At 45.1% G+C, this 138163-nt stretch overlaps 10 protein-coding genes across 19 annotated transcripts; 3 read left to right on the top strand and 7 right to left on the bottom strand.

The window, feature by feature from the left end:
• The first annotated feature begins 2375 nt into the window (after positions 1-2375).
• foxe1 (forkhead box E1) lies at positions 2376-4383 on the top strand. Its single transcript, XM_062530695.1, has one exon. The coding sequence runs from the start codon at positions 2806-2808 to the stop codon at positions 3892-3894; it is 1089 nt and encodes a 362-aa protein (XP_062386679.1). The 5' UTR covers positions 2376-2805; the 3' UTR covers positions 3895-4383.
• A 1666-nt stretch (positions 4384-6049) lies between these two features.
• spag5 (sperm associated antigen 5) lies at positions 6050-24053 on the bottom strand. The gene is made up of 26 exons (XM_062552822.1): positions 23971-24053; positions 23306-23371; positions 22878-22982; positions 20538-22777; positions 19541-19730; positions 19294-19410; positions 18785-18877; positions 17749-17883; positions 17047-17166; positions 16848-16940; positions 16534-16668; positions 16297-16390; positions 14987-15134; positions 14367-14417; positions 13649-13823; positions 13408-13541; positions 12140-12308; positions 11663-11795; positions 10537-10623; positions 10143-10266; positions 9065-9197; positions 7697-7777; positions 7401-7550; positions 6947-7021; positions 6372-6452; positions 6050-6214 (listed from the first exon to the last, which is right to left on the bottom strand). Exons 2-26 carry the CDS (start codon positions 23345-23347, stop codon positions 6143-6145), a joined length of 4977 nt encoding a protein of 1658 aa, XP_062408806.1. The 5' UTR covers positions 23348-23371; positions 23971-24053; the 3' UTR covers positions 6050-6142.
• Positions 24054-26092: 2039 nt separating this feature from the next.
• On the bottom strand, positions 26093-30047 carry trmo (tRNA methyltransferase O). Its single transcript, XM_062530696.1, has 6 exons — positions 29804-30047; positions 29555-29700; positions 29100-29274; positions 28822-28979; positions 26878-27411; positions 26093-26481 (listed from the first exon to the last, which is right to left on the bottom strand). The coding sequence occupies exons 1-6, from the start codon at positions 29893-29895 to the stop codon at positions 26270-26272; spliced, it is 1317 nt and encodes a 438-aa protein (XP_062386680.1). The 5' UTR covers positions 29896-30047; the 3' UTR covers positions 26093-26269.
• Positions 30048-30507: 460 nt separating this feature from the next.
• Positions 30508-32637, bottom strand: hemgn (hemogen). 3 transcript variants are annotated; one of them, XM_062530698.1, is made up of 5 exons: positions 32542-32637; positions 32348-32444; positions 31752-31845; positions 30999-31483; positions 30508-30824 (listed from the first exon to the last, which is right to left on the bottom strand). In XM_062530698.1, exons 2-5 carry the CDS (start codon positions 32406-32408, stop codon positions 30715-30717), a joined length of 750 nt encoding a protein of 249 aa, XP_062386682.1. In that variant the 5' UTR covers positions 32409-32444; positions 32542-32637; the 3' UTR covers positions 30508-30714. The 3 variants fall into 3 exon arrangements, with proteins under 3 accessions (XP_062386682.1, XP_062386683.1, XP_062386681.1); XM_062530699.1 differs by lacking the exon at positions 32542-32637 and having other exon boundaries at positions 31764-31845; positions 32348-32535; XM_062530697.1 differs by lacking the exon at positions 32542-32637 and having other exon boundaries at positions 32348-32535.
• Positions 32638-34749: 2112 nt separating this feature from the next.
• On the top strand, positions 34750-40927 carry anp32b (acidic (leucine-rich) nuclear phosphoprotein 32 family, member B). Its single transcript, XM_062530702.1, has 7 exons — positions 34750-35133; positions 37499-37648; positions 37749-37871; positions 38113-38305; positions 38430-38554; positions 39322-39385; positions 39632-40927. Exons 1-7 carry the CDS (start codon positions 35080-35082, stop codon positions 39721-39723), a joined length of 801 nt encoding a protein of 266 aa, XP_062386686.1. The 5' UTR covers positions 34750-35079; the 3' UTR covers positions 39724-40927.
• A 1964-nt stretch (positions 40928-42891) lies between these two features.
• coro2aa (coronin 2Aa) lies at positions 42892-71066 on the bottom strand. Of its 2 annotated transcripts, XM_062530700.1 has the most exons (13): positions 70593-71065; positions 59098-59259; positions 52972-53172; positions 49690-49806; positions 49182-49331; positions 48731-48910; positions 48258-48374; positions 47448-47552; positions 47183-47279; positions 46218-46330; positions 45702-45792; positions 45077-45357; positions 42892-44835 (listed from the first exon to the last, which is right to left on the bottom strand). In XM_062530700.1, exons 3-13 carry the CDS (start codon positions 53170-53172, stop codon positions 44704-44706), a joined length of 1584 nt encoding a protein of 527 aa, XP_062386684.1. In that variant the 5' UTR covers positions 59098-59259; positions 70593-71065; the 3' UTR covers positions 42892-44703. The 2 variants fall into 2 exon arrangements, with proteins under 2 accessions (XP_062386684.1, XP_062386685.1); XM_062530701.1 differs by lacking the exon at positions 59098-59259 and having other exon boundaries at positions 70593-71066.
• Positions 71067-71814: 748 nt separating this feature from the next.
• On the bottom strand, positions 71815-76617 carry hadh (hydroxyacyl-CoA dehydrogenase). Its single transcript, XM_062530703.1, has 8 exons — positions 76405-76617; positions 75719-75847; positions 74686-74843; positions 74427-74553; positions 74008-74097; positions 73832-73904; positions 72254-72370; positions 71815-72165 (listed from the first exon to the last, which is right to left on the bottom strand). The coding sequence occupies exons 1-8, from the start codon at positions 76519-76521 to the stop codon at positions 72047-72049; spliced, it is 930 nt and encodes a 309-aa protein (XP_062386687.1). The 5' UTR covers positions 76522-76617; the 3' UTR covers positions 71815-72046.
• Positions 76618-76906: 289 nt separating this feature from the next.
• On the bottom strand, positions 76907-80616 carry LOC134075179 (cytochrome P450 2U1). 2 transcript variants are annotated; one of them, XM_062530704.1, is made up of 5 exons: positions 80037-80616; positions 79221-79874; positions 78951-79112; positions 78688-78855; positions 76907-78047 (listed from the first exon to the last, which is right to left on the bottom strand). In XM_062530704.1, the coding sequence occupies exons 1-5, from the start codon at positions 80476-80478 to the stop codon at positions 77869-77871; spliced, it is 1605 nt and encodes a 534-aa protein (XP_062386688.1). In that variant the 5' UTR covers positions 80479-80616; the 3' UTR covers positions 76907-77868. The 2 variants fall into 2 exon arrangements, with proteins under 2 accessions (XP_062386688.1, XP_062386689.1); XM_062530705.1 differs by having other exon boundaries at positions 80023-80149.
• A 671-nt stretch (positions 80617-81287) lies between these two features.
• Positions 81288-93118, top strand: ncapg (non-SMC condensin I complex, subunit G). Of its 2 annotated transcripts, XM_062530706.1 has the most exons (23): positions 81288-81381; positions 82429-82546; positions 82825-83040; positions 83336-83564; positions 83746-83891; positions 84037-84121; positions 84224-84419; positions 84720-84869; positions 85317-85457; positions 85574-85697; positions 86048-86137; positions 86322-86507; positions 87679-87747; positions 88006-88116; positions 88240-88359; positions 88592-88834; positions 89702-89883; positions 90151-90322; positions 91355-91525; positions 91884-92007; positions 92298-92333; positions 92443-92512; positions 92672-93118. In XM_062530706.1, exons 2-23 carry the CDS (start codon positions 82439-82441, stop codon positions 92799-92801), a joined length of 3099 nt encoding a protein of 1032 aa, XP_062386690.1. In that variant the 5' UTR covers positions 81288-81381; positions 82429-82438; the 3' UTR covers positions 92802-93118. The 2 variants fall into 2 exon arrangements, with proteins under 2 accessions (XP_062386690.1, XP_062386691.1); XM_062530707.1 differs by lacking the exons at positions 81288-81381; positions 87679-87747.
• Position 93119: 1 nt separating this feature from the next.
• lcorl (ligand dependent nuclear receptor corepressor-like) lies at positions 93120-109073 on the bottom strand. Of its 5 annotated transcripts, XM_062530710.1 has the most exons (9): positions 108953-109073; positions 107418-107483; positions 107149-107228; positions 106844-106976; positions 106458-106685; positions 105039-105111; positions 95671-100193; positions 95257-95295; positions 93120-94979 (listed from the first exon to the last, which is right to left on the bottom strand). In XM_062530710.1, exons 1-8 carry the CDS (start codon positions 109047-109049, stop codon positions 95291-95293), a joined length of 5205 nt encoding a protein of 1734 aa, XP_062386694.1. In that variant the 5' UTR covers positions 109050-109073; the 3' UTR covers positions 93120-94979; positions 95257-95290. The 5 variants fall into 5 exon arrangements, with proteins under 5 accessions (XP_062386694.1, XP_062386693.1, XP_062386692.1 ...); XM_062530709.1 differs by lacking the exon at positions 95257-95295 and having other exon boundaries at positions 105039-105108; XM_062530708.1 differs by lacking the exon at positions 95257-95295.
• Positions 109074-138163: the final 29090 nt, after the last annotated feature.

Raw genomic sequence — 138163 nt, forward strand, 5'->3', positions numbered from 1 at the left:
GATCACAAGCACCTGGTTTACATACATTGGTGAAGGGCTATTGTACTACTAAACAGCAATGATGATGGCCTTCCAAAGCCACTCACAATAATCGCGTATGACTCAGATCATTTAGTACAGCAGGGGCAAGAGAACGGCCATGGGCTGTGCGTCGCTGCTGCAGGAATGGTGTGTGTGATCTAAATGGAGGTTGCATTGGGGTTCTCAGGAATGGTGTGTGTGATCTAAATGGAGGTTGCATTGGGGTTCTCAGTGCCAGCGGTATGTGTGCTTGGGCACCACCACTCATCACGAAGACTCCACCCGGAAAGCACACAAGGGCGGAGGGCCGTGTTGAGAATGCCCCGAATAGCAGCGCACGCCGGAGCTCTGCAGAGCTGGCAGATGACAGGTGACTGTGTCAGATGGAATCTCACGGGAAACCCATGCAGGGCGGACTCCACCTCCATGGAAACACTCATTGTGTCAGCTCCGCTTCGAAGGCCAGCAAAGCCCAGAACTCAGCCTACAGGTTGAGCCTGTCAACAGGCCCTTGGCAGCCCAAAGCCCTGAGGCGCTCCACTCTCCTCCACCTCCACGGCGCACCACTCTGCCCCCCCCCCCCCCCCCCCCCCCCCGCCCTCTCCGGGCTCCACTCAACCCAAAGCCCTGTGCATTAGCCTCCTCCGCACAGCCAGCCAGGCAGGAGGTCTGGCCCAGTGTTTGCTGAAAGGCTTGCTGTGGCCTCTCCTGAGGTTAACCACAACATGTCGACCTTTCAGCCCGGCTCTGACCACGGCTGAGCCTCGTGTGTTTTCACTTTTAATAACGCTAAGACAGAAAAAGACTGACAGCATTGTACATATACTGTATATGTGTAGCAGCTCTTCCCTCTTAAATAAAAATATCTACGACAGGCAGATACGAGCAAACAAAGTGAGCTGTCAAAAACAGTGACAGTGTTGACAGATAACTCAAAACAAATACTGAAAACTGAAAGAAAGAAAGAAGACAGATAGATAGATAGATAGATAGATAGATAGATAGATAGATAGACCTTGGGGATATTTTTCATAATAGCCAGCCTTAAAGCAGCTGTGGGATGTCCAGAAAAGAAAAATGGTCTGACTTTGCATGCTGTAAAAACACAGGGTCGGTATCATTTGGCCAAAATTTACATCTCTTAACACAGATGGGCCTTTCAAACACGGTGGCAAAACAAACTAGGGCGTGCAAACTAAACAATATGGAGCTTACATTACCACTAAAGAGCTCTATAAGTGTTCAAAGAAAACCTATTTAGACCAAAACAATAAACCTGGTTGTGTTTCTAACATTCTCAAAATAAACTATGGGTTACATGGCACTTGAACAAAGAAAACACCAAAAAGTAAACTTAACAGTCCTTCTAAATAAAGAGGCTGCAGGAGATTGGCAGTTAAGGAAACAATTGTAAACTACTTGTAAGTGTGCTAATTGTTGTTTTGTAAGTAACACTTGTTAATAACGAAATTGTTATTCTAAATTTAGTAATTAATCAAATCCAAATTGGCAAAGAAACTGACTGCCAAAACAAATTAAATACTCATAAACTGAGTGAACATAAATATACATTTAAGTGAACTTTTCAAACTGAACAATAAATTATAAATATACTGTATAATGTGAACATACTGTATTGAAACAGGAATCCTTTATTGATCCCACTTTGTAGAATTGATTCAATAGCTCTGACAATGCTACTCTGTAATACAATGCTTAGATGCGGTCTAACTTGTTTGCCTCAATTTAATTTCACTAAAAAATAGTTTTATGCCAACTTGTGGAATTTAGAAGGAACAATTAAAATAGGTTTAAAATAGTAAGTATCAGCAAGTATTTGTCTACATTGTATGCATGATGTTTTTGTCCAGTTTGTTCATTATCAATCTGTTCACATTTTAAATAAAACAAATAGTGTCTGCTAAAGACATTCCAACCATGGAATAACCAAACAGCCGACGATGGGAAAGAATCATTATGCAATAAGAATGTCTCTTGATCTAGTGGGTTATAGATTCATAAAAATATTTTCAAAATCAAATAAATAAATCGCACATACCAATTTCCAACTCTGATCTGGAAATTAAGTAATGATAAAACTGTAGGTGAGAAAAACACACCTATGATTACAATATGTGTTAGTTACAGAAATGATAATTTGCAATGAATGGTACAATTGCCAAAAATGCAAGCATAAAAAAAAAATCTCCTAAGAGTATTTTGTGTCTCTTTAGCTTTTCAGAGGCATGTCCACCACTACGCAAAGCTGTGACATGACACGACAGGAGGGGTGTGGCTCCCATACAAGTCAGGTAGTCTGCTGCTCAGGTAACACATTCTCCCACTTGTTCTGGCTCATTCTGTCCTAGCACAGGGCTGCTGCTGCTGCTGCTGCTCCGTCTCCAAACACGCTGGCACGAGACCTGCACAGCTCTCCACACTCAAGACCCCACGCTGCCCTGTACGCATGGGACATCTCTGACTTTGCACGGCTGGACCGTCCTCACACTAGTGGTACACCTGGAATACTCTACCTTTGTGAAGGAGCCGGCGCTGAATCAGAAGAATCTACAGTGAGCAGTATGACATTATCAGTAAGTCCTCCCTCTATGCATGTCTTCCCATTCTGAGAGCCTGGACTGTCCTTGGGCTACCAGTGGCCCCTGTTAGGCCCTGTGAGCTGAGTGTGATATTAAATGCCTGCGGCTGGCCTGAGAGTGGTGTAAGAAGGCCCAGCCTGCGTCCAGAGTGCGTCTGGCTGATTGAGCGAGCAGCGTCCACGCCATGCCCGTGGTGAAGGTGGAGAAGGACTCGGCGCCCGAGACCACCATGACCGTGCCCAACCCCCAGACGGCCGAGACGGCCAAGGGCCGGCGGAGGAAGCGGCCCCTGCAGCGGGGGAAGCCCCCGTACAGCTACATCGCCCTCATCTCCATGGCGATCGCCAACTCGGCCGACCGCCGCCTCACGCTGGGCGGCATCTACAAGTTCATCACCGAGCGCTTCCCCTTCTACCGGGACAACTCCAAGAAGTGGCAGAACTCCATCCGCCACAACCTGACGCTCAACGACTGCTTCATCAAGATCCCGCGCGAGCCCGGCCGGCCCGGCAAGGGCAACTACTGGGCCCTGGACCCCAACGCCGAGGACATGTTCGAGAACGGCAGCTTCCTGCGCCGCCGCAAGCGCTTCAAGCGCTGCGACTTCACCACCTACTCGTCCTACGTGCACGAGCCGCCCGTCTTCGCGCCCGTGCAGCTGCGCTCGGCCTACGCCAACAGCGTCTACTCCAACGTGGGCGTGAGCCCGCCCTACGGCCAGCAGCTGCCCCCCACCTACTACCACCGCTCCTCCTCGTCTTCCCCCGGCTACGGCTCGGGCCAGTCCCGCGCTGTCTTCAGCATCAACACCCTCATCGGCCCGCACGGCGGCCTGGCCCAGGGCCCCGACATGGTGCCCCAGCAGCCCTGCCGCAGCTTCAACCCTGAGGGGGCGTCCTGCAGCCTGGCCGGGCCCGGGTACCAGGGTCAGCCCTGCGGCGGCGGCGGCGGCGGCGGCGCCCCTCCTGGCCTGTCCCGCTGCTCCTCGTCCTCGGGCCACATGGCCTTCACATACTCGGGGCCGCCGGGTCACGGGCACGGGCCAGCGCAGGGGCTGTACCCGCAGAGCGGCGGGCAGAGCTACGGGCCGTCGGGCAGGCTGGCGATGGCGGGGTCGTCGCCCATGGCGGCCGACCCGGTCGGGGATCCGTACGGCAGGGCCTCTCCGGGTCAGCTGAGCTCTTTTGCGCAGTACAACAATGGCGGGACGGGAGGCTACTTACGGCCACCCACGTACTCGGGTAACATGGACAGATTTGTGTCTGCTATTTGACAACACACACCGCAACACGCGCATGACCTCTGAGACGGCATTCATTACTGGACATTTGAGGCCAATGTCTTCCTGAACTGTTCATCCAAGACAATGAATATTTAAGGATAAGGTTGTTTGCATTTGTATGTTTTAATTCATTGTTTGTGGTGAAAATGTGACCGTATGCATTCTAAATGTCTTTTTCCCTGAATTTAAGTCACGGTGAGGAGATGAATACAGCAGCACAATAAAGTTCTCTAACCTAGACATAGACATGAGATAATTCTGGAGTGACTGTATAATTTTCACAGAAACAGGGATTTAAATTTAGTGGTGATCTGATTAAATTAGGAATCCTAAGATCAGTAAATAGGTTATTGTACATGTATTTGTGATCAACAGTTTTCATGAAATGTGTGCATTATGTATAGTTTTTGCTGTTGAATTGTTGTAAATTGTTGCTGTTGTAAATTATTTGTCTGCATAAAATATTTTTTGAAGACAAGATTTAATTTGTCCTTTAAATGTAATGGCGGGTACAACAACACTGTAATAAAATAAGTAAATTAAGGTTGAATCTACTGAAGTGGTTATGAAACATGTCGTGCCTTTAAAAGATAATTAGCCCCCTCATTGTTTTGAATAGCCATACAACTGAGAACAGCTATTCAATAAATGCAATTTATGGTGCTCTACAAATTACACACTTAAACTTTACCGCAGCAAATAAAAACTTCTACAGAAAAAAACACAAAACCTCCAGCCGCTACAATGTGTCTCATTCCTCCCACAAAGCCCTTCCTAGACTAGGACAATGGAGTTCTGGTGCGGGCATTGTTTGGTCCACTCAGTCTTTCAGCTCAGTTGAACGTGAAGTGTGTCTGGAGCCTCTCGGCTGGGTGCTGCCCCGAGACTCAAGCAAGCCTCAACAACAGAGCAGCACTCAAGCCTCGGCCTCGGCTAATCTGACTGAAACGTCTCGCAATCAGGCTAATGAACTGACCCTGCGGAACATGACACTGGGCCTCAGTCTCCTGGGCTCAACGGATAAAGGACTTGGATTGACTTGTCAGTCTGTAATCCTAAAGTCATTTTGTATGAGTATAAAAAGATGCCCGTATGAACTTCAAATACATTGCATAGGAGCAGCCTACTGATTGGGTTAGTTCAGCACGGTAGTGGAGAAACACTGGAGTGATTAAAGGTTACCTGTTACACGCCTTTGAAACTAATTTCTTCAGAAAAACAATGCTTTGAAGTACACCGCTGTAATTCCAACAAGTTCAACTTTGTGCATGAGCGAGAATAAAGAAACAATCCGAGCAGTCATTGTGAGTTGTTCCAGCTAATTGAGAACTCATCGCCGGTCAGCCCATAATTTGGAAAACAAAATGAGAGCCGAGGCAAATCACTGCCTATTGAGAGCCAGTGGAGCAGAAAGGAGACGCAGAGCGAAAATGAACAGATACAGATTAAAGCATTTAATCTACATCAGGCTCCTGCAGGCCCTGACAAGACACACATCACTGCCACGTTACCATGATGAATTAGGGGACTTGTTCCACTCGGCTATAAGAATGGACCCTGTGTGTGCTGCAGGCATCCAGAACCCCCTCCACCAGAAGCCCAGCGAGGCTCTCCACTCGGCCCCGACGGCAGGGATTAAGGACACTCTGAATGATGATGCAGGGGTTTGCAAATTGCCACCATGGATGGTGGACTTTCTCTTTAAGTTACTCTACGGCACTTTCCTATCAACTGTTTTGTTGAAATGGCAATAAACTTTAACTTGAACTTGTAGGGAGCATACACAGAAGGAGAATTATGTTCAATCTCTCATTTCAAAATGCTAATCCTATCGTGGTATACCACTAAGTAGTACAATAATGTGTCAAAAATCTGTATAAACACAGACTTCACAGGATGACATTGGCTCTTCTGGAATTACCACTGCCCACTACAACCATCAGTCAGTTCACTCATAAGACATTTTCTGATTTCCTAGTAGTTGTTTATCTGCACCCTCATATGTTTTTCTGTTTTTTTTACAGAAAGTGAATTTTGAATGTTCTTTAACAGACTCTAAATACTTCTGCAGCTACTTACAAATGGCAGAACTCTGAGATCTTAAAAATATACACAAATATGCACAAATCTACATACAACAAACATACAGGAAACTCCATAAAACAACTTTATTTATTATTCTAATATTTATGTAAAAATGAAGTTAACACGATGAAAAATCTCCCTATTATGTACATCTTCATCCAAGAAACTCCAGCAGCTTCTGCAGCTCTGCACAGCTCTTCACCACATGCGGCACAGATAACAGCGTCTGGGAACAGAGACATCACACAGTCAACACACAGTCAACACACAGGCAACACACAGGCAACACACAGGCAACACACAGAGAAACAGTGCAGAAGGAACAACTGCAAGTCCCATAGCGAAGGAGCCGCTCTGAGTGACCGTTGCGTCGAGGGCCTCACCTTCCTGACGGTCTCGATCATGTGGTCCAGGAGATGCAGCTCCCGCTCCAGCTTGTTCTGGTTCGTCACGTGGACCGTTTGCTGCCGAAGAGCAGACGGGTGATGAGACTCTAGACTCTAGTGGATGTCTTTAGGAACCAAGTGACGGAACACACAGGGATGGGGGCTAGGGCTGTTCGATTTTGCCCAAAAATAAAATCTTGATTTTCTTTTCTCAAAATCCGATTTTCGATTACGATTACGATTTGTGAAATGACAAAAGGCAAGAACTTATTTAAAATATGCTGTTTTTTAATGAACATTTTGCAAATATTAATATTGCTAATAATATATTGCTAATATCCCATTGGGATTTAAGTGCAAATCTTGCTCTTATTATAAAATATTAATTAGTAATAATTCATTTTGAATGATTGATATTAAGAAACTTTTTTTGAACTTATTCAACACTTGCAAACATAAGTAACGTAATTACCCTAGTTAAAGTGAAAAATCGATTTTACGATGTCATATTTTCGGAACCTCGATTACGATTAAAAATCAATTAATTGCACAGCCCTAATGGGGGCACTTACATGTCTCTTGGCTCTCTCCATCAGCTTGGACCTGGACTCCTCCACCTCCGCCAGACTCTGCCTCAGTTTCTCCACCTGTGGAAAGAACACGCAGGTGGTGTCAATCTGCGGCAGGCCACTTCCATGGGGAGAGACAAAAGCTCCAAGTGTGAAAAAATCATTTTAAACTGTATTGCTGCATTCACTTCGGAATAGACAGCTGAGCAGAGGAACTAAGGCTTCTTCAGAGGCAGAAAGTGGGATCTTCTGCCCCCTGCTGTTCACACATACGAAATGCATCTTCGTGTCTAGTGTCATACGTCACAAAGAACGTGCACTCATTCTGGCTTCACTAATCATGGGCTGGCAGGGAGTGACTGCATATCTGAGGCTCAGCTAAAACTGAGTGGGGACATTAATGCATGATCACACATAATGAAGCTGGAAATGAGATTGGTATTGCGTCCCAGCAAACCTCTTTAAGAAGGCGGATCCTCTCATCCATGGCCTTGGTGCTTGAAGCCGATTGGCCGACGGCTCGGTTAAGCTCCTCCTTCAGGACGTGAGCCTCCACTTGAGACTGCTGCAGCGCCCGCCGCAACTCCGCCCCTTCCCTCCGCAACTCCTGTCACCCACGACAACACACAATCAACACACAATCAACACCGTCGCCCACACTCAAGAGGAGTGAACACCAGTGCCATGCAGGAGAACAATAGGGCCTATTCCCCCCCCCCCCCCACAGGTCAGTGGAGACTCCGCAGCACTTACGATGTTCTCTGCTCTGTGTTTCTGGGCCTGCTCCAGGTTCTTGTCCATCTCACCGCACAACTTGTTCAGCGTCTTCTCATCCTGACAGAAAAACACCAACGGAACAATCAGAACAGCAGGGCATTAGAACGGGGACGCACCTCAATCATCCTTTACAGAGTATTCTCACAGCCTACTATAAAACTACTGCTGTAATGACCATCCTGGTAGTTAAACATTTACCACTTCTGCTGGCAGTAATGTCAGAGTCAGAGGTGTGGAGTCGTATGAGTGTATACACATTATGTGTGTATGTGTGCAGTGCTGCTGTAATGGTAGCCAGTGGGTATAGTGACGGTGATTAAACAGACATAGATAAGCTAGTGATAGCTGCTAGCGCCAATGGGTTTTAGGCTGGGACCGGACTGGCCAGCACATCACATCACAGGCTCCACTGGTACCTGGGCCTTCTGCTGCAGTAATGTCAGAGTCAGAGGTGTGGAGTCGTATGAGTGTATACACATCGTGTGTGTGTGTGTGTGTGTGTGTGTGTGTGTGTGTGTGTGTGCAGTGCAACTGTAATGTAATGTAGACTGGTAGGGTACCTGGGCCTTCTGCTGCAGTAATGTCAGAGTCAGAGGTGTGGAGTCGTATGAGTGTATACACATCGTGTGTGTGTGTGTGTGTGTGTGTGCAGTGCAACTGTAATGTAATGTAGACTGGTAGGGTACCTGGGCCTTCTGCTGCAGTAATGTCAGAGTCAGAGGTGTGGAGTCATATGAGTGTATACACATCATGTGTGTGTGTGTGTGTGTGTGTGTGCAGTGCAATTGTAATGTAATGTACAGTACACTGGTACCTGGGCCTTCTGCTGCAGTAATGTCAGAGTCAGAGGTGTGGAGTCATATGAGTGTATACACATCGTGTGTGTGTGTGTGTGTGTGTGTGCAGTGCAATTGTAATGTACAGTACACTGGTACCTGGGCCTTCTGCTGCAGTAATGTCAGAGTCAGAGGTGTGGAGTCATATGAGTGTATACACATCATGTGTGTGTGTGTGTGTGTGTGTGTGTGTGTGCAGTGCAACTGTAATGTAATGTAGACTGGTACGGTACCTGGGCCTTCTGCTGCAGTAATGTCAGAGTCAGAGGTGTGGAGTCATATGAGTGCATACACATCATGTGTGTGTGTGTGTGTGTGTGTGTGTGCAGTGCAACTGTAATGTAATGTAGACTGGTACGGTACCTGGGCCTTCTGCTGCAGTAATGTCAGAGTCAGAGGTGTGGAGTCATATGAGTGTATACACATCATGTGTGTGTGTGTGTGTGTGTGTGTGTGTGTGTGTGTGTGTGTGCAGTGCAACTGTAATGTAATGTAGACTGGTAGGTACCTGGGCCTTCTGCTGCAGGGCGGTGGCGTCCTTCTCCAGCTGGGTCTGCAGCCTGTGCAGCTGCTCCCGCAGCTCCTGCTCCTCCTGCTGGTGCCGGTGGGCCTCCTCGCGCAGCTCCTCCTGCAGGCCCTCCCTGGAACAGACCGAGGAGGAGAAATAGGTTAGAGAGGTCAAACACAGCAGTCGGGATCAATTACTACTGAGGCACATGCACTGCAGAATTTATACTGGAAGCATTTTCAGGAGTCCAGTTAGGTTTGCAAAAGTACTCTTTGGGGTCAGGCTGCCTATGCCGCTACGTGTGGGTTGCCTCTCCCCATGTTTCTAACTTTCTACCGTGAAATAGCCAGTTAAATAAAGGCTTTTTAATTTCCCCTTGGGGATCAATAAAGTATCTATCTATCTATCTATCTATCTAATTTCACGATATTCCTTAGCCAACAATGGGTGTACTGAGGGTTAGCCAACACCTCAGTATTCAGAAAACGGTTTTCTATTTCCGGCAAAGCTGCGTTGTATCTTTTTTACCGTGACAGTTGACAGTGCTCGACATATCATAGCGCATATAAAAGTAAACTGCTATATTTTATACATCGGTTATATATTATGTAATATATCCATGCTGAGTGCAGAATTGTCAACATTTCAAGAGCATATTCTAGTTAGCGTACTGAGAATGCACAAAGCTATAATGTTCAGCAATGTTATAATGAGCCCAGTTCAGACTCAGTGAAGAGCTCAGAGGACGCAGAACAAGAGGACGCAGAACAAGAGAACGCAGAACAAGAGGACGCAGAACAAGGGAACGCAGAACAAGAGGACGCAGAACAAGAGGACGCAGAACAAGAGGACGCAGAACAAGAGGACGCAGAACAAGAGGACGCAGAACAAGAGGACGCAGAACAAGAGGACGCAGAACAAGGGAACGCAGAACAAGAGAACGCGGAACAAGAGGACGCAGAACAAGGGAACGCAGAACAAGAGAACGCAGAACAAGAGGACGCAGAACAAGAGAACGCAGAACAAGAGGACGCGGAACAAGAGAACGCAGAACAAGAGGACGCGGAGCAGCCCTTACTTGGCTCTGTGCAGCTGCTCCTGCTCCGTGTCCTGGTGCTGCTGGAACTGCTGGATGGTGCTGGTGAGCTTAGAGAACATCTCAGACAGCTGGGCCACCGCCTGCACAACAGAGCTCTCCCGATCTGTTAACACACACCACCATCACCATCATCATCATCATCATCATCCTCCTCCTCATCAATCATCATCATCATCAATCATATAGTCCTGCGGTAGGCCCTAAGTAGCCTCGCATTCAACCGGAAGGCTGTGTACCTTCAGACAACACCGTATTATGATGAAGAGTGGCAGAGATCATCATGTGCATACGGTGTGCAGACCACCAGGGCTGGCATGTGTTGTGACTTGTAAATAATGCAGCATGCTAATGACAGGGCTAGCAGCAGCAGTACCTTGTTGTTTTTTGGGTGTGGTCGCCGGGACACGGGAGAAGGCGCTGCGTGTGCTGCTCAATCCATCAGCATGGCCGTCCTCCACTTCTAAACGCAAATCAGTTCAGTCACATTTTAAAACAATTAAATGGGTAAACGTTTCAAAAGGGTGAAAAATTAACTACCGTCTATCCATTCAAACCATTTCTAGTTCTGTAAACACTTCCAGAATCAGCCATTCTGGACACACAACAGAGCCCAAGTCTAGAGCATGACTGTACTGAGTCCATGTCTAGAGCAGGACTGTACTGAGCCCAAGTCTGTACTGAGCCCATGTCTAGAGCAGGACTGTACTGAGCCCATGTCTAGAGCATGACTGTACTGAGCCCATGTCTAGAGCAGGACTGTACTGAGCCCATGTTTAGAGCATGAGTGTACTGAGCCCATGTTTAGAGCATGAGTGTACTGAGCCCATGTTTAGAGCATGAGTGTACTGAGCCCATGTCTAGAGCATGACTGTACTGAGCCCAAGTCTAGAGCAGGACTGTACTGAGCCCATGTCTAGAGCATGACTGTACTGAGTCCATGTCTAGAACATGACTGTACTGAGCCTGACTGTACTGAGCCCATGTCTAGAGCATGACTGTACTGAGCCTATGTCTAGAGCATGACTGTACTGAGCCCATGTCTAGAGCATGAGTGTACTGAGCCCATGTTTAGAGCATGAGTGTACTGAGCCCATGTCTAGAGCATGAGTGTACTGAGCCCATGTCTAGAGCATGAGTGTACTGAGCCCATGTTTAGAGCATGAGTGTACTGAGCCCATGTCTAGAGCATGAGTGTACTGAGCCCATGTCTAGAGCATGAGTGTACTGAGCCCATGTCTAGAGCATGAGTGTACTGAGCCCATGTTTAGAGCATGAGTGTACTGAGCCCATGTCTAGAGCATGAGTGTACTGAGCCCATGTCTAGAGCATGAGTGTACTGAGCCCATGTCTAGAGCATGAGTGTACTGAGCCCATGTCTAGAGCATGAGTGTACTGAGCCCATGTCTAGAGCATGAGTGTACTGAGCCCAAGTCTGTACTGAGCCCATGTCTAGAGCATGAGTGTACTGAGCATGTGCGGTAGTGGTGGAGAGTGAGCACCTGTGTCCTCAGACGTGTAGCTGGGCCGCTCCTGCTCCTCGTCCTCCTCCTGGGTCATGGCCCTCATGATGGAGTCCACAAAGGAGGCGGGCTGCTCGGGACACTCCTCCTCCTCCGTACACGGTTCAGATGCCTGTCACACACACACACACACACACATACACACACGCACGCACACACGGAGTGGACAGAGGACTGTTAGCGTCAGACTTTCGCTTTGGACAAAGGCGTCTGCAAAATAGCATAACAACAACCATCAGGCTAGCAGTGACCAACAAGTTGTTACATGTCAGGGCCTTCAGAGAAAGTGCACAGAAGTAAATGTTGACTAAACGCTGAGATGGTGAGAGGGCATCTCTGTGACACCCGTCTGAATGTGTGTGTGTGTAAGTGTGAGGTGCATACCGCGGTGGAGAGGGCTGAATGTGTGTGTGTGTGTGTGTGTGTGTGTGTGTGTGTGTGTGTGATGTTCTGTACCGCGGTGGCGAGGGCTATCTCCAGGGTGCTGTTGAAGCAGAGCACCTGGTGCTGCAGCATGGTGACGTGGCTGGTGGCCTGCCTCAGCTGCTCCCCCTGATCCTGCAGCAGCGCCCGCGCTCGCCTAGTGCTGCTGCACAGCTCCTCCTGCACAGCGTCCCGCTCCTGCCTAAACACACACGGCGCGCACACACACACACACGGCGCGCACACACACACGGCACACACACACACACACACACGGCGCGCACACACACACACACACACACGGCGCGCACACACACACGGCGCACACACACGGCGCGCACACACACACACCACACACACCACACACACACACGGCGCGCACACACACACACACACGGCGCGCACACACACACGGCGCGCACACACACACACCACACACACCACACACACCACACACACCACACACACCACACACACCACACACACACACACACACACACACACACACACACACACACACACACACACACACACACACACACACACACACACACACACACACACACACGACACACACACACACCATTAACCAACAGCCCTTCTACAGACTCGCAGTCTGGACTGCTTTAGATCTGAGTGTCAGCAGCTTTAGGTGCTTTTACTACGAGGTGCTTGTGATTTTACATTTGATATGGCTAAAAACCTGGCTCTAACAAACTTATCTTACACCACAATACTTTAAGCATCTAACTTTCAATAAAACTTCAGGTAACTATTCATCAGTGGCTTCCTTGGTTACAGTGGATTAACTTTAACTATTTAGATGTTAATGGGGATATGACTTATGCTTGTATGGCCTTTGTTGGTTGTTGTGTGCTGATTGTTTCCCTTTGTTTTGTTACAGCACACACACAAACATCCCCACACACACCTCGATACAGCCAAAGAGAAGAGACAACTTGTCCCAGCAACTTTAATAAAATACACCATCCGTGGTGATCTTGGCTGAACCCTGTCTGTGTCCAACCCGACTCTCCAACCATCTGACCGTGGTTTGCCTGTTCCCTGCCTCTCTCCAAAGTGTCCCAGTCCCCTATCCTATTGAGAGTAGCCCAGACTCGTTCATGCTTCCTAGATCCAACAAAGAGCTACTTCACACATGTGAAAATAAGTCATTTCACTGCTAATAAGAGAACGCCTGTCTGAGTGTGTCTGGCGATGGGGACAGCGCCCTCTGGGGGACCGGAGGCACACAGCATGCGGACAGGCCATAGTGTGGTGTAGTGTGGTGCGTAGCTCACCTGAGCTGGGAGAGGGCGAGCTTGAGATCTTCACACTCCAGATTCCTCTCCCTGAGGCCCTGCAGTTGGGAACGCAGCATCCCCTCACTCTCGGACATCTGCTCCCGCGTCAACTCGTTCTCCATCTGCAGAAACTGCTCACACACACACACACACACACAGTCAACACCCACTGCATACTAGGCTTCATCCTACAGGTCCGAAGACCTATACCCCTGTGGAGGTCTGTGGAGGAACTCACCTCGTTCATCTCCTTGGAGCTGGACAGCTCGGCCTCCAGCTTGGGCAGTTGGCGGAGCTGGGCGGTGTGGGTCTCGGCCTGAGCCTGGAGCTCGCTCACCTGGCCGTCCCTCTGGGCCAGAGCCTCACTCAGCTCCAGCACCTGCCGCTGGGAGGCCTCCAGAGCCTGCTCCAGCCTGCACAGAAAACACACACTCATACGGTAAACAAACACTCATACAATAAACAAACACTCATACGGTAAACAAACACTCATACAGTAAACAAACACTCATACATTAAACAAACACTCATACAGTAAACAAATGCTCATACAGTAAACAAACGCTCATACAGTAATCCACTACCAAGCAGAGTATAAAGATGCCTGACCAACTCAAAATAGGACCCTAGGCAGATGGGTTGGGCCCTTGAGTCGTGGATCTGTTTCTTCCTATATGTATCTCCAATTCTAGGGAGTTTTTCCTCGCCCTGTTACTCATGGGCTTTCTCTAAATGTGTATCAATCTGTGAAGCGCCATGAGACACGTGTAATGTTTTGGCGCTCTATAAGTGAAAATAAATTTAATTAAATTAAGTTAAAATTCAATTAAAATACAAGTCAAATGCAGCTGTGGACATACTGCTGAAGAGTTCTGATTGAGTTGAGACGATGAATTGACTCATTGAGTTGAGAACATCGTGTGTGTGTGTGTGTGTGTGTGTGTAGTGTTACTTACCCACTGGCCTTCTCTATGGCTTCCTGGGCTTCATGCTTAGACTGCTGCATTCTGAAAATGGCAGAACATCCAGACAAAATGACTCTCTTCATATTCTCTCAAACCCCACTCATGCCTGGCCAAGTACACACTGTTCGCATAATATCTGTTGAAATTCTTCATCTCAGGCAAGTGTGCACTACTTCAAACACATACGAAATAATAACTTCTGCTATCTGTTAGAAAATAGTAATCAATTACTAATGATTGATAAAGTAAAGTTAATCAATACACTATAATAGTGTAATTGTCCTGTGAGTGTGCTAGTCCTCCAGCAGACACTAGTGACCAACTTGACACACACCTCAGACCACACACTAGACCAACTTGACACACACCTCAGACTGGATCACAGTACCAATCCTCAGTACATTCATGCATACCTTATCTATAGTATTCTACTGCTCCTTTAGTCATGTTGATTGTTGATTTGCTTTTTAATTTTCCTGTTTACATTGTTTACATTGTACTGTATGTTGTGTGTGGTGTCTTAAGCTGCTGGGACCTTGAATTTCCCCTTGGGGATCAATAAAGTATCTATCTATCTATCTATCTAGTGTGTGCGGGTGAGGAGGACCCACTTCCTGGTCTCGCTGCCCAGGGCCTGCTCCAGGAAGGTGTAGGAGGCCAGGGTGGAGGTGACGGTGGCCGAGAGCTCCGTGCTGCGCCGCTGCAGCTGGTCGCGCTCCTCCTCCACCTCCGCCAGCTGCTGCCGCAGAACCCCCATCTCTGCAGGACACACACAGTAGCTGGGGTTCACTCACACTGGTACAGCGTAATGTTGGGGTTCACACTGGGTACAGCGTAATGTTGGGGTTCACTCACACTGGTACAGCGTAATGTTGGGGCTCACACACACTGGATACAGCCTAATGTTGGGGCTCACTCACGCTGGGTACAGCCTAATGTTGGGGCTCACTTGAACACTGGGTACAGCGTAATGTTGGGGCTCACTCACGCTGGGTACAGCCTAATGTTGGGGCTCACACTGGGTACAGCGTAATGTTGGGGTTCACTCACACTGGGTACAGCGTAATGTTGGGGTTCACACTGGGTACAGTGTAATGTTGGGGTTCACTCACACTGGGTACAGCCTAATGTTGGGGCTCACTCACACTGGGTACAGCGTAATGTTGGGGCTCACTCACACTGGGTACAGCCTAATGTTGGGGTTCACTCACACTGGGTACAGCCTAATGTTGGGGCTCACTCACACTGGGTACAGCGTAATGTTGGGGTTCACTCACACTGGCTACAGCCTAATGTTGGGGTTCACTCACACTGGCTACAGCCTAATGTTGGGGCTCACTCACACTGGCTACAGCCTAATGTTGGGGTTCACTCACACTGGGTACAGCCTAATGTTGGGGCTCACTCACACTGGGTACAGCCTAATGTTGGGGTTCACTTGAACACTGGAGTAGCTGGGGTATTACTGTTTGATTTTGTTTATGCAAAGCACATTGAATGAGGTGTATGAAATGCGCTATATAAATAAACTTGACTTGGGGGTTCACTCACACTGGGTACAGACTAAGGTTGGGGCTCACTTGAACAGGTTAGAAGGCTGGGGCTTATTTAGCGTCTTCACACAACACCACTTTTATACAAGGACCATAGTTCAAATTGTCTCAGAGAGCAAACTCATACTTGAATATTGAAAGATGGAGGCAGAATCTGCCCAGGAGTGACACTTAATATCTTATCTTGCAACAACAGCTCATGGACCTCATCATTTTCTATATGGTTTTAACACAAGATGGGATGGGCTTATAAGCAGATGTTCTTACTTTTACAGAGATCTTGACTCTTGCAATCACACTGCTTGTGATAAGCACCACAGCTAACTTTAAAAAAAAAAAAGGAATGTAAAGCATGACAGCGGACTAACCTGCACTCAAGATAGTCAACTGAGTGTTCAAATCTCCAATCTGTTGCTCTGCATCCTGGAGACTTGCTTGCTCTTGCTCCAGTTCTTGTTGGATCTGTGTCATGGGCAAAAAAAATCATAACAAAACTCCAAATCAGGACAACAAAATACCGTAACAGTCCAAGACTCCACTGTTTTGAGACCCAGTCTAGTGGCCAAATGAGAGAGCTCTGGGTGGCTATGGTGATGACCTCTGACCTGGGCTCTGTCCTCCAGGGCCTGCTGCCGCTCGGCCCGGTCCTGCTCGCTCTGCTCCTGGGCCCTGGAGGCCCTCTGGTGCAGCTGCTGCAGCACCGGCCTGCTCCTCCGCAGGAGGGACCGCGCCCTCCCCAGCTGCACACAAACACACACACACGGATCACACACACACACACACACACACACACACACACGGATCACACACACACGGATCACACACACACGATTCACACACACACAGGCAACTGAACCAGGTTCAAACGGCGTCTGTCTGCTTATTCCCAAACGCTTGGCTCTGGCGCACACAGACCTACCTCCTCCAGCAAACTGGCATGGTCCTCCAGCTTGACCTTCAAAAGCTCCTTGGCCTCGCTGAGAGTCTCCACGTAGTCGTTGTTAAATGCAGCCTGTGGTCAAGAATAACAGTGAGAGGATGAGTACCCGCCACAGGCACCGGAGCCCTGTCCAGTGTGTGTCCACCCCAGCAGCAGAGGTGCAGTTCTCCCTACTGACCTGCAGGGGGCAGGAGCGTCTGAGGGCCTCCAGGAGCTGCTGGTGTGAGCCCACACTCTCCTCCAGCTCGGCCAGCTGAGACGCACAGTGAGCCCGCAGCTGCTCCACCACACTGAAGGCCTGGGGGAGCAAACAAGCAGCCGTCAGCACCACCTTACGCCATGACCATCCCTCCACTGAACTAACCACAACTAGTAGGGGGGGATTATCAACAAAATAGGGCCTAATATAATCGTTACGCGGCGGATAAAAGCACCAAAATTGGTACAGACACTCTTTATGATGCATCTCATCATATCAGAAGGGGTGCCGTGCCCCAAATTCCTGGTTCATTAAGGTCATTTTTTAAGGGAAAATCCAAGATGGCTGCCAGAAACAACCCAAAGATAATAAAACATTCCATAGTTTGGGCATCATGATAAATAACAAGGCTATGTATGCATGTATGTATTGCTAGAACTGGTTCATCACAGGGTGTCTTAGTCCAATGTAATGATAACGTTAGTGTACAACGCTGTTGGCTGTTGTTTCATCACTATGAGGGGGAAGGCCTGTGTTAATCACTATGAGGGGGAAGGCTGTTGTGTTAGTCACTATGAGGGGAAGGCCTTTGTTAGTCACTATGAGGGGGGAGGCCTGTGTTAATCACTATGCGGGGGAGGCCTGTGTTAATCACTATGAGGGGGAATAGGAGGCCTTTACCGCCTGTTTGTCCTGCTGGGCCTCCTCCATGCTCTGCCTCATGCCATCTCTCTGCTGCAGGCAGTCTCTGGTCTTCTGCTGCATCTTCCTCAGGGTCTCCCGGCACTTCCCATAGAGGGACCTCATCTGGGACACCTGCAAGACAGACAGCGAGTGGTCAAATCCCACAGAAAAGGCCTTGCACATACTAGGCGTATTCACACCTGCCTTGTTTAGTTCGATTAAAACGAACTCAAGTTCGTTTCTTGCTTGGTTCGGACCTTTTTGACTGGTGTGAATACAATCACTCTGGTGCGGACCAAACAAGCGGACCGAGACCCAGCTGAGGAAGTGGTCTCGGAGCGGTTCCTATCGAACCCTGGTGCGGTTCGTTTATGGTGTGAAAGCAGCCCGACCTCGATCCGACCCAGTTGCAGAAATCTACCTTTTTTGGATTTGACGAGCTCCCGTAGTTTTTGCGCATTATGGGAAATGTAGGATAGCTCCGTGACGCACAACAGCTGTAAGCAGCAGTGAGCTAACGCTTTTTTGGCAACAATAATTTGATTTTGCATCTCCTACCTGTTCCGTCTTCCGTAGGCCTGCTGTTAGCATGTTGGACACACATGAGAGCTCTTCTCAGCTGTTTTGCTGCACGTCTTCGTCGTTTCAAAATTACGTTATTGTTAAACTCATGTTGCATCAAACGGTCTTGACGCTCAAGCACTTATGCAAAGCTGAAACTGTAACTATATTGCTAGGATAATAACGAGTACAGTACGCAAAGTCTCCATAGTATTTACGTGGGCCAACTTTGATTTTGGCTTCCTATTCTTCACCCCACCTACACGTTTACCAGCCAATGGTTGAACGACCTTAGCACATGTGCTTTTGTTTATAAATTCTGGACCGGTTGCAATTAATCACAGTGTGAAAGCGAACCGCACTAAAAATAAAAAAAGGAAAAAAATTGGTCCGGACCAAAGCAAGTGAACTAACGGACCTTCCTGGTGTGAATACACCCTCAGTTATCATCACAGAAAAGGGAGTGGCTGACCTGTCTGGACATCTCCTCCTGATCTGCAGTGACAATGCCACCAATTTCCTTCATGGAGGCCAAAGTGTCCTCAGCATCTGTCTTCACGGCCACCTGTAAAATATGGAACTCAGTGAGCACAACACAAAATAACTTCACACTCACATAAAAACAATTATGGATGCACCGATCCGACTATTTTCAGTATCCTTGTTTTATTACTGTTTAACACTAAGCAGCTTTATATCTTGTTGCAAAGCGTACTCATTGTTTTAATTTAATTGCCCTCTCCATAGAATATTAGCTCTATATTAGGCCTACCAACACACTGCTGATAAATGTCATAGAACACACACAATGTAAAAACAGAAAGAGTTGAGCTGATTGTTCCCATAGTCACCTACACCCAATCGAACTATTTCAGTGTCAGTCAGTGTTGGACTGATCTCTGATATCAGTATCGGAACGGTGCATCTCTAATGTAAATAGATAAATCTAGCATATACAGCTACAATGGAATGTTCTCCCACCATGTTGGAGGACACGGCTTGCATGTTGTGCTGTAGGTTCTGAAGATCCTGTAGATCCTGCTGAAGACTCTTAATCTTGTCCAAGGCGATAACATACAGGTCTTTGTAGGTTTCCATCTGAAATGGTGAATGCAAATTTAAATTAGCCTTCAACATGGTTAAAGGCTATGTGCTCCTAATTTTCACCAAAACAACAGCCATCACAAATCTGCTGAAGGATTATGGGAGATGTAGGCTGCCTGGTCACCTGGCTGAGCTCCGTGTGGTCGGTCTGGATGAGTTGGTTGCGCATGTCCGAGGGTGGTGGGCCGGCGTTGGGGGCCTGGGCCCGGGCAGAGGCCAGCTGCTGCAGCAGAGCCTCCGACATGATGATGTAGGAGGTCAGCCTCTGCTCCAGCTCCGCTCTCGGGAGAGCCTCCAGACAGCCAGGGCTCAGACTGCAGGACAGAGAGGACACAACAAAGGGTTAAAGGAATAGTTCGGAATTTTGGACATAGGACCTAATTTCCAACTTTACCGAGGTGATATAGGTCGGTGGAGACCGTTTTTATCGCGTTTAGCCCCTTCCTTCAGTTGCAGCGTCCCCCTTTGCTAACGCTGGTTTTGAGCTAACACATTTCTAAGGTAACATCAGTCTGACATCAACAACAGTCTTACTCACTCCACCGCACACCCGAGACAAGTCAATTAAATCGTCGGACTATCGATATACATGTCCGTGTTGATAGAATAATTTTAGAAATAAAACTAACCATGCAACTCAATGATTTATTACATTTTGAGGGACTAGTTTCTCAATATCAATCCGCCACTGCCATACAGGGAACAAAGTAGGCTATTGCAATGCGATGCAAGGTTCGTTTTATTTCTAACATGGTTCTATCAACACTAGGCATGTGCATCGATAGTCTGACGTTAAAATGTATTTGTTTCGGGTGTTCTGTGGAGTGTTTTCAGTGGCAGGCTGGAATGTTACCGTTGACTTGCGTTATCTTGGCACCAGATTAGCACGAGATGAACGCTGCAACTCATAGGAAGGGCAGAAATTCACAGAAAATGGTCTTCACCGACCTATATCACCCAGACTGAGTTGGAAATGAGGTCCTATGTCCAAAATTCCGAACTATTGCTTTAAGAGACCGTGAGAGAGGCAGAGAGAAGAAACAAACGTATCAAACATGAAACCAGAGCTCCCAAAAGGCGAGGTGTGGTATTATAAAAGCGCTTTATGTGGACAAACTCACTTCCATAGCAGGGAGTCTGTGGTGGTGCTGGCATCGGACACGGGCACCTCCACCACCGGCTGGACCGACGTGTTCATGCTGCGCTCCACGCACTGCATCGGCGACGTGCACACCGACACGCTGCGCTGCTTGACCGGCGTGGTGGCCGCCTCGGCGTGGTGACGCTCCACCACCGCCGCCGCCGCCGCCGCCGCCGCCGGCCGAGGGGCCATGTTCCCCGACGCCGCCGCGATCAGCAGCTCCGCCATCTGCCTCAGCTGCTCCTGCAGCGGGCCGCACCCCAGCAGCGCGGCCTGGGCGGCCAACGGGTCCAGCGGAGGAGCCGCGCGCACCACCACCGCAGCAGCAGCAGCAGCAGCAGCCACGGGGGCCTCTGGAGCCACAGCCACGGGGGCCTCTGGAGCAGCAGACACGGGGGCCTCTGGAGCAGCAGACACGGGGGCCTCTGGAGCAGCAGACACGGGGGCCTCTGGAGCAGCAGACACGGGGGCCTCTGGAGCAGCAGACACGGGGGCCTCTGGAGCAGCAGACACGGGGGCCTCTGGAGCAGCAGCCACGAGGGCCTCTGGAGCCACAGGCGGGGCCTGGCCGGAGGGGGACGGAGGGACGGACGTGCAGGCGAGGCTGGAGGGCAGGGCGGTGGAGTTGAGCTGCGGCGGCGGCAGGGGGCTGTCCAGAGCGCCGGCCCAGAGCCGGCTGTCCTGCTCGTCGGCCTGAGGGTCCAGCAGGATGCTCCTGCACAGGAAGGAGGCTTTCGGGGTGCAGGGGGCGGAGAGCTGCAGGGGGTGGCCGAACGGAGGCTCCGCGAGCACAGACTGGGGGCTGTCCCGCCGCATCTCCTCCGGCTCGCTCTCAGACGTCTGGAGGGGGTGTCCAGACGAGCCCAGAGCGCTGTCCAGGCCACCGCTGCTCCTCTCTGGTGGTGCATGCTGGGAGCCTGCAGACGATGGCGTCATCTCACTGTCCTCAGGGACAGGCGCAGAGCTCTTTGTGGACACATCATCAGTGCAGCTACTGAGGTCTCGGTCATACGAAAGCACTGCACTGTCCTCTCCGTGCACAGAGGTCATTTTGTCGTCCTCACAAATGACCTGAGCCCCACTGCTCTCTTCATCCCCTCTCCTCTCCGGACCGATGAGGATCTCTGACGATGGGTTAGTGACAGGGACATCACTAGCGAAAGGCCTCTGGATTTCAGAGTAAGGATGATCAACATGGCCTTCTCCAGGTAGCACAGCAGCACTGGTCTCTTCTTCAGGTACAGTGACATTGACCGATATTTGACTGTTTTCCAGTATCTTCTCCTCCATGATGGCAGCAGATTGTTCTGATAGTATGGAGGCATCTTCCAAAATCTCAACCTCCCCTCCCGTGCATGTAAAGGATTTGAACGTAATGTCTTCAATCTGTCCATTATTTGAACCTGCATCGGCATTAGTCTCTTCGACTTGAAGCAAGCTCTCTACATGGCTTTTGGAATGCATCTGAAAAACAAGGTCTTCCTCCAATGCTTGCTCTATGGACAGCTCATGGCTCGAGCACACAGCAGGCTCCCTACTCATGCTCTTTTCCACATCACAATACGGATGATCTGCATGTTGGCTGCTGCTAAGCAACACCTCTTCACCTCCATCAAAACTGACTGTGCTCTGGGACAGAGCTTGGCAGTCCTGCACTGTTAGATTCTTGAAAAAAGCTGAAAGCTCAGAGGTTTTGTCAGGGGTACCCAGCACCTCGATCTGTACTCCAGAACAGTCGTACGACTTGAATGTAACGTCACCAACGTCTGTGGTGCCCTGGTGTGTAACAGCAAGATGGGATGTAGACAGGCTGTCTGGGGAGGCAGACATGTCTGTGGCATTCAGAGTGACGGCAGAGACATCGCTGGATGAAATCATGCCTCTCTCTGCCTGATGGTAGGGATGATCAAAATGGGGTTCGTCATCTTGAAAGCTCTGAAAACTTCCCTCTACAAGTTCACCATCAACACATGTGGAATGACTGTTGCTGTCCAGTGGAATGCCCAGAGTGACATCTGCTGCATCTAAAGTATCAGAGAGCTGGATTTCTCCTCCTAAACACACAAACGACTTGTATGTCATGTCTCCTGGGTCGTCCGGAGAGTCGCTGGAAGAGTCAATTTTTGGGGCTACATTTGGAGACTCACAAGGGGTCTTTTGCATCTCGTCAACATGATCCTCAACATATCGTGGCGCAGTGTGGCAACTTGTGATGTGACCCTGTTTGAAATGCATAAACATTGATGCTTAGGCCCTGTGCTCTGGGTGATGCATAATCCTGCAGAATATCAAACAAAACAGATTTGATGCTTTTTGTTACCTTTTTTCCAGGTGTGGTGCTCTCAGGCATGACTGACTTTAACTTGTGGGTCTGTTGCCTGGGGGCAAGTTCATTCTGTACATCTCGGAGGGGTGTCCTCAAAGGCTGATGGAAGAATGATGGAAGACAAAGTATGTGTTGAATAATTAAGCACATCATGATATTACATGCCCCCATCACTGCAAACACACTTCATTTAGCATGGAAAATACCCACTTCAGAGTAAGAAGGTAAGGTAAGGTAAGGTAAGGTACTTTTATTTATATAGCGCATTTCACGTGCACTGAGTGCAACCCAAAGCGCTTTACACAGAGACAGTGCCGAAATGGAGTGGCGTAGTCGCCAGCGTACCCATGACAACACAAGAAGAAGGGTTGATACGCATCACACAAGAAATAGTTTCTTCAGAATAATGAATACAATCTTACTGCACTGACTCCTTTGACAGGTGATCCTTGTAAGGCGGACATTCTTCGCCGATGCCCAAGCAGAGCCTGAAAACAAGAGCAGGGCTCAGGTGTATGATAACGTTGGCATCACATCCCCACACAAACACAGCCATGACCACCCTTACTGCCCTGTATGCTCTGTTATAAAGCTATCTCTCCCAATCCAAAATGGCAGAAATTAACTAACAGGTTATAGAAAGATATTGCTTGGAGCTTAAGGTACGGTTACTTGGTTAAGTTAACCCAATGACTATACGAGTTAATTCAACAGTTTTGCTAGTCCCGATGACAGTAACAATGCCTTTTGACTGACGCTAACATCATAACGTTAACGTCGCCTACACATGCCTCGATGACTGTTCAAAATATGATTATGAGTTAGCTAAATTAATCCTCTGGCATTAATGTTAGATTTACTTCACCAGTTTATCACTAGGTGGCTGGCTTATTCTACAGTTAGAAAGTTATATTAACGATAGTTAGCGAGAGCTAACGTTAGTTACCCTATGACAGCTCACTGAAGGATTTGGAATATTTAGTCATTCATTATGGTCTTTATGGTGTGTTTCGTATATACCAAACGTTACTAAGTCAGATGCTAGCAGCTACATAGATTGTGCTTTAAATTGTATGAAATTGCTCACCTTTATGATGAAATTGTTGTAAACTACGTTGTTTGTATTCAACCGCTTGTCCTGTCTATTTCAAACATTGGCACGCCGTAACGCTATTGGTCGAAATCTTTGTTCATTGCTAATCATTGTGAAGACGTTTGCTGTATGATGTCCATGTCGCCCCCTCGTGTTTGGGAGTGAAAAAGTGCCAAAGAGTGGATGTAAAATATATATTTAAATATTTATTTCTTAAAAAAAATGTTTTATCACAATCCCTATAACGACAGGAATAGCTACTAAGTAGTAGTATATTGTAAATTGCTGATCTAGAAAAAAATCTTGCACTTTTCCTGTTTTTATTTAAAGTATTTTATTAAGAGTAATGAAAAGAAAGAAAATGATTTATAACCTCACACACTATTATGATTTCATACACGTCAGTTTATCTTAGACCTAACAAGAGCTTATCTTTATGTTTTCTTTTTAGCGTTTTCCTTCTTCCCAGTAAGTTTTGGGGGTGCTTTGACTTCCCGAGCCAATTTGATATTCTCCAGCAGTGGCATGCTGGGTCGTCTGTAAGCGGCCTGCTGTCGACTCATCATGGGTATCACGGCAACACTAGAGCGTCGGCGGAACTCCCCCTTGCGTTGACTCTCCATCTTCAGGGCGTCATCGATAGCCCCCAGGGACATCTTCCGGCCTCTCTGCCGTCGCTGCCTCAGAGAAGGCTCGAGTACTGAACCCCTTCCCACCCTGGACAGTCTGCGGCGAGGCCTGGTGGGTTTGGGCAGGGGCTGGGCACGAGGGCGGTATGAGGAGCTGAGCTGCTCCTGAAGCAGCTCTGTTAGCTTCCTCACAGACAGCCTACAGTCCTTTACAGGTTGAGGGCACACAGAGCCACTCTCCTCCGACACCTTGCCTTCTCCTTTCTGGCTAGGTATGGCAGGGTTAGAACCACGATTTGGACACAATCCCCGAGCTCTGTGGACCATTTGCTTAGTCGTCCAAAGGTTTGCCGGAAGGGTCTTGTATGGAAGCTTGGCTCTGGACTGTGGCTTCATGTGCTCATCCTCTTTCAACTGTTTGTTGTAAACTAGCTTGTCTGTTTTGCAGTTGCTCAAAGACAGCTCTTTCACAGTGCTTTTAATCGGTTTAACCATCCTCAATTCAGATGTTTTTTCATAACCAAATCTTTTGAATTTTTGAAGAACAGCTCTGAGGATGGCATCGTCACCACTCTGAACAGCATACCAGAGAGCATTGTGACCGTCACAATCTGGACGCCTCAGGTCATAGTCTAAGGCCTGAAGCAGGAGCCGTAGGAGTGTATGGCGCTTATAGAGAACGGCAAAGGTGAGGGCAGAGCGGCCACAGCCGTCGCCCAGCCCCACTCTTCCCCCGTGGGCCAGCAGCATGCGGGCCACCCCCAGCGCCCAGGACTCACCGTCATGAAGGCTACAGAGCATCAGCGGAGTGCGTCCTTCTCCATCCCGCTCATTCACACCCACTCCCGACTCAACGAAACGCCTTGCCAGAGCAAAGTCCCCTTTCAGTATCGCCACATGAAGACTCATATTGAAAATCAAAGTGTTCAAGACTCCTGGGGTTACTCTCCGATAGCTCCAGCGGATTTGCTTTACAGAAAAATGCCCGTGCAGATCCCTCAGTGTACTGTTGCTCTCTTGCCCAGGAGGTCTCTAGGAGGAATCTGTGGGGCTGTTTTATGAGCCGTCTCGCCCACAAACACACACATACCATTTTAAAAAACTGCAGTGATTTGTTGCTAGCACTGCCGTGGGGAGTGGCGAGAGCCATAAATCTAGACTGTACGTGGTGAGCTCAATTCCACACAACAATGAAAGGCTTACCAATGCTTCACTCTCCTGTCAGCAAAGATAAAGGGGAATTATGTTGACCTCTTAAATCACAGCAGGTGCAGCACACCACCCTTGGCCATTTAAACCGGGGGGTGCATTCAATTTAAACGGCGCTTGGTGTATGGAAAACCTGTGTTCCATGTGTTTCAGGTCACTAGACACAATGGCACACATAGCACCTTAACTAAACAGAGCATGAAATCAAATCTGGTATAAACACGTTTGCAAATCATCTGGATATCAGGCAAGGATACCACTGACACAAACACACCGGCTTCACAGAAACCTGTTTTTACTTGCATGACACTGCTATAATGTTCTTAGACATCATGTTTAAAAGTAAAATGAATCTGAAGCACATGATTAAAACTCTAACCAAGTGATACAAATACAGAGCAAATAGTTGAGTAAGGGAACAAAAGGTCACTTTACAGAGTATGTCCATAGTCAGACTAACGTTTCAAAGGCTGAACTCGCAACACCTCTGCAAAACAGTCTCCAAACCAGCATGTGATGTCAGCTGTATCCATGGTGAAGTAGAAAAGGCGGTCCTGGCAACGGGTTCTTCGGTAAACGGAACGAGGGTCTGCTGACAGAACAGCTCTAATAGCAGCGACTGCCTCATCAGAGTCTTTCAGGAACCTAAATCTGGGCTTCCCCATCACTGGAACACAACCAAGACGGAGAGAGTCAAAGTAAGTACTGCATGGCGCAGGAACAAGCCCACACAGATAAGTGTAGGTGTGAGAGGTTCAAAGATGTGAAGGAGAGAGATTCTGAAAGGATACATTAGGTGGAACACAAGTTCACTGTTCAGACATGAAGACGCAGTAGCTAAACTAACAATGAAAAAATACATTTCTCAGTTGTCAATACCTTCTCGTCTCGTAATCATGCATCTTAATTGTAATCATGCAGACAAAATATTCTTTTTCTATTTTTCTTTCCTAATTCTCTTATTTTCTCAATATTTCAGCACAAACTGTATCTTCAATGCACAATAGGGAAAGAAGAAGAAATGATATAAAAAAAAAAGAATAACCACAAAGGAGAGCCATACCTGTACTATCAGAGGCCACAAACTCTCTGAGCTCTCTCTCAGCATGCTGGGTGAAGCGTACGTCCAGCGTGCTCACTGGAGGCTGTCTGATCCAGGAGGCGATGGTGCTGTAGGACTCCTCTCCGAAGTGAGGCCTCGTCTCAAGCTCCCCCTGAGGCCCAGAGAGAGCCGCGCCGCTGGGCTCCGCGTCCGCTGCCCCATCTCCAGCAGGCCTGCCTGAGGAAAGCTCCCCCTGGTGGAGATAGTCCGTCACCTCAGACAGCGCCGCTCCTAAAGGAGTGAGGCCATCTGAACTGGACGAGGATGGGCAGAGTGTTGATGAGGACCCTTTAATGTCTAAAGTCCCTGTACTGGGGCCAAAGGAACTGGTTGCTTGGCACTCGCTTTCATCCTCTGCCTCTTCACCTGAGGGCAAATCACACTCCTCTGACTGGAATCGCGTATGTGGACAGTCATAGTCTGGAATGTACGGCTTGATGTCCAATACTGGAGTACCGGTAATCATGTCAACACCTGACAAGTGGAGTGTATCACCTAAAAAATACACATCAAAAAGTTCACAGCAAATAGCAAATTCATGGCAAAAGCAACTGTTAGAGCTATGTTTTGCAGTGTTCGTGGGTAAATGTTCATAAAGGGCTGGTTTTTACAGAGAAAAACTGCATGTGAATTGAGTATTTGCCAAGACAATTTCTGCTACATATAGCAGAAATGCTGTAACTCTAGATATCTAGGTTAGCCAACTATGTTTCAGATATAATACATGAACCAACGTGTTACACCAGCAAATTAGCGATAACATCTATTCATAAACTGGATGATAGATAGGAGTGTTTGTGTTAAAAACAACATTATTTCAAGCAAATGTGTACTGTGATGAATCTTCATCTCTATATGCCTCTCACGACAAGCATATGCACATACTTGTATACAAAAGCATGTGTGAAAAGCTGCCAGGGTGCAATCAAAAGCAGGCCTTTCTGCTACATTCTAGATGCCTGCACAGGCTTTTAATCTTTCACAATAGACCTGTGAGAACAGAAGAACAACCTAGATCTCTCTCTCTCTCTCTCTCTCTCTCTCTCTCTCGCTCTCAAACTTCATGAGGGCTTATTATGGTTGTCCCACTGTGAAATTGTGAAGTGTTTGAGGGCTCGCTCACACCCTTTCTGAGCCCTTTCCCCAAGTTGGCATATGTGGACACTTTACTCAAGGGAATTTTCTACAGTTAGCATTGTACGCGATAAGACACGGTTCCCCAAAGGGAGGCTGGAAGCTTGAAAAAAATTTAATAAACAACTGCCATAAACCGAAGACAGATATTCGCAGAGGGTTTTTTTGTGTTTTAATGATAGGTACTATGCCATTCCTGTTATTAGCGTTTTGAACCTGAAAGTGTTGTGAATCAGAATAATTCTTGTGTGTATTTCTTATTCTTCCTTACTTTGGCTCTCAGACCACCTGGAGCCAGGAAGCAAAGTGAGGTGTGAGAAAGTAATGTTTGTAGAATCGGTATGGGGCCAGGCCTCTGAGAGACATCCCAAGCAAGGGGGTGCTTTAATTAAGGAACAATGAAGAGTGACCAGACCTGATGGTGTTACAGGAGGCAACCCCCCACCATCACCACCATCATCACCACCACCACTTTGCCTGTAGCATATTGAAGTGAGGGATATTCCCCTTTTTCAGTAGAAATACTAGTAAATCCTATAGGCGAAGATGGTCTCCCTCCCTTGATGTGCATCATTGAAAAGAATAAGTCCTATTTCCTGATTGACCTTAATCCTGACTGAGTTGCCAGATAACTGTGATACTAGGAAAATTACCATCAAAGCCTTACAGTACACCCTGGCAAACTTGATCACTTACGACTGGTGTCAGTTAAGTGTGTAAGGGTTCAGAGTTTAGGGCTTAGGGGAGAGAGACTGGGTCTCACTCACTAACCTGCAACCTGCTCAAGTTTGGCCAAAGTCAAGCCCAGGGCATTGGGCCGGTGGGGGCTGCGAGTGGAGTACACGCCCACCCTCTGGCCATTCAGACGCGGAGGCTTCACTTTGGCCTTGTAGCTCAGGTGTCCGTTCTTATGGAAGAGGAAGATTATCCTTAGAAATCAAAGAGAAAGGGACAAATGTTACTACTTTAGAAAATGGTTCATAACCTTAAGCCACTGTAATCATCTCTCGGCCAACTTATGCCTGGCAACAGCCAATCAATGGTCTTACCATACATGCGAGTACTGCTCCAGCCCAATCAGGGGATGGTCCGGGTTGCTGAAGACAGCCTGCTGAATCTGCAGGGTGGCGCGAGATGGACCACAAACTGTGGGTTGTCGTGGAGTGCCATTTTTGGCCCCAAAGCAAGAGTTTATGTACCCAATGGGAACTGTTTTAATGCATCCTATGTAAAATGCAAATCAGAGTTATTCAAATTGAAGATACCCCAACCTTATCTTTCACCCAGCACACCTTATGAAATGCAACCAGTGCAACATGTCAACAGTGATATATATATTATGGCAAATACTAGGCTACATATTTAAATGTATCAGTGGAGTTGTCAGACTGCAAAGTGCAACACAGATACAGTACTTGACAGTTCACACGTGTAACTTTAGAGCTGCAGAACCTAATTCAGTCACCCACTCTTTCAAGAAGTGTTGTGGACACATAGCAGCTACCTTTCTCCAGACACGATTCTAGCTCTTCACCAGCGTTTGGTGCAGAGACTTTAGTGTGCGGGGTGGCTTGGCTACAAGTTGACAAAACCATTTGTAAAGCAGACATGTGTTTCCTGTGTGAACGTATGGAGCCATCTGTTCGCTGTCTGAAACAACAGGCATACATATTATTCAGTACTGTATTGATCTTACAACTTACAAAAACTACACCGTTATTTAGGCTATCTTTAAGTTGTGTAGGTAGGTTACCTTAGATTTTTCAGCTCCCTCCGCATGATTGCGATTTGCTCCTGGAGTCTCTTCACATTCTCCACACAACAGCTGCAAGCTGGCTGCGACATTGTCTGTTCTTACAGGAGTAAGTTTACAACTGTGTCGCGTCTGTAGATGTTTACTATCAATAATTAAATGTTCCTTGTTACGGCCATGGACAGTAAGGTTAGCACAAACACCCACAAGCACAAGCCTTATGTTTATGTGCGCATGCTGACTTCACCGGTCAGAAAATATGGTGGCCAACCACTCAAATACACGTAGTTATGTGATTTCTATGCTGGAGTACAATTTCTACGCTGTGCATTACACTTGCAGTTGATCCGTGTACATCAGTTGACGTATATGTTAACATTGTAAGCGTAGGCAGTGGGTTTTAAAATGTAAATGTGTTTTTGTTTTTATTATACAGTATTTTCAACAAACTTGTGAGCACCTGTTCAAAACACCAGGGGGCAATGTGGATGATATTGTATCATTCATTTGTAGACCAGTCGGCCATTTCAGTCAAGGGAAAAAAAATCCCAAACCTTTTGTGTAGGTAAAAGGTTATGAAAGGACCTTTTAGATTTAATAGCAGAGGCTTATGTTTCGAGCTGTTTTTTAGGCTGTATATTAGACCTATTAGATAAATTGTAATTTAGGTGAAGTGAAACAATGAATAGAAATAGAAAAGGAAGTGTCAAAATAACTATAAAAAGTTTATTTCTTCTTTTTGCACAATTTTTTATTTTCAGATATTTTTACAGGCACATCAACATCAAGTATTTTTAAAAAACAAAAGTAAGACTTGTTTCACAATATTGCCTAGCTCTATTTGATTGACATGTATTTTCCTCGTTGTTCATTTGATATAAAGGCTATGTATGAAAAGAAAAATACTGCATTTATATGAAATTGCCTGGAAGATATTCTTGCTGAGGTGGTGGAGAAGCAAACAGCGGGTATGAAAACGTCTTCTGTTCAGGGACATCAGCGGGAGGCTCTTCACTTGTGCCTGAAAAACAGACAACAGGGAGAGCAGCTCGGGGTCATTTCCACTCAGCCGTGTTAATTACCACACAACAGGACAAAATAAGCCAACCTCTTCACACTACAAACATGTTCTATAGAAATTCTAATATAATTTACAATGTAAAAGGCAGCGATGTTTTACATATAGTCTCAGTACCCTGATCAATGATTAGGTTCCCTTGAGGCAGCGGAAGATCCTCTTCCTCATCGGGCCCCAAGTCTTCAATGAAGACCTCCTCTGCAGACCCACTGGCCTTCACTGCCGGAGAGAAGGCAAAACCAGAGGCAGGAGCCAAAGCTGGGGCCGGGGCCGGAGCAGGGGCAAGTGCAGGTGCTGGTGCAGGTGCAGGGCTGGGAGGGCCTGGGGCAAAAACAGGGCCTGGGAGCGGATTCAGACCCAGAACTGGCACAGGGAGAGTTGTGGCAGCAGGAGGTACCTTGGGCTCCTCATATTCCTGAGGCAATGCTTGGAAGATGGGCAAAGGTTTAACCTCAACCACTGGGGCAGGGAGCACATCTGCAGGAGGGATCTCTTCCTGAGGCACCAATGCCTCTGATGCAGCGTTAACCTTCCTGGGCCGGCCCTTCTTACCTGTGCCGCTCCTCTCTTCTCGTCGCTCTCGCTTCCTTCTACTCTGGGCTCTGATTGTAAAAACATACAACAATTCAGCTCACTGAGAATGATTTATAGCCATTAGCCAATAGCCATTATACCAATACTTAATGTGTTCATAACTATAGTATACATACAAGGTCATGCTGCAGAAACTCCAAATAATTAACATCCAGACCCAGATCACTTAGCCCTGTGATATCTCACGTCATAAAAGCCTCTGACCAAGGGCTCCAGAAGTAGTTTGGATCTCTAAAGGTAAGACTTATACATTATGCTCTACTTTATAAGATTTACCCATAAACCCACTGGTTAGTTGCTTTCTCTTCTGCCTCAGCCTTCCTTTTCTTGAGGAGGTCTCTGTCTCTCAGCCTGCGGCGAATCCCCCCTTCTGAGCAAAGAGAACAACTTTGTGCATAAACACAAATCTTCAGTCTTTATGTCAGCTATGCACATGCATTCCACTTCTGTATTACTGTAATTCCATAGTCCACAAAGACGTGTCATAATATTGAGGGAGATTGTACACAATATGTTACATTTGGTTGTTCCTCTGTCAACTTTTTCATTTTGTTAACAGCAACTAGCACTCAAAATGTTGGTTTGTCTACATTAAAGATGTGCAAGATGTTACAAGATTGCAAACATATTTACAACTTTTGTTGGTCGGTATGCCAAAGATGGATTATGGTGGTGTGAAATGTTCTTCAAGCTAAATTCATTAGGTGGAGTGAACTATTCTTCAAGCAAAAGTTACGGCTAGTGTCAGTGTCTAAAATCAAAACTGTAGTTTGCCTTGTGGTGCGCCTGACCATTAAAACACCTATTATACACACTCAGCCATTTTGTTTGTGTTACCGCTCTCACAGTGTTTGTTAGGGCCAAGGTCTTACCTTCGTCATTAGGATCTTTCCTCTCCGGTAGCGGGTTGTCTTTTTCTATCGTCTGGTCCATTTTGTGCCCAAAGTCAAATGTACCAAATGTATTTACCTTATTCAAAACGGAAGACAAAAAAAGAGCTGGTACAGAAATCTGTCTATTTGCAATTCCTACTCCCCCAAAGAATAATTATTGGGTTAAACATTACCACGATGCCAGGAGAGTTCTTGCAGCACTGCTCTTATCTTATTTGTAAAGGTGGAGGGCTTGGCACTACATGCACTTTAGAAAAAAAAGCGGGTCATAGTGTCGGCGCAGATGGCATAGAGTATGTGATTCTTATTTGAAGCACTCTGTGCAACATGCATTTAGGAGTTTCAGTAGATTCATGAGCTCTGTCATTTCCAGAGCTAAAGAGACTCCATGCAACCCCAGTGGTCTTACAGGAGGGACTGTGAAATAACATGGGCAATACAACACCCAGGGTTCAGATGAGGTTAAGCTTGTTAACAAGGCCCTGGATAATGTAGGCAATAGACATTGTATGAAGATTCTCAACTCATGTTGTTCAGTGGTGGGATTTAAATATATGATGCTACTATTGACTTCCATAAGAGAGTCACTGAAGGAGGGGTGGCATGTGATTGAACATATTTTGGGAGCCTAACAGCATCATTTTTAGACAAATACATATTAAAAGGCAATTCATTCATAGGACAAATGCATGCTTTTTAAAATATTCACAGTGATGTTGGTTCTATGAACAACATTTTAAATCAAAATGATATTAACAACAGCTAAATTCTGAAACTGGCACAGTGAATGCACATTATAGCCTACTGCATCCACACCCCTCCCTGAAGCAGCCCAGTGTCTCCTCCCTGTCACCCATATCCATCTTATCGCTAACCAAGGGTGCCGCTTATTTTCTGGGTGTGTTCTCAATCTGCTCCGAGCACATTGAGGCCCGCACTGTCTCAGTGGCCACTGTAGTAGTCTAGTCATAAATGCTGTTCCTCACTGCAGGCCATTTCACTGCCATGTTGCTCTCTTCACTCAGAGGAAAATAATTCCGCCATGGCTACAATGTTTAATGACTTTTCCAAGAATGTGAAAATAAGGGAACGACAGCGATAAGAATGTGAATGCCTCAACCAGATATTTCCACAAAGCCTGTTATCAAACAAACTGGTTGGTTTCATTTTAGGCCTAAACGCAATCTAAGATAAATGAGAACTCTTATGAAAACCTATATGGTTATATGTCGACATAAATGTAGCCTACTACACCTGACTTCTTAGAACTAAATTGTGTTGCTTTCTTTCCCTTTATCCAATAGCCTATTGTAGATCTAGATCAGAGGTCAAAGCTGTAACTGGTAGCCTACTTCCTTAACATTACTTTCATTTTCGAGAAAAGAAGTAGAACACAAAAGAAGAAAGTTTAATTTAATAAATTACATTTTGTCAAGGGGGCAAGTAACGGAATGTTTGATTTTGCAGTATATTACATTGTTTTCGCTTGACTGTTCTGCTAGAAGCCTATGCCTACAAGCGAATAACAATGAGATCATTACAACTTCTTTCAACCATCGGTTGAAAGCATGCTCACAAAAGGTAGGCACACTCCAACACCCATTTTCTCAATGATTGAAAGTAAAAGGACAGTCCGAAAGAATGTTCAGAGTGCCCTCCCCTGGATCCTTTTGGGAGTAACGCACACTGGTAAGAACGCCCATATAAATGTAGGCCATTCAGCTGCCTAGCTTGAAGCACGACTTTTTCAGATCCGTCTTATTAGGGTTTTACAATGATAAGGCTAACCCACCCGGTCCCAAATATGATTTTTATTTTGCAATCGTGACATTTGAATTAGTCTCCACCAACACGGATATACATGTTGTCAGATGTAGTGCCTATTGCAAAAATAATGGTTGCCTTCCATTCCCTTCCATTGTAGCTTCACAAGACAACAGCTTTCGAACCGAGCATGTGCATGTGCATGAAAGTTGAGACACCCATCTGCGTGCACATCGCGGCCACTTCACACAGCAAGGCAAATACACATCCCCAGGCCAGAAGAAGCACCAGCGGCACTCAGAGAATAGTCTGTTGTCGTCTGACTCTGAAAAGGGTAGTCGGCACTTTATTTCATAGGGCTGCTCCTATAGTTGACACGCCACTGATCGCCTATTCAACAGGTATTGTTTTATTCATGCATAATTCATACTATAGGCCTACCTTTTCCTGATCTTCAGAGATCTAATTTATATTGAACAGAAAGTCATTCAATGTTTTCACATGAAACATAATTCAGTTTATTCACAATTCAGTCAGATTCACAAAATTAAAAATGGAATACATTGGAGTCAGCTATAGGACCAGAAACAAGAGCAAAACAGTCGGATTTCACAAATAAAACACATAGCTACATTTTATTTACTGTCTTACATAATCCTTGGTGAAATAAATTGCAGCGAACTGCTTCATGACGCGTTCGTGTTGTGACTGCATTGCCTGTTTAACTGCAGTGGGTGTTTCTGGCCAGAGATGGCGGTATTGAGTATATATTTGTTTCAGTCCCGTTTCCCTCCATGGTTTCTCCTCTCCCTGAGTAACTTGGCGTTTGGTTCAGTTCATTATACAGTCCCATATTCTCCCTCCATTAGGGCATCTCTCTGCCTTTTGGACTGACTAGAAATTCCCCGAAACCCAAGAGGAAAAAAGCCAAACTTTTGTAGGGCGCCATGGACATGAAAAAGAGGATCCACTTGGAACTAAGAAACAGGACACCATCTGATGTGAGTGCCTTTTAAGCCAAACCTTTGCTAGTTTTTTGCCTAGCCATGGTGGCTCGCTAGCTACTTTTTTGCTTTTCAAGTGACCTGTGTAGCTAATGGTAATGTTAACCACATGGGTTTTGTTTTTCTTGAATATTATTCGGGCTTACATTTATCCATGTCCATTTAACTTTTTGATCGCTTGCATATTTCTGGTGATAAGGAGGTGAAATCTCAATTCAACTCATTAACGTTAACGTTACTTTCTAAACCGGATTCCTTTGCCATCCTTATTGCAGCATTTTAACCGTTTCGCAGCCTCCTTGCCCTGCGTTGTCGACACTAGGTGTTTCGGTCCTATTAATTTGTATTTCATAACTTTTACATCGATGTCATCTGAGGGCTGTGTAGCCACGATGTGCTGTAACACAGCAAGCTAGCTAGATGTAATGGTTTATTTTATACGGAGACCACGGTAGCCATGTTTGTTGCTAACATAACTGCTAAAAATGTGGCGCCCCTTCTTTCAACAACGTTAGGATCTTGAACCCTTCGCATTCTGCATGAAATATGAGTTCTGGGCAACTTAATTAGTTTGAGGAAGTCATTTCATTTATACTAAAAACACACTGAGTGCGTACGTCCTGTCGCGGTCAAGTAGAAAAAGGGGGGAAATAGTTTACGCAAACCTGCTTTAACGTTAGCCATTGAATGTTATCTGTTATTCCACCTTTTGACATCGTTACATTTTTTTATCATCACATTTCTAAAAAAACGTTGATTGATGTAATTCACTGATGTGCTGTAGTGTTTGGTGGCAATCACGTGCTATTGGTACTGCAAACCAGTGTGTACAAAACTTGTAAATTCAATGCTATGTCGCTCCAAACGATAAGTTCCATGCCATGTGATGGCAAACTGGTTGATGGCAGCTAGCTTGCTCGAGTCTCCCTCGCTAAACTGTACAGAGATAGCACACCGCCAGATGGGTTCCCGCCATTACTCCCATGCCGCGGCGTTGCATTATAAACTGAATCAAACGATTCTGCAAGCTATTCATACTAAGTTATAACTCAGCTGTGCTTGCGTTGTAATTACATAAGAAACGCACTAAATACGCGGACATCCTATATCAAATGTCGCCATAAGTCATGACACGCCGAATGACCGAATCTCAACAACGGCCATAACGTTAGCTGCGTAGGGGCATAAAGCCACGTTTAGTGTGGGTGCTTTCTTCATAAGCATGCAAATTTTACTACAGACATGATTTCGTTTATAAAAATCCATGTACATATATTGGGCATCGTATGTAATATACACTAGCAAAGCGTTACGCGTTCAATATGTTTACAAGCTCATATACTCGCTTTCTGTCTCAGGAATCGCCATGTTGTCATTCTGCCGTCTTTGATGCTGTTGGGAAAGGAACTCTCTCCATCTTTGTCTGACTAATTTCCGTTCTCAATGTTCACTCAAAAATACGTTGGCAGTTTATGCAAATAGTCTATTTTCCCGTTGCTCGTCGTATAAGTGATCCGTTTGCAAATGAGAATGTGAAATGAATAGGATCAAAAAATACTTCTTAACCATATTTTCGCGGTCCTTCTCGTTGCTCTTGGGTTCATTTCTAATGGCGGCTGTCTGATCCTCGTTGCTGCTCTTCTGCGCGACAGCTCTTAAAAGGGCAATGGCTAGCTTACCAGAGGCTAACAGAATCGTTGCTTTTGTCAATTCTGAGTAGTACAACACCAGGCCAAGCCTATAGCTACATCATAGCATTAGCTGCGTATGCGCCCTTATGGGAGTGGATAAAGTGAAATGGCTGTTGTAAACGAAACTGTGCAACACAATAAATGTGTTTTATAAGTTGGTTTGTATTGTGGGACTGGCTCAGGAGAATTACTGTGAATAAATTGGTGAAATGTCGAGATTAAGAGGAAGGTGAAGATTTGTTTTGAACGTTCTGGGATTGCGCAACACCCAGACTTAAGTTACAATACACAATTTCAGAAGTCAGCCATATAAATCTTTAGACTGTAAAGAAAGAAGAATTGTGTATGCTAGTCCCGCCTGACTGACGGTGACCGGTTTGCTGAAGAACGTTGGTGTCTTTCCTTGGCATGTGTTAAATAGATATGTGGATAGGTTTTTGATTGTATTAAGTCAAACTTTGCCGAGGTTAAACTTGACATTTGACACTTAATTAATGACTAGTCGTGCCTCGCAAAGAAGTAAAGTATCTGAACTCACAAATATCGAAATATTGTCTTTTGTATGTCCCACATGCTGTCTGCCAGTGTGATGCCTATTCTGACTGTTTTTGCAGGATTTGGATTCAATGCTGTTTTTGGAAGTTTCAATGCTTTGTTTTCTCTTTTGACAGGTAAGAGAACTTGTTCTCGACAATTGTAGATCCAATGAAGGGAAAATTGAAGGCCTCACAGCAGAATTTGTCAACCTTGAATTTCTCAGTCTGATAAATGTGGGCTTAATCTCAGTCTCCAACCTCCCAAAACTTGGAAAACTCAAAAAGGTTTGTATTTCTTGTTTTTTGTTGTAGTATCATGTGTAGAGCAGAGCTATGTTTGAGGAATGACATTACAAACAATAATGCAATCTCTTCCCTCCCTCAGTTGGAGCTGAGTGACAACAGAATTTCAGGTGGCCTTGATGTTTTAGCAGAGAAACTCCCAAATCTCACACACCTAAACTTAAGTGGGAACAAACTCAAAGACATCAGCACATTGGAGCCTTTGGTAAGTGAACAAGTACTTTGCATGTTCAATTCAGACATGTGAATGCTTCAGATACGTAATGCTTTCCGTTTTATATTATAAAGCTGGTGCTCAAGACAAATGAGCATTGTGCAGTGTATGTCGCTTGCACATCTGTCATCAGTGAGCACCATGCCTCCCACATGTAGAGAGACTTGATGAGTTGCAGTTCAGTTGGCTTTTGTGTCCTTATGCGCACTTTTATTTATTATGTTTCCTCTAGAAAAAGCTTGATCACCTGAAAAGTCTCGACCTCTTCAACTGTGAAGTCACAAACCTCAATGACTACCGGGAGAGTGTATTCAAGCTCCTGCCCCAGCTTACCTACCTGGATGGCTATGACATGGAAGATCGGGAGGCCTCCGACTCTGATGGAGAAGTTGATGGAGATGGAGTTGATGACGACGATGATGAGGGTTAGCTTTTCTTGTTCTCTCGGGTCACCCCTGCCCCCACCGTTGTTGTGATCGTTATTGTAAATCTAGAATTCTAGTTATTGTGGCTCACCCTAGTTCGCCTGCTGTTCATTATACTTGACAGAAGGAGAGGAGGAAGAGGATGAAGATGGAGAGGAGGAAGACTTTGATGAGGAGGACGACGATGACGATGATGACGATGATGAGGTGGAAGGGGAGGAAGATGATGATGTCAGTGGGGAGGATGAGGTACAAATTTGTTTTTTGTTTTTTTTTAAAGTATATTTTCTGGGCTTTTATGCCTTTTTTAATGATAGGATAGTGAAGAGAGACAGGAAGTGAATGGGAGAGAGCGTTGGGGTGGGATCCGGAAAGGACCACGGGGCGGGAATCGAACCCGGGTCGCCGGCGTACGGTGCAGGTGCCCCAGCCAGTCGCGCCACTGCCGGGGCCACAAATTTGTTTTTAACCTTGCAGATGGAACACAGTGGGCCCAGGATATTCTAAGTGCTTGCTAACTGAGAATATGAAGGAAATCTCCTCACAGATGTGCCCTGTGGTTTTGATTTGCGAGGAGAAGGGCTCCATAGGGCTCCTGTGTGGGGTCAATTAGACATGGACTGGTATTACTAATTATTACATTTTCTCAGTGATTTTGATCCCATCCCAATGGTCCGTTTCAATCATATGGACTGTGTGCTCCTGTGTTATTAAATATTAAATATCCTGGCCTCTTTACCTTCTGTAAAACGAGCCATGAAAATAACCTCAGACTATACACAGAAGAGCCCTCTCCACTTCCGCTGTGTGATTGTTGCTCACAGCACTGAATGATCCTTTAGCTCGTCTGAAACACCCATCCTGTGCGATCTGGCCATGAATACTAGACATCCTTTAGTAAAATGACATTACTAAACCTTTCCGTGTAAATGTAAGCTTGCTAATCACACAATGGTAATACCCAGCCCTGCAGGCCTTTATAATAACCTGCTTTTCTGTTTCTGAAACATTTTCAGGAAGAAGACTTTGGACGTGGTGGAGATGTAGATGATGATGACGATGATGATGATGACGACGAAGGTGAGTTTCACTGGTGTATGGTTCAGTTCTGGACTGCAACTGTACAGTAATTTCCAGTGTATTAGCCGCATTGTGTATAAACCACAGGACAGTGTTTTATGCGAGTTAAAAAACCAAGCCATATTAACTTCCGTGTATTATCATAGCTGAAGAAATGTTGCAAAATCAATGTATGAGCCGAAATTACGGTAGTATGTGCCCAGAGCAAAGCTAAACTAAACACGGACTTATTGTGGCGTTCTGCAGATGAAGAGGAGGGTGGCAAAGGTGAGAAGAGAAAGCGAGAGGCGGACGACGAAGATGACGACGACGACGACGACGATGAGGATGATGATTAAGAGCCAAGGAGCCAATCAGTTACCAACCCTTCCCTCCCCCTCCCTTATTTGCCATCCACCGGGCCACCCCCACACACTCTTCTGTCACATGCCTCCCACAGCGCTGCGCTCCCCGAGGGGCAAGACTGTATAGGATGGGTGGGGTGTGTGGAGATGCATCCCATGGAGCCGGGAGCTGAATGAAGCCTCTCTTGAGTGGCGGCTCACTCGGCATTCCACAGTTTCACTGTCAATTCCCTTTTTGTGTTTCACCAAACCCGTGTGAGGACTTTGGGGACTGGTATCTAGTTTTGGGTCTGTGCTTTTAATATTTGTTGGAGAATTATGATTTTTTTTTTGTTGTTGTTGGGTTTATTTTTTATTTTTGTGTTTGTTTTTTTTGTTTTTGTTTTCCTTTTCCTAATTTCCCAATAAGATTATTGCTATAGCAGCCGTGTCAAGGAAGCCATCATTTTAGTGTGGCAGCCAGTGGCACAAATCAATGTTGTAGCTACATTTTTACTTTCTGTATGACAAAAAAAAACAAACAAAAAAACAACTTTGTAAATAAAATGTTAACATTTTACGCTGTGCTTTCCCTGCCATGCCTCTATCGCTTTCTCTCCCCAACCACTCCCCACCCCCATCATTTCCAAAGCTAGACTGGAGGTGTGTTTGAAGTATCGGTGAAGTGGCAGTCATGCACCTTATCTAGAGCCACTATGCAGAAAAATGACTTGGAGGAAAGCACTCAGCATTTTGAAAACTACCTCAGATTTGGTGTGGATTACTGAGTATTTACCCTTTAGACCTGGGACAGAGTTGGATACATTGAGTTCCCCTTACAGATATCTGCCTCTTACAAACCATGGCCGCACTCATGAATTTAATATTGATGTTTTTTTATGATTAATTATTGTCATTCATGTATGTGTGAAAATGTGGCCTAGGCTCACATAAGGGGGATTCAGGCGCAAGGATGTGGCCATCTGGTCCCAGCAGAGGCGTGGCGCTCAGTCTGTACTGTGAACTGAGACAAGGTATTAGATGGAATCATGAGTCTTATGGTATGTTTCATGCTGAATTCTGTCCCATTGACAGATTTATGTTGCAAACACAATTTTGCTGGAGGATTAATTTTTTTTTTAAACCCAGATGAACAAACACCCCTGTCAAGCTACAAATGATCGTTTTTTTTTTATATAAAACTTTATTTGATATTGTGCTCATGGTTGTTGTGTCTTTACATTTCCTAACATTGCTGTTTACGTGGTCACAACTGGTTGTCAGGGTAGGACATGGAGGTCTTCGGAGACCTACAGTGTCATGGCAAGTATAATTACGAATAGATGGAGAACCTTGCAATGATTAGCTAGACACCATTTTTCTGGACATATTCGCCTTCATGCCTCCAGCCTGGCTGAATTCACTGCGTGTGGCAGACATTACACCCAAGGCTATGCTTGTGTGATGGGTTTGTCTTTAGCGCTGATGCTGGTGTTTGATGCTGCTGCTAACCATTTGCCCCAAATAACCAAATAACTTCGGTACATAGGCACACATTTTTATCTTGAAAATAATTGGAATGAAATTGAGTATATGGGCAATATAGGCACCGATGCAGAAAACACCAGTTTCAGGTTGGCAAGGTAACAAGCTCTAGATTCCAATCTCTGCAACAAGCATGTAAGAGATGTACTTGGGACATTGCCTAGATATTAATAAATAGTTAGGCTCCTATTGACAATGTTGAAAAAATACTGTCCCCATGGGAAGAACCAAATATTCCTTGTTAGGCCTATCTAAAATCACAGGAACTGGATCACTGATCTCTTGTGGAGAAAATATTTGTACGTTATTTGTTTTTGTATCAACATTTGTCCAGCTGTTCTTTGCCACTATAAAAAAAAAAAAACAGTGCAATGACCTGTTCTGTGTAATTGGCCATTATCATTGGAGATGTGGGACAATGTGAAAGAGCTCAACATTTTAATGGATTCCATTGTAGTTGTATGACAGTGTTAAGTTGCCACCATACAGGAATTTGTCCATTTTCAGTGTCGGAAAACAATGACAACTAAGTTACAGTAAGGATCAGCTTGTCACTGTGTTTTGAAATTAACTATATGTGAAAACAATGGATCTTGCTTACGCAGTATTGTTATTACAATAATATTTTTCAAAAAGCATAAAGACTCATCTCTACCTTGTATCTAACCAATTAATCCTCCTTACAGAATCAACATTTGTGTTTTTGATTTGTATTATTACAATGATTGTTGCTATTACTCTTATTACTGATTTAGTTGATCACTGTTTGGTAGTATTTATTTATGTAGGCTATATGACTACTGTAAGCAGTTCATTAATATGCATTGTTATTATTGTACTTAACTTTGGACAAAAACATACCACAAACCATTACCATTATATTATTATTATTATTATTTCTATGATTATTATTAAAAACAATGGCCTCCCTCAGAGAAAAAGATGGCCTCCTGGAGAGAGAACAGCCATGTGGATGATCCAGTGAACCTGCATGATGACGAATCTTCAGATGGATTCCGTGTCGGTTGAGCTTGAGGTTGAGAATATGCCGCTGCATGTTGACATGCGTTCCACAACCGCCTCTGTCATTATCTAATGCTACAGAGTGCACCACCAGCATTCCATACAGCATAGAGATGAAGCCAGGGAGAAGAGTTTGCCCTTTGGCCTTTGTTCAGAGTAGTAAATGAGTAAACTACGGTCACCGCCATACACACAAGAGTTCAGCTCTGACAACACTGGCCTCCGAGAAGACGACAGGGGATTACTCGGGCATTCCAAGGAGGGTGTCCACATCCTGACCTAAATCCAGTAAACCGCTCCATTGGGTTCACGACTGCAGTGGATACATATTTAAACATGGGTAGTCTGCTGGATATGTGACGCTTCACATGCTGAACTGTACGTGTTATTCTGTAGCTGTTCCATCATTCACCACATTATACCAGTAATATCTTTATATCTTTAGTATTTCACTTGTGATGCTATTGGTCCGTTAAATGTTACCTTGCCATATCGCTCAGAACTCTTACGAAAGAGAAGATGTATATTCTTGACTTGCTTGACAGAACAGCTTACAAGCATTACAGGAGAGGCAATATAGATTCTATTTCAAACATGACTTGTCTTTCAGCATCATTGATCAATACATTCAAACATTTTTATTGGAATTGCAGCACATTTTGGTGACACCTGACATGAATATTGACACAGAAATAAAGATATTAACATTTTGGTGGCACCATGTAAACAACTGTGTTGAAGTAAATGGTAAAGCATGTCATGTATGGCAGCCACACACATAGTGAACAGTGTGCAGACTTAGTGCATTGGGTTTGCAGTGTCGAAAACTTCTACACACATCCAAACCTATTGCAATGGAAGTGCCTGAACGGTGGCCTATTGTTAATGATGTGAACATGAACCATGAATCTTTAATACATTTCTATCATACTGAAGATGAAGTCTCAGAAGAGAAGTGCCCTCCCAAGTAATGTAGAGTGACCAACATCCAGATTGAGAAGGAGAATGCATACTTTACATGGGATCCTGTCTGAGTCCAACAGGGTATGTATGTAGATACTAAGCTATTTGTATAATATATAAGACATAATAAGGGATATTTTTATCAGGCTTTTTCCCATCATTCTTATAGCTTTCCATATTTCCCATATTCCATATTTCCCATGTAGAACATAAATAAATGGCCTCTCACAACACTCTGCCCGTCAGTGGCTACCCGTAGACTGGTGAAGCACTCAACAGTGTCTGGTCATCATTGTCATCACTTGTATGGTTTTTCCATGGGGCGCTTGATGCAGGGCTTGTCCGTTAAGCCTTGGCACCCACACTCCCACATTCAAACACGTCTTCTCAAGTCATCCTCGCAGCTCTCACTTTGTCAACACACCAGCCCACTCACACATACAGCAGTTTAAATAAGCAAATTACACATTAAAGAGGCAACAATTTCAGTGTACAATACCATCACAAGATGTCTTTTGCCTTGAAAACATGGTCATCAAACCTTCATCACTGAGGCAATTGCAACTGGTAATGCAATCTTGTCATTTTGCCCTGCACTGTACAGTGCGGCTTTAGTCCGATGTTGATATGACCTCCATATTTCTTTAAAAGGTGCTATATGGTATTTATTGCCCTCTACCATCCTCGACATCCAAGTGCATTGTAAATTCATTGTACAACATTGATAAGCCTTGTCTAAATCAAGGACATACACTTAGACATTGCCAACTACCTTTTTTTCGTAGAGAGACAGCAAAAAAAGTAATAAAAAGATAAAAAGACGTGACATATTCAAAAGCCTAAAATTAATATTAAATGTGTTTTTGAAAGCATCATATTTTACCTTGCCTTTAAAGCAACAGTGTTATCATAGGTCTAGTTGTATTTCCCTCAAACTACATATAGCACCTTTAGAATGATTACTTGGAAATATACACACTCTTTTCTGTGAAAACAGGCACATACATTTCAGTCCAAAAAATATCAGCCACAAAAATACATCAAACTTGCATAGCTTTTGAGCTTAAAAAAGAATGCAGAGAGGGGCTGTAGCCTACTGTACAAAAGAATGATCCCACAGACATATAGAACATCAAAAGACATGGATTATTAAAGGAGCTTTAAAATAAGACAGGGGATGTAATGGATGTGTATGTATGTATGCGTATATGGGCTTTTGCATGTCAGTGGTGGGGTCAAGCATAGTCTCTTGATACAGTGGAAGGGTTGGCTTGTAAGTTCCGTACGAAAGGAGGGGGCTATGGCAGAAGAGCCCCATAGTAATAGTGGGCAGCTGGAGACAACAGCCCAGTGGTCCCTGGGTCAGGCTGGAGCTCTGAGGTTCGTGTGTGTCGTGTCATGAGTCGTGCGTGTGTGTGTGTGTGTTGTGTATGTATGTGTGTGGGTGTGTGTGTTGCCTCCTTCTCAGTAGGGTCCCTGGGAGTTCCTCACGTTTTTGATCTCCAGTTCCAGCTGCTTGATCCGCACGTCCCTCTGACTCAGTTGCTCACGCAGACGCCGGATCTCCTCCTGTTGCCTGTAGAACATCTGCAGCAACTACACACACACACACACACACACACACACACACTTTTAGCATAATCTTGGATACCTTCTTTACCCTTATTTTCACTTCCCCCCCAAAAAATATTTCTGTTTAATTCATTTTTGTATAATTCATAATTTCTGTATAATTCATCATTTCAGTCATCAGCATCAGCATCATCAGTATCAATACAGCACATGAGCGTTGTCTCCTCATAGCACCCCACTGTTGAGCCCCACTGTAGAGCCCCACCTCGTTCTCCGTTTTGGGTGGCGAGCTCTGCGTCAGGTCCTGCCCGTTGCTGACAGCGCTGCCATTCTTCTCGTCCTGCCAGGGCCGCAGCTGGTGGGCGGGCGCGGGCTCTTTGTTCTCCTTGGCGTCCAGCTGGTTCTGTATGTAGGACAGCTGCAGCAGGCCGGGCCGGCTCTGGGAGCGCCGCGTCTCCAGCGAGCTGCTCAGGGCCTTGCTGCCGGACATCAGGTCGCTCAGGGAGTCCGCCTTGCTGCCCGGCTTCAGGGACATCAGCACAGGCCCTGCGGGGGACAGACAAGCAGGTTAGCCACAACAGAACTCCCTTCTGATAGATAGATAGATAGATAGATAGATAGATAGATAGATACAGTAGATAGATAGATAGATAGATACAGTAGATAGATACTGTAGATAGATAGATACAGTAGATAGATACTGTAGATAGATAGATAGATACGCTATCGATCCCCAAGGGGAAATTCAAGACAAGCTACCAGGCACACTGCTTTTGACAAGCTACTAGGCACGTTCAGACTCTTTGACCAGAGACATGCTTGAGGACTGAAGGACCCCTCTGAGAGGAAGTCTGGGCGAGCCTCGTTAAACGGACACACAGACAACACACCTTTGTCCATTCCACCGAGCCACTCATCTGCAGTCATGGCGGGCTCATTTCCAGCAGTCATTGGGTAGATGTCTTCCTGGTACGTCTCCGACTGTGAAACAAACACACCAGCCACTAACTGATTAGTTTCCCTGGAGACTTCACCCCCACTCTGGTCTGGTCACCAAGACATTACAAGATCTCATGTCTGTATCCTCTCTATGTATTATATTGTAAATCTGTTTGTTTGTCTTGGTGTCACGGGCAAGATGACGACTACGCCGCTCCGTCTAGCATCTTTTGTCTTATGTATGTTTCTTGTTTGTCTGATTGTTTGTTGTTTTACAGCACTTTGGTCAACTGTTGTTGTTTTTCTAAATGTGCTATACAAATAGATTGACATTGACATATGTAAGATTTCGTATAAGGACATCGTCATGAGTGAGTCATATGGTGTGTGTTCACCTGCTGTGGGCTTGTCAGCCACAAGAATGTGTAGATATAAAATGTATGTACTGTACATAGGCATCCACATACCCTGCGGGGGACGATCATAGAGAGAGGCTCGATGATGCTCTTGATTGTCACTAACTTGTAGAACCTGAAAACCTCACATGAGCTCACATCCAGCCCACGCTTTGGCATGAAACCTGACGGAGAGGGAGGGAGGGAGGGAGGGCAGAAGAGTTAACGTCAGAGGAAACAGAAAGTGCTGCCATTTCACTCACTGAGGCATACACAGGCTATTCCCTGAGATCACACTTGCACATTTGAGGTGGTACAATACTGTGTGTATTCACATGGAAGCTCATCTCCTAATTGTCACGGCAAATCATAGAGGAGTGCTATGTTTCTTCTCCATGATGATCTCTCACAACCTCGTCTAACAACCACACACAATGACAGCAAGCCCATAACCCTTCTCTACCACACACAACTGAAGATCCGATCCCACAGGAAATGAATGGGTCATCGTGGGGATATGGATTTTAAACAGGGAGATTTTACACACACATTTGTGTTGACTCTACATAGTTCTCACTTGACGCTGAAATCATCACCTGACTGTGCTCCCTCTTAAAGGGGTAGTACATTCTCCACAGGTATGAAAATGACAGGTCACAGACTGAGACTGACATGATTGAGCTGCTTGTACTCCTCCGTTCCGGTGCACTGCTTAGTGTCATACCCTTTTCACAATATCCTCTCAGTTGAAATTGTGCAGGAAATGTTTACAGCGAGAGCATGACTGTAATCCACAGAACAGCACGTGCGCTTGAGAGCTGAGAGCCATGCACACTTTGTATGTTTCATAATGCTCAGCATTAACATGTCCCAGCGCATGTGCTACAGGGAAATGAAGTCCCCTTTCCTAGTCAAATAAGAGAGGCGTTTATTTGCACAGCGACTGAATACAGGTGCACTAGAGAAAACAAATAAGTGCTCCTAATGTGGTGTTATTATGAAGCTCTGTTAAACGCAGACAGGCAGAGTGCACCTACCCATTCCCTTCTGAGGTAGATGTGAGCGGTACTCCGTGAGAAAGTGGACGTAGGGCTTCTCTGAGCTGATTTCATAATACCTGATGTTGCCATCACCCTGAGAGAATGGAGAGAGAGGAGGGAACCATTCAGACAGTCAGCAATATAGTCTACAATAGGATACAAGGGTCTCTTGTGCTGCTCTAAAGTTGATTTAAATTCAATTATAAAATGGCTTAAGGACAACAGGTGCTGCAGAGCGAAAGTGGTTTCTCGACAGACGCACCTTTCCAGCCAGGTACAGCATGTGTGTGTCGGGGTCGAAGAAGGGGAAGATCACTCCGGAGGATCCGTCCACATCATCTTGCAGAAGAGGGGCCGAGAGATCCTCCTGCACACACAGCAACACAATCATGGCTCTGAGCTCCTAGTGCATGTTATTGCTGTACTGACTGATTGCTGTAGCAATATGGCCGACAGTTTCTACATGGCATATTGCACATCATTTTGGACACTTCTGTCACCCCATCAGTGCTGTTGGAGTGGCCTATTGGGCTCTCAGTGTCTATGTCCGGCGCCATCATTACTGCTGTATGCTGTACATTGTACTGCACTGTACTGTACTTGTCCATGGTAGCAAATTAGTTTCCCCTTTGGGGATTAATAGTTAATCCATCCAGCCATATAACATCCTGACCACTCTCTCTACTGCGCTAGTGTTGGCTGTTAAGGTTTTGCTTTTTTAACAGATACACATCCAGATCCAATGAAAACATGGCAAAGCATTTGTGAAGCATTAAAAAGATTTAAGATAAACCCCTAATCCTTGTCAGCCATAATCCCACCCACACACACACACACACACACACACACACACACACACATACACACAAATATAAGAACTGCAAGCAGCCATTCAATCATAGCCATTAAAAGCAAAGATAGAAGTACACAATCAGCTACAAGCACATGGAAATAGTTTGTCATTAAATCAGACGCACACATAAGGGGAGTTGAAATTAAGATGGGATGCAGCTACACCATCCCAACACTAGAGGGCAGTCCACTATCTACTGAGGCTGAGACAGCACGTTACCTGATCCCAAAGTGCATACTGCCGATGGTTCCATCTGGAACATCCAGTGGAGAACAGCATCTTCATGTTCCCCAGGTATAGAACTTTGCTGGCCTTGTGGTTCTTACAATTGCTCTCCTGAGACCAAACAATGAAATAAAGACTACTTCATAATAGGGAAAAGAGCAGCGTGCTGAATGAATAACAAACACAACACTCCCAAAATGTCTGTACTCGCAGTAGAGGGGGATGAGGCAGAGATAAAACACATGAAAGCTTTGTGTGTAAGTATGTGTGTGTGTGTGTGTGTGTGTGTGTGTGTGTGTAGTGGCTGTAGGGAGAGCAGGCGGGAGAGCTGAGGCTGCCTGCTGATCTGATCCCCTGAGCCTTTCAGCTCCACACAGAGGCCCTCTCATGTGGAGGTGCTAGTTCTAGATGTGTGGTGATGAAGCGGCAGCAGGAGAGGGCAGGTACACACACACACACACACACACCTGAAGCAAAGCTCCTGTGCGGGGGTCAATTATGCGGATCTTCTTGTCTTTGCAGGAGGTGGCCATTCGACTGCCATCCATGTTGAAGGACATGGAGAGGACCACATCTTGGTGCACACTGATTGTCCGTAGAGGGTTCTTCATGACTTGCTCTGGGCTGTCTAAATTCCAGACCATGACCTGTACACACACATACACACACAATGCAAATGATTACTGAACTCATACATGTAACCAGACCCATTGCTATGCAAACAACCACCTGAGAAAGTCTGTCAGCACTTCATTTGAAAACAGAAAATGACACTCGAGAGAAAGAATCAAACAGTAACTTTGAATTGTGAGATTGCTAGAATGTGTCTGAATCATTGTTTCATTGAAAATACAGTTGTACTCATACGTTTATGAACCCATGCTAAAGCTGACTAAAAAGAATAATGTGTGTGTTTACCTGGTAGTCATAGCCCGTGCTGAAGAGTATATTGCTGGCAGTAGGGTGCCACTCGATGAGTCCTACTCTGCGTGAATGCCCTTGGAGCTCTTTCATAGGCACAGTGATATTCTTCAGGACTCCGTGGTTTGGTATGTCCCATATTTTGACCTGAATCACAAACATACACATTTAGCCTCTACTGTATTTTAACCATATAACACTACTATCTTTACATTTCCCCAAAATCCTCAAGTATGTCAACAGTCTTAACCTGTTAAATCTACACCTGCTTGATAAGCTTTCGTTACAGTTCTACAGTTTACACACATTTTTTCACACAGTTTTGTGTGTGCATTTCAAAAGGACCAGCTTTTTGAGCTGGTAAAGGAATTCAAGGAATGACAAAACTCTCTGCACCCCTGAAGGAGGAGAAGCTCTTGTGAAAGGCTCTTGTTCCTTACGTAGCTTTACGACTAGGTTGAGACCGGTGACAGCGTGAGAGCATGCTTGGGCAGGTGGGACCTACCGTGGCGTCCTCGGAGCAGGAGGCTATGCAGAAGTCATCGAACGGATTCCACTTGATGTCCAGAACATTCCCCCGGTGGCCCGACACTCGTGGGTGATGCGGGTCAACCTTCCCAGTCTGAGAGGAAGCACACAGACAGACGATCAGAGAGACCATGCACAATACCAGCACTACCGTAAATGTTAATGTCATTCCCCATCATCATTTTTATATACATTAATCCCCACCTGACCTCATCACTACAACAAAATGGTGATGCAAAAATATCACTTTCACATTTCTTCCATATTACACTTCCTCTAGATCTGATGTTGCTTTAGTTTCTATGTAGGCCTGTTTATGACTTGGATGTGACTGTGTGGCTATTTTGTATTGAATGCATGATCTTCCTCGTCAAAAAAGAAAGGCACTGATGAAGGCTCTACTCTCTACTCGCCACTAGTGGGCCTGGCACACACTTTGACAACCACTGCACTAAACCCAATGCCTGTGTGTGTGTGTGTGTGTGTGTGTGTGTGTGTGTGTGAGTGAGAGAGAGAGAGAGAGAGATGGACCAGACATAGAGGATGACAGATGTGTGTGTGAATTTAAGGTATTCTTGATAATCAGAGGCAATCAAACTCTACAACTTTTCACCTCCTTGCCACAGTAATGTGGCTGATGACTGCTGTGATGTGACTTTATTATTATTATTTCATTCAATCTTTTATTATAATTCTTATTTGTTTACATGCACAGGACAGTGCTGTTATGACAATCAAATTTCCTTCGGGATAGATTTTTTTTTTCTCATCTTATCATATCTATTCTTATCTTATCTTATTTTATAATCCGTAAATTTCCAATGAATCTGTTCTCAGCACTCGTCCATGTCCTACAGGGCAGTTAAGGTAAGACTGCGCTAACAAACTAACACGCTCCTCGGAACGCCACATGGCACTGATCTCCAACTGCCCAATCAAAGAACAGATGACTGATCGCATTTGAAGTGGTAGGAGATGTTGTGGGCCACAGCTCCCCTCTCCGCATGTCGGGACAGGAATGTGGGCATGCCGAGTGACTCCTCTGGAAGGTTTGCTGGAGCAAGTCAGAGCACAGGACAACACACAGCGCGGCTGCCTGCCAGAGGAACACTGGGCAGCCATCATATGAACTCAACCGAGGAGATGGCTCAGTGGAATTATTGGCACAGTATACAATCTGCAGAGTAGCTGTCATCCAGTGAAACTCATGTCAGATTAAACACACCAAGGAACATTTCTGTGCCTGAGGCGATCAGAAACGTTTGAATTGGTTATATATAATTATCCATATTCAAATCTTTAATAGCCTGGCCCACGCCTGAATGCAATAGCCCGTGGTATTGAAGAGTGATCGTGTCAGGTGGAAATTCACTCCCAAAAGGCCATACATTCCAAGGAAGGCATTCCGTTTCATGACTCAGCACTGTGCTCTGAGGTACCTCTTCCTGGGATAGGCTGCGAGAATGTTGGGCAATTCCCAGGCTTATTCAGACCTGCCTGGCTATAGCGGCATCTCTCCGCCCCCCTACGCGCGTGGGAGTGGAGTGGAGACGGACAGCTCTGTTGGAGAAGTCACGCCACACATGTGGAGGTGAAGTACGCCGATGAGGTCATGGCACACCTGCCTGGCACTGCCCAAAGGTGAGAGCATCCTGATGTCATGGCCCTCACCTGTGACTCACAACTACACTCAGTGCACAAAGCATGCCATCTACATCACAAAGGAATGGAGAGAGAGAGAGAGAGAGAAGAGAAGAGAGGAGAGGAGAAGAGAAGAGAAGAGAAGAGAAGCGTATAGTAGAATAGAAGAGATGAGTAGAGTAGAGTAGAGTAGAGTAGAGAAGAGAAGAGAAGAGAGGAGAGGAGAGGAGAAGAGAAGGGTAGAGTAGAGTAGAGAATAGAAGAGAAGAGAAGAGAAGAGAAGAGAAGAGAAGAGAAGAGAAGAGAAGAGAAGAATAGAGGAGAAGAGAAGAGAAAAGAAGAGTAGAGTACAATAGAAGAGAAGAGTAGAGAAGAGAAAAGTAGAGTAGAGTAGAGTAGAGTAGAGTAGAGTAGAGTAGAGTAGAGTAGAGTAGAGTAGAGAGTAGAGCCAAGTAGAGAGCTATACAAGGGAGACAGACTAAGGGAGACAGAAGTGTAAAATAGATGGAGGTGAAGAAACCCCTCCAAAAAAGCAGACTGGTTGATTGTTCTCTGGAGAGCTATCTCATAAGCTCATCTGACACTGAGGGGTCACCCAGAGCAAAGGACAGCGGGGACGAGGGACCGCAATTTATGGACGGGATGACCGGCTCACGGTGTGTACATTGGAGAACAATGGACCAGTCATCCCACAGACAAATCCCCCGTTTAGTGCGCGCCGCTCAGAGATTGGAGAGAGACGCACACCCTGGCTCCCACTCCTCCACTCACTCACAACCCGGCCATTCCTCTGGCTAGTAGGTCATTCCTGAGGGAGTCAGACAGGGCCATGATAAATTCAAAGGGACCTCTAAGAGAGGGCAAGTCAGGAGGAGGAGGCGGAGGAGGAGGAGGAGGAGAGGACAGAGGGGGTGAGAGAGAGAGAGAGGGAGAAAGGAGTGTTGCTCTGTAGAGTGAGGAGCTCATAAATTGTGTGCTGATATGTAGATGTGGGGGTGCCCTCTGGAGAACTGGAGAGAGCAGTGAAATCCAAAACAAGCACATTTTCTCTCTCTCTCTCTCTCCCTCGCTCTCTTCTCTCTCTCTCTCTCTCTCTCTCTCTCCCTCACTCTCTTCTCTCTCTCTCTCTCTCTCTCTCTCTCACACACACACACACATATGGTTGGGGGGAGAAAGTGAGAGAGGAAGCCAAGTATTGGATGAAGAATCTGATGTGTGGATTTGCTCCAGGAGTGAGCCTTTCTCATAGTCAGCAATACTGTGAGAGTGATCACGGGGCGCAGCAAGTGCAGTGTGTACAGAACATCCCACAACACCACGACCTCTTCATGCTTCAGTCAGACATCCTCAGCTGATTTCACCTCAGGTGCACTAAACTGCAACTCTGGGTGCCTCTCATCATGCCTCCTCGATCCTCGATGCTCGATCCTCGAGGGGCGTTCCCACTGATCTATAACTAACACTGGATAGACTATCCCATTGTTTCCCCCCCATCATTCTTTATGTAGATCAGTGAGGATCGAGGCATCGAGGAGCGAGGGAGGACGTATAAACGCTGCATGAGACGCACCCTCTGTGTGGAGCTGGTGGTGTTTAGAGGAAAGGGGGCGGGGCTTACATGATGGACTGACAGCACCAGGAAAGCTCCGCCTCCAGCACATTCGGTGATGACGGCGAGGAAGCGCGGGTTGACGGCGCACAGATGGTTGTCATGGACGCTCCGCGTGATGGGCACCCCATCGTAGCAGTTCTCTTTGGTGGCGGGCTTACCGAACACGTGGCGGAACTTGGAGCTGCGGTACTGAGGACGCCATGTCATCTGGGGGAGAGAAAGAGAGATACAGGGAAAAAAGAGAGAGAGAGAGAGGGAGAGAGAGAGAGAGAGAGAGAGAGAGAGAGAGAGAGAGGGAGAGAGGGGGAGAGGCAAGATGAGTGGTAAGAAAACCAGCTAACCTTCAACTGATAACATGTTAAAACCAGTAGATTGTCCTATCTGTCATCTAGGACGCGCACAGGTATGCAGTCAAGCACACTGCCTGGGTGCTCCAGATGAAACACCTGATACACCTAACAGAGCACACAAATGGTGAGCCTTCCACACACGTCATTTCACAATCCCCTGCTGACAGGAATGACCTGACAGGATCACTGCCCCGTGATTTCATTACGTCTCTTTTGTTCTTGTTTCAGTCTTTTGTCTCCGCGCCGTCACAGGTGGCTGAGCTCTCCTGTTCCCCGGCACCTCAGGACAGGCCCACGCAACAGCTGACACAGCCACAGCTCAGCCAGCTCAGCCCCAGAGCCAGGCCAGACCCCAGGCTGGGAGGAGGCGCTGTGTGTGTGTGTGTGTGTGTGCAGGGCGGAGGGGGGGGGGGGGGGACAGACAGGCTGAAGGGCGTATCCTGCACAGGCTGCTGGATGAATAAGTCATGTGGGAGCCTCCTAAGTGCTTCTGCAGCGCCGGCGAGCCAGCGAGACGAGCCAGAGCCCTGTCTGCCCTCCGCATTAGCGGCCCGAGCGGATGGGGCTGACGGACGGGCAGACGGACGGGCAGGAAACGAGATGCCAGTCTGCGGACAGGCTGGCAGAGGGCTCTCTGAGTGGGCACGTGTCTCTAAGAGAGGTTCGCAAAACAACAGACAAGCAGAAACAAACAAAAAAAAACGTTTTTTTTTTTTTTTTCCACAACCCCTCGGCAGTGCTTTTGATGACATCACTGGGCCTGTTGCTGCGGTTGCAGCTGGACAAGGGTGTCCGTATAAAAACGCTCATTTTTATAGCGGGCAGTTTGACGTCACGCTGGCGCTATAAATAGAGCGGAGTGGGCACAGGACCAGGGGGAAGCCGGCATGGCATGGGCACTGCTGCGCTGTGCTGTGGGCGCGCTGATGCTGCTGCTGCTGCTGCTGGTGGTGGTGGTGGTGGACTACAGCTCTCTCTGAGCTTCTCACCTCTCTCCCCCTATGTCTCTCTTCCTCTCACCTCTCTCTCTCTCATCTCTTCTGTCTCTCTCTCTCTCTCCCCCTATGTCTTTCTCTCTCTCTCTTCCTCTCACCTCCTGGGTCTGTCTCTCTCTCTCTCTCCCCCTATGTCTTTCTCTCTCTCTCTCTTCCTCTCACCTCCTGGGTCTGTCTCTCTCTCTCTCTCCCCCTATGTCTTTCTCTCTCTCTCTTCCTCTCACCTCCTGGGTCTGTCTCTCTCTCTCTATTCCTCTCACCTCCTCAGTCTCCCTCTTCTGTCTCTCTTCCTCTCTCTCTCCCTCCCTATCTCTCCCTCTCTCCCTATGTCTCTCTCTCTTCCTCTTACCTCCTCGGCCTCTCTCTCTCTCTCCCTCTCTCTCTCTCTCCCTCTCTCCCTCCCCGTGCATGATCCACCCACTCCATCTAGATCACATTCTGCCCCCCAGCTAAGGCCACTCACGCAGGAATGCTCTTTGAGATGACGGAGAGCGAGAGCGAGAGCGCTGCCATTCCCTGCTCAGCTTTGTAGAGACTTGAAGCAGATGCCTCAGTGTTCTCGCCTCTGCAGCTGTGAGAAACTGGCTCTGCAGGTACCTTTCTGTCCTCTACTCAGGAACAGACGAGAGAGAGAGAGAGAGAGAGAGAGAGAGAGAGAGAGAGCATGTGTGTGTGTGTGTGTGTGTGTGTGTGTGAGCAGTAGTCATTGTGCGTCAAGTCAGGCATGGCAAGAGAGCTGGAAATGCAGCTGATAGGGATCACTCGCCCACCCCTCTATCAAACCAGCTGGCCCTGTTCTTCAGCAGCGCAAAAACAATTACACCTGCAGCAGCACACACGCTTGTGCGCACACACACATACACGTCTTCCGCACACACACACACACGCTTCTTCCGCACACACACACAACACGCTTCTTCTGCACACACACAACACACGCTTCTTCCGCACACACACAACACGCTTCTTCTGCACACACACACACACACACACACGCTTCTTCTGCACACACACACACACGCTCCTTCCGCACACACACATACACGCTTCTTCCGCACACACACGCGCTTCTTCCACGCACACACACACACATGCTTCTTCCACACACACACGCGCGCACATCTTCCACGCCGGCCGCCGCCACCCCAGCGGTGTCACTGGATCCCAGAGCCAAGGTCACGTCCAGCCGTGGGAGGAAGTGGAGCGGAGAAGTGGGCGGGGCCGGTATAAAATGACACGATGCTGATGATCCCTGTCACTGTCAGAGCAACACCAAAATAGCAAAGCCTCATGGGGACGGGCCAGCAGCAGCAGCAGCAGCAGCATCAGCATCAAGGGAGCGAATGCATTACTGCACAAACGTCTGGTCTATTCTTACACCCTGATGTCTCATTGATTTAGCTGGGGCCAAACTCTGCAAGTGCCTACAAATCTAATTTGAGGCAGCGTCGTACAGACACAAGCTGTGAGGAAAAAAAACAGACCATACCGGTGACAGAAACCAGAGACCGAGTTCAATGCTGTACGACGATGCCGGCGTCTGTGACTGGGTTCAAAGTCAGAGCCTGACTTTTTTCCACAAATGATCCATTTAAGATGATGACTATAATTCATACAAGCCTCCGCAGCTTCAAAACCAGCTGTTACCGTAGCCCTTCTGCAGAAACCCTATTCCCCCTCAACACAAGCAGCACCCATTAAAGCACTTTCACCGCTCTTGCCTTACACTGGGTCAGAGAAGTCAGCGGCTCCAAAGTTCAGCCCAAGTGCTAAAGGTGTAAGCTTGACAGCGCTGCGAGCCCTGCGTGGAGGTTGACGCCCACACCAGGTGGGCAGTGGAGCGGCCGGCCAGCGGCCCCGGGCACGCCTCAAAGCCCCGCCGTAATCCGTCTCCTCTCCTCTCCTCTCCTCTCCTCTCCTCTCCTCTCCTCTCCTCTCCACTCCTCTCCTCTCCTCTCCTCTCCACTCCTCTCCTCTCCTCCCCTCTCCGCTCCTCTCCTCCTCTCCTCTCCTCTCCTCCCCTCTCCTCCCCTCTCCTCTCCTCTCCTCTCCTCTCCTCTCCTCTCCTCTCCTCTCCTCTCCACTCCTCCCCTCTCCTCTCCTCTCCTCTCCTCTCCTCTCCTCTCCACTCCTCCCCTCTCCTCTCCTCTCCTCTCCTCTCCTCTCCTCTACACTCCTCTCCTCTCCTCCCCTCTCCTCTCCTCTCCTCTCCTCTCCTCTCCTCTCCTCTCCTCTCCTCTCCTCTCGGCTGCACAAAGAGCACATGTGTCAGGGCTCTAGTCTTACATCCACCAGCGCCTCCCACAGCTCAGGGCCCGTCTGCCACAGCGTGTCAGCACTGAATGGGAAACACGAGACTGGGGGTGTCCAGGTGAGAGGATGATGTGTGTGTGTGTGTGTGTGTGTGTGATTGTGCTGCCCAAACACAGACACACGACAGGGCTGTGTCAAGCAGGGGTTTCACTGAAACCAGACACCACCACTGGGAGCACAATGGGCCTTCTGCACCAGGCATGGTGTACAGGATCAAGGTGCAGTGACAGGGGATGCAGGCTAAGAGTAAAGTGTGTGTGTGTGTGTGTGTGTGTGTTTCTGACAGAAGATAGCTGACCTGCAGACTATGCTGACTGCTGCTGAGTTAGTGTAGAAGGCAGCAGCTGCTGCAACACAACACTAGTGAGAGCCTTGAGCAACACACACACATCCACACACACACATCTACAGCCTCATCAGCGTGACCTGAACCACACTCTCCCCCAGACCCCTCCAGCTGCACGGCACACACCTCAGCAGCACACCCAGAGCCTCCTCCACAGGGACGATGGGCAATCACAACGCATTCTTGTTAGCATTCCTCATACGGAGGTTATGGGTAGCAATGATTACGCAGTCATAAAGCGCAGCCAGTCATGTATCATAAAAACTGAGAAGCAGAGATAATCCTCTGCTGTTAAGCTTGGCTACCAAATGCCATAGTGAAATGTACATTAAAGCAAAGAAGGTGAAACGCTGGGAGGGTTTTCAGGGCTATTTAATATCTCCTGGTGAGTAGCGTAGAGCTAGCAGGTGGGAAACCATATGTCAACACTCCCCACACATGGCTATCGGTCAACAAAGCACACATAACAGCCTCTCCCGTCCACGCTTAACCACTCGGCCATGTGTGAGGCCGCTCGGAGAGCGCTCCGAGCTGGCGTGATTTGTGGACGGGCCGCGCAGGTGAGCCGATAGCCATGATGAAATCTCTCTGTAGGTTTTATGGCATGTTTACAGCTCTGTTGACAGCACTGGGGTTAATTATTGATGGGCACATGTATTAGGGGAGCGGGAGCAGGGCCTGGGCGTGGTGAGCCTGACGAACAATGGTTTCAGTCTAAGAGGGACTGCTGTTGTGGACACACACACACACACACACACACACACACACACTGTACAGGTAGATAGAGTTCCTGTTAAGACTGCATCACCACTTTAACAAGGCCAATGGCCGACTGACGCTGCCATACTTACCTACTAAGCTGTACAAACTCAAGGCACATACAGTACTGTATGCACTCACACACACACACACACACACACACACACACACACACACAAATGTGCTGACACACTGAATAGATATGCATTTCAGAGACACATGCAACATGCACTTACTCATGAAATTCCACACATAAAGTTACTTTTTGACTGGCCTAGTGGCCCTTGGATTCTGTAAAAGTCATGAGAAACAGTGGAAGTACTCACTGGAGAGAACACAGGCTGTTTGGCAACATAGGCCATGTTATAAAACAGGGAAGCATCGGCTGAAATAACTATTAGGCTCCATTCCTATAACAGTTAATGCTTTAGCTCTGAATGTTCCATTTTACTGTGGGAGCTAACTGTGAAGCATGACATTTTCTTTTCAGAGGAGGCTGAGAGTAAGAGAATGATTCCATCTAAAATACTTTTGTAAGTATTCACATCAACATGACCATGTCATTTAGAGAGCAACAGTGTGTGTTTGAGCCATGGACATTTCGTCATATCAAAACAAGGCACACTTCAAACACTTGAGGGTGAGTGGAGGCAGCTTGTGTGTGTTGCGTGAAGGGAAGTCTTGTTTGAGCCTGTTCTGCTCCACGGGCCATAAAAACCCCTCCGACTGTAATAAGCCTCCCCCCCCCCCCCCCCCCCCCCCCCCCATCCCCTCTCCACCTCCAACACCTGACTCCAGCCCCTCGGGCCAAGGCTGAGATCTCGCACTCTCTCTCTCTCTCTCTCTCTCTCTCTCTCTCTCAATTTCAATTTAATTTCACTTATAGAGCGCCAAAACATTACACATGTCTCAAGGCGCTTTACAGTGTTAAACATTCAGAGAGGGCCCATGAGCCCTCCCTCTCTCTCTCTCTCTCTCTCTCTCACACACACACATACACACACACACAAACACACTCACACACTGGTCATCACTCTATACCTCCCACAGTCCAAACAGGAGAGGCGAAAAGAGAGAGAGGACAGGAGTGTGGCAAGAGGGACAGCAAGAGGCTTAAGGTGTGAGAGAAATGCACCGAAAAGTGTGTCTCACAGAGCCCTTACAGAAAAGTGAGAAAACACAGCCAAGCACATTGAACACCCAGCAGCCTGAGTAGACCATGCACTCCAAGACACACAGAAGAGACAGAAGAGAGAGAGAGAGAGAGAGAGAGAGAGAGAGGAAAAGTGTACCGACAGACATAAAGACAGAGAGAGGAAGAGTGTAAGTGGTGTGTGTGTATGTGTGTGTGTGTGTGTGTGTTACTCACCCTGTCTGCTGTGTAGAGGCAGGCTCCTCGCGGGGGGGAGAGCGCTGGGGTCCTTGGCTGAGAGGCAGAGCAGGTGCTGCTGAGCGCTTCCTACAGGCGTGGGGCTTGAGCTTCAGCGCTGGCCAGCTCCACACACACACACACACATGGAGCAGAACCCAGCTGAGCGGGACACACACAGGGAGGGGGGGAGAGAGAGAGAGGTCCGCTATTCCAAACTGTTCAAATTTCACTCGTATCCAGCCAAGTAGTCCAGGATCTGTGTGTGTTAGGTTGTGTGTGCATGTGTGTATGTGTGTGTGTGTGTGTGAGAGAATGTGTAAGAGCGTGCTGTACGTGTGAGAGAGAATGAGGATGTGTGAGCAGGCAAGGGAGAGGGAGAGGGGAGATGGCATGAGTGTGTGTGAACACTCCCTGAAAGGGAGGAGCCTTGCAGAGCGAGGGAGAGACAGCAAGGCAGGTAACGACAAACTCCCTCCTCCGCTCCGCTCTCTTCTCCTCCCCTCCTCCCCCACCTCCTCCCCTCCACCCCTCCACCCCTCCTCTTCTCCTCCCCTCCTCCCCCACCTCCTTCACATCCCTCCTCTAATTGAGAGCAGTCCATCATCGAGAGCTGTCTATCCCCTCTAAAGTCAGAGATTAAAACAAAAGACTAAAATTGGGCAAAACAAAAGAGCTGGCGGCTCATTTATAAACTGCCGTGTCAGTCTGTTCCTGCAGAGCAAACAAGAGGCTGCCCCAAAGCCCTTTGAACTGCACGCACGCAAACTTCTGTGTGGAAGCACAATTACAATCAAATGTGCAGAGAGCACTGAGCAGTGGGTCTGTCCACCGCCTCCCATGCCACCCGGCTGATGAGCCTCCATTAAGTCTGATCTGTGACGGCAGCCTCTGTTTAAATGCTGTGTTTGCTCAGGCAGAGGAGACCAAAAAATGCTCTCTTTCCCTCTCTCTCTCTCTCACACACACACACACACATGGACACCAACACACGTATAAGCGCACACACTACACAATGCATGCAATGAGGGCTGGCAGGAGGCCAAAGGCACTGAGAGACCCATCCATCTACATAAACACACAAGGGCTGACTGGTGCAGAGGCAGTTGGCCACATGTCAGCAGTCAAAGGCATTACGTAACAGCAGCAGGAGTCAGGCTGGAGCGTGTGGCTGCCGGCACGTCAGTGCAAGTGAGCAGGCAGAAGGGAACCCAATGGAAATGAATACAAATAACTTAGCATACATGTAAACGGGAATGCACCTGGGTAATGGGGACGGCTGCGCTGGGAGCGGTGAGTGTGGCTAAGGAAGGACCGGACATGTTGCGTTGTGTGTGTGCGTGCCCTCATGTTCAAAGCTGAGGGCAGAGTCCGGTCGGGGGGGCGGGGGCAGTTGGGTCCAGGCATGATCTGACCTGACCCCTGACCCCTGCGGCAAGGCGGCTGCTCCAGCATGCGAGAAAGCACATCTGCCTCGGGTCTCACAGCCTGACCTTTGAACTCCCGTATTGATTGTCCTGACACGCAGTTTAATTATATGCTGTCTGCTTGTGCCCCACATGGTGTCCCTTCTACACCGTCACACACCTGAGCAGAGATACAGTTTCATCACTATCACCTGAAAGGTAAACGCAAGCAACTAGAAGCAAGAAGCCAAAATGAGCTCTCATACGCTCAACTGAGCCCCCCCCCCCACTGAACACTGATTAATTTATATTATTTATTGCTTTTATTGAGATCAACCTTTTTTTTTGCACATTTCCATGTCTCCATATGTTGTGTCTGCATGCTGTGTAGGCTTGTTTGTGCTAGCTATATGTTGCCTGCTGTGAAGTTTTGTTTGTGTGTGCTATGTTTGTGGGGCCAGAGATGAATCTCCACAGTAGTGGACAATAAAGACTTCCATTCCACTGCCTCGTCCCCATTGGCTCGTGCTCAGCCAGAAGACTACTGTAGGTCATGTATTTTAGCACCATTCAGTAGTGCTCTTCAGTGTCCCCTCTGACTGAAACCTCCTGCAGACTTGATAGCCACAGCAAAACTACCGCTGCATTCATATGCATGGAGGCCTAAGCTGGACAGAAACCCATTAAGGCTGATGAATATGGAAGCCCACTGAGAGAACACTGAGAAGCTCACAGCTGGACACAGCTAACAGCAGAACACTTCACCACCCCTGACCACACCACTGCGCCACAGCTGGAGATTTAGCAGCTCTTTCGGTGGACACTTTACCACAATGCAAACCTAATGTATATGGGCTAAAAAGGGAAATACAGAGCCAGTATTTTTGGGGGATCTGTCAGACAGCAGTTTCAGCCTTTGCTCTGTGCAAAGTGGAAGCTAATTGTTGCAGCATACGCTCCACGAACGGAATGCTTTAGTTACATGCTCGGTGTAGCCTGCCTGTGACCCTTGCCAAAAACAGGTATTCTCACGTTCATTTTACCAAGTAAACTTAAGTGCAGTTGAACTAGTATAATTCCCATTTTTCCCATAAATTGGCGCACCTTCACTTTATAATAGTAAACTCGTAAGAACTGAATTTACCTAATAAGTGAATATACTAGTTATAAACAGTACTTGTAACACAACTTTAGGTTCATTATCGTATATGTAAAGTAATAAAGGTTTAGGTGCACTACAAGTGAACTCATAGGTGTACTGCTAGTTTATTACTGGTAAATGGAATGCATTTCTATATTGCTTTTCCACTCCTTCGAGCACTTAAAGCACTTGTTTCCATTCAGGTATTATTTTTTTTATACTTGGAGCATTCTTTTGACTGTCCTTTAAAGTAGTCTTAAAGTTCATAATATAAACACTACCAGTGGACTACACACACAAAAATCCAATACACAAAAAGTAAGCTACACGTATGCTTAGTCCAAAATCAGTAGACCAACAGTTCACATAAACTTTTTTCTCCTAAGGGGAGTCTGTGTTGTTTGTGTAAACTAGCCCGGATCAAGGAGACATCTTGTCAGAGATGGAAAAGAGAAGTGGAGGGACATTAAGGTGAGAGAGAGAAAGACAGAGAGAGAGAAGGCAAACAATCAGGCGTAATGATGGTGCGTTCAGGAGCTCTTCCTCCTCTGAAAGGCTTGTGAGACGGCTAATGAGTGCAGTGGGAACCTGGGGAGAGCTCTTTGAGGGCAGCACACAGCACAGGAGCCTCCATTACGCCCGGCTCTGTCATTTCAGCAGAGCAGCTGATGAGACGGCTCTGGCCACACACCTGGTTTGGGCTTCAGGTGGGAACAGAGGCCTCCTCGCCGGAGAGCGACAGGATGATGAGGGCCAAACGAGCGGCTGTTGTGTGTGTGTGGAGCGCGCTGGTCTTGTGGGTGTCGGCGGAGTGTGAGAGGCCTGGCGGTGGGAGATTAGATGGAGCTGCATGGCTCCTGGGGCATTAGCATCGCACTGCCTCCTGTGATTAGAGGGTGGAGGAGGGGCAGGCCGGCTCTACTGGTTTACATCCACACTGAGAGGAGGAATGTGGCAGATCCATCCACTGTGTATAGGCCACAACAAGCTTCACTATATGTGCTCTCACTCTATAGATCCATCCACTGTGTATAGGCCACAACAAGCCTCACTATATGTGCTCTCACTCTATAGATCCATCCACTGTGTATAGGCCACAACAAGCCTCACTATATGTGCTCTCACTCTATAGACCCATCCACTGTGCATAGGCCACAACAAGCTTCACTATATGTGCTCTCACTCTATAGACCCATCCACTGTGCATAGGCCACAACAAGCTTCACTATATGGAGGCCATGTGCTCTCACTCTATAGACCCATCCACTGTGCATAGGCCACAACAAGCTTCACTATATGGAGAACATGTGCTCTCACTCTATAGACCCATCCACTGTGTATAGGCCACAACAAGCTTCACTATATGTGCTCTCACTCTATAGACCCATCCACTGTGTATAGGCCACAACAAGCCTCACTATATGGAGGTGTAGTGCTCTCACTCTACAGACCCATCCACTGTGTATAGGCCACGACAAGCTTCACTATGTGCTCTCACTCTATAGACCCATCCACTGTGTATAGGCCACAACAAGCTTCACTATATGTGCTCTCACTCTATAGATCCATCCACTGTGTATAGGCCACAACAAGCTTCACTATATGTGCTCTCACTCTATAGACCCATCCACTGTGTATGGGCCACAACAAGCTTCACTATATGGAGAACATGTGCTCTCACTCTATAGACCCATCCACTGTGTATAGGCCACAACAAGCTTCACTATATGGAGGTGTAGTGCTCTCACTCTATAGACCCATCCACTGTAGAGGCTACAACAGGCCGTGTGCTCTCACTCTACAGACAGGCTGAAGCACAGGATCACAACCAACATTTAAGAAATAGATAAAGAACCCTGTGATAGAACTCATCTTGCTTTGTTGTTGTTCTCTACCTCCTGTTGTGCTTGCATTTACCAATGGGGTCTGGATAAAAGTGTATGGGTATGTCAAATACAAATATTGAATGCTTACTTGTCTCTCTTGACTGTGTTAAAAGTTATAGGCAGGAGGATAAGTGAGGTTTAAATATCAGCTGGACATTTCCACTGATGTTGGCTATCTGACACGGACACCTCATCATTCCACCCACACACTAGTGTTTATCTGCAACACAACTATTCCAAAGATATCTGTTTAAAGCTCATTCCTTGTCCACAGACGACTCCCTTGATGTGTATCCAAAGGGTGACAGCTCATCAGAGGAAACACAATCACACTGCTAGGCAGAGCAGCATGGTGATGGGATGGACCTGAGAGGAATAATAACACAGTGATAAGGACAGACTGTGTGTCCAGACTTGAGGAAGAGTTGCGGTTCAGCTGACATCTGAACAAGTTTGATCTCCAAGGAAACCAGATACACAACAAAACAGGAGGAGCTGACCAAAGTAAAAAAAGTACTGGAGATGGTCAGGCCATCTCATGGGTCAAACTTACTTGTTCAGGACATAAACATAGACAAAAACTATTTAGGATTATCTTTATGAATAAAACATGCATATTTTTTTTATTATTATTAAAAGCCATAGCTACCAAACACTTGACACTAGTTACTGTAGTTAGTGAAAGCTGAGAAACACCTTTCTATACCCCAAGAATATTTGAGAGGTTTTCACAAAGCAGAGCAAAAATGCTATGCTGAGGAAAAAAACAGAGAAGTACAAGTCTCTCTTCAGAAGGGGCAAAGGATGTGAATCACTGGATACCCCACCTCTCTGCACACTCTCATAGGAACCACCCTGCCTGTGACACATCACCCTTGATCTCCATGACACAGCAACAGGCAGACAGAACTGGCCAGACGGAGCCACTTTTTATCCATGGATCTGATTATTCAAATATACAAAAGGGGCTTGGCAGTATCATACACAAAACAGAGCTATATAACTATCTTACTACTGGTCAGTTAACAGTGAACTGTCCACGCACTTAAGTGTGTATGCGTGCTCCTAGTGTGGGTAGGCTACAAGTGAGCTCACTGCTCCGAGTGTGTGTGTCTGTGTGTGCATATGAATTTGTGTACACTACCCCCGGATGGGTAAAATGCAGAGACTACATTACAGGACTAATAAAGTATAACTTAATTACTAAGTTACTGATACATCCAGGATGACTGGCTGCTGACTGACTAAAAGGGAGCTCCCTACAGATCAGGTAGTCATTAAGAAACCGTTGAATCATCTCAAGGATATTTGTCATGTTGAAATCTTTAATAACTATGGAACAAATGAATGAACGGCCCAGCTAGTACTTAAGCTTTCCCCTTCCCTGAAACATAGTGTAAAGGGTACTTTAAAAGGTCAGAGACTACACACTCTTAACCAAAATTAAGGCTTTAAACTACACAAACCCCAAATACTTTGAAGTTCAGCTTGCCTCAATGCCCTTTTTTGAACAAATGATCCCGCGAGTGAGAGCCGGGCTTGAGTCACCACTCTGCATGTCTGCACAGCGGCTGTGCATTGCTCACTAACAGACTTATGAGGTTTTTCATCAGGACTTGCCTGGAGTGGTTCCTCATTGATTAAAGCTTATGTAATGCCAATGCTGTAATACTATGTGTCATTAGAACATGAAGCAACTCCACTGGAGAACCACGGCCTGCCTCAGAAACAGATGCGTGTCTGGCCAGGCCCATGCAGCCAGTCCTGACGCTGAGAAGAGAACGTCTCTGCGCTCCTCCTCGGGATTCGGGCCGGAGCCCCTCCGGATCCTCCGCAGCACGGGCCCTCACAGCTCGGTGTGAAGCACCGGCCCCAGCTGAGCTCCGCTCATGCACTCCACCAGCAAATATCAGAGGGCCGTGTGAAAGCCGAAACCAAATCAATCCCTTTATTGACTTACAGTAAGAGGTCGGGCCGGTGAATGTGCAGGGGAACTGTACGCCACTTATCTGATAGTGATGATGACCATATCATTAACTGGTCAAGGCAAAGTCCGACCCGAGGAGATGGAAGCACATCCCTTACGGGGCACGCTGGCCTTCTATGGCATCTCAAGAGGATTTGCAAAGCATTCCAGGAAACACAGTCCACCACGTTGCCTACATGAAGACAACAACACGGGAGGAGGAAGGTGCTATTTAGCCAACATGGGGTATGTGGCTGTCATCACAGGCTAGCTAGACCCTATAAGGAGAGGATAGCATAGCAGCTGTGTGGAGGGAGATTTGAGGCTTGTTGAGATCACTCTGCTTCTGAGTTACTTGATCCCATCTTAATGATGACCGGATTTAGCCACTGAGACCGGAGTCTTTACAGAAATCCACCATTACTCAGTGCCTCTCAGACAATTATCTGATGAAAAGACATCCAATCTACTGTGCATGTGTGCACATAGGCTACACACACACACACACACAGACACACACTAATCCAAACCTCAGCGATAGTCAGACAGAGAACCACACCCCTACTCTTTCACTCTCACACCCAATAAACAGAGGCAACAGGAAGAGGACTCAGTGCCTCAGCTGGGGCCCTCTCCTCTATTGGATTTCACACTAGTAAATATTTCCAAATCAATCGGGGCCTGCTCACTTAAGACCATTAGTCTTGGGGGTCATGCCCAGATCACTTGGCAAGCCTCTTAAAGCTGCTCTCCATTCACAAGCTGCCAGGGAGATCAAGTGCACCACACAGCAAAACAAACTCCGGAGGAGTTCAGAGTCACTCCTGCAGCTCCACCACGCTAGAGTAAAGTCTCCGTCAGATGTCCTCCTCTCGTCACCACCACTGAGACACAACAAGGGTCCCATAGTGAGGGAGGGGGCCTTCCCTGGCCATTGGGGGGGGGGGGGGGTGTAGAGGTCGGCCATAATCAGATCTGCTGCTTTAGCTAACAGCATTAGCGTGCACTGCAGCAGGGCACTCTCTGCTTTGTGTCCTCTCCGTCTCCGTGCGCTCCAGTCCTGATGCTAGTGGGGGAGCGCGGCGTACTGCAGGGTGTGGTCCTTCCCTCCCTCTCTCACACACACACACACACACACACACACACACACACACACACACACACACACACACACACACACACACACACACACACACACACACACACACACACACACACACACACACACACACACACACACACACACACACACACACACACACACACACACACACACACCAACACACGGCATCCTCCCACCCGTCCCGATGAGAATCACAGCACCCTGTGGTTTACCGCCCCGGACCGACTGGGACATAATAAGGCAAACATGCACAGATGCTGCGCTCAGCAAAAACACAACACACACACACACACACACACACAGAACACACTAACGCATCCACTGCAGCGGCAACATGCTCCGTTACGGGTCACATGACTCATGAGCTTAACACCGCACTTCCTGGGAGAAAATGCAACACATGCTGCTGCTCTTTGGGATCAATTGAAACTCACATGAGTGTGCATACACACAACACACACACACACACACACACACACACACACACACACACACACACACACACACATATCCTCATCCCATTAATAATAGATGGGGTTTGTCCTCTCTGGCACAAGTCTCAGTTTTGAGTGACCTTCATGTTGCTGGGCAGGAAAAGGGACCTGAGGACATGTGTCCACAGCCCAAACAGAGCTGATTGTTTGTTTGCATCTCCAGAGCTACAACAGCAACAGCTGTTCTGGGGCTGGACATCATCGTTACTTTGTAATCTCTCAAGTCTGGCCACACTTAATGGACTTGTTTATAAACATAATGACAATGGCTCGGCCGTAACCTTCCACAACACTGATGGCTGATGAGGACAGGCGGAGGGACAGGTACCAACCAGGGCAAATCCCCCCCCCCCCCCCGCCAACAGACATACACACACAAACACAAACACACACACACACACATAAGATCCTGAGAGTGTGGACCTCTGATGCCACAGCTGAGATAATCCCAAAGCAGTGGACAGCTGTCGTGTGGTGCTACACACACGTGCCAGAACAACTCAACCCCTCATCTGTTAACTGGTCAAAAAAAATAAAAAATTGAACAGCATGTTTGCAAAATGCATCACCATTTGTGAATTAACAGTTACGGATAATCCCGTCAAGAGCCCAAGCGACGGCATCCTCATCTTCCTGCAATAAAGTGATGGGAGAGGAGACGCGGAGGGCACAGCGCTGATGCTGGTGCTGATGTGGGCCAGGCAGCCTATCGGCATGGAGAGCATGTGCAGATGCCGCCTGCCTGCCTGCTTACGTAAGAGACTTTAGGATTTGAGAATCATAATGGGAACAATACATCGTCCTCAACCGAGGACTGAAACCCCGACAATCCCAAGAGGGGCTTAAGAATGCTCAAATTCTTGCATAATTTAGTTTCATTTTTTTAGGAGTAAATATCTGAAATCCAGTTCAATTTGATAGTGCTTTTATTAGCATACGTATCAGGTTGCATTTACTTTCACTGACAAACACGTGCACACACACACACACACGTACACACATGGCGTCAGGCACTACATTCAAAGGCTGAATTGTTCTATTCTGAGAAGAATCTGCTCCCTCCATATCAGTCTATCTGGAATGCAAAAAAACTGTGTTATCCTTCTCAAAGACGTGACAATCACATAATCCTTCGCCTGATGTTAAACGTATGCATATAACAGACCCCCAAACGAGCCGCACGCATTGTTCCCGCAGCTGTGAGCCACACCAATGGAGGAAGTGTCACCTCAGAACATGTGGGTGAACGTTCAAGAGTTGATCTACTGAAGACACCAAGTACCAGGGGGGAAGTTCAGTATTTATGGCGTTTCAGTTCCTTCAAAGGTGTGTGTGTGTGTGTGTGTGTGTGTGTGTGGTGAATGTCTGAGGTTAAGGGATGAAATCACCTGAGCCCACGCTGTGAGGGAAGGTCGTCAGCACTGAGGAATTCCTCCAAGAGCCAAGGGGGTGGGACAGGGCAGTGGAAAATAGTCTGTGTGTGTGAGTGCAATTGTGTGTGTGTGTGTGTGTGTGTGTGTGTGTGTGTGTGTGTGTGTGTGTGTGTGTGTGTGTGTGCGCCTGTGTGAGTGAATGTGTGAGTATATGAGTACATGTTTCAGGGTTGTAGCACAACTGAACCCATCACATCACACTGTAATTTGAGTCCATGACTCAAAAGAGCCAGCGGCAAACAACCTGCCTAACACAATGAAGCCTCCCAAGACAGAGCACATGAGGTCATCTCAGCGCCTCTAGGCTCAACTCATGTCCATGTAGCTGACAAAACAGATCCATTCAGCTCCATTCTAACAGACAGACATGATCAGCTTTTACTGTGATGACTATAGGTAGCCAGCACTGGTGTAGGGAATGACATGTCTGGTTGATTAGGCCTGAGCTTACTAAAACCGTGAACAGTGTTGCTTTGAGTCTGAAACCAGCATAAAACACACATGGTGTACAGACGACGGTAAGAGGGGCCTGTATGTGTGCGTGTGTGCGTGTGTGTATGAGAGGCTAAACATGCTGTACTACGGAACTCTCTGATGACTTTTTACACCCCAGTGCTGATTGCGAGTAGCCGACTCTAAATGTGCTACCGGGATCACACATTCTTGAATGCAGCCAGAGCCACTGGCTGGGCGTGTGCTTGATTGGTTTAAACAGTCTCTTAATACTTCTGCGTGCTGTGGAACAAGTCATGGAAGAGAGAGCTGCTCGGCAGTGACTTCTTAAAGGAGAGGGGGCAAAGGCACTTGGGAATAGTGACTTCCACTGTCGTGTCACGCTGCCAACACTCTAATTTTTCTAAAAGAGATCACTCACGAATGGCAGAATAATGCCTTCTCTGAGAGCGGCGTCTGGCTTGGGACCATTAATCAAAGGTGGAAAAAGAGCTATGGTTCATGGCCATGTTTGCACAGGACACACCTCCCTCCTGGAGAGGTCTCACCCTGAGGACTTTGATACCTGGCAACGTCCCTACAGCTGCTGTTCCCTCCGTCCCGCAGGACTGGCTCCCAGCTCACCCCTCCCCACACCACTGATCTGGAGCCAGCTGCATCGCCTCCTATCCTCACATACTGTACTACCTCTCCACACTTGAGCCCGTTCAGGAGAGAATAGTTTTTTGTTTTTTTTTATCAATTTCAACTTTCTGGATCAGCATACCATTCTTACTGGCTATTCTGGCTTGTCCTGAATCCTGGCAGATGGTAGCCTATGGTCAGTTCACTTTAGCTAGTTTACGCAAGATATCAGAGGTCTATGACTGTGCAGTGAAGTATGCCTCTGCCAGTCAACTTTTGACCCAGAGAGGTATATGAGGGGAAATCATAGAGAATCACAGCCATGTGTTAACAACTCTGCAACAAACACTGCAAGCCTTTATTCTGTTGTTTTATGGCGCTTATTATCTGTATAGTATCTGCTTTTCACAGAGTGCCGGTTTCATTAACGCGGTGGACAGTCTCCATCAAAGGCTCCAGGTGTTATTACAGCCCTCCTTATTTGGGACATATGATAGGGAAACAATTACAACAATAATATGCAGGTGCTTGTCGCTATGCAATAAACGGCTTGATTCCTCTGACTGGATCTGAAAAAACAACTTGAAAGCTACCTTTCACATCAACTTCAAAAAGTGGCGCTGCCTAACTGCAGTTAGTCTACAATCTGCATGGCCACAGTCTTCTCAACATGCTGGCAGCTGCCGTCTGTCAGGTGTTCCGATCAAACACACCAGATTCTCCAAATTAAAAATGTAGCCTTTAACATTATAGCGAAAATGAAGGGTTCCAACAGTGATCTGCAAAGATATGCTGACGTTACATAAAAAATGATGAAACTCTATACTAATAATGATCTCTAGGCTACTACTCTATGCTAGCGTTGAAAATGTTGCACGCCTATAATAAAGAATATCGTGTAGACTACAAAACATAGAGTGGTTCTGGCTTCATAGCGTCAGCAATGAACGTAACGTTTAGGGTAGTTACCTTAGTGATTATCGTAAGATGTCAGCAGGTGACAAAGGACAGGCTATCCAACGAAGCTTGAAAATTCCTCCAAAACAGACGCCGAAAATGTGTTGACCTGCTTCTGATTTTGTCATCCGAAAAGTAAACCGTTTTCATTGTTCCTTATGTACTGCGGTTAGTCATGACACCTTCAATATCTGTGACGGCACCATGAGCATAATCAACACAGCACAGCAGTTAATTTCAGGTTAAAGTTAGCGCCTGGGCTACCCTCACGCCGCAATGTCGATGATGAGTAGGCTACTGCAGGCTTGCTGGGTGGAGAGTGAAGGCGAGAGATGCTGGGAGACAGGGGGGAAAGGAGGAGCCCCTCTCCGACAAAGAGTGGCCTCGCTTTTGTAATGCTACCCGCTGTCTGGTCCTTAGGCGAGAGGTCTTGTGTCTTTTGTCTGACCACGCATGGGTCTGGTGTCCAACGGTTTGGGGGGCCAGTTTTTCGAAGACTTATTATTGACGAATAGAGCACGCGTGCATGTAGGCTACAATTCTGAAATATTAAACCGGTCGGCATGCGCAAGTGATGAGTTTGCAGTTGCAGCCAAGATATTGATAAGATCACCCTTGCGTGAATTATGTTTGCTTTGAACTGGGACATGGACCCACAACTATTGCAAATAATCTGGCAATGAGTCAAATAATCCTGTCAGAATTAAACTACCTAATTCCTTTAAATGGGTCAAGATGCCAGTGGCCTATATGTATAGGCTGTGAAGCAAGTCACGCACTAAAATACATGCCACTGAACCAATCACATTTAAAATGTCTTTCATCGTGAATTTATCGGCATCAAACCTTACATAAGTACACCCTTCGTTTTGTTTACATCACGTCTACCAGATCAATGCACTTTTCATTTCTTGGGGGGAAAGCAAGTATTGGTCTCCCTCTGCTGGAATTTTAGGGACTTGCAACACGTGTAAAAAAAATGAATCACCCGCTGGGGCTGGTCCGATGTTATCACTGTTACAAAATATCTCGTGCATTATCGAGCATAGTTTAGCCATACATGTACACCTCGTAAGCTAAAGTGATACTTACTGTTAATTTTGCTTCTCGTTTCCAACTACAAACTAGGAACCCATAAATCTACAGTATAAATCTAGACACCCCTAGCAGCAGCTGGTCAGGCTAATAAATCTAAGCAATGACAATGAAAAAAGGCTGACTGACTGTGAGGCCATATTTTCACAAAATGTTTTAATGCCATTTCATGCATTCATATCACTGAAAGGTGTATAGGCAAACACAGAGACCGACTCACAAATGACAAGGCTTTTGTTGTTCTGTAAGGCACAGGAGTTATGTTAAAGTTATTCTATTAGTGTCCGTTTTTTTTAACCTGAGGTTCCCCATTTCTCTTGCTGTAGCCTACTTGCTGTAGACAGCTATCAGTTGTAAAGGACGCTGGGTTGTTACTTGTACTTGTAGAATCCCTCTCCAGTCTTCTTACCAAACTTGCCCTCAGCCACCAATTTGTTCAACATGGGGCTTGGGGCAAAGAGGGGGTTGTTTGGTTCCATTGCACACCAACCTATAACCACACAAGAAAAGGAAAAGCATTATTTACTATTTTACACATCTATGGATGAATCACAGTAGACCGTAAAAAAACCTCTCACCATCAATAATGAACTTTGCCGTGTCCAGCCCCACATAGTCGAGCAACTCAAAAGGTCCCATGGGATAGCCAGCACCCAGTTTCATGGCAACATCTATGTCCTCTTTTGATCCATCACCTGAGGATAAACATTACAACAGGACTTGTGGGAGCAGTTCTGTTGTCAACTTGATGAGCACTGTTCTCAACAAGTGATCAGGTAATTGTCAAAGACAGCCACAACAAAACACTAATAAAAACACTTCCTGTAAGGCCGTGACTACTCATTTTGTTTGGCCATATGCCTACAGGGTCTCTGAGCAGAGCAGAAACATCCCAGTGGGGCAAGGTTGGCTGGCACTCTCCTCATGTACTGTCAGCATTGCTGCAGCAGATCGGCAAAGCCTAATAGATTCGTTTTAATAGATAATGGCAACCTCTCGTATTGGACATTGGACAATTAGGAGCAGGGCTGATGGACAGGAAATTATCCGTGCCTGAAATGATCAAATACATTCAAAGATAATATAGATAATAGCCTTTCTTGACATCGTACATGGCCAAGCTCAAGCCTGAATTCAGGCACTACGCCATAACTCCATCAGGCCTGTAGGAGTGTGTGCCTTGTCCACTTGATATTGGAGCAAAACAATAAACACTATGAAGGTTTTAGCTGTATGAACGAACCACAAGCCAGTGTCTACGGCGCTCACAGACTACTTGGAGTCATGTGTATTATTAACCTGTGTTATGTAATGAAGCCGACTGTTGCAAGACATCTGGGTGCCTAGGTGGCCTGGGAGCCTAGGTACTCCGAAACTATAATGTTGGTTATCAACTTTATTTATTAACCAAGGCCTTGTGCTTCTGGCTGTGTGTGCGCCCATGAAAGAGGCCGTGTTGGAACTACACTGGTGTGCATGAGTTAAGGAACCCATGCTTAAGTTGAATAAAAAAGAGAAATAAAACATCATCTTTTGGAAATTGGTCTCAATGCCTTCATTAAAATAAATGGAGGGAAAATCCAACCTTTAAAGGACACCAATTTTCTTTGTGAATCTTATATGTATCAGAAATAAATACTGTACATGTTATTCCTCAAAATACAAGGGGGATAAGTACGGACCCCCCTATGTTAAATTACCATAGAGGCAGTCAGATTTTCATTTTTAAATGCCAGTTATTTCATGGATCCAGAATACTATGCATCCTGATGGGAAGTTCCCTTGGCCTTTGGAATTAAAATAGCCCCACATCATAACATACCCTTCACCATATCTAGAGCTATAATGGTTTGTCGCAATTGCCTTGTTGCTTGCCATTTTGTTTACAGTTTCAAGCTGACAGTTAAAATGTTTTATAGCCTACAAAAACCAGTGTCAGCCAGAGACATTTCTCAAAAGTTAAAACATTTCAGGCTATAGGCTTTAGTTTCCCCACAGGGTGTGCATAACAGTTCCGGGACCAGTGCACTGGGGGTTTCATCACCACCAACCCCATTTCTAATCTGGATTCAGATTGGTTTGAAAGATTGAAAGTGAAAGTGTGAAAACCAGTTGTATGTACAGTAAGCATCGAGTACAGACTGCAGTGAGCCTACCTCTCTCATACAGTCGGATAGCTTCCATCATGTAAGGCACTAGCAGGCGGTTGACAATGAATCCTGGGGTGTCCTACAAATGAGAAGCTTAGCTGACGTTACTTTAGTTACTGCATTGCTGACAAGACTAACTTTGGCATTTCAAAATGTCAAACACTTTCAATCAAGAGACCTACTTTGCATGTCACAGGATGCTTGCCAAGTGCTTTGCTGAAAGCCATCAAAGCCTCATAGGTTTCCTGACTTGTTGACTGAGTTTTGATCACCTGCAAAAAATAAGTAGCAGAAATATTGCTCATAAAAAATACAGCAGTTACCCAAAGAGCCCTTAATATTATTTTCATTGTACAAGTTCATTAGCAACATGGGGCATTCTGCCAGAGAGGTACATATCCTGTACTGGGATTGTTTCAATGAATGCAACTTGTTTAATCCAATCTCTCAGATAGATTTTTCTTTATCAAAAACACTTTTCAAAGTTACACGTCTTGAAAAATGGGCTGTCCCCAGATGTTTTAAGTGAAAATGTACGATTCTAGTAGAATGCCCAACATACTTAAGACAAAAAGCTAGCCTATATGTTGAAGATACACACCTCCACAAGTTTCATCATAGGCACAGGGTTGAAGAAGTGAATGCCTCCAAACCGATCCAGCCTTGCCGTCGAGCTCGCAATATCCGTGATGGGAAGAGAGGATGTGTTGCTGGCAAAGATTGTGTGTCTGTAGGATGCAATACACCAAGACACACAAAAATAATTAACACAGAAAGACTTATCTTATTATAATCACAACCTGAATGTGTATCTGGGAATGTTTTAATGTATCTAATTGTGTACAGAAGGCCTGTCTTACTGGGGTGCTACTTTGTCCAGAGCACCAAAGAGACCCTGCTTGATTTGAAGGTTCTCCACAATGGCCTCTATGACCAGGTCAGTGTTCTGGACGACTGAGTTGGCATCTGTTGATGTTGACACATTCTTCATAATCTTCTGAATGAACTCCTCCCCAGCCTGATTAAATCAAATAAAAACAACAACAGTGATGATAATATAATCTCTGATAATTCATGGATCACCTTTTGCTCTGATTCACAATGGCCATGGCATTGTTAGGACAACTTTATGTTACCTCACAGCATGTGTTTTATTTTAAAGTCTAGATCGGCACATCGCAAAGAGTCAAGACTAGCGGTGACCAATTCATCTGTGAAAATGTTTTCTTCATACTTCCTGAACCACTTGTTCACAATTTTTAGGCAGACGACTCCTGACATTGCCATGCCCATCACATCAGGGAGGAAAAGGCTTGCACCCGTTCAATGATTGATTTTAACACACAATGCGATGAATTCAAAAGACTGGAACTTAACATCCGTGTGGCTACAAGAAAAAGCACTTGAGTGAGACTAGTTGAAAATGTTTGAATTTTCTAGGGAGCCTGAAGACTGGACTTTGGACCAATGGAAAAAATGTCATGTGGTCTGACTATTCCAGAGTGATGGGCAGTGATGTCATGTTATGAAAGTAAGCACATCAAGTGATGCACAACGCATGCATAGTGCCCATTGGTCAAGCCACTGGAGACAGTTATGTTTGGGGGTTGCCCCAGTTGGCCAGCAATCTAGGCTCAGCAATGTTGTGTGGCTATGAAATAAAGCCAGATGACTATGTGAATAACCTGAATGACCAGGTAACCCCATCAATAGATTTCCTCTTCCCTGAAGGCACATTGCTGTGATGTTGCATAAAGCTGTTAGAACAATGCTGTGGCCAATGGCGCTGTAATCAAAGCTAAAAAGGTGGTCCAACAAAATACTAGAGCGTGTGCCACTTGTATTGCAGGCATTGCTTTCAGATTTAAAAAATAAATAAATACTATTACTGACCTCTGGCTTATCTGCAAACTTCTTCTTGACCACTCTTTTCAGACTGCCCTCAATTCCTTTAGCAGATTTCTTCAAGATGTCCTCAGATGTATCCACCAACACAACTGTATGCCCTGTTGTAGCTGCCACCTGTGAGTTAGGGGAGATAAGACATTTGATATCCACTCTTCACATAATTTAGGTGATAGGGCTGCATCAAGTTACTTACAACATTTCAATCATCCGCTTTCCAGACAAACCTGCAGAGCACTTCACATTTGCTAACAGTCTCGTCTGGGTTCACCCAAGCCCAAAAACTCTTACGCCAATGCTAAAGCTCTTTCAAACGAGGTGTTTGGTCCATTTATAAAACCAGTGGTATTCATCATTACGCAGCCACCCAGCTGCTAATGAGATAGTGTAACATTAACGTTGGTATCAGACAAACGTATGTTTAGTTAGTTTAGAGACATCACATAACATCAAGACGCAGTAAAACGTTGTCCAAGTTACCCCAGAGTTGTAACTTAAAGCTAACTTATGAAATTTGGATCACAGAAGTGGCAGAACTGGTCAAATAATTTGTTTGGATAGTTCCTGTTAGCCAAATACATGTGTACACAACTGTCAGAACTAGCTCGCTAGCTAGCTATCAGCTAACGTGTTAGCTAAAACCATGGTGTTATGATGCAGATGTTTAAACTTGCCTGTGCAATACCTGCGCCCATTTGTCCACCTCCAATAATAGTTACGTGTTTAATTGCTGCATTTCGGGCCGAAGATGATGTTATCGTCCTGATTATGTGGTGGGTAACGAAAGCCATATCTGCCTTGCAAAGAAATAACGTAAGGCAACGCGAACACGGCACAACGCAACGCAGGCAGACAGGTTTCTAATTTTCCTCACCAGACGACAAACTGGGAAGAAGGTCATACAGACCCTGGTCACGTGGTTATACATTATGCCCATGACCTTTCACTTAGTTGCAGTCTCTGGACATTGTACAGAGTATTTCTTGATACATAAACTATCTCTTACAACATTGATAAAGAGTTCACCTTTCTCATGAGTTTTTTTGTTTGTTTGTTTGTTTTGTTTGGTCAGGGTTACCAATTTTACATTATACAACAAACATACATTTGAGTGGGACTGTCACTATGAAAAGAAACGGCTAGGCCTAAATATTAGTCTAGAGCAAGATTCGAAGATTATTTGCTTAAAAATTATTTATTGATGTGCCAACCAGGGCATTCAACATAATCCCAAACAATACATAAGCAATGTATTATCAGCAGATTAAATGAAATGATACTGTATGTTATATGTTTACTCATTCACACATAACATTTTGTGCAATACAAGTAATAGTTGCAAGATGTCAGTTACACATTTCAGCATTAGCAAATAAAGCTTTCAATGAAAATCCCTGATTTTATTAAAGTGCTCACATTTTTAGTGAAAGGCGATCAGCCAAAAGAAATGTCAGTGGTCACCGAATTACCCGTCCCTTCTTGAGCATTTCAGCTTAGGCTACATTGGACAGGGACAATATCTTTGAACACTTCTGGACAGGGTCAGCCAAACAAACAGTTTATATTTAAAGGTGGAATCAGCCATTTTGGCAAATCCCTTCCTTCCATCCCTCTAAACTAAAGCAAATCTCATTGATTGGCTGTAATAAGGTAATGCCGAGACTTCCCAACGAGGAGACACAGCTCTCAAAATGCACTACAAATGCAGGGGGTTAGTTATAAAGCCAATATGGCAGTTGTCTTCACATATCCCACCTCCTCCGCGGCCAAAAGGCGATTTATTTAAATACATTGGACCAATCAGGTGGTGTGATCTTGCCGCTGGAGTGGGGTTGGTGTTGTGAACCCTTGCACAGGCGCAGTTCTGACTGAAATAGATGGCCAGTAAGTGCCCAAAGTGCTTTGCAATGTGGCCGCCAAGTAGAGAGACATGCCTAAAAGAACTTAGGTAATGCTCAGTCTGAACTACTTGTTTCCTTTTTACAGAGTTAGGACTGTGAGTGAACATGTGTTTTTTTAAACACACACACACAAAAACAGAAAGATAGAGGACCAAAAAGAGCAATTTTCTGAATTGAACAAATACTGCACATTAAAATGGTGGACTTCACCTCTAATACTCTCAGCCAGCATTGTGTCTAGCGAGGCGTCACACATACAGTGTACGAGCAAGGGGCCAGAGTAAGGCCGAAGCGGCCATGCATGGGTGGAGGTGGTTTTCCTTTGGGGAATCTGAATGTGAAGGCCTGCATCAGATCGGTGAACATCAGGAAGAGTTCCATCTTGGCCAGCTGCTCTCCCATGCACACTCTGCGGCCTAGAAAAGGTGTGACAGGAGAGATAACAATCAGCATAGCAACGAAGGAAACATCTTCACATGTATTGTTATAGTGAGTCGTGTATATGGTGAATCGTAGTAGCATAGTGAGATAAACAATGCATCTTGCAGCAGACATCAAGATGCAGATTCCTATTAAGATCCTAACAAGAGTTTAGCCTAATATCCATCCGTTGGCTGCATCATGTTTAGGCATGCTCTACTCTACTGCATAGCACTGGTGCAACATGTGATCACTCAAAGGAGTTCTTTCCAGGAGATCAATAGTTTCTAATACCTTCAAATCAACTATTCTGGTTATGGAATGTTACTCACTTGTTACTCACTTGTTCTGTTGAGTTTTGGTCTCAATAAAAACAGAATTCCTTTTGCCCATGTATGTATTATTGGATGCACTGAGTTGCTTGCACATGATAGTGATGATAGAGAATTAGCATTAGTTAAGTATAAGCTGACTATTAAGTGCCACTGAGTGCATGCTATGGTTATATGGTAGTCATTACCAACTTGATCAGCGAGGGTATGCAAAAGTTTCATAGAGCCTTACATCTCCACAAAACATCTAGACAGGATCCAGTCACTGAAAGAAAAATAATTATCATGATCAAATCTATCCTACCTATTCCAAATGGAATGAAATACTCTTTTCTCATCAGTTTTCCCTGTTCATCCAAAAACCGTGAAGGACTGAAGTCATCAGGACGGTCCCAAACAGATGGATCTCTGTGGACAGACCACAGGTTTGGGATGACCACCGTACCTTTTGGAATGGTGTAACCCCGGAACACTGTAAAGAAACCGAACCTGGTTATTGCAATCAGGGCTTGTTTCATTTCTTATTTTTCATGTCCAAAGAATTTCTGGCACAACTAACTTCCTTACCTGTGGTCTGTGAGGCCATGTGAGGAATGGCAAGAGGAACCACCACAGTCATCCGCTGGACCTCCATGATGGTTGCCTCTGTGAATGGCAGACTTCCTTTGTCTGTCAGTGATGGACACCTGTCTCGGCCAATCACTGCATCAATCTCCTCCTGAACTTTCTCTGTGACAGAAAAACCCTTTAAAACTTTAGGATGGGGATCATGAAATGGGAACACATCTGCAGAAAATGCTGTCATATTGTCACCAGCGAAGTGTATATCAACTCTACCTTGGATGTCAGGATACAAACACATGTACAGCAGAGTCCACAGCATGGAATTGGTGGTGGTGTCTGTTCCTGCGATGAAGAGGTCACCTATGATGTAAAAAAGGTAGTCCTCTGAGAAGGTGTTCTCCGTGGGGTCTGCTGCAGCTTGCTGGGCCTGCATCTCCACCAGGTACATGTCTATGAGGTCCCTTGGGTTGTCTGGATCTAGCGTGTCCCTGTGTCTGGCGATGATCCTTTTAAGAAACGCAGTGATGTCGCCCTCGACCTGCCGCAGCTCCTTGAACACGCCGCAGGGCAGGTGGTAGAGCCAGGGGAAGATGTTGATGAGCACTGCAGGACTGTTGACGCTGATCTCCAGGCCCCGCGCCATAAGATCCAGCAGAGTTCTAAACTCCTGGTCCTGGTGGTGGAAACGCTGTCCCAGGCTGATGGAGGAAATGACGTTGGACACGGCGTTGCTCATGAGTGGAGTGAGGTCCACACCCATCTCTCCAGACTCACTGCTGAGCCTCAATAGTTCACTTTTAACGATAGCCAGACCTTCCATTATGCATGGCTCCAAGCTGAGCCTCCCCAGGCCAAAGCCACGTAGAGTGCTGTGGCAAAACTTGCGTTGCTTTCTCCACACCGGGCCATACGGTGCAAAAACAATTCCTGCAAATTAGTGGAGAGAGATATTAAAAAATACATTAGAGCTTATTGGTACCTTGAACTACAAACACATCTCTGTCAATTGTTGTGACAGAATTGAATTGAATTGTGACAACCAAGCAGCACTGATTAAGAGTATAGTCTTGCCTACATTTAAGGAGATACCTTTTCTCTTGGTCATGATGGTGATGACTGGAACATCTGGTCTGTCGGAGAACACCTCTGCATGGTTGGAGAGAGCATCTCGGACTACTTCATAGCCAGTCAGCAAAACCATCAGTTGGCTGCCAACAAATATACTGAATATGTTGCCATAGATTTTTGAAAGTTCCATCAGAGCAACTTGGGGCGAAACAGGATTGGATGCCCTTTTCACATATTCCTCCCGATTTCGACCAAATCGTCTTGAAATGAAAGATGGAACAAGGAAACCTCCAAAATTGCCGACCAAAGGCCATGGCTTAGGACCCGGGGGAATGTTAGAAAAAGCTCTAAGTCTTTTGTACTCACGTATCCAATAATAAACAATAATGAACACAGCCAATGTCAATATGACAGTAGAAATCACGGAAGAAAACTCGATCTCCTGCCATATATGCCACAACATTGCAACAGTTTGGTGCACAATTGAGTGACAACTTACAGCCTTGTTCCATACGTCCGGATGATATCTTTTAGATAAGATATATTTTGTTCCTCTTTTGAAATTGTACCTAGGCCTACGCTTTTAGTTTTCGCAGCCATGATACAGCGTCAGTCACGCGGTCAGATACTTTAGCTGTTCATTGGTTGGCAAAAAGTTATCTCTCGTCGTTGATAGGTCTGGAAAGCAGAAAGACGCACTGTCAAAACCACGCCCCACAGCGGACAGTACTGAAAATGTTCCCACAAATCGAGAAATTCGCACAATGAAAGCATCCGAGTTTAGATTATTATGGCAAAACAGAGTTAACATAGTATCAGTGAGAAAAAGGGAGTAAGATGTGTTTGCTAGGCTATATTTATTGAAATAGGCATAGGCTAAACTTTAGAGAAATGTAAGATGACTGTTTAGGTAGGCCTACCATTAATTATGCTTAGGCATCAGAATAGGAATCAACAATAATCTGCCTCCTTCGATTTTAGATATCTGCCACAGATTGTAAAAAATAGATATCTGCTGGCATAGGCCAGAATGATCCAAACCATACATGTTCCTACAGAAGTGGTATGATGCAACGTCCACTTAAAAAATAAATAAATAAATGAATAAATAAAAAACAGAGAAACATTGAATAGCAATCATGTAGCTGAAAACAAAGTTACTGCTTTAGATGTGTAGAAAATTTTTGGTAATGTAACTCGCATTGGCTATTCAGCGCCAAGCCAGTTGGTGGCGGTATTGCAACAAAATTGTATTGTTGACCACTGAACAAAGGCGAAGAAGATAATTTAAAAACTGGCGGACAAGATCTTTTTTTAAATCTTCAAGGAATCTCTGAATACTTTTGGACAGAAGGACATCGCTAAAGTAAGAGTGATAGTTAATAAAGCATTGAGCAAGACGGGCAGTGTTGCTTAAAAGACGGGAACAGGTTACTCAAAAGATTCTTGCTAAAGATGGTTGTTTGTACTGTTCCTTGATCTGTGGGGCGTAGCTGCTAGCTTGGATAGTGACGTTAATTTAGCATTTATCTTAGCAATCGTAGAAGCTACATATTTATCGTCGATACTGGCTAACGTTAATTAGCGATCCATAACCATCGCTACATTTCAATAATAAAAAAAAATACATGGCTAACACTGGCAGTATTTGGCGATAGGCCCAGTTGTCATTGTGTATTGAAAATCTAAGTTTGTGTTTCCTAGCATTAGCTCTACTCGCTAACAAGTTCACTGTAGCCGACTTTGCTTGGGCAAGAGATCACAAACATTGCTCTTTTATTATTCAATTATCTAAGTGTGGGTTTTAACATTGAGAACAATTATTGTTATACACTTAAGTATGTTAATTGAATGCACTTCCCATGCACCATTTTAGCTTGTGGGTAACATTAGTTGCATCGAGTAACTTTCTGTGATGGGGCTTGGAAAAATAAGGTAACTTCTAAAGTTTACTTTTCCTTGCCGCCGACGAATATTAATCTTAAACCCAACACTCATGGCATACTTAACGAAGATCAAACTGAAGGAAGACTTTACGCTGTTGATTTCGCAAGCATGGCTGCCCTTTGCTAACAGATATTCAGCACACATAGTGCTTATCCAAAATACTATCATAATTCTGCATGTCCTTATTATGTCTATATTTCACTTGCTTTCTTGTGTGTGTGTGTGTGTGTGTGTGTGTGTGTGTGTGTGTGTGTGTGTGTGTGTGTGTGTGTGTGTGTGTGTGTGTGTGTGTGTGTGTGTGTGTGTGTGTGTGTGTGTGTGTGTGTGTGTGTGTGTGTGTGTGTTTTCCCCTGCATGTCCTGTTTGAGCGAATCAACAATTTTACTACACCTCAGAATTCCACTGCCATGTCACTGTAATTATGCACGGCACTGACTACTAGATTTTCTTTTCTTCTTTTACACAGGAAGGCAAACATGACTGCAGACAATGATATTGAGATAAAGGAAGCCTTTCAGCGGGCACAAAAAGCTCACAACAACAAGGCCAAACTTGCTGCCAGTTTGAAGAGCAGATACAACAAGGTGAGTACAGGTGGAACAGCCTCGGGTGTACTCTAAAGAAGTATTGTATTGTGTAGCCTTCTAATGCATTGTTACTGTATATTTCCATAATATTGCATGTACTTCATTTGAGGGTCTAGTCAACTTGATTTAATTTGTCAGTTGGATTGCCATAATTTTGTGGTATCAAAGAACGTTTAAGCATTTGAACTTGAAAACTTTTGTTATCTAGGCATTATATATTGTATGTGCATTTTTCCCCCTGTGAGTCTTTAAATCTATTTGGTGTGTATCAACAGTTGGAAGACAAAACTGCCTTCCATGAAGAGTTCGTCCATTACCTGAAGTATGCCATGATTGTCTACAAACGGGAGCCAGCAGTGGAGAATGTGATTGATTTTGCCACCAAGTTTGCAACCAGTTTTGAGACTACGGTCACTGAGGGACAAGAGGAAGAGGAGGAGGAAGAGGAAGAAAATCCATTCCTGAACTTCCTGTTCACTTTCCTCTTGGAGGTGAAATTCTGATCTCCGTGTGTGATTTGGTACAGCAGTGTTATTGTCATAGCCTGATGATTGATCATTTAATAATCTGTCTGGGTTTGATTCCTGTACCTGCTCCTGTGAGCCTGTCACTTTGGATAAAAGCGTACGCTAAATATCTATGTCAATTTTATAAACATTGGCAAACTTTGGCTTATACATGCAACATCATCTAACATGTAATGACATATTTACTTTATTTATTAAGAGGTTGCATAAACACACAGCATGTATTGATTAACTCATATGCTTCTCTTGTCTCTTTCAGTCGCACAATGCCAACAGTCATGCAGTGCGTTTCCGTGTCTGTCAGCTCATCAACAAGCTTTTGGGTAGCATGTCAGAGAATGCACTGATAGACGACGACCTCTTCGATCGAATTCACGAAACCATGCTGATTCGCGTCACTGACAAATTCCCCAACATCCGCATCCAGGCTGCGCTTGCCATGGCTCGGCTGCAGGAGCCCCAGAACCCAGACTGCCCCACTATGAAAGGTACAAAACTGAAAAACTGAGACAGGGTTACATTCAATGGAAGAACCACCAACAGCATTAACTTCTATATAAATCACTCAGTCTAGCTGTATTACCTTGCTCCACCGGCATATGATGTTGTGTATCCTGGAGCGTTTTCCTCTGTGCTGACGGTTCTGTTCCTCTGTTTGTGCCTGGCCAGCGTACATGCTGATCCTTGAGAATGACTCCAACCCTGAGGTGCGGCGTGCCGTGCTGTCCTGCATTGCTCCCTCTACCATCTCACTGCCGAAAATCCTGAAGCGCACCAGAGACGTGAAGGAGAAAGTCCGCAAGCTGGCTTATGAGGTATGATGCAGGCTGCTGGGATTGGCAGTACATGTTGAGAGCTCTCGTTTTTGTCTCTGTCTTTTTTTCCCCTTTACTCTTTGTGTGAACGTGTCCATGTTGTTCTTCTATGTCATGACCGGCTTGTTTTTGATCTATTTTACAGGTTTTGGCAGAGAAGGTGCATATGCGAGCTTTGACCATTGCTCAGAGAGTCAGTCTGCTTCAGCAAGGTCTACACGACTCATCAGGTAGCTGACACAAACGTGATGCGCAGTGATCTCTCGTAAACGTCACGCTTCCACGCTGGTCAGAGAAAGCTCACTGCTGTATTGTGTGTTTGTCTTTCTCAGAGAGTGTGAAGGAGGTGGTGAAATGTAGCCTGCTTCCTGCATGGCTGCGCCTGCTGGACGGGAAGGTTCTTGATCTCCTACACAGACTGGACGTGGAGAACTGTGCCGAGACCGCTTTTGAGGTCCTCCACGCCCTCTTCTCCAGGGCCGAGAGCCTTGAGGAGCTCCTGCAGGGGGGAGTTAGTCTGGATGACCGGTATGAGGCCTCTCAGGATTGGGTTGTGGTGTTTAGCCTTTCTCCTTTTTTGTGTGTGAAAGTCGCATCACATTTTTTTTGTCTGAAATTGGTATTCTATTTACTTTGTGTGACAAGGCCCTGGTGGCAACGAAGTAAGAATTGGAGCACAATTTGACAAAAGTGTACTGCTGTGAAATGTATTAATCATTGCCATGTTTTTGTGTCCGGTCATGAAATCTGTCCAATTTGTATAATCACGCCATATGAACAAGTCGGTGCAGGTGTTTTGTGTAATCAGCGTGTTCTGCATTTGTACAGGAAATTGATTCCAGTGGATGCTTTGACCTGTGAGAACGTGCTGTATTGGAGAGCGCTCTGTGAGTTTGTGAAGCAGAAAGGGGACCAGGGAGAGGAGATCTTGGAGCAGCTGGTTCCAGAGGCTGTCATATTTGCAGAGTACCTTTATGGGTAGGCTAATCAGATTTTTATAAGACATGCATACAGACCTTTCTGTTTCAGGAACACATTATCTGACACAGCTACACACACATACACACACACACACACACACAAACCCTCTAAATCCATCTGACTACTTTTCTTTTAAATGAGCATTTTTTATCAGGCTCCTATAGGTTTTTAACTCAATATTTCAGACCAAGAAGAGGGTGGTATTTAGACAGTTGGCTGACAGTGTGTGTGTGTGTGTGTGTGTGTGTGTGTGTGTGTGTGTGTGTGTGTGTGTGTGTGTGTGTGTGTGTGTGTGGTGTGTGTGGTGTGTGTGGTGTGTGTGGTGTGTGTGGTGTGTGTGTGTGTGTGTGTGTGTGTGTGTGTGTGTGTGTGTGTGTGTGTGTGTGTGTGTGTGTGTGTGTGTGTGTGTGTGTGTGTGTGTGTGTGTGCGCGCGCGCCTCCTAGCTATCTGAAGCGCATCCCGATGCTGGGCGAGGAGCAGATGGCTGATGACACACAGCTGGAGATGGTCCTGACCAGAGAGTTCATCGGCAAGCAGCTCATCCTGCTGGTCGGCTGTCTGGACACAGCTGAGGAGGGCGGCCGGTCAGTTCACACGGCAGCTCAGCGCACCACCAGGGTTCTCTGATTCCTCTCTCTGATCTCTGAACTGTGATAGCTTGACTAACTGTGTGTGTGTGTGTGTGTGTGTGTGTGTGTAGGAAGCGGGTGCTGGCCGTTCTCCAGGAGATGTTGGTCCTGCCCAACACCCCCATCTCTCTGATCTCCCTGCTGGTGGAGAAGCTCATGACTGTGCTGAAGGACGATGACCGGCGCATAGAGATGGTGAGTGGGCCGCTCCTGTCCTCCGCTCTGTCCTGAGTGACCATAGTTGCCCAGGCCTCAGTTACTGCATGAGGGGCAAATACTGTTAATACATTTTATTTAAAGCGCCTTTCATGACACCCAAGGTCACTTCACAAGGTTGTAAAATCATCACATAAAAAGAAAAAAAGAAAAGAAAAATGAGTCAGTCAGCCCTTAAGCTTTCTTGAAGAAATAGGTTTTTCAGTCTACTTTTAAAGTCAGTGATTGAGTCAGAGTGTCTGTAGTCTGGCAGTGAATTCCTCAGCTTGGGGGTGATGTAGCTGACTAACTGTGTTGTGCTAACTGTCACCCCACCCAATCTGCACTAGATTGCTGAGATCATCTCTGAGGTGCGTGAACCCATTGTGCACATCAGCGAACCCATTGACGAGAATGAAAACCGGAAGAAGCAAGTCAAGGTATGAAATCAATATGCCATAGTCCCCCAATGCCGTGATGATGTCATTTCACCTTTTTATATTATTGTTTATAATTATAAATGTTAATTATTCTTGATCACATAGCTGGTCATCACACCACCATATTGTGGTACTCTGCACTCAAACTCACTCCCTCCCCTTCCCCCCCTCTCTGGTTGCCTAGCTGGCGGAGGTGAAGGTGCACATCATGGAGGCCAAGCAGGCCCTGGAGGACTGCATCAGTGCGCAGGACTTCAGCCACGCGGCTGAGCTCAAGGACCGCATCTCGGAGCTGGAGGCCCGCAGGGCCCAGATGGTGGCCGAGGCTGCCCAGAGCGACAACAAGGAGAAAGAAGTCCGCGTGGAGAAGGTACAAGTCAGGGCCCTGCTTATCCCACTCTACCGAAGCCTGGTGTGCATCATATATTCACATGCACATATCATATATGCACATATATGCACGTGTCATATATGTACATATTTTCTCTTTTGTTATATTTTACAGATTCCTGATACAAAGGATAAGAAAGAGAAAGGAAAAAAATAAATAACATAATAGAAAAGAAAATCACATAGATTTTATTTTTGTGTCTATAGTTATCCTCATATTAATATTAGATTTCTTCCCAGGCCTACAATATATTTAAATTAATCTAAGGCTAAATTTGTATATATACTATGTAATACTATACTATATAATATTTAGAACAATCTGCACTATCTGAGAGAATTTCACTACACTTCTCTAAAAGAAAGAAAGAAAAAAGAACATTTTGATCTTAGACTTATATGTTCAACATACACTGTCCATTTAGACTACATCTTAGAAAATGTGTCAGTCTGGATTTTGAGGGAGTAGGATAACTTTTCCATAGTGTATATATATCATGTACCACATCTAACCATTCTCCTATTGTAGGAGAGTCTTGTTTGAACCACCCTCTTGAGAGTGTTCTTTTGCAGCTTTTTTATCTCTGCCTGGTGTGCATCTTTCAGTAACCCTACTACACTGCCATTTTTGTGCATTACTAAGCTTGAGTTGCTGCCGAGGTTTTCTGAGAAGCGCTAAGAAATTGGAACGGAGTAAAAAGCATGCATTGGAATTAAAAGCGTCCTCAGTACCAAACCATCATTCTGTAAAAGTCTGGCCTCTGAGTGCTTGTGCGTGTGTGTGTGCCTGGGGGCCGAGGCTGTGCTGATCTCTGCTGGCTGGTGTGCGCTGCTCCGCGCCTGATGCTGCTCTTCCCTAATGAACGCTCAGTCCTGCAGGCCTGCTCCGCTACAGCTAAACCGTAGCGTTCGCCTCTGATCTGGTGCCGCCTCGGCCTGGGCCTCTGATTGGTCGCTCCGTAGCGCGCTGAGAGAAATCATGCAGCTGGTGCAGTGCTGGGAGGGTGAAATCCTTGAGGTGCTTTCGCGTCGGCTGGTTTGGTTTGATTCTAGTGTCTAGTTGGAAGCAGATCACATCTCTGAATGGGAATTGCTGAGGCAGATGGTATGGTGTGTGTGAACATAACAGAAGGGGATGTGTTGTGCATTAGTCCTCACTTTCAGACAGCACAGCCGCATGGGCCCAGTCCGTACTATATGGTGAAAACAGTTTTGTTCAGGTAATTTTTCTCCAGAGGTAATATTTCCACCTAAACTATAAGATCATTGGTGTTATTGAACAAAGGCATACTTGATAAAGTACATGTGTGTAACACAAAGAACATTGGTGCAGACAATAAATCGCTAACTGTAATGGATGGGTAGATGAACTGGAGTAGTTGGGACTGTAATGGATGGGTAGATGAACTGGAGTAGTTCATGTGCTCTGTGTTTGACTTGTTAAGTCTGACCGTGTCTTCCCTCCTCCCTGTCCTCAGAGTGATCCTGAGACGCTGCTCAAGTGTCTGACCATGTGTGTGGAGCTCATGAAGCAGATGAACATCAAGAAGGGCATCCGCCCCTCCATCAATGCCCTAATAGAGTCCCTGGTGGGTACACACACACACACACACACACACACACACACACACACACACACACACACACACACACGGCAAATTGAATATCCTGATCCAGATTGAATAAGCAGGCTTGTGTGCTTGTGTCCTCAGGTTCTGCCAGGTATTGCCAATCCCAACACGGCGGTGAGGAACATGGCTGTGGTGTGTCTGGGCACGTGTGCCCTCCACAGCAAAGACCTGGCCAACAGACACCTGGTGCTCTTACTGCAGGTAGAGTACTTACACACACACACACACACACACACACACACCCCGTTTACACACGACACTTGTAAAAACGTAGCACACACATAGTAACTGACTTGAACGAGGACGGTAATATGCGTGTATCCAGAGGCCTAACTGCTCGAATACTGTAAGCGTTGTGGGTTTGTATATCCTTTGGGCTGCTGCGGTCATCGCTGAGAGACTGAAAATCTTTTTTTTTTTCCTTCTCCTCCAGATCAGTCAGCTGGACGAGCCCAAGATCAGGATAAGTGCAGTGAGGGCGCTGATTGACCAGCTGCTCCTCAACGGCCTGGACATTGTGGGCCAGAGCCCCGCGCCCAAGCCTGCCCAGAGCACGGACGCACTCGACGACAGTGATGCGCCGTCCGAGCGCCCAGCTGAAGAGGTGGAGTCGGAGGATGGCCAGAGCACCGTCCAGAGCATCCTGATGATGCTCACGGACTTCCTGGACAGCGAGGTATGCACTGCTGTTAGGTTTATCAGCAAAACTGTGACATTACAAAATATTCCAAAGGTTTTGTGTGTGTGCGTGTGCGTGCGCCTTGCTGGGAGTGTGTGTGTGTGCGTGTTCATACATGTGTGTGTGTCCCAAATACATATGAAAGTGTATGTTTTCAGTTCAGAACATCTCAACCAGAGCCATTACATATCTTGAGCAGGACAGACTAACAGTCAGGGGAGGTAGTATGTGGGAGAGCACCGTAGATACCAGGCTCCTCACTACATGGTCAACGAGATGTGTGTTTAGGAGGGTTTCAGTTGCACAGGATGGAGGGGGTGGGAGCAGCGAGATAGCTCTCCGTTCTGTTTGAACGTCAACAGATATGATGTTATCCAAAATCACTTAGAGTGCCTTTAAATCTCATGTTTACCAAATTTGGATTTTTGATTCGATCCTCAGTGCACACCTCTCAAAAGTTTCAGATGGATCTTTAAAGTTGTTATCTGTTACAGCTAAATGAAATTGGCTCCAAACGGAAAGTGAAGTCATGTCATATGTCAGCAACATTCCCATTGACATTAGACTTGGTGCGTCGACACAATCCACAAATTTGTCCAACCCTCACCAGAAGCCTTTTTCCCTCAAAAGCGCTTGTCCACTATAGCCGAACAGCAAAGGCAGCAAGTAGGAAGTGAGCTCACCTCAGCCCATATGTGGCCAATTATCATGAGACGTGCTGTGAGTTCCTACAGACATGCCCTTGAGTTGTTGCTATAGCGACCCCGCCCCGCTGACCCGCCTAGACCCCTCGTTGCTACATTTGACGGCTGCATGATTTCCTGAGGCGGGTGCGGATCTTATTTCTGTATCTGTGTGTTTCAGGTGGTAGAGCTGCGCACTGAGGTAGCCGAGGGCTTGGCCAAGCTGATGTACTGCGGCCGAATCAGCAGTCCCAAGCTGCTGTCGCGTCTCGTGCTGCTGTGGTACAACCCCGTCACCGAGGACGACACCAAGCTGCGCCACTGCCTAGGCGTCTTCCTGCAGCTGTACGCCAGAGAGAGCAGGTACACAACACGTCTCACAGGGGTGTTTAGAACGGCCATCAATCTCATTAACTTGATTATTGTTTTTCTGTTTTGCATGATTTAAAAACCTAAAAATAAAATGCAGAAGACAAATAATTAGCGTTCGCTTTTATTGACAATTAACTGTCATTTAAGGATAAATTAAAGCATTTAATTTTGTGTCAGTATATCTCTTTGAATGCTACCAGCGTTGTGTGCTTGTTGTTGTTGGGTTGGCGTACTGAGTCGTCTGTTTAACCCTCGCAGGGCTCACCAGGAGTGCATAGAGGAGAGCTTCCTGCCCACCGTGCGCACGCTGACCCAGGCTCCGGCCACGTCTCCGCTGGCCGAGGTGGACGTGTCCAACGTGGCCGAGCTGCTGATCGAGCTCAGCCGCGCCAGCGTCCTCGTCAGGCCGGGCAAGGACGCCGCCCTGCAGGTGAGCCGCCAGCACTGCCCGCAGATATGTCCTGTGATCTGTCCCAGGTTTCTTCCTATGTGTATCCCAGTTCTAGGGAGTTTTTCCGCTTGATGGTGTTTTGAGCCCCCAACGTCATGTTCCAGGCAGCACTGCCACTGTTGACTTAAAGGCACTTAATCCTACCCCTAACCTTAAAGAGGAACTATGCAGGATTGGCGATTTCATCTCTGGTTTCGGTTTCGTTGTTCGTTTTCGCTTGTTTTATGCTTGCATTTTCTCTGCAGAGCTTCCCCGACAGCTTTAGCGTGTATATTTATACATGTATAGACTATATTTAAATATATAAATTGCAAGCGTGGTTCTTCGTCTCAGACTTCCAGATGTAAACAAAGAGCGATCGTCTCCTGCAGAAAGTTGCATAGGGTCTCTTTAACCCATGCCTAACCCTAGCGCCTGCCAGGCAGCGCTGCCTTGAAGACAACGTTGGGGGCTCAAAACACCAAGAAACAGTTTTTACTCACCCCCGTCACTTGTGGGCTCACTCTGGATGTTTAACACTCGCCACGAGACATGTGTAATGTTTGGCGCTCTATAAGTAAAATTAAACTGAAATATGTGACTGACTTGAATCAGTTTTGAGACCAAATCAGTAGTGAACTTTGTGTGGCAAGACTGCTGAGGGACTTGTACAAATGTAGTGTCTCTTACCGAGCATACCGTTGCCACCCCATTACTGTTTTTGTTAGTACTTGAAAATATAATGTACGCTTATTTGTGTTGCTCAAGCATCTGTTATTACCTTTTAAACATATGTGCTCAAATGTATAGTCCAGTATAGTAGATTCACATTAGGCTCTGTAGTGTTACCATTGGATGGTCGAACCTTATACTGCGTACAACATAGCAGTGCTGAGAAATGCAACCCATTCATGGCACTTTGCCTGCACGCTTTAAAAGGCGAGTCTGCTGTAATGTGCATTTCTGTTTGTTCTCCCTCTTGTGCTTTTTTGCTCTTTCTCTATTCTCTTTACATGGCCTCTGTCTTCTCAGGGTTTGTCGGTTCACGATAGCCTGGCCGTGCGTCTGTGTAATGAGATCCTGAGGGACCCGCGGGCCCCGGAGGTCCGCCTCTACACAAAGAGCCTGAGCTGCCTGGAGCTGAGCGCCGAGGACAGCCCACTCAGGAAGGACCTGCTGCTGCTCCTGCAGGAGATCCAAGAGGTTGGTCATGAGCGAGAGAGCGCTAAGCTAACAAAGAACATATGATCATGCGGCTTTTCAGGTTCTCAGAGACGAATCCTTTAAACATCCTGTTGATTGCCTAACCCTAAAGGATGTATGGCAGTGCAGTGCACGCTATTAACCAGTTAGCTAAGTCTCGTAACAAAAGAAGCAAAGAGTTTGGTCTATCTGATGAATATAGCGCATGCATCTGAAGGCAGTATGAATAAGCTCATATACTCAATATTTGTAGAGGAATATAGTACATTTTAAATGAGCAGATGAATTTAACAGCCTTTGACCACACTGAAAGATTGTTAATTCATTGATTCTCTCCATGTTCTTTGGTGGTTCTCAGGAGGTAAAGGATAAGGTTTGCCTTCGGGCGCTGGAGAAGATCGCGAGCAGACTGAAGTGTGACCAGAAGAAGGATCCTAAGACTCAGGACACCACGCTGCAGGCTCTCGATGAGAACGCTGGGGGTCAGTGACCTGGGCAGCCTCCGCATGCTGACACTCTGAAGCATTTACAACGCGTTAAACAACTAACTACAATAAAAAGAATGTCATGTCCGCAACACTGCTTTTAGCTCCCATTTTATGTTTCAAAAAAGCAACGTTTCGACCTTACTGGGTCTTCATCAGGCATTTTGCGGACATTACATTCTTTTTATCGAAGCTAGTTCCATTTGACCTGCACCTGCCAAGAGGTGGGATTTGCACACAGCTACTCTTTTTATACTAATAACTACTGCATGTTTTTTTCTGTGCAGATGTTGAAGATATCAGTGTCAAGAGGCCCCGGAGAGGTTTGTGATTTCTTTTTCTTTCTCATTAACCCTTCATTTGAATGCTGATGTGATGAGGGTTGCCCTGATAACCTCTCACTCACTCACTCTCTCTCTCTCTCTCTCACAGGAGGTCCGAAGAAAAGTGCAGTTGCCAGGGCCAGGAAAGGCAGTAAAGCGCGGGACTCCTCAGAGGAGAGGTGAGTTGTGCCGCTGGTTTTGGACTACGTGCATCAAAGAGATGTTAATGCTGTGCTGGCTGTGTGTGCTCCCTTGACTGGATGTCTATGAGGTCGGGTGCAGTGTGAGTCATGTGTTCAGACTTAAGAGCCTTTGGGATGTGCTTTGTTCCTCTGCAGCGATGGGGAAAATATCCCTGACACACCTGTGGTTCAAAGACCAACCCGTCGGGGGAAGGCAGCAGCGGCGGCAGACAAGACGAAGCAAGACTTGGCCACCCTCTTGGACCAAGAAGCAAATGGGTCATAGATGACCAATTCTGGTTAGACACAGTAGCTATATTGTCTGTGAGGTTTTAAGTCTTGGGGTTCAAGTCAATTCACATAACCTTTTTCTGCATTTCCTGTTAGCACTTGGTTCATACTGAATTGTTCAGGTGATCTTGGTGTTACAATGCTCTTTGGCAGGAAGAATTAACCTTACTTTACTAAAAATACATATTGTTACAATTTCTACAACCTCAACCTTGTACACTTTTTTAATATCATCAAATAACCCTATACAGTGTATTAAACATCTACGTTCTAAACCATGTTTATTTGGTTAATAAAAATAAATCCAACACACTTTTCAAAAGAATGATTTATTATCCTAATGACAGTGTTTTCATTTAGATCACTTCAAGGTCAGTATAAAAACACTTAATATAGAAAATACAAGTCTGCAGCTATATACACCATGTAGCACCAAGTTCTCCAACTTCAACAGCTGAATTCTAACCATATCAATCTCAAAGAGTAAACGGGCTAAAATTAATGCGTAACCGTAATGCACAGACTGACAGTAGTTCCAGAGCATGCGCCCTGAAGGGTCACCTCAGTGGACAGTGGAGGTATTCCGTGGCACCCCATTGGTGCCTGGTCATGTGTCCGTGACGACACATTCACACTGTCATACAGTGGAGTCCAGAAACTTCAACAAGATGTAATGAATAAACAATAAAGTGGCTTTACTTAGGACAGAAGACAAAAACACTTAATGCGTCCCTTTTAAAGAGCATTACTGGCAAAATTCAGTGTAACACCAGAGGTGACCGTAACCTCAGACATTTAGATCAGACACTGCTTTTCAGATTGTGAAGCTGTAACATGAATTTCAAACATTATACAAAATGACAAAACCGAGAAGGATCAGGAATCTGTGGCGTTAATGTGGGCATCATATCTGCTATACATTAACTGTGTTGATAAAGTTGATGTTTAATGAACATTTACAGTTAGCCTTGACGTTATCTAACTCTGTGAAAACACCTGCATGCCTGCTTCACGGCAGCCAGGCTTGGATTACTGCAAGATGAACCTGCTGCATTTGTGTACAGCTGTAGTATGGTTAAAATGAATTGTATGGCAAAAATTGTCCCCCTTAAAAAGAATCTTCAGAGCACCTTTGAGACTGAGAACAAGCACCATCACAGACTAAATGAGACTACTTAGGCAGATATGGTTAACATAGTTCCTCAGATTACACCAGCATAGGGATTTTTTTTTTTTTTTTTTTTTTTTTTTACAAGGTGCGTCTTTCTTACCATATCTCTATACCACAAATGTGTGCCAGTTAACACAGGATCTGAAGCTATCAACCTACAATGGGTGAAGAACTTTACAGTGGATTTAATCAAGAGGTAGGCAACTCTTACAGCAACAAGGAGGTACATAGATTTTCATCTAAACATAAAGCTTTGTATTTGAGAACATATGGTTGGCATTTCATGTCTTAAGTATGGGGTTTAATAATTACATAAGTCACAAGTCTTGAATGTGAAACAAAGAGGTGAAAAAATTGCACGGAGGAAAGATTCTACACTTGGGATAGTTTGAACACAACTAATAGGCTACATTTTGGTGGATGAAGACCACTGTTATTTAGGGGCATGCTCTGTGACAGCCTTTACGAATACGAACAGTTCCGTAATGGTCGGAAAAGGTCCGTAAACAATAAGCCTTGTAGATAATGTACACATTTAATAATTTCCAAGCCCAGAGAGAGGAGCTCGTTGGCAAGTTGTGTTTCTGAGACTGCGGGAGGGACGTGCTCCTAATCATTGCCAGCACAATGACAACCATGAGCAGAGCTCATTTACATTCATTTGCTACTTTCACTGTGCGTGATGAAAAACAAGCAAAAGTGAACTTGATTTTCCACCTTCCATTTACTAGGAGAGGGTTGCTACTTGTAAAATGAAGATGACACATACATACATACACCTAAAATACAATAAAGAATGGGACCAAAGAGAAAGGGACACTAAAAAAAAACAAGAAACTGGTCAATGAAACATATAAATAGTGCAACCATGATATAGTTCAACTTAGAAGTTATGCTACATTTTGCTTTCTGAGGTTCTGTGTCCTACTGCTCACCAATGTGTGAACACTACTGAAGGCACCTGGTTCACAGCCATGGGGATTCCAACTCACTTGGCCCTCCCTGAAAAACAATCAAACATGTTAGTGTTTGTAAGGAATCCCTACTGTATATTCCCTTGACTTCACTTGTTATTTATAACAGCTATTTATGGATAATCTTCTACAGGCTACAGTTAGTTAGCCAGTGGTTACCAAAGTGTGGGTAGGGGTTGAGGGGTTTAGTTTGGGGATGATGAAGTTGGTCCCCTTAGTAACCAAATACTATGATTATGTATGGCAGTGCTCTTACAGCATTAGTAGCCTGTCACTAACCTAGTAAGTAATGAGTGTGTACTTACTCTGTACTTCTATAAAACTGTCAGGACCAGCTGTTTAGCCTATAAGTTAGAAGGGATAGCTAGCAGTTATTAATTCAACAGACATGCAATGTGATCTGATTTAAGAATCATTCATAGCCAATATTAATAATAAAAAAACTATTTGATCCTGCCAGATTTGATCAGATTTAAGCTCAGCGCAAAACTGTTAAATAAAATGTTTAGCTGTTAATATTTAAGTTTTTCAAACCTTGCAAAGACTGTGGTGTTTGCGCTCATTGTCAAAGGGGGGCAATTGAAATCATACATTTGGGAACCACTGTATTAAGCAGCATACCAAGTACTGCTAGATACACTATCGATTTATCATAAGTTTACAACATTGCTAAACCTCAAGCCCTCTCTCCATTCATAGTATTTTAGAAAGGTAATTACCCAGCACAAAGTCACCCCACTTGGCTGCAGATAATCCCCGGCTGCTTCTGGATTGTCGTGCCGCTTTAGCAGGTGGTGACGCACTCGCACTGAGACTTCTGTGTTTGCCGCTGCTCACTCCTCTGTCTGACATCGGCGGCTCTTTTTGGAATGAGTGCGACTTCGGCTCCCCGGGGGGGCTTCTCGGCCTCCCCCCTTTCGCTGCTCCTCCACTTTGCAGCTCCTTGTGCTCAGCCGTTGTGCTGTACCTAGAGGGCAAGACATTGCAGGGCTCCACTGTGCAAATATTACATTCTTCAGCAGTCAGTTCGTTGTCTGGGGAATTGATCTTTTTCAGGAACACCCTGCACTCCTTCAGCGATTCAGGACTCCATGCTTTGGAGCTGATTCTCTCTTCCTTGGTCAGGGTTCCTGGGGTGTTCGTTCTCTCATCAGTTGCAAGGGGGGTTAAAGTGTCTAATGTTTGTGGAGGCGCAGATCCTTGCTCAACTGTAGGCTGGGGAACACTTGAAGCACAGGGCTCTTCACTCTCCGTCACAGAATCAGATGGCGTCTTCCTGTGACATCGCTGTCTAGTCTTCGTATTAAATTTTGACCTTACTCTGAGCAGGGTAGCTCTGTATTGCCCCCAAGTTGTTTCTCCAGGTTTTACACATTCATTTTGAGTGCGAGTAGATGTTTTTCCCAGAAGTCTTTTTAAAAGGAGGTGTTTTGCTTGTAATCTATTGCACATCATCTCCTGTGCTTGCTGGTGCATCTTGGGACTCTTTGGGAAAACTTTTGCAAATTTCTTCAAATGTTTTCTCAGCCTTTCTGCTTGGGGACTTGGACACACATTGGTTCTATTAGAGACCCTCATGGGATTGAAGTGCATGAATTCATATGGATTTTTAGCACTTGTCTTTTTAACAATTGCCAATGACTGGGTTTCTGTCGTCTGCATGAACCAAGCACACAAATTGTCCATGCTATAGTGCCTCTCAAAGAGCATCTGAACGGCCGATACAGGCATTTTCTTGGAGCCATTGGCCTTTGAAGATATTCTTGGTTTGAGATCGCCATTGTTGGTTTCGGTCACACCAGAGATCCAAGTGTTGGACATGAGTTTGATTCTCCTCTCAAATTCCTCATTTAAGGTTTTGGGTGATGCTGACGTGGGCCACCATTTCAAAGGCTCATTGGATGTAAATATAGAGTCTACAGACATGGCAGAAAACTGACTCATATCCTGCAAGTTGCCAACTGTTTTCACTGGGGGCTTAATTGAAAGTGCATCCTCTGTGGTTCCGTTCAAATGTCCATGCTTCTTGTTCTCGCTGTTGGCTTTGTTGAGGAGGACCTTGCGAGACCTACGCAACAATGCATTGCTGTGACTGAGGGATCTTGAGGTGGCAACTGAGTGTAGCAAGTAGATGGAAGGTTTTCTTTCTCTGACAGAGTGCCTAACTGCTATCCCTGGCACTTTTACTTCAGTACTTTCTTGACCGGAGACAGCAACAGTCTCTTTGCACTGGTCACCCTTCTCTGTGATTTTCTTTGGCTCTTTGGGAGTATTGTACTCCGAGAGAAGAGATCTTCTCCTAGGGGGGGACTCTTTCATCTCTCTATTCATGTGGATCTTCCGTTGCCTTGGGGACACTGTGGTAACGGTGACAGAAATACCTGAAATTTTCACCTTTGGCGGTCTCCCTGGCTTTCGAATAGCCAACGTGCTATTCTGCTTTTGACATTTTATATGACTGCTTGAGTGGGGCATGCATTTTCTTTCCTTTACTGGTCTGACGAAGTTTAATTCCTCTTGGTCTATGGGCATTTCAGGAAGGGGATCAGCATCTATGCCCTTCTTCTCCACACTATCAATTAACAGGTTCTTTGTGGAGTCATCACTGTGTTTTCCAAAATGGAAAGCTTCATTCACATGCTCTGTCTGCACATGACTCTCAGACACCAGTCTTCTATTCCGGCGTGATCGCCCATAGACAACAGTTATTTTGAGGTTTTTACTGGAACTGTCCTCATCACAGGAAGTGGCAACAGTTTTGTCCTTCATTGATTTGTCTGCATCTGTCAAAATAATTCCATCAGGGTCTAACAATTTACGTTTAGGTGGTCTACCAATGGGTCTCTTGGCTGGCTTTTGGATTTGAGGCCCTAATTTTTTGGGGCGACCAGGTCGTCTCTTCACAGGGGTTACTTCCCTATTGTGGGCCTCAGTGTTAGATGGAGCACACAGAGAAGCTATATCAGAAGCCAGAATACTTTTTGGAGACGTATTTTTATCTCTTTCGCTTTCAACAGGCTTTGGCGATGTGTTTGGTGCTCTGTGCTGGGTGTTGTCAGTGAACGCATTAGGCCTCCCCCAAGATGATTCCTCACAGGGATCAAATACTTCTCCTTTTAAGTGACCTGCTGTCGCAGATTTTAGGGTATATCGTAACCCTTCCTCCCCAATAACTGGCGACACAAACATTAGTTTTATTGGACTAGTATATTGCATTGCTGAAGGGTTCTTCTGTGACTCAGTATTCCGTTCACCTGCGTTTATGTCTAAGCGGTCATCTGTAGATACATCTTTCTCTGGACTTACTATCTGTACTGTCGAGGACTGTTTTTCTGGACTTCTGTTAAACGAGGTTTTACACTTTCTCGAGGGTCTAGTAAGGTTCGGACTGCTAGCTTCTTCAGTTTCTGAAGTCTGTGAGGTACAGCTATGTTTTGTTTCTTTCTGCTCTGGGGAATGGTGAAGTTGTTTGATTGAGGGAGCTGTTGAGGTCAATTCATTGTCTGAAGAATGTTCAACATTGGGAGGAATTTCAGTGCCAATTTCAGTGCCACATTTTGGAGGAGAGACTTGGTCTGTATTTTTTCTTGGAGTATTAACAATCTCTGCACTGGAGCTATCTTTGAGTGCATTATCTTTAGGTGTTCTGCGGATGAAAATGTTCTCAGAAAAGCATGCTGCAAAGTACATCTGTCTGGGTTCCGTAACGTATGAGGAGAAACGCTGAGGAGGAACAATATTTCGCCTTGATCTGGTAGGTTCAGCAGTATCAATCATGGAGAGACATTTCAATTTATCTCTGCTCTTTTTCTTTTTTGTCCCTGTGCTCTGTTTACACAACTCAATTTCACTGGGAGGGGATTCCTTTTCTTCATAATTGTTCCTTTCTGTTGCATGGTCACAAATATCTAAGTCGGGTTTCAGTGGGGCATGATTGTCTTGGAGAGTTTCCTGCATCTGCTGGTCTGTTTCCTTTGGAACTTGAACTTCAATCTCTAAGCTGGGAGGGAACTGTATTTCTGAGTGTGAGAGGGGTGCCGGGTTACACTGGGTGCTGTGAGCAGGTTTCTTCTTTTGCATGCCAAGTCGTCTCTTGCAGACAGGCGGGGTAAGTCTAGCGATATCCATTTTGATCTGTAGATTCTGTCTGCGTACTGACGGTTGATCTGGAGAAATGGACATGGCAGTAAGGGTTTCCTGTCTACTGCGTGAGCGTGTCTGAGGGGATCTGCTGTTGTTACTCTCGTGTTGCTGAAGAAGCTCGTCCAGGTCGTAATCGTTTTCCTTACTACTATGCAACACTGTTGTTATGATCTCTTTTAAGTGGACATCATCTTTGGACTCAGGACTCTGGCGGCCTGACAACGTTACATTTTCTTCTTCTTCTTGTGGTGTGATTGACTTGAGCTTTTCTGTAATTCTGTCAATAAGATCTCCCATTAAAGAGCCATGTTCTTCTAAAGGCTTCTTTAGATCACCTTTAAGGTCCAACTGAAGCTTTTCATCATCATCCATGCAGACAGCTTCCTGGTCAGTTTTGACAGACTGTGAGAAATCATTTGTTTCTTCCTCTAGAAAAGGTGGCTGCATACAATTGGACTTGCTCTCCAAAGTTTGGTTTAGAGAGTGGCTTTCGGTCATTTTCAAATCCGTGTCCATTGGCTTCGGTGAAAGTGGAGGCGGAGATGGACTGCGACGACTTTCTTGGGTGTTGAAGGGGGCTGGCTGGTGTTTTGTCTGTGTGGCCATGCTTCCCATGGTCTTAATGTGTGTGAAGCAGGGGTGATCTCTGCAGGCTTGATACGTGCATGATAGTGTCTCATGATGGCTGTGACATACTGCACAGGGAGTGCAGACCGTTTTGATGCAGTCGAGTGTGACGCTCGGACAGGACAGGCCATGAAGATTCTTCAGACAGACGCAGACGGAAGTAACTGGACATGTGGTGAGTTGGCAGGACCGCAGGCAGCAGGCACAACCACCTCCCCCCTCACACACCTTCCCCCCATTGGAGCAACACATAGACTCTGTAGAGGGAGTCTGTTGGTGGGAGTCCCTCAGACCCAATGACACCGTGTAGTCTTCATACACAAACTTCAGGATGCAGGAGAGAAGTCTTTTGTGGTAGGAGCACAGAGACAACAGGACCTTTTCCAAGATTGTGCCTCCGTCTTCAGATTTTATCCAAGATGTGTCCGTGTTCTCTACTTCTTGGACTTTCTCCTCATGTGTCTTCATGGAGCTATATAGATAAGAGTAAGATACACTGTTACACATTTATATTAATTGTGAAATGTAAACAAAAAAAAAAAGCTAATCTCGCCATTTTCTCCAGTTGTAATCTTGCCAATTTCTTAGTCTCCAATAACCTTGTTCAAATTAATATTTAGTAATCACTACTTAATGTAATGGAATTACAACCCAAACCAACCATTATTTTATATTATAATATAAATTGTAGCTAGACCATCATTTCACATTGAATGTTTTTGGAAGTTCAGAGACATGTCGGTGAATTGAACATAAATTAGTCCATTATTCGGAATACATGACTGGACAACAAATGAGACAGTAGGTTGAATCTTTTTTGTACTTTTTTTTCTTTTATTGACAAGTTGCAGAAGGCAGAGGATAAAGATTGTTGCAACGCTTAACTCAAAATCAACAATGTTTCTTAGATGGTATATCCACTGACTTCAAGATTTACAAACTGCTCATCTACAAAACAGGGCATAGGGGACTGTTAACACAAGGAAAAATCATGTCAATTTTTGCGAGCAACACATCCTAAAAACTTCAAAGTAAATTTCAATCTTACAAAAACATTTACCACTAAAACATTAACCAATTTAGCAAAAGGAGTTCAGTAGGATAAGAATGAATAGAAAACATTTGCTTTATTAATGGAGTGTCTAAAGAGAGGTAATATGTGATCAGACTGGGTTCAGTGTTGGAAAGAGTACAGTCTAGAACACCATCAAACTTTACAAACTTTTTCCTGATTAGCCCTGAATTGGAAATATTAAAAACAATCAAGAGAATAAAAGACACTCATGAAGTAATAATTTGCCACGTCACATGAAATGATTTTGGTTGACAGACATAAATTATTGTCAGGGGACTTTTTAGTGACTCTTTAGAGCTCACCATGTTAAAGCAAGGGGCAAATCTTTCAAATCGTTAAATAATGTAAGAGCATGGGAGCAAATGATGGGGAAATCAATTTAAATTGCATTGGGAAACATTTAAAAATCAGCTATGCATGCAATTGCAGTAAAACACGTCACGTTTCTGATGTGCAAGAGCATCAAAGTGCTTCCATACAAGTTACCATAACTGAAAAAGTTTCACAGATTCTGACCACGATAAATTAATAAATAATCAGCACTCACAACACAAAACATTTAGATATACCAATTACAGAACATAAATAATTTAGTCATTATAGTGCAATTGACTTATGCATAAATAACTGATTACCAATAAGTAGCTTTTTTTTTTAATATACCTGCATCAGTAAAAGAAACTAAAACCAGAGAAAGAAAAAAGGCTGTCACCGGTATATGAGGACTATTTCCACTGGGAAAATAAAAGACAGAGGTTGTGTCGGTACACTATTACTCGTTTCTCCGAGAAGCAATACAGTAATACTCGTACAATGTAGAGTAATCCATTGCTGATAGCTCCCATAAAGTTGCACTACACGGCTGAGTAGTGATTGTAAAGACAGGCACTGTTTTGTTATGAAAATTTGAGAGAACATTCAGTTGTTTATAGATTAAAATGCTATAGAATCTGAGGAGTTCAGAGTATTTTTTCCAGAAAGAGAGAAAAAGACAGCAACATGGAAACATACAAAATTCACAATACTACGACAAACACTTGAACGAGAGCGTCAGAAAAACTCTTGACGCACATCAGACTAATCTCATCATCCTTCATTTCAATTCAACTGCGTTGCATCTATATTCAGTCATCTCAGGTCCATGCGATACTTGATTTCTGTGGCATTTACAGTGAATGGTTCACAGCTAATACAAAAAAGAAAATTAAAAAGACACACTTAGGCGCCGCGGGCACCCAAGCGCATTTCCTGCAATCATAATGTTTCTGTAAAACTTACTATTAGCAGAGAAAGACAGAGAGAGAGAAAAGAAGACTGCATTAGCAAAAGAGAAAAGACATACAGACATCTCCTGAAAAGAGAATAAAGCAGCGTTGTGTTGATGTATGATGCGACCCTGAACTGTTATTTTGGTTACAGCAGATAGATAATGCAATGGCGCCCGTTTACACAGAGAAAAAGCACTGTTATGAATAAAGATACATTTTACATAGACATTTAAATTCAAGCAGCGGAGTGGTAGCTCAGTGAGGTTTGCAGTAGAAGAGTGCAGAAAAAAAAGTCATAAATATGCATTTATAATAGATTCTTTTTAAAACGGCTCACATTCACAAGACCTTACCATTCTCAAGCTCTGTCTTTTTTTTAAAAGATCTGTGCACATTTCAAACATGCTCTATGATGCATTCCAACCTTTGCTAGTGTATATTTTACAAAATGAAATGTGGTGATGAAACAAGTATGGGCTTGAGTAATATTAAAAAGACACCTGGGTCTGTTTTCCTTAAAGTAAACCTGTAAAAAACTTTAAAACGTTGGGTTCTCTTTTGCTACTAAAAACAACAAATATTTCTGACATTTTAGCTTACAGGAATCTGACTACTAAACTAGAAATAAGAAATGGCTGGACAACTGGCATTAAATGCTCCTCCCTGCTCTAATTTCTCCTCTGAATTAAAACTGCCTTTAGGTCCATGATAACCATCAACACTGACTTTAAGTCTTCAGTATAAGGGCTAACTGGTTACCCAATGTATAAGCTGCACATGACAATCATTAATGCTCAAGGAAGCTTAAGTTACAGAGGATCCTAAATATGTCCAGACTTAAGATGCAAAAGCTACAACTGAAAGAAATAAAAATTTTAACAGTGTTTACTCATAGTTGCGTATATATATAGATTCAATTCCACAGTGAAAACCCTGAATAGACTTTAAGTGTTGTGACTCTTGTTTTTCATGTAAGCATATAAGCTGTAGAGGTTTGAATATTTCAAGTGTTACAGTGTGACTTGAGGAACTGCGGTGTGTTCAGAAGTGTCTGGAGGCGGCGGTCGTCCCTGAGTTGGCTGCCCCCATCTGGCCCTGCTCCAGTGACCTGAGCTTCTTTTTGGGCGGGGTTTTCAGCGTGCCCGTCCGCTCCTTCACTTTGTACTCCAGGGTGCTGTGAGGTACTCCGTAGACTCCTTGTGCTTTCGACACGCTCATCTTCCCGGTCATCACCATGGTGATGGCCTCTTCCAGGATGTCGTGGTCGTACTGCCGGTAGCGGCCGCGCTTCTTCCGCGGCTGCTTGTTGTCTCCCCGCCGATCGCCCCCGTCGTCTGCGTCCTCGGAGCCTCCGGCACTCTTGGCGTTGCGGCTGCTCTGGAGGCAGAGGGTGGGGGGCAGGTCGGCCTGCAGCAGGCACGACTCCATGCCCGTCTGGAGCAGCGCCGGGGGGTACTCCAGCTGCGCCTGCTTGGGCAGGATGGTCTTGAGCTTGTGGTACATGGCAGAGGCGTCGGCGGTGGACGAGGCTTTGGAGGCCTGGTGGTACATGGCGTCCGCCAGCTCCACCTGGTGCTTGGGCTGGGCTCCGTGGCGCACCTGAGGGATTTTGATTTGCAAGGCTGCGGGGCTGTTGGGAGGCGTCGGAGTGTCGGCGGCGAACAAGCTCTCGTTCTTGTCTCGCAGCTGACTGACCATCTTCTGCAGAGTGAGCTGATGTAGGTACGAGGTAGCCGCGGGGAGACGGAACTCTGCGGTCTCCGCTGATATCTTGCCCAGATCGGTGCGGGAGGACTGGGCGCGCGCCCACGCCGCTACTCGCTGGAGCACCAGCCGAGCCTCACGGCTCTGCCACATGGCGCCGTCCAGGCAGCTGTCCTGGCCGATGCTGCGCAACACTCCCGTTCCCTCGTACGCTAAGGCCTCCAGCTGAAGAAGCAAGGTTCTCTGAGGTATCCCGTAAAGAATGGCTGCTTTTTGAATATCCAGTGATCCTGACTGAACATCTTTCAAAGCCTTTGAGAGCAGACCCTCTGAGAACTCAGAGCTGCGTTCCAAATAGTCCTCTCTCTCTCTCTGCAGTCTCCTAAGGAGGGGGAGAGGGTGGATGGAAGGAAACGGAGGGGGGGTATGATGAGCTGACCAATGACAAGACTTGCACTCAGGGTCCACTCCTTTATGCCTTGCCCAATGTTTGGGGGTAACATCACTGCTTCCCACTGGTCTGCTCTGAGTTGTGGGGCTTAAATAATTTTTGTTCAGATCGTTTTTTGTTTTTTTGTTTTTTAATTAAAAAGGATGCAAACGATACTTCCTGGAAGGATAGTTTCTTGTCAATTGTGTGCTGAAACACAAACTTCTACAATACGGTCGCACTTCCAGTATCTTTGCAAGAGGTGCAGCTGTGTGAACAGCTGCGTGGCAAGACTCCTATATCTGTCGAGGTTATTTTGTTTGGAAATAGTGGCGAGTGCGTACATACATCAGTATGATGACAATAAAGAAATTAATAAACAAAAATAAATTCAGTGAGCCGTACAGAGTCCTGTACTGCTGCTAACAAATGTGACGTTACCTCCGAACAAGCAATAAAAGAGTCAACCCTTTGCAGTGCAACAGGAGAATCAAACAAACAATAAAAACCCTTCAAAATCTAACCCTACATCTAAACGTTGGTGACTAAGGTCAATTCCAAAAGTTGGATTACATTTTATGTTAGCTACTCTACACAAGATACACAATCAATCAGTCAGAATGCAAAAAAATGCACGGTAGCTTTGACTTTCTCAAACATAGTTGATAAAAATGTAATCCAACGGTGCATTCAACACCAACCATTTCAAAGCAGACATAATACATGGCACTGGAGATTCCAGTGATTCCACAGGTCTCAGCCAAAACACATGGGCTGACCTACTACGGCTGATGTACAGGGAGCTTTCCAATAAAGAAGTACAAGAGGAAGTGTACTCACCCTGAGGCTTTTGGAGAGGATGCAGTGGATGAGCCACCTGTTTTCTTTCTTGAGAGATCAAGAACACCATCTGCTAGGGATGAGAATATGCCATTTGAAATTCAATTTCAATTAAATTGTATTCATTTATACAGTGCCATTAACAGTTCGGCGGCGATATAGGTAGCGGGAAGCTACATCACAGCAAGACCTCTCCAGTGAAGTGAAATTGAGTAAACCAATCACATGCAGCAGTGTTAATTCTAATCTATCTATCTTTTATTAATTAACTTCAGCCAGACTCTGCCCACGTTGTGCCTCTGACTGTGCTCTGGCCAAAATGTGCACACACTGTTGGCAAATTACGCCGTCAAACTCGCACCCTTTGTCTCAAAACAGTTTGCAGAGCACAAGGCTAAATCTGCTTTAAGGTCTGCTGGCTACTGCAATTTTTTCAATCAAGTGTAGACTCTGTTACAATGTGCTTGTCTCCAGGCACAGTTATCTGAAGACATAATATACTGTGCATTCAGAACAGTGAGCAACAACAATACGACCAGGGCAAATCAGGAAGCTTCTCTGACTTCCTGTCAATCGGTCTTCATGCACATAGAGTATGATCATGGGGAATATGCCACGAGGGATGGTCTTTGTAAGCAGTCAATTGCAAAAGTAATGCTACACTTCACATACAAAAGCAGGCCTTAATTTGGAGTGTCAATGAATTTCAGACCCAACATCAAAATCTCACGCAGGGGAAACAAAGAACACATTTAGGGCATACCGACCTACCAAAAGAACAGACACCAATGCGTACTGCACTGCAACCCAGCTCCCTACTTGTTAAATCAATGGTATTCTGGATGTAATGACAAGTCTGATGGGCTAAACATACTTTCAAAGCAAGGAAATTAGCAAATAAGGATAATATTTTGCTTTTAGTTCAAAATTATGTTTTGTGTGTGTCTTGTCTAGATCATAGCCCCTGTCAAAAAATTCAATTTTGAAACAACCAATGTTTCGCCTTTAAATTTCTAATAAAGCTCAAAACATAAGACCATGAATAGGATTTCAGCATTAGTTAAGTTGGATATAAATCAATAGATTTGCAAGTGCGTCAAAGTATTACTGTATATCATGCTTTGTTTAGCAATTCATATTCATATATTGGTTTGCCGTGAACGCAATTGCAACACCGCAAATGTTGAGGAATTTAGCCATATTTGTGGCATGTGAGCTTATGCATAAATGGGATAATCCAGGGTCAAATGTCCCCATGCTGACAAACCATGTTAAGACCAGGACCTGAATAACATGGCTTTTCACTCACTGGTCTGAACCATACAATAATCAGGTATAGGCTTACAAAGAGGCTTTTGAATATACTGCTGCACAACATTTCATTAAAAGCGTCTTGGCGTTCTGATTTCCTCCCCTTACCTTGATCCATCTCCAGGTGTGTGCGGCTCACAGTGAGGTCCAGGGGGGCGTCCTCGTCAGGCCGGTCAGGGATACTGCAGTGTGCGGAGATAACGGAGTCCACAGAGAAGCCATTCCTGCCCTCCTGCTGGCTCTTGGACGCATACTCAACAGCGAACTGATGGATCATTTTCCTCATCAGTTCTCGAGCCACATGGGGAATGTTTGAATCACAGCTCTGAGGCGAGTCTATTGCAAACACACACACACACACAAAAGCAGATAGAGGTGCCTTATAATTATTTTTCTTATCTTAAAACATCTAGTTTTTCGCATGGCAAAAAGTGATTATTTCAATAATAATTCATCCCTGACTCTGACTAATGTCAGCATGTTAACACAAGTACCTTTCTTGCAAAAGACTGAGTTGAGGAATCGCTCTGCTTGGCACTGGATCTTCTCAGTGTTGGACTGGCCCTGAGGTGGAGGTGTATCTGGGCAGGGGGGGGACTGAGGCGAGGCAACTGTGGGATTATGGTCCTGTTTAAGAGGGGAAACGAATGGAGGGTGCAATTACTGACCACTGTTGCTGTTGTTGTTGTTGTTGTTTTGTGTCTAAAATTAAGTCATCAAAGGCTAAATAATAACATTAATAACATTATTGTTATTAAGACCAACATTTAAAAAAGAAAAAAAACATAGTCTCACTTACACTTAGTTTTTCAAGCTGAAGATTGCAAAATGAACATCTTGCATCTTCTGACCAATCATCAACGGCATCTGGTTCACAGTCTGCAGAACAGCAAAACGAACATACATTTGCCTTTTTCTTTCAGCCAAAACATAATGATGTAGCCTAAAGTATGTCACACAACATTATATGCCGAAGGCTTGACGCTTGTATTTCTTCGGTGAATATGGGACAAAATATGTGCTTAATTAACCTTCATTCCATTCACACACGCAGATACACAGACTCACCTTCAAAAATACTGAGATCTCTGAGGAACCTTGGTCCATATATTCCTTCCAGTATGCTTTCAAATCCTAGAATTGTATAGTGGCAAGTTAAATTTGAACAGCCGGCAAATCACATTTCAATAAGCCACGCTCTGGAAATATTTGCTATAATAAATATGCACAGAAATAGACTACAACCTTTACGTTCTGAGTGTGCAACATGTTTGCATTTCTTTTAATGTTTTCATGTTCTTTTAATGCTAACGTTACCTATATCATATGCCAATGTCCCAAACATCCAAGCTGCTGCTAACGTTAATATTATTCTACGATACCGGTTGTTTTTATCAATTACCAATCTTCATGCATGTGTGTTTTCGAAATTGTACAGCCTCTTATACAAGCTTCCTAAAACGTTGATATCTGACCTTCGACATAAATAAAATAAGTTAACGCCTTAATCGCTTGTTGTTGTGAACGTCATGTGGCTAAACCATTCTGTCAGAAACATTGGCTGCCGTTTATCTATATAAACAAACCCAACCCGTTATACGAGCTCGGAACGAAAACTTCAGTGATGTAAGTGCATGCATAGTCCAAAATTAAAACGTGAATCCCAAATACCCGCAGAGGTTATGGTTGTTGACATTAACGTTGGTCGACATCGAAAAATATTGGCAATGCGATACCCTTAACATTACCAATGTTAACGTTGACAAGTACCGCACAATTTTACTGTCCGGGTGTCAATCCAATCCAAGCCAAGGCAAGTTCACTTTTAATTTATGAAACATCGAGAATAAAAATGCGTTGGGTAACCCAATTGCACAAATGCCTCAAGAGAGGTTGATCCCCTAATGTTCATCAAGGCAAGTAACGATAACGTTAAAACAACCTTGGCTAACGTTTGTTCAATTCCAACTCGCACAGTGTTGACAACTACGCTTTTGTTATTCTCCCTTACAATATCTCTTTGTAAGGTGGGCTGACTGGGTTGCTAAATTGCTTTCGCTTCGGTGTATTATATAGCCATGTCATCTAAATCCAATTCGTGAAGTTAGCAAATGTTAGCTAGGTTAAGTTAACGTTTGTATACCAGAGCAACGCAAGGGAAACTGCTCCTGGAAAACTGTTGACTGGTTAACATAACGTTAAAATTAGTTTGCTAAGTAACACCGATTAAGATAAACACGCTTGACATGGTATGCATTCACTAGTAAATGATTCGAAAATAAACGGCACTAACGATACTTCCTATTGGAAGCCCGAGGAGTCAGCAGGACAAAGAAAATGGAGTGGACAGGCTTAATACTAAGTGAGCTAGCTGCGTTAGCTTCATCATTGCAGCAACGCTTGAAATTGGGCTAAGGTTAATTTAGCTAGCTCGCTAGTCGCTACTGACGCTCAGTCGTTCATTGGCTATGCGCTAGCTAGCAAGCAATCTAGCAACCAAGCCAAAACAGCAGCCGGGTGCAAAGAAAATCGAAGTTATATGCATCGCACCGTATCGGTGCACACATTTTAAACAAACCAGTATGAAATAGGTGTAATCTTACCCACACAATGTATCAACTTGTGCCGCCAAGAATCGAGTTCCCGCCGGAACCCTTTTCTTTCTGCCGTGCATTTGGAGCTACGGCACTGGGTAGCCATTCTGCCCGTCCTTCCCCTGTTCTCTAGCTCTCTGCACGTGACGTCACACAACGTCACCCTAAATCCCAGTTGTAGTTGATCGACACGTGTCAAATAAACGCTCAAGAAGTAAACAAAGCTTTTGCACTGCAGCCCCAGTACTCCAGTGTCTGATTTGTCAGAGGTTTCTTCTGTCTCCTGCTTAAGTAGAAGGTCTAGGCTAGGAGGTTGAACACCACATGGAGGTATATGCTTAATTATTGTTTCTTAACTTCCTCACAACATTTAGCTCAAATTTGCAGCACCTCAAATTTGCAATTGCGAAAAGACGAGCATGAGCCTGTTGACTAATTCGTATTCCAATGAAGGATAATAGGATTTAGTCGACTTCGTCGTGGATAAGTTGTGACATACTGCCTTTTCTTTTCTCTGACAGAATCACATGGGCCCTGCCCCTGCCTGATCATTTCAAGTAGTTTCAAGGTTGCTAATGCATTTGTACCATAAAAGCACAGTAGGCCTAACATAATCGCCAGGTATTCTGGAGACTGCAACATGCAAAGATAATATGGCAGCATTATATAATTTTTATTCAACTATTAAACTATTTAACCATATTTTCCATAACCATATGATCTCCAATCTATATAGGCCAGAGGGCATGAATAGCACATAATTTCTGCAACACATAGGCCTATACTATGAGCATGTTTTGAAGCAGCATGTCCTTGCATAAACCACAGGAGTCCAGCTATCCTGTGAAAGCATATTCACTCCATCGTAGAACTAGCTCAAAAAGCAGATGGTGCTCTCTGTGTACTCTCACGCATAGGGCAATCTAGTGTCCAGAACTGACTGATCTAAAGACAGGTTAAGTTCAGATAGAGTAGGCTATGTGCAAATGTGCATAACACGCATCTTCTCACTGCCTTAATGCTGCTAGGGGTGTGCTATAGTAAATGGTGTTTTGCACAGGGACCAGTTTGCCTATTAAAATAGTTTGATTTGCAGCATTATACATCCACAAGCAAGCCTAGGGTGGGTGGGCTTAAGACTGAATGAAATGAAATGAAATGGCCCATGGGATGCAGTTTAACCTATCCTGTTTCAAACAGTAATGCCTAGGTGGGGGATGGGTAGGAAAATAAAATGTCTTTGTTGTTTGTCAATTTGTTAAGTATCTGCGTGTTTAAAAAAAAAAATGAAGCAATTACATGAATAATGAAATAATAAACTGGATATCTTACTTTTCACTCACACATAAAAAGCAGTAGACCTTTGTCCAGAGATAGTGATTTTGTTGAGCCCCGAATGTGAACTAGGTGTACCGTGCAAATGCAAGCTTTTGCTGTATTATTGAAATGACACCAAATTAGCAGTTTAGATATGGCAAATGAAGAAATTAAAATGTTTGAACAAAGGCTTTTCAATGATTAGATTCATAATATAGATCAACTTTTGTTTTTTTTGTTTTAGTTTTTTAAAAATATAATATTTGTTTCTAACTCTCAGCAGAATGTCAGCTTTTAATTTACTGTCTATCATACTTAAACGTTAATTACATGGACATATTTAGTCACGGTATGAATTGATTACACTGAATTAGTATCCCAAAGCTGTACAATATTCCATGCTCCAAGTGACGACGTGTATCCATGGTTCATGTGCTTCTGAAGCTAATCATATTCCTTTATGTGGTGGTGGGGCTGATCAAAAAAAGCAACCTTCCCCTCCCCCTTCAACCACCGCCCACTCTCTTTCGGTGTATACACGAGTGAGACATCTGCACATGTTTCATTTGGTCAAGCCAGCCATTCTGAAATATCACTGCAAACATAACAGCATAAACACGTGGCATACAACAGAAACGATCAGAAATGGCTCAGTTTTCATTCGACTTCATTGACTCGTTATGTGGCATTGTGTAGCCTACACAAACTGAACGCATGATCTCTTTGTGTCTGAGATTATTATTCATGCCTTGATGTGTCTATAGCAATCATGTGTGCTCAGCTCGCCTCCTGTCTCTTCCTGGTCTCTAGGGTGATGAGGACTGAGGAGGGTGGGGGAGGGTGTTTGGGAGCCAGTGTGACTCCAACACACACACTGGGACAAAGGTCATACCCACCTGCAGATGCCTCATAAACTTTAGGAACATCATAAACATCCGCCATGAGCTCTACTGGGTGGAAAACATTTATTCCATTTCATTTACGTGAAGAAAGCACAGGTTAGAGACAGCATTGTCAGTTGCTCCAAATTAGCACATTGAGGATAGTCATAACATTTTTGCCTGAGGGATCTGATTTCCCTGTTCGTGAAGAATTCCAAGTTCATTTTTCAATTAGGACAAAGCTCTAAGGAGAGAGAGGCACACAAAAAAAGGGAGGACAAAGAATACGTAAAAGCCAGAGACCTAGCGACAGACTTTGATCACTTGCTCTGCAGGAATGTGTTCATTGGCTGTGCAAAAAACAATCATCTCCACTCTCATTCTCAGTGCTGTGGCCACATGTAGCCTACTGCACAAGCACCAGTAACAAGTCTCAGACAATGTCCTGCTCGCCTTTTGATCCATCTTCATCTTACTTTCATATAGTCATTTTGTGGAAGTTTGGTTGAAAAAAAAGTTAATGTTTTCATGTTCAAAACTGAAGCTTGTTAAAATGCACACCATTTCACTCGCAATCGTAAGCAGTAACTGCCATTAATTGGGAGATTTTCACAAGGTCAAAAGCTGCCATTCTGCATCAGTATGGCTTCCAGAATAATAATGTGTTAGTTAGATACAACACAGACTCACTCCCTTAGGAAATTTCCCTCTGATCTTTGCAGCTCCTTTGCCATGGTAACAGTATCTACGGTAATTTTGAAGGTCTTGTTGGTTTTGTACTCTGTGTATTTGCACGTGTAGGGACCAGTAAAAATAGCTGTAAAGTGCAAGAAGAAAAAGCCAAAGACATTTGAAAAGGACATGACACAAGTTTGATGTTGAATGTATCAAATCAAAATTCATGAACAAACAGCATAAATTTGGCTTATGTCTTCTTTTTCAGTTGTCTAATGGCAAATATGTTTCCATCCAGTCATCAGGGGGTTGCTTTGGGACTATGCATGAATCTTTTTTTTTTTTTTTAAGCAATCTATTCCAAGGTTTGGGCACCACTTTCATCTCTTTGTCTGGCTACGTCCTGCATTTAGCAGTGATTTGAATTCGGTCAGGTCAGTGGGTGCATGAAATATGTTATAGATTTTCTGATAGATAGTGAGCCCTTGTCAATGCTTTAACTTGTGCTTTGGTTCACAGGCACATGAAGCACATCAGGCTATTTGAAGATAAACCTTTACTTTGAGATAGATTGCGATTAATGATCCGTTTTTGTATCCTAATTATAGTTTTTGTATCCTATTTTCAGAAGAAAAAAAGGTCATAGATATTTTCTCTCTCTCTCTCTCTCTCAGCATTTGAACTGATCATATTGTAATTTGTTTAGGGCTTAAACACCTTCATGTTGATCACAGATTCAGTTTTTTTGTTTGCTTTTACCCCTCATGCATTTCATAGATAAATAGTCTCTGTGGTGAAATATGGTCAAAAGGACTAAGCATTCTATGACACTTTCAGGCACTTACCTTTTGACTAAAGGCGGGAATGAACGTGTAGCATTGAAACTAATACTCCTCTCTCATTTACTGAACCTGTGTGTCTCTACTGTCAGTGGCAAAAGGGTATTAAAAACCATATGGACCATAATCTGACACTACTTATATAGGCCTATATCTGTACAGAAAAGGATAATAGCCTGTAGCCTATATAAAGACGGCAAGAAATGGCCTGTATGGAAAAATAATTGCTGTGAAATAACAAAAATATATAATTGTATATCTGATCACTTGGTACTATGCCTTCATTCTCCAATCTGATTGATTTGACATTTGACCTACAGCTTTTCCAAAATAAAGGTCTTCCCTTTTCATTATAGCCGTTCATGTTAATAAAAAAAAATCAGATGAAGCAAGCAAACCATGATCCTTTCCCAGAGAGGAAAGGGTTAAAGATCATTTCTGCTTCTATTGTACTGTGAAACTGAACAAATAAATGTTTTATTATTTGAAGTGTGGATAATAATTGGCTGCTGTGCCGAAATGGAAATGAATGCAATAACTGTCTCTCAGCTCTCATGCTGAATATGCTTTGATACCCAAATGTGGTGATAAAGATAATTGCACAAAGACCAAGGATGAAGTCCTTGTTGGATAAAATTGCTCTGAAAACATGAAATGATTAAAAGAAGTATAAATCAAATATCCTTTAATTTATTTTTCATTAAAAATCTGTATCGGTCATTGTACCTGATGGAAAAGAGGCCCAAATATTTTAACTCTCTAATACATACCATAATAGCCTACAGGTTGTACTATTCTGTTTCAGGCCATACCTACAGACAACATGGATATGGATGGACAAATTAAATAGGTTTATTTTGCACTCAAAATGGTCGCTTGTCGCTTAATTCAAATGTACAAAAATAATATGAAAAATGTTGACGGCTTTTATTTTTAAAGTATTTTTTGAATTATTATTACTAATGGGTAAAAACATTGCAGGTCCTATTAGGCAAGGGATTCACCCGCAAAAGGATTAATAGTGAATGTTTTTTCATCAGACTGTACATTTCACTGTATATTTGGAAGGTGCCGGTGCTTGAAGGGGGATTGTATACATATAGCCATGTTTTGGGCCTGAATAAGTGAACACAAGAATTAGAATTCTGTAAGTATGGCCACTTCATGGAGAAACAACCTGTCTCATGAACTCTACAGTAATGCATTGGCATGCATGACAAGATCTGAGTCTTATTTAGCTAAAGCCAATTTTCTATATTAATAATTCATTCTTACACAGCTATGACGAGTGCTCTTTTCTATGTACCATATTTAATATCACACATATTTTGTGCTGCATTAATTTTGTATTAAATTGTTCCGCAGTGTGAACATCACAATGTAAGGAAGATTGGATTTTCAAAGAGTATTTATGTGATCTGATAGTGTAGAATAAAACAGTGACTCTTACTTCCCCCTAGTGGTACAAACAATGCTCTTGTGGAATTTAATAATGGTGCTATTATAATATCTTCATTTTAAATGAACATATCTCAACGGAAAAAAATGTTTCACTTGGGCATTTTCTAGTAGATTGTTTTTCTTTTCAACGTGAGGAAAATTCTAAAAGAAAATTCAACAGAGTGATACCAAATATTAAGCAAATGTACAGGCATGGATGGGAACTGAAAAGGGATGGTTTACCTGTGTGATGTATGCTGTTATGAAGAGGCCCAACTGTTTTTTTTGTTTGTTGTCTGGTAATTCACCTGAGGAAGGTCTATGACCGAAACGTTGTAAATAAATATGCATGCGTAATGGGCAGTGTGCGGGATTTTCTTTCACATGTTTGTTTTCTGGTATTCATGTTAAATTGCATGCCTGACATTTTAGGTCATTGCCATGTTCATGTGTGCAGTCTGTGATCAGTATTGGACTTTGCATGAATAGCCTTCCAAAATTAGCCACGGGTAATGACCTATGGCCAGTCTTCACACTATTAACTGCCGTTACATGAGAAATAAAAATTGAGTACTGGGCAGTCCACAATGGGTGATTGACTGGATGACTTTGCAAGAGTTTATGCAAGAATACACTAAGCTTATGCTGACCCTGGCAAAAGCCAACATTATGATGGGTCTGGAAAGCGTGAAACAGGTCCCCACATCCTTTCATGGCTGTGAATCTGTTCTCCAGCTCAACATGTTTTTGTTATCGTTTGCGGCTCAGACAGCTTGCAAAGCCATCAGCGTCAGCACGGGCCGTCCCTGGACGCCTGGTCAGAGCATCAATCAAGAGACCTTATTTTATCCTCCATGCTCTACCATTTCAGTTCCCTTTCACCTGATGGCACGTCAGAGGATCTTCAGGACTGGTCAGTGAAGGACTGAATTGAGCTCAGTTCTGTCCAGTAACCTCTCAGCACCATAACAGCATTGGGCCCTAACAGCGCTAACTTACAGAACAGTGCTGTGTTTGGCCTACCTACAGGGCTTGCTCACTGCTGTGCTGTAAATCACTGGAAGTGCAGTTGCAGAAACAGATAAAACTCCTGGCAAGTAGGGCCAGGCTGTGGTGTTTGAAAGAATGTGCTAACATGACTGTTGAGAGAAAAAGCAACCGCTCACACAATTTTGAGCTCTGGAGAAGCCAACTATTTGATGAGGCATCGGCATTCTGAATTACAATCATCGTGCTCAAATGTTTATGAAAAGAAAAATGAACCAAAATTGTACAAAACGATAAACCTACACACTTTCTGGGTCTTGGCTTTCTGTGTCTACTTGCTGTTGCGCACTGCTTGCAATTTTCTACTATCCACTAGATGGCACTGGAGTACCATGTACGTTCACTCACACTTTTGCTATCTGGGCAAACGTAACTTTCTAATATTGTCAACAGTCAAATGCTATCACAGAGCTTAAAGTCAGTAGGCCTATGGCCCAGACAAATAGAGTTATAGTTCTAAAAGGATGTATGGATTACATGCAATCACTTCACAAACGGTGACAGACAATGGAAAAAAAATAATTAATTCAATTTAATGTTAAATGAAATGACTTTGTGTGTGTGTGTGTGTCTGTGCCTATGTCAGGAAAGATGCATGGTCATATGTCAGGAGAGATGGAGAACACGATGTAGCAGTAAGCACCTGGAACTTGTTTTGGTGTTCAGGTGATGGCAGCAGCCCAGTGGGCATCTTCTACCTTTTTTCAGCTCCATTATCCCCACAAATAAGTCCCAGATCTCCAACCCATTCGATTGTTTTATGTAAAGTTACATTGCTGTAATTACATGTATCAAGATTCAAGAGTATTTCCAAAGCTTTTATGTCTAAAAAGAGGTTTTGTCCCATTTGGGTTGATATAGGTCTAGGTCTTATTTGATTTAAGGGAATCTTATTCCAAAGGGGTAATGGATTCTCTTTAAAAGACAATTCTGCAAGTCAGACCTTTGGCATTGCCTCATTTTCCATGTCAATGCGATAACTGAAATGATTGAATTGTTTCTTCTGACATTTTCCTGACGGGGAGGAGATAGTTGGTTTGACGTTTGAGGGGGATAGTTGTCATGTTCCATCTTGTCCTGATATTACCTGGGCATAAAGAATGCTGTAAAGCTGTCAGGTCTATCTGTGTCATCCTGAAACCAGGCTTCACTTTCACTGCCTGAGAAATTAGGGCCTAAAATATGACACGACTGTTTATAGTTTTCCAAAATATGCAGGACTCTTGAACCCAATCCAGGTAATCTCTCTCTCACTCTTTCTCTCTCTCTTTCTCTCTCTCTCTCTCTCTCTCTCTATCTCACACACACACACACACACACACACACACACACACACACACACAGTAACTAACTATAACTGTATGTTAAGATGGTTTGAGAGACCCTTCGCGTTTGTCACTTTAATGCCTTTTTTTGTGCGCCCTCAGTCTGCATTTCCTTCCCTGTCCAGCAGATGGAGATGTGCCATAAACGTCTCCCGGTGTGCAGGTGCACATAGAAATCATCAACACGGTCTTTGCTTTTATTGCGTTATCGTCGACATGTTAAAATCTATTGGTTTATTATGTTGTTCATTTCCTTATTTATGCCTAATTTATGACGGTATGTTTGTAGAGAAATTCTTGTGTATAGGCCTAGACCTACACCACCCATTTCTGTGATTGATTGAGGTTCTCGTTCAACTGTTTTCTATCAACGTTCTCTATCGAAGGAATGCAAGTTTAAGAAGTGTGAGTCTGACACGTTTTTTTTTATTTTTTTATTGCGCTATAAGTTCATGCACACACGCTGAGTTAACGGTACCGTAACTCCACAGAGTACGCACTTAAAGAAACTATGCTCATTTAGACTGCACGCTCAAATAGGAAGGTGGCGGACACATCCACAAAAGAAATCCCCCCTCCTGTGTTAATCCTCTCATTCCTAGCGCTTACGGATTTGAACAAGATTTTTTTTAAAGCCTGTAGCCTACACCTGCGGAGAGAAAATACTTATTCGAAAGTAAATCAATCATCCATTTTTTGTTACGCTAGCTACTCACCATTTTTGAACGTGGCCTTAGAAATATTAGCAAGGCAAGCTTGAACTGCAGACTCAAGGCCTGTTAACAACTGCTAGCTGAATGTAGTGGAAATAATAGGCGAGCCTTCTTCAAATGGCATAAGATTAAAAAAAAACATTTAAGCCATTCTTAGCTCAAGACAGCATCAGAGCTATAGGCGTACTCAAAAAAATATAATTACTGTAGTAAGTGTTTCTGCCTGGCCAAGTGTGTTTTGAGTACTTTGGATGTTTGATGGATGGAAGCAACATTGATGAACACTGAGTAGCCTATTTTGTCTTCACACACACACACACACACACACACACACACACACACACACCAAGTGGCGTTTTGGGAGAAAATTGTCCTCTGAGGAACATCAAGATTTACGGAATTTATACTTTGCTCGTTGATGTTCCTCAAATCTCAAACACAAGCCAAACTGTAAAAATTATAATCCAAATATAATGGCAAATTCTAAAGCTGTCAGAGGCACAAAGCTAACTGGGCATGAATGAAAACTACACGGCAAGGAATGAAGGAGCTTGCTCAAACTTCTATGATGACTTGATTGGACTGTGGGTTACCACAAAACCAGCCTTCATGAAGGAAAACCATTAACTCTGACAGGGCTCTCTCTCGTGCTCTCGCTCTCTCACCCACCCTCCCTTCCCCACTGTGTGTGTGTGTGTGTGTGTGTGTGTGTGTGTGTGTTAACTCAGACATAGCTGTGCCAAAGAAAAAATGTCTGTGCTTAATATGACATGGCTTTGATTTTGAAGAATTTAAGCAGCCGTTTTTGAGCTGACCTTCTGGGGTCTCCGTCCCTCAGAAGAAAATGCCTGTCTTTTGTTTCTCATAATTGTGTCTTTGAAATGTGAACACAGCTTGGGGTCCTGTGTCAGAGAGGGGTTTGTGTGTGTGTGTGTGTGTGTGTGTGGAGGGGCGGGAGGGGGCGGGGGGGGGGGGGGGGTTGAGCAGGAGGGGATAGACAGCAGGAGAGGACAGGACGAAAGCAAGAAAGGAACAAAGAGTAGAGCGAGGAGATGGAGAGGGAGAGTTGAAGGGTAGAGAGTAGAGAGTCCGTTTTCACTGAACGCAGGAAAAGCACCATTTGAACTCTCACACACATCTCTGAGGAGAAACAGGAATAGCAGCGGCCGAAATGAAATGTCTGTGTTTATTGCCCCCCTTTCCTGCTTAAGGGCAAAGTCCTAGTGCTGTGTGGGGGTATTTGGGGAGGTGGGGGGGCAATGGGGAAATTTAGGGCCGAGGTGCACCTCACCCCCCATTGCTCTGGGCGTCTGGGGGAGGGAGGCCTGTGGGGTGGGGCACGGAGAGAAAGCCCTGACCATAAGAAAACACTCACAAGGTCAAGTGTGCTTTGGTTGCTTCCAAGGACGCAATGATGAAAGATTGACCCAAGGAGCCCCTGCAGACGCAGGAGAGAGAGGGAGAGGGAATCAGGAGAGTTTTATATTTTGCCTACTCTCCTCACAGACATAAAGTAATTGTTACAGTGTGATTGAATTTGCCTGTCAGTGTGTGTGTGTGTGTGTGTGTGTGTGTGTGTGTGTGTGTGTGTGTGTGTGCGCACTATAATTTCCATGTAAAAGTATTTGATAATAAACACCATATGGATATGAGGTTATAAATCTCACTGTCAAAAACGAATATCTCTGTTTAACTTTATAAGCAAATGTATTCCCCTCTCTCTCTCTCTCTCTCTCTGTCTTGCTTTCTCTCTCTCTCTCTCTCTCCCTCGTCCTTTCTCTCTCATCTTACTAGCCTCTGGGTGTACAGATGCTTTCTTGTTTGATTTTGAATTACGAGCCACATTTGTCTTGTTACATGACTCTCAAACAGGTAACTCAGTCTAATAGAGAACCCATGTTCATGTCATCAGTCTGCGCCATTGAGCCTCTCCCCGTGCTGGCTATTGCAAAAACATCTCTGATGCTTTCCTGATTTACAGACTCCTGCACATTGCTGCTCAAGCCAACAGTACACACACACACACACACACACACACACACACACACAAGCCAACAGTGCAAATGCGCTCACATTCCAGGCGTCCAGCGGGGTATTAATTCAAAAATAAACACGACACGAAGCTAAAGAAGTAACAGTATATTTATGAGGAAACGGTGTGTGTAAGGTGAATGTCTGTGATCCATGAAGTGGTGGGGCAGGTTAAAAGGAGAGGAAAGAACAACAGACTGAGTAATACTCACTCATTCCATATGTCAGCTCCACAGACGAGTGACTGGCGTGGTGGTGGTGGTGGGGGACCCACTGATAAGGTGGCGTAGAGGGAGGAAAGAAAGCATATATTGAAGACTTTTATTGTTAATTATGTTGTTGTTGGAGAACGTGCTAGAATGGTGCTGTAGGGGTGGGGGAAGAGTGCAGGCTCTGCTAATGTCTGCTGCTTTTCTCGTTATGGTTTCCGCCCCTCCTCGCCCCTTCTACATGTTTCTTGATAGCTGATGCTAGCCTCCATAGGGAGCATTTAGCAAAGCTGTGTGTGTGTGTGTGTGTGTGCATGTGTGTGTGAGTGTGAGTGTGCATGTGTGTGAGTGTGCATGTGTGTGCGTGTGTGTGTGCGCGTGTGTGTGTGCGCGTGTGTGTGCGTGTGTGTTCGTGTGTGTGTGTGTGTGCATGTGTGTTTGAGTGTGTGTGCGAGAGAGTGCATGTGTGCTGGGTCATGGCTGTGAATGATAAAGAGTAAATAATAAATAAGAAGCTAAGTGTAATTAGAGCTAATGAGCGGAGGAAATGTAGCGCGGCGAACCCAGCAGGATGACTTATAGGGCCAGGAACAGGTGTGTTTGCGTTTGTCAGGATGTGTGTGAGGGTGCATGCACATATGTGCGCATGTCTGTTTGTGTGTGTGTGTCAAGCAGGGGAAATCAATCCTACAAGTGTGAGTGTCTGTTCAACCAAGATGTAACACTCGGGTCTGTAAAGAAATCTTGCACAAATAAACACCCTCTTTCAAGAGGAAAGGGAGAACTTAGAATCTCTTGGTAGTGAAACTTGAACCGACACTGCTGAGAGAGAGGCACTTTAGACTCATTATTATACTAATAAATAGTTAATTAGTCAAGACATTGATTTAACTACTTTTTTAATACAATAAACCACTGATTTATGCTCAGTCTTTTTAATCATTCTGTCATCCTATGGGTTTACAGAGATGTAAGTGGAAAGAGATGATCATCCTGTGTGCTAGCAGATGGGAAGGAGTCGCCATTGTGTTTTGGAAGTGGTGCATCTCTGTGTGTGTGTGAGTATTTGCTCTCATCATTTTTTGCCACACTGGATAAGGTTGTCTGCTTGTGTATGTGTGCGTCTGTGTACTGTACGCTACATTGGAGTGTGTACTATGGGACTGTGTGTGTGTGTGTGTGTGTGTGTGTGTGTGTATGGGACTGACAGTATTGTGTTGAAGCCCTGATCTGTGTGCCAGAGCTCATCAGGAGACATCTCACTATAGCGTCCCCCTTTTCTGCTCATGGGGTTCAGTTAACAGCCTGTCCGTGTACGTCTCATTCATCAGACGGCTGCTCACGCCACGGCGCGTCTGCGTGGAGACAGTGCAGAGCACGTGTGTGTGTGTGTGTGACAGTTGTGTCGCTTTCAGACTGCTTCAGGTAATTAATCATTAGGTTACCTAGCGATAGGGACAAGCGAGGAGCAGGTGGGGAGACACAAGGGCTGAGAGAAGAGTTCACCTGAACACAGCTGCACACTCATTAAAACTCACACAGAGTTCTCTCTCTCTCTCGCTCTCTCTCTCTCTCTCTCTTTCTCTCTCTCTCTCGCTTTCTGTTTGTGCCAGAAAGAACACTGGGCATATTTGACTTGCGGTTAGAGTATGTTTTTGAAGAGAGTCATGACATATTTGTGTGTGTGTGTGTGTGTGTGTGTGTGTGTGTGTGTGTGTGTGTGTGTGATATGTACATATACTGTATATATACATATATATATGGAGAGAGAGAGAGAGAGAGAGAGAGAGAGAGAGAGAGAGAGAACACGACAGTGTGTGTATGAGAGAGAGGGAGAGAGAGAGAGTGTGTGTGTGTGTGTGTGTGTGTGTGTGTGTGTGTGTGTGTGCCTAATAGACGTGTCTGCGGTGTGGACAGGAGGCATGGTTCTTCAGGCAGAGGGGATAATTGTGCCAGTGACAGCTTCATTAGTATTGTGGAGAAATACCCTCACAGCATCCCTCCCCCACACCACACCACACACACACACACACACACACACACACACACACACACACACACACCGTCTCTGAGCAATGTTATGGGTAGGAGATATCTATAGAGCTAAGACGTGATGAAATCGGTGTTGCAGGTTGCATGGATCCGAATGAACACAAACAGCACTAAACATGACTGGCAGGCATTCGTAAATCCTGTAGCACTGGTGGCGTATATAAACAGTAAATGTTACATTTTGTGTAATCTTACGTTACTATTTAGTTTACATGGTGCATTTGTCAAGTCTTTACATAAGAAACTATTTAAAAGGAGAAACGTACCTTTTCAAGGTAAAGGCATATTTTGTGTGCACCTTGGCTATAACAGTGGCAGTTAGTGAGATACCCAAGACTACAGAACATTTCACCAGATTGTGCTCCTTTAAAGTACATATTACAGTGAAAAGAGCCAGAGAAATTTGCCAAATATTACACTCGTAAATAACATTTAATGAGCAAAAATGTTGTAGTCCATAGATTTTAGAATAGCTGAAACGTATCGCGTTCTGTTGAATTGTCAAATGTTTTTCCAAGACATGGCCCACAAGAAAAGTTAAGTGAGGATATGTGGGGATCTTTGGCATAGAAACCATTTACAATTGCTCTTTTATTCTAAGTAAAAACTTTCACAATTTTAGACTAACAATTTAGGATTTCGAATTTCAGCACTGTGTCATCTTTATGTTGCCTATAATGTACAGCCCTAGTGCTGGGGATTGGAAAAGGCAATTCTTTTAATGAACAACATTCTTTCGCTCTTTCTTTCATTCTTTCTTCCTTTGAATGTTCATTATTCCAATATCTCCACCCTTCTCTTTAAAACTCCTTCATTAGATATATCCACCAGGTTGTTTCCATCCCTTGCTACATTCTCAGATTACGGTATCTGGACTGAGAACCATATTAGTATAAAAGGGTGTATCTGGTCATCCACTTTGGGAGCATGCATTTGGGAAAGTAGGCCTATCTGAATGATGGAATAACTTAAGGGTGATATTCAAAGTAAAATGTGAAGCTTTTCATTTTCTACTTCATTGAACATATGGCCTTCTACGTGATTCACCAGAAACATTCAATTTCAAGGAGGTAGAAAATGTCATTACTTGCAGTGATTTTGACAGTAAATCAAAAGTAGCTTAAATATAATTTCAATGTACTTTCATGACTTCTTTGAATATCGTTTGAAGCAGGTTCAATATAGATACAATGTCATCTCAACATACATCACCCCACACACCACACGACCATTTTTTGCCAAATGGACAATTACATCTCAGACAGAAAAGGCAGTGAATGGTGGAAATGTGAGCGCTTTTCTAAATGGATACTTTGGAAGTTGGTATAGAAATGAGGCCAGGAATGTCATTATGAAATCTCTGATAGCTAGGAACCTAATGGCATTGTCAGACACCATCCATTCACGGAGGGAAATCTTTTAAGGCCTTCCGTGGTGGAATATCTTAAGCTGTGGCATGTGGGGGTGCTGGTTCTCCCACTGTACACCACTCCAGGGTTTGAGTGGAGGCCCTGCCTTCAACCTGCCTGCTCTTTCTCCAAGAGGGAAGGCTTTATTACATGTTTGGAGCATGGCTTTAATGGGAAGATGAACGGTGGGAGGTTCGCAAGGTTGATTTGTTTTGACAAAGCTGACAGTGTGGCTCAGGCAGTCCTGGGATTTGTACTGTCTGTGACTATGGTAAATATTATCTGTCTTTATCTCTCTCTCTCACACACACACACACACACACACACACACACAGACGCACACACATACACACGCACACTCTCTCTCTCTCTCTTATCAGTGATTCTTTCCATATTTCTCCCTCCTTTGCCCGCTGTGTCGTCATATTGCAGAACTCTGAGCTTTTTGATGTTTATCTAACGGGGCTAAAAAATATGGGCAGTTTGACATCTGGAGCATTTGTAGGGCCCATAAATTAACGAGAAGGTCATCGCTAACTCTGGTCATTTATTTCGTGTAGTCATTTTCCCGCCATAACTCTCCGTCACCCTGGGAGAGGAACAGTGTGTGGTCCTACCCTCACAGATCTGTGTGATGATCGCACTCTCTAAGTGAAGGTGCTGGCCTCCCTGCCATTCTCTTTTGTTTCGGAGAAACGGTGGATTGTGGCGATTGTGTCTTTTGTTGTTTTTTAAACAGGAGGATGTCACCACAAAAGGAACTGCCCAAAGGAATGAGATTTGAATAGTTGTATTTAAAGACCCTTTCTTCCCACCCGGTGCCACTGTCTCTGTGCTGTGTCTGTGCATCTGGGCCCTGGAGATGCAGGGTGATGGATATAGGACTGCATGGCTGTACAGTACATGCCTGACCTTTAGCACGAGTGTTATATTTACCTGTCATGCCGTGGGGAGCCAGTGGAGCAGCTTAGATCATTACTATCATATGAAAGCCACAACAGTGGAACCAGACCGCTATTTACAGCGCTATTACTGCTGGGCAAGGACACATAAATCATGGCCAAAGCTTTACAAAATTTTACAAAGTCTCTCTGTGTGTGTGTGTGTGTGTGTGTGTGTGTGTGTGTGTGTGTGTGTGTGTGTGTGTGTGTGTGTGTGTGTGTGTGTGTGTGTGTGTGTGTGTGTGTGTGTGTGTGTGTGTGTGTGTGTGTGCGTGCGTGCGTGCGTGCGTGCGTGCGTGCGTGCGTGCGTGCGTGCGTGCGTGCGTGCGTGCGTGCGTGCGTGCGTGCGTGCGTGTGTGTGTATGCGTGCATGTTTGTTTATTTGCATGCTCCAGTTAGAGTTGATTCTGTTAAAAAAGACAAGGGAGAGGAAATCATCGATGAATAATGTGAAGTGATGAAGGAAAGGAGCAGGTAGGAAAGGAGATTGTGTGTGTGTGCAAGTGTGTGTGTCTCAGTGTGTGTGTCTCAGTGTGTGTGTATGTGCATGCGTGCGTGTGTGTGTGTGTGTGTGTGTGTGTGTGTGTGTGTTCATATGTGTGTGTGCACGTGCGTGTGCGTGTGCGTGTGTGTGTGTGTGTGCGTGTGTGTGTGTGTTCATATGTGTGTGTGTGTACATGTGTGTGTGCTGGAGAGTAAGGAGGGTGTAAGGAGGAGGAGGGGAGAGAGGTGCAGCAGGTAGGTGTGACTGCTGAGTCAGCCTTGTCCTCCGTCCCCGTCCGTCTGTTCCTTACACACACACACACACACACACATCCACCACCCCACCTCCCCACCTCACTTCCTCTCTCTGTGCGTGCGCCGAGGTCATTCCCTGTCCTGAGTGTGTGTGTGTGTGTGTGTGTGTGTGTGTGTGCGCACGTTATTTTTAAAGCAGTAAAATGAATTGGAATTAGAGTGGTTGTGTGCTGCTGAAATAGAGATGGATGAAGGTATGAAGCTGTGTGTGATATATTACCTATCTGCAGGGAGGGAGAGAATCCCACAGCTGCACTCATCTATCACACACACACACACACACACACACACACACACACACACACACACACACATCCACACCCACCCACGCACACACACTTTTGATTTCACACATTGCATACACACACGTCCTCGTGTGGGCTACGTACACATACAGGCACAACCATATATTGTGTTGCTGCTATAAATTTGTCCGTGCCATGAGATCCAGCTCTGTCCGTGCGTGGTGGGCTGGATACTTGTGATGTCTGCTGTAAACTGGAGCATATCCACTGACCTTAGCCACACATTGGCCTTTCACATAACACACACAAGCATGTACAGTACACACACACACACACACACACACACAAATGCACAATTGCACATACAGGCTCACCTCTGAGCTGAGTGGATTTGTTGCGATAACGTGTGTAAAACAGTGTGTGATGTGGTCAGTGCAGTGCATTATGGAGTGAGTTGTAACTCCTGCCTGTCGTACTGTATTTGCTTAATTGATTAGGCTGGAATGGGGGGTGTCATATCAAATACAACATGTGTTTATGCAAAGGTGCTCTCTGCCCAAACATTACCTCATGCTGATGCTTTGGACTGATGAGGTCCCTGCTGTGGCCAGATTTATTTGGAGGGGAGAAACCATGAGCTGCTCTCTTCAACAATTGCAGTTTTCCTGCCGTCCAACTCCAAGTACATGTGTGTGTCTGTTTGTGTGTTGTGTGTTGTGTGTGTGTGTGTGTGTGTGTGTGTGTGTGTGTGTAGCATGAGTCTGGTAGGAGGGGTATTGTAGTGAATTTGCGTGTGAGTGTGTGGGTTTGGGTGTGTATGCGAGGATTGTGTGTATGTGTGTGTGTGCGTGTGTGTGCGTGTGTGTGTGAGAGAGAGAGAGAGAGCGAGAGAGAGATTATTTACCCTTGCCTGTTATAAGTCTCTTTAGACTCGTTCTGCTGAAAACAAAGTGCTCAGTTTCCATCTCGCTCTCCAAGAGTTTGCCACCGTGCTTCCTGCTCTCCGCGTGAGAATTAAACTCTCTCTCTCTCTCTCTCTCTCTCCCTCGCTCTCTCCCTCGCTCTCTCTCTCTGTCTCTCTCGTTCTTTCTCTTCAACATTCTGTCCCTGGATCTGTCATTCCCTGCTTTTCACAGACACACCACTCCCACCGCATCCCTTTTTTCACTCTCCAAGTTCATCCTGCTTCTTCCTTTCCTTGCCCCTCCATTTCAGCTTGTTGTTGGTATTTGTTTATGTTCCTCCCGTGGGCCCATGCCTTTGGGCACCATGTTATATCTCAGTGCCAGTAACCACCTCTCTCTCTTCTCTTCTCTTCCCCACTCCGTTCCACGCGCCTCTCCCTCACGTCTCCTCTGTGCCTCCCCCCATCTGTGGGTGACGTCAGACTGCCAAACACACTGAGCCCCAGAGCAATGAAAGTGAGTTTATGGGAACAGGGAGAGTGTGTGTGTTAATGACACGCCAAACCCCCAATAAACTTTGACTTGCACTCCACTCCACCTTTCCAAAAGCATTCTGAAATTTGGCCATTGTTACAGATTTTAGGTAACCTGCTCCCCTGAAAAACGATTGTTGGTTGGCTAACACATGGCCTTGTATGGGCGTCTGCGATTAAAATGCTTTGCATTTGAGTCATTTAGTACCAGAAATCTACAGGGGAAGAAAGTCACATGAGCAGTGTCTGTTTCTTAAATAAAGCAAGTATAAAGAGTAGGTTCACTTGCAGAGTATTGCTGCTTTAGATTTGAACAGCACCGTCTATGTGTCCTTTGGAAAATCCTAGTTTCTAAGAGGTGCATTGGAAAGAAGGCTCCGTTATTGGAGTAATCCAAAGAAAGGTTGGCGTTGTCACATGTAGTGAAGGTGGATGAATGGAGATAAAGATCGCATCCCAGCAGTGTGTGTCTCCACCTCCCAGCAGTGTGTGTCTCCACCTCCTCAGGTGCCTCTCCGTCATGGCCGCCGCAGCACAGTGTGTGATGTGTGTGTGAAGGAAAGCGAAGGCTTTGACGAGACGACTTTAACATGTGCTGCGCTGCACTGCGGAACAGTGTGTGTGTGGAAGCCTATTGAGCTGAGCTGATGCTTTTCCTGCATGTAGGATAATGCTAACGGTGCACTGTGTAGAGCAGAGGGCTGTTTGGGATGGCGCTGAAAGTCATTAAAGTGTGTGTGTGTGTGTGTGCTGCATCTCAGCAGGCTTGTCCATGCGTGCCATGCTGCATCCTGCCCAGCAGTGTACATAAAAGTTTATTGTGTTCCGACTCGAGGAGCATGCGCGTGGATTTGTGGTGTTCTGAAGATCACATGTGTGTAGAGTGTGAACTTTGTAGCTGTGGCATGTCATAAAGTATGGGGTGCTGGGCTGTGTGGTGCCATGTGCTTTGGCTGGCTGCACTGGAGAGTGGTGTGTGTGTGTGTGTGTGTGTGTGTGTGTGTGTGTGTGTGTGTGTGTGTGTGTGTGTGTGTGTGTGTGTGTGTGTGTGTGTGTGTGTGTGTGTGTGTGTGTGTGTGTGTGTGTGTGTGTGTGTGTGTGTGTGTGTGTGTGTGTGTGTGTGTGTGTGTGCGCGCGCGCGCGCTGTGGACTGGGCTATGCTGTAGGTCCTATGGAGGACCACACAGTCAGGGTGACATGTATTGATTGGAAGATTATAGGGGTGCATTTCTGCAGAGTGCAGTGATTTAGTGTGAGAGAAAAAGTGGCGTGTGGTGTGTGTGTGTGTGTGTGAGCTAGTGCGGGCGGCTGTGATTGAAAGAGTGTGAAAGTGAGTGACTAACATCAGGGTAGCTGCTTTACGCTTGTCTGCTGGAGATGAGGCCATGTGTAGGTCATATAGAACCTCAAGTCATCATGGAGTGCTGAGGTGAGCATTGGTGTCTGTTGGTTTTGTATGTGTGTGGTTTAGTGAATGTGGATTTCATTTCTGTAGTCTGTGTCTGTTGTGTGTTGTCTGTTTTTGTATCGCCTGTCTCTTATTGTGTGTGTGTGTGTGTGTATGTTTGTGCGTTTGCAAATGAAGCGTGTCTTTGTGTGTCTTTGCTGCACTGTGAGTTGCTGGCATCAGAGAGGATTTGTGATCACCTCTCTCTGAGAGTCGATGAGGGAAGTGTGCAGCCCATAATTTCACGGTCAGAAAATACTCACTTCCTGTCTGACCGTACGCCCGCCCGCCCGCTCGCCTCCATGTCAGCTGACAGAATTTACTGCTCGCCATGGCGACACTCTCAACACCTCATAAGTTTGTGGGGAGGGCCGGAGAGGTGAGCGCTGGATGTTAGGGTAGGGGGGAGGTTAAGCTCCCAAAACAGCTCCTGACAAAAGGGATATATTTCCCAGAGCTGCAGCCCGTGCTCCCTGTAACACGACTCTCTGGTACAATCAATAGGAATAAAAATACATTATTTATTATAACAGAAAGACTGGTTGGTGTGCTCTACAGCACATTGCTATCCTGCCGTGCTGGGGATTTATTGAATAGTGGTCAAATTAGGACTCATCGGTCATGCATTTGCACTTGCTGTCCATGGGGTTTCAGTCGGAAAGTTGTAGACAGTGAATCCCACCAGTGACTACATGTAGCTGGCTTTTGAAGCTATAGCTATAGCAATATGTGTGAAGGCATTACAATAGCATGGGATTAGGAGATCTTTTGAATGAATTATGTTGATGAGTTCAGAGATGTAGGTAATTGATATGATCTGTGTGTTTTAGGCAGCATGTACCATTGTCTTTGGATTGGAAGACCAGCATGTCTGTCTGACTAACATTGATTTGAGGTATTTTTAGTGATCCCCAACTGGGAAATGGAGAAAATGGAGATAGTTGTCCACTTCTGCCCAAAACAGCTTTTCCATGCAGTTGGTTGACTTCACGTGAATTGGAAGAGACGTGCAGGTCATTGCGCTCGCTGGCTGAGGCTTGTATCCTGCCATGATGAAGATTCACTGGAGATTGGGGCTCTTGCAAGTTGTGAGAAAATGGGCTCAAACGAGATGGAAATAAATCCGGGACGTCATCCCTGAGCACTACCGTCCTGTGGCCCAACGCCATCGCGCCGGCTGCTTTTCGGGGCGAGGTGACACTCTCGCCGGGCTTTCGCGGCGCTCCGGCCGGCTTTGCAGCTCGTCCTCCGGGCCCTCACGCCAGCGCCGCCGTAATCACAAGTGACACGAGCAGCACGGCTGCGCCGGAGCGCTCCGTCACGTAAGAGCAATGGGCCGGCGTGGCAATAAAGTTTTCAGGCAATTAGGCCCGCGCACCGTGCAGGCACATGTGGGCAATCTGTCTGCCTAAGTGCATGTGAGAGATGGCTGCTGTGATGGCGAAATTAAACTGTTTTAACTGTTAACACGTCGGATGATCAGGGTGGTTTTCTATTCGGCTAAGGCTTAATTACAGGAGAGGGAAAGGGGGGAGATTGAGGGAGGGAGGGTTTGATTCGTTCAAATGGATTCACTAATAACACATCTGGAACTCTTTTGTATATGGTCCTCGTACTTCTCAGAGAGAGAGGGAGGGAGAGAGAGAGAGGGAGAGAGAGAGAGGGAGAGAGAGAGGGGAAGAGAATAGAAGCAGACCCATGCCAAAAGAGACTGAATTGAATTTAGATGAGTGTGAGAACGAGAAGGAAAGAATGACAGATATTACAAAAGAGGCAGAGAAAGAAAGAGAGTGTGTGAGAGCGATAGAGGGAGAGAGAGAGAGAGAGAGAGTGTGTGTGTGTGGGAGAGATAGAGAGAGAGAGTTTGTGAGAGAGAGGGAGAGAGTGTGAGAGAGAAAGAGTGTGTGAGGGAGATAGAGGGAGAGAGAGTTTGTGAAAGAGAGAGGGAGAGTGTGAGAGAGAAAGAGTGTGTGAGGGAGATAGAGGAAGGTGAGAAAAACAGATGCTGGTGTGCTTTCCAAACAAACAAAGATAGCCTGATTTATTCCCCTAAAATGTGCTGCTCTCTCTATTGTTTTCTGCAGTCCATGGGGCTATGACGAAATCTCTGGACAGGTTTACATCTTCACATTCCCCGGGCGAAAAAAGGCAAAAGAAAAATGGCTGTTTCCAGGAAGTGTGAGGTGGTTTTAATGCAACGGACTCCCCAGACGCACTCGGTCCATCTTCCTCCGTCTCTTTTTAGTGCATCTCTCTTCCCTCCTTATTATGCATTTCCCTCTTCTCTCTTGTCTCTGTCCAGCTCCAGTCAGTTCTCAGAGTGATAAGAAATATTATTTACCGGGGCGGAGTGAGTGTTTATCTCCTGCCAGGGGGGGACTGCGGCTCTGAAGACGCGATATCGCACCACAGCCATACAGTACATGCATACATCAGCCCAGCTCTGGAAGCTTTGTTGTATTTCTTCTCACGAGTGGGTGTGGGGGGGGGGTTCTTCTTTTTATGTGGTGATACAGAATAAACAAGTGAGGCACCTCTCTGTCTTTCATGGAGTATGTGAGATCATCTAGGCATGTCCTTGTTTTTGAGTTCAGCATCGCCATGGTGCCCCTAACTGGGTGACCTTTAGCGAGCGTGACTCAGAGCGGGTGCAGGGGGGGTCAGCGTGGAGTGGAGCTGTCGCTGGAGGACCCGGCTGGCTGCACACTGTCGTCCTCCCACTGCCTGTTTGAAAAGGCTGGTCTGAGACAGGGTCAGGACATGGATGCTGGCGTTGGAGCCGGGTGGCCCTTTTCCTGCTTTGATCGATAGGAAGGTCTGGCATGGCACTGCCCAGGGAGATGACGGGAAGTGGCCTTCACAGGGACACACTGCCCGGCCCATCAAGCTCAATAAAGCCACCCGAATATCGCCGGAGTAGAATTACACAGATATGGCCTCTTCCCTCTTCTCATGTTTTTCTGTTTCCCTTCCTCTCTGGCTGTCAGACTGACACAGGCGCAGCCCTGGTGCTGTTTCCCAGACTTCAGCGCAGATCATAACCCAACACGTTTAGCTGCCCCTGTTGGTTCTCACACACACTGCTCTCCTGCCTCTCCTCTGCTCTCCTCTCCTCCCCTCTTCGCTTCTCTTCTTTTCTATGAACTACTTTCTCATTTTCTCCAGTTGTTTGCCGACATAAGGATGTTTGGCTGGTCTATTTTGACATGCACTGTACTATTTCAGTTTCCAGGGCAGTCTTCCTGCCTTGAGTGGCTGTGTTGTCTCCTCAGCATGGGGCTCTTTCAGTGGGGAAGGTTATAGTCCGGGAGCCAAATGCCATAATTTAGGTGAACCTGGCTTTGTCGGTTAAAGTTTTTTTTTTTGCAGAATCTAGTAGACTAGGGGTACCTCTTTAAGATTTAAGAGGGTGCCCGGTGATATCCCTTGGGCAACTTCATATATTAAGCCTTTCTTGTCCAATGTGTTGACTATAAGGCGGATATACTAAAGGTGAATAGGGTAAAAAAATTAACAAGCAGATATCACTATGAAACTTCACCAGTTGATTACTTAGATCAATATGAAAAATAAATGTATTACAAGTTTTCTGAAATCTAATGTTTGAATATGCAAATTAGGTATGATGTAATTAAATATGCGCTGATTTGCATAAACGTAAAAAGATCAAATCTGAACATTGGACAAAGCCAGCTTAATTTTTTTTCTTTTCATTTTGTTGACATAAGAGATGAAAAGTATTTTAGAGAGGGAATTATAGATATCTCATTTAGTTATTCATTAAATCAGAAAATACTATACCAGCCTTTAAAAAATCCATTTTCGCCATGTTTTTTGGAATAAAATGTCATGTAAATCAGGCTAAGAATCATATATCAATAAACCCCTCTGCAAAATCCTTCTAAACATGGTTAGGTATAAGACTGAAAAGTTTGGTGTATGTAGATGCTTGTGAAGTGGAGATTTTGTTCTTCGAGTGAGAGAAGAAACTCATCCATATCCGCCTTATATTCAACACATTGGACAAGAAAGGCTTAATATACAAAATTGCCCAAGGGATATCACCGGGCACCCTCTTAAATCTTAAAGAGGTACACCTACTCTACTAGATTCAGCAAAAAAAAAAACTTTAACCAACAAAACCAGGTCTGACCTGGGTTGGTTGCAACCTGACCCCATGGCTTAGTGACTGGTCTGGTCTGCCAAAAGCTCACGAGAACCTTAAAGGAACACTTCACTTTTGTCGGTTAAAGTTTTTTTTTTTGCTGAATCTAGTAGAGTAGGTGTACCTCTTTAAGATTTAAGAGGGTGCCCGGTGATATCCCTTGGGCAATTTCGTATATGAAGCCTTTCTTGTCCAATGTGTTGAATATAAGGCGGATATGGATGAGTTTCCTCTCTCACTCGGAGAACAAAATCTCCACTTCACAAGCATCTACATACACCAAACTTTTCAGTCTTATACCTAACCATGTTTAGAAGGATTTTGCAGAGGGGTTTGTTGATATATTATTCTTAGCCTGATTTACATGACATTTTATTCCAAAAAACATGGCGAAAATGGATTTTTTAAAGGCTGGTATAGTATTTTCTGATTTACTGAATAACTAAATGAGATATCCATAATTCCCTCTCTAAAATACTTTTCATCTCTTATGTCAACAAAATGAAAAGAAAAAAATTGAAACTGGCTTTACCCAATGTTCAGATTTGATCTTTTTACGTTTATGCAAATCAGCGCATATTTAATTACATCATACCTAATTTGCATATTCAAACATTAAATTTCAGAAAACTTGTAATACATTTATTTTTCATATTGATCTAAGTAATCAACTGGTGAAGTTTCATAGTGATATCTGATTGTTAATTTTTTTACCCTATTCACCTGTAGTATGTCCGCCTTATAGTCAACACATTGGACAAGAAAGGCTTAATATACGAAATTGCCCAAGGGATATCACCGGGCACCCTCTTAAATCTTAAAGAGGTACCCCTAGTCTACTAGATTCTGCAAAAAAAAAAACTTTAACCGACAAAGCCAGGTCTGACCCCATGGCTCCCTGACTATTAGGTGTGAAGGTCCCGGCGGTGAGATAGTTGTACATGTGGAATTTCCAGGCGTTCCGGGCAGGTGGCCAGTGAACAGGCTCCTTGACAGAGCCGTTGCCGTGGCAGCTTCCCAGACACAGCTATCTCCGCGCCTTTGATCTTGAAGGGAGCACTGGGAGGGTGACCTCTGACCCCCGGCATAATCACATGCGCGGGGCTGCCCACAGGAAGGAGGCGCGGGGACCGGGCCAACTGCGCTAGCCTCGCGCGCTAGCGTGCGCAGCATCGTGCTCATGCCTGAGAGCTGCCTCTGACACGAGCTCACACACACTTTTAGTTTTTCAGCTTTCAGCCTCTGTGTGCTCTATTGGATTCCACCTGTTTTCCGCACACACATTACTTACCTTGTCAGAATGCGCTCCCAAGATACACGGATTGCGGCTGATTTTCCAGCAGCGATGGTAGTGTTATCACTTATCAGCAGTGGCCTAGAGCCAGCTGGTCTCACTACGCTGTGACAGATAAACCCGTCCCTGTTCCGTTCAGCGGTGGAGCTTTAGAAGCGGATATGACCACGTTGGCTCGGGGCTGATGAAAGCCTTGTGGTTGGTCAGCGGCGGTGAGTTGAGGCGCTGTTGCTCGGCAGGCGGGCAGACGGACAGACAGGCCTCCTTTATGAGATGAAGGCTCCCCTTCACCCTCGACCAGGCGCAGGGGAAGGATTCTCCCGCTGCTGTGAGCAGTAATTTCCTCTGTCTTGATTGACGAGCAGCGTCGAGCCATTCGACTGAAGCAGCAGTCGATTCCGGTTACAGATCGGGTTTCAGCCATAAAATTGGAGGACCCTCATGGTCAGATTACTCCAAAGGTTGGAGACACGCAGTGCGTTGTGTCTTTAAACCGGGCCTGTTTGAAAAGGAGGATTATGACTTTTCAAGCTGTTTGCCTAGAATCTAAATAATTCTCATTGAGAGTGAAAATGAGTGTGCATGAATGGGCTGTTTACGCGCCATGCCGTGTGGTTGAGTGATTTTTCTCTCAGATGTCAAACACACTCTTGTGTTTCGGTGAAGCCTGTGTGTGCCAGTGCTGGCCTGTGTGGCCCAGGTTGTGCTGCAGTGATCCCCTGTCTAGATAGACTTGCGCTCCTACACTGCTTTGATTCAGTCTGACATGTCCAAATTGGCCAGGCTGGCTAAAGACTGATGGGCTCCCCATGTCAGCCAGATTCTTTTATTTTATTTCATTTCATTGGTACTGAGTCCATCCTTACAGCCCCCCTTAGGCCAGTATCCTACAGTGTTACATGAAAAGGAAGTATACTAAACTGAGATGGAAGTATGCTTAACTGACACATGAAATATACCCTGAATTTCCATCAGTCCTCACTTTCACAAATGCTTACATACTATTACTCACTTTCACACATGCTATTACATACATACCAACTGTCATATATTGGATATTAGATTTAGATTTGTAAGTTCTAAAATGGTATTTTTAGGAGTTTAGGGTCTCTCTATCTCTCTTTAACTCTCTCTGTATGTGTGTGTTCTTTGACATGCCAGGTGTGTGGAGTGGGACAAAATTCCTTCCTATCCTTCAAACGTCATTCCTATCTTAGCCTCAGTCCTATCTCTGCGTCAGTCCAATGTTTCTCTCAATTCCGTCTCTGATAGCATAGCCCTTGTGTCAACAGCCCAGGTAATTATAAAACTCCGTTTGAATTGCACAAGTATCAGAAGGGCTGGGCAGAATTACAGCTGAACTATAATTGCTTTTGCGTTTGCATTTCAAATACACTGCATGTGCCCAAGGAGCACTTCAGTATGCTCAACCTTGCTCTTTTTTGGCGTTAATATTTCACAGGCTATCTCTCGGTGTCCAACATGTAAGACTTGTCCAGCCGTTCTGAAGTGCGCCCCAAGCCTTTGGGCGAAGCCCACCACTGAATACAGCATGTGGTTAATTTATGCATTAACTGTCAGTGGGGCGAGAGCTCGCTGGATTCTCCGATCTCCAAGGTTAATCCCTGAATATTTATTATAGCTGTCAATCTCGATTTCACTTAGCGGAAAGAGCGGCTCCCTCCGCCGCCTCCCCAGCCTCTCCCCAGCACACCGCTACCAAAGCTGACATTTAATTTGGCACGGATGACCCAAGGGGTTAATCGTGTTTCCCTGCAGGGTGGTGTCTGTTGACGACAGCCACTGTAATCAGGGCCCTTCAGTAAATAATACATCATTCACAAACCAGCAGCCCATTCATTAGCGGCCAGACTCATTATGCCATGTTAATATAGATTGGGAACATTTCTGATATTAAGACAGAGAGGGAAGGAAAGGGAGAGTGACGCTGCCCAAAAATATAGAACCCAAAACAATAAGCCCCTTTTGTGGAGCGGAAACACAATTAAAAATCTTGACATAAAATCATCAGAGTTTATCTAAAGTACATCTCTTCAAACTACTTCAGCAGGCTGAAGTAGATTTACTCTCTCCTCTCTCACTCTCTCTCCGACTCTCTCTCTCTCTCTGTGACACACACACACACACACACACACACACACTTGCACACACACTTAACTTACCCACACACACGTTTTGGGAGAGATTTTGATTCAGATACACTTCCCCGTATTCTGTCCTGCTCCCCAGCACTGGGCACTGTTGGCATGATTGTAAATGTATTATGGGGATATTTTCCCTTTGCTGCAGCTTATTTTCATCCCCATTTGTACCGGCGAGACTCCCCGTCTCCAAGAACAACACCACTAATAGTAGGAACATGCTTTATGACCCCACACTCAGGGCCGGATATGTGAAACGTGCGGTCGTGCCGAGCAAGCGCCTGCTACTTCACCTTAGCCAATGTAAATGAGAGCACTTATTGCAGATGCTTATGCTTTACCAAATAAAAATAATCACCGCTAGATATATTTAGCAGATGCTAAATTGCCCTGAAAAGATTTGAGGTCTAATGCGCTTGGGAAAGCATAGAGGCCCCTGTATTCGTGTCAAGTCAATTACCAGAGCCAATCATCCCAGAGCCACCTTGATTGCTCAACGCTCACATCCCAGTTCCGAGCAGCTGAAGGGTGCTCACGATTAATAATGTTGTGTGCAGTGTTTACACCAAACAGACAACTCTCACATGAAAAGGATGGGTGTAAAGGAAGGGTGTAATCTTTTTGTTTTGCCATCATTTTAAAGACGCCTTTGTTGTTAGCAATTAAAAAAAACTTTATTAAGCTCTGCTTTATATTTGTAATTATTGCTTTAATTAGTAATAATTGGGTTATGCAGTCCATGATTCCACAAAAGGTTGTTGTTATTTATGCTCTTTAGCCAATCAAATGAACCCCCCCCCCCCCCTCTGTGAGAGAGGGGGGGGGGGGGGGGGGGTCAGAGAGACTGTCAGACCGTGAGACCAAATATCAGGCTTTCACAGGCATTTAAGACAAATAAAATAATTCATTGTCCATATGGGCATTTTCTGCATAGGGTGTGTGAAGGCATATAATCAATGCTTAACTGGTATGTCTATTTTTAGATCTATCCAGAATTTGTTTCTGAAAAAGATTATTGCAATGTAATATATAGTTGATATAAGTGTAATCTAAATAATTAACACCAAATTGCTGAATATAACTGCACTTAATACTGTATATGACATACATACCTGATCTACGTATTTGTTGAACAACTTAATTGAGTTGAAATATCACATGTCACACTGCTGCTTAGAGCAAACTTAATTCATTGCAGAAAATGCTGAACGTTCGATAGCAGTCACACACGGATGGTTATTGACCAGAGCAGTGAGGCCAGGTCTATTTGTCAAAGCCCTGCTGCTCTGTCCAGAGGACACGGCACGCACCTTAAATCTCTCATTGCCTTTCCAGAGCCACGTCGCACATTAAAACTCCTCCACACCTCAGAGAGAACAAGACAGAAAGCTGAAAGCTATACCTGCGAGTGCAGACTGGAAGGCAGTGATCGATCGTGCTGGCTTTGTGGAGTCTTTCCTATTTGCAGGAGCGCTGATTTTGCGGAGGGTATATTGTGCAAATTTAAATATGAGGGATGGCGTGTCGGCGAGAGCAGATACCACTTTATTCGCTTAATAAGATTTCTTTATTAGTCTGGCTGCAGCGCGGCCGCGATCCCATCTGCTGGATGACGCCTCCCAATCTCGCTCGCTCCCTCTCTCTCGCCCGCTTCCACTTTTATGGGAAATTGACCTGCGGCATCGCAGGCACCGAGGCCATTTAATAAGCATAATAAAACACCTAACATTTAAACAGACTCTCGACATGGATACGTTTGGGGAGAAGGTCACACGTCTATAAACATCCATGTTAGCCGGCGCTAGTCAGCGGGTTAGCCGCTAACACGTTTATAGGACTGAGCTGTGTGACACTGGATCGTGCAGGTTCATTCTTCTGATATATTAGCGCTGTGTTCACTCAGCATTGGAGTGTTATTGGCTTAGCGCTAGTCCCCCGCTGGCAAGCCTCTGTCATTAGGGAGTGTATTGGCAAAAGTGTCGCCAAGTCCAAAGCTACGCTAATGAAATAAACGTGTGCAGTTTGACAGGACGCCTCTCTGGATTGCTCTGGAAGGTTACATATGTTTGGGTTTGTTTGGGATTGTTTTGATGAAGTCAGATGAACTGTAAATGAATGTAGCAGTCACACGTACTCTGGATATGATTTTCAGATTTCTTTTATTATTCGCTGTGGCTCTAAATGAGAGAAGCAAGGAGGACATTTGTTATATAAAAGTCAAGTGGTTCAAAGAATGTTGGGTTATGAAGTTAGACTATTTAAATAAATAGCTTATTATCTTTTCTCCCCTTCTCTCCATTCCCTTGTTTTCTGCTCCAGCTCATGGGCATTTTGGTGGCTGTGTGTCAGATGTGAAGTCTGCCCGGGGCCTTGTGTTTGGACGGGTCTGGAGAGGGGACAAGAGCCGTTCAGCTTGCTGTCAAAGGGGATTGATTGAGTCAGATTATAGTCAGCTTTAGACGACATGGAACAATATTAATGTTGGAGGGCTGAGTGGCGCACCAATAGAGCAGATCAGTCATATTGAAAAGCTTTGAAGTCTGGGAATGACAGTAATGTTTTATATTCTGCAGTAGGATGTAGCATATTAATGTCAGCTGTCAACCTCGTTGTTGATTAGGAATTTATAACAATAACATCCATTCCAGTGTGCACATCAGTGGCAGTGGCAGGACACAATTTCAAAACGAGCATTTATGTGTTCTAGTCAGTATCATAATATGTCATCATAAAAAGAATTGAGATGGCATATGATCAGACAGATGTATGGGCAAGTACAACATTCAATTGTT

The sequence above is a fragment of the Sardina pilchardus genome, chromosome 2, assembly GCF_963854185.1.
Source record: "Sardina pilchardus chromosome 2, fSarPil1.1, whole genome shotgun sequence".
Classification (NCBI taxonomy): domain Eukaryota; kingdom Metazoa; phylum Chordata; class Actinopteri; order Clupeiformes; family Clupeidae; genus Sardina; species Sardina pilchardus.

Coding starts and splice junctions, on each gene's coding strand:
- lcorl (XM_062530708.1), bottom strand. CDS start 109,049: ATGGCTACCCAGTGCCGTAGCTCCAAATGCACGGCAGAAAGAAAAGGG. Junction 106,977..107,148: donor TTCAGCTTGAAAAACTAAGT/GTAAGTGAGACT, acceptor CCTCTTAAACAG/GACCATAATCCCACAGTTGC. Junction 100,194..105,038: donor TCCTCTCCAAAAGCCTCAGG/GTGAGTACACTT, acceptor TTATCTATATAG/CTCCATGAAGACACATGAGG.
- trmo (XM_062530696.1), bottom strand. CDS start 29,895: ATGTCGCAGCCAGCTTGCAGCTGTTGTGTGGAGAATGTGAAGAGACTC. Junction 29,701..29,803: donor AGGGAGCTGAAAAATCTAAG/GTAACCTACCTA, acceptor CTGTTGTTTCAG/ACAGCGAACAGATGGCTCCA. Junction 26,482..26,877: donor TGTGGCCTCTGATAGTACAG/GTATGGCTCTCC, acceptor GTTGTGTTCCAG/TGATGGGGAAGCCCAGATTT.
- ncapg (XM_062530706.1), top strand. CDS start 82,439: ATGACTGCAGACAATGATATTGAGATAAAGGAAGCCTTTCAGCGGGCA. Junction 83,041..83,335: donor TGTTCACTTTCCTCTTGGAG/GTGAAATTCTGA, acceptor TGTCTCTTTCAG/TCGCACAATGCCAACAGTCA. Junction 92,008..92,297: donor TCTCGATGAGAACGCTGGGG/GTCAGTGACCTG, acceptor TTTTCTGTGCAG/ATGTTGAAGATATCAGTGTC.
- foxe1 (XM_062530695.1), top strand. CDS start 2,806: ATGCCCGTGGTGAAGGTGGAGAAGGACTCGGCGCCCGAGACCACCATG.
- anp32b (XM_062530702.1), top strand. CDS start 35,080: ATGGACATGAAAAAGAGGATCCACTTGGAACTAAGAAACAGGACACCA. Junction 35,134..37,498: donor GAAACAGGACACCATCTGAT/GTGAGTGCCTTT, acceptor CTCTTTTGACAG/GTAAGAGAACTTGTTCTCGA. Junction 37,872..38,112: donor TCAGCACATTGGAGCCTTTG/GTAAGTGAACAA, acceptor TGTTTCCTCTAG/AAAAAGCTTGATCACCTGAA.
- hadh (XM_062530703.1), bottom strand. CDS start 76,521: ATGGCTTTCGTTACCCACCACATAATCAGGACGATAACATCATCTTCG. Junction 74,554..74,685: donor CTGGACAAAGTAGCACCCCA/GTAAGACAGGCC, acceptor TGCATCCTACAG/ACACACAATCTTTGCCAGCA. Junction 72,371..73,831: donor TATCCGACTGTATGAGAGAG/GTAGGCTCACTG, acceptor GTTTATCCTCAG/GTGATGGATCAAAAGAGGAC.
- coro2aa (XM_062530701.1), bottom strand. CDS start 53,172: ATGACATGGCGTCCTCAGTACCGCAGCTCCAAGTTCCGCCACGTGTTC. Junction 49,807..52,971: donor TGGTGCTGTCAGTCCATCAT/GTAAGCCCCGCC, acceptor GCTTCCTCTCAG/ACTGGGAAGGTTGACCCGCA. Junction 47,280..47,447: donor TGCTGTACCTGGCTGGAAAG/GTGCGTCTGTCG, acceptor CCATTCTCTCAG/GGTGATGGCAACATCAGGTA.
- hemgn (XM_062530698.1), bottom strand. CDS start 32,408: ATGGACCAGACGATAGAAAAAGACAACCCGCTACCGGAGAGGAAAGAT. Junction 31,846..32,347: donor GAAAGATCCTAATGACGAAG/GTAAGACCTTGG, acceptor CTCTTTGCTCAG/AAGGGGGGATTCGCCGCAGG. Junction 30,825..30,998: donor GAACCTAATCATTGATCAGG/GTACTGAGACTA, acceptor TCTGTTTTTCAG/GCACAAGTGAAGAGCCTCCC.
- LOC134075179 (XM_062530704.1), bottom strand. CDS start 80,478: ATGTTGTGGCATATATGGCAGGAGATCGAGTTTTCTTCCGTGATTTCT. Junction 79,875..80,036: donor CATCATGACCAAGAGAAAAG/GTATCTCCTTAA, acceptor ACTAATTTGCAG/GAATTGTTTTTGCACCGTAT. Junction 78,048..78,687: donor TTTCATTCCATTTGGAATAG/GTAGGATAGATT, acceptor CACCTTTTCTAG/GCCGCAGAGTGTGCATGGGA.
- spag5 (XM_062552822.1), bottom strand. CDS start 23,347: ATGTCCGCCTTACAAGGATCACCTGTCAAAGGAGTCAGTGCA. Junction 18,878..19,293: donor AAGCCGTGTCCTCCAACATG/GTGGGAGAACAT, acceptor CATATTTTACAG/GTGGCCGTGAAGACAGATGC. Junction 12,309..13,407: donor CTCGCCCTCTCCCAGCTCAG/GTGAGCTACGCA, acceptor GTGTGTGTTTAG/GCAGGAGCGGGACGCTGTGC.